At 39.7% G+C, this 144179-nt stretch overlaps 5 protein-coding genes across 6 annotated transcripts in view; 2 read left to right on the top strand and 3 right to left on the bottom strand.

Annotated features, from left to right (window-relative positions):
• Positions 1-30816: 30816 nt before the first annotated feature.
• ACADSB (acyl-CoA dehydrogenase short/branched chain) lies at positions 30817-48322 on the bottom strand. The gene is made up of 11 exons (XM_087725937.1): positions 48158-48322; positions 45241-45385; positions 44589-44689; positions 43186-43392; positions 40564-40734; positions 37483-37608; positions 36503-36595; positions 35006-35095; positions 34260-34397; positions 32096-32195; positions 30817-31092 (listed from the first exon to the last, which is right to left on the bottom strand). Exons 1-11 carry the CDS (start codon positions 48200-48202, stop codon positions 31022-31024), a joined length of 1287 nt encoding a protein of 428 aa, XP_087582063.1. The 5' UTR covers positions 48203-48322; the 3' UTR covers positions 30817-31021.
• A 345-nt stretch (positions 48323-48667) lies between these two features.
• IKZF5 (IKAROS family zinc finger 5) lies at positions 48668-66206 on the top strand. The gene is made up of 6 exons (XM_087725936.1): positions 48668-48821; positions 56394-56513; positions 61514-61600; positions 62848-63011; positions 63164-63346; positions 63751-66206. Exons 4-6 carry the CDS (start codon positions 62879-62881, stop codon positions 64692-64694), a joined length of 1260 nt encoding a protein of 419 aa, XP_087582062.1. The 5' UTR covers positions 48668-48821; positions 56394-56513; positions 61514-61600; positions 62848-62878; the 3' UTR covers positions 64695-66206.
• A 3041-nt stretch (positions 66207-69247) lies between these two features.
• PSTK (phosphoseryl-tRNA kinase) lies at positions 69248-80578 on the bottom strand. Of its 2 annotated transcripts, XM_087725934.1 has the most exons (7): positions 80467-80578; positions 78035-78335; positions 76205-76496; positions 73780-73978; positions 73114-73189; positions 70853-70946; positions 69248-69610 (listed from the first exon to the last, which is right to left on the bottom strand). In XM_087725934.1, exons 2-7 carry the CDS (start codon positions 78215-78217, stop codon positions 69417-69419), a joined length of 1038 nt encoding a protein of 345 aa, XP_087582060.1. In that variant the 5' UTR covers positions 78218-78335; positions 80467-80578; the 3' UTR covers positions 69248-69416. The 2 variants fall into 2 exon arrangements, with proteins under 2 accessions (XP_087582060.1, XP_087582061.1); XM_087725935.1 differs by lacking the exon at positions 80467-80578 and having other exon boundaries at positions 78035-78397.
• Positions 80579-85069: 4491 nt separating this feature from the next.
• On the bottom strand, positions 85070-126731 carry LOC106541256 (disintegrin and metalloproteinase domain-containing protein 9). Its single transcript, XM_087725932.1, has 22 exons — positions 126588-126731; positions 124688-124785; positions 121865-121941; positions 119106-119184; positions 116351-116427; positions 113400-113601; positions 112801-112866; positions 111899-111967; positions 110090-110262; positions 108925-109009; positions 107651-107772; positions 106038-106209; positions 104246-104335; positions 100999-101194; positions 97842-97947; positions 95523-95697; positions 93481-93561; positions 92142-92247; positions 90635-90767; positions 88642-88735; positions 87233-87282; positions 85070-85775 (listed from the first exon to the last, which is right to left on the bottom strand). Exons 1-22 carry the CDS (start codon positions 126658-126660, stop codon positions 85562-85564), a joined length of 2538 nt encoding a protein of 845 aa, XP_087582058.1. The 5' UTR covers positions 126661-126731; the 3' UTR covers positions 85070-85561.
• Positions 126732-139536: 12805 nt separating this feature from the next.
• The window catches only part of CUNH10orf88 (chromosome unknown C10orf88 homolog), a 10398-nt gene continuing 5755 nt past the window's right edge, over positions 139537-144179 (top strand). Inside the window, exons 1-3 of the mRNA XM_087725938.1 lie at positions 139537-139775; positions 142651-142854; positions 144070-144142. Of these exons, the coding sequence (XP_087582064.1) occupies positions 139600-139775; positions 142651-142854; positions 144070-144142 (453 nt within the window). The 5' untranslated portion in view covers positions 139537-139599. The remainder of the gene's footprint in view (positions 139776-142650; positions 142855-144069; positions 144143-144179) is intronic.

Raw genomic sequence — 144179 nt, 5'->3', positions numbered from 1 at the left:
TACCTCAAGATGGTTCTGCTCCACAAAGCAGCAAGCCATTTTAAATCTCATTGAACAAACTGTACAGATGTTGTAAGATACCTTCAGATCAGTGATGGCTTTCAAAAAATTTTGGAACCTCTTCTGTAGGTGTGGCCTGCTTTCCGGGTCCACTGGTGGAACCTCTTCTAAACGGTTCGGTAGATTTGACGAACCAGTTCTACTGAACTGGTGCGAACCGGTAGGAACTCATCTCTGCTGCAGATGTACCTGTAGAAACTGATTTACACCAGGGTGGGAGGAGGGATCTTTCAGCTTTAGCTGATTCATATAATATTAGAAGGACAACACAATACCCAATCGTTGGAGAGATGTATAGGCCTCTTTCTCTCTGATGTTAAAGGTATTAACTACATATCTGCTGCTGCTTCTGGAAAGCATGTTGTTGAGTAGAACTGACTCAATACATTGTTTACATCTTTCCCAGCAGCTTTGCACAAGGATTTGTGTATTTTTAAAGTATGATAGTTCTAAACTTCAATAAAGAAAACCATCAGGTTTTTATGCCAGACATGACAGGCAATTGTTCATTTATCGAACTATAAACTGGAAGTGATTATGTAGAGTTTTGGGGGAAAAAAGGGAGCGGAATAGTCAGCCAAATTAAACCAATGCATTTTTGTAACGTAACTTTTTAAAAATGTAACCAATGAATCCACACCAGAGATTCAGATAAAGTGCCTTAATTCAAAATTATGCATTTCAGATTTTTGATAGTTGACTATTGAGCTACTCCGCCGCGCCTCTCGCCTGACTGCCGGTGCCGGGAACGTGGGCGGGCTCCCCAACTGTCGCAGCGCTGGAACGATCTTAACCAATACGTTTTTATGTTTGTTTATTAGTCATATGCGTAGAATTTCTCCTTATTTTCGGTTCAGTGTTTTAGTGTTCACTGTTTTTAGAATAGTGTAATTTTAATTTTGCTGACAATTTGAATGTAGGCCCCTCTTGATCTTGAGGCCCTAGGCTGAAGCCTAGTTAGCCTATAGGGAAATCCGGCACTGATCACAGGTAACATTTAGCTATGGTCCTAATTATTAATAATTATTGAATCACACAAATAGTTCTCTGTGTTATAAAGTCATATTTAGATCTATGCTGCAATTGTTTACCCTTATAGGCAAGGTAGGTTAATACATTTCCAATGCTGATTCTCATAATTTAAAAATGGTTTTTTTTCATCTTGTTAGCAGTTGTGATTGATGAATGCCAAGGATATTTATGTGGTCTAAGATCCTAACAGCTTTTTAACTGCACTAAAGGGCATAGAACATTTTTCTCTCTCTCCTTTTAAAGCATAGAATTCTTTTGTCTTCCTTCAAACATATAGAGTTGTCTAAAAGGCCACTGACTATGAAACAGTATCTGAGCAGCTTTGATCCCAGGCTAGTGAAGGGCAGTGATTTAAAATTACACCATCCTGTTGGACCGTGATGATGCTCTCAGAGCTGTTTTCTCTCGCTTTCACTCTGAATGCCTCCTCTCACCTTCCCTCATTGTCTTCCTCTGCCTTGCCCCAGGGTTAGGATAGTTATTGTGTAAGATTGAGCAAAAGAAGTTCTGGTTGAGTGACTGCATTCAGTAGTTGAGAAATAAGGGATATCTAGGAAAATGAGGGGACAGCTGTCTCGTACTGCATATACCTTTGTGATGCTATATTATAACAGAAGCTGGAATAGGAGAAATCTAGCCATACCCTCAGCATGGTCATAGTCTGTCTGTCTGTCTGTCTGTCTGTCTGTCTGTCTGTCTGTCTCTCTCTCTCTCTCTCTCTCTCTCTCTCTATCTATCTATTTCTCTCTCTCTCTCTCTCTCTCTCTCTCTCTCTCACTCTCTCTATCTTTCTTTCTTTCTATCAATCTCTCTCTCTATCTATTATCTCTCTCTATATCTCTCTCTATATCTCTCTCTATATCTCTCTCTATATCTCTCTCTATATCTATATCTATATCTATATCTATATCTATATCTATATCTATATCTATATCTATATCTATATCTATATCTATATCTATATCTATATCTATATCTATATCTATATCTATATCTATATCTATATCTATATCTATATCATCTATCTATCTATCTATCTATCTATCTATCTATCTATCTATCTATCTATTCTCTCTCTCTCTCTTATCTAGCTATCTATTATCTATCTATCTCTCTATTGTCTATCTATCTATTATCTATTATCTATTATCTATTATCTATTATCTATTATCTATTATCTATTATCTATCTATCTATCTATCATCTATCTATTATCTATCTATCTATCTATCTATCTATTCTCTCTCTCTCTCTCTATTATCTATCTATCTATTATCTATCTATCTCTCTATTGTCTATCTATCTATTATCTATTATCTATTAGCTATCTATCTATCTATCTATCATCTATCTATTATCTATCTATCTATCTATCTATCTATCTATCATCTATCATCTATCATCTATCATCTATCATCTATCATCTATCATCTATCATCTATCATCTATCATCTATCATCTATCATCTATCATCTATCATCTATCATCTATCATCTATCATCTATCATCTATCTATCTATCATGTATCTATCTATTATCTATCTATCTATCTATCTATCTATCTATCTATTATCTATCTATTATCTATCTATTATCTATCTATCTATTATCTATCTATCTATCTATCTATCTATCTATCTATCTATCTATCTATCTATCTATCTATCTATCTATCTATCTATCTATTATCTATCTATCTATCTATATCTACCTACCTACCTACCTACCTACCTACCTACCTACCTACCTACCTACATGTGTGGTATATACACAGACATATAGCTGAAGGGAAAAGAAACAATGGCAATCATTTAAAGTTGAAGGAAGAAATAACTAAGCATAATTAGATAGAATTTTATTTTTTATTAAAAAAAATAGCACAACTGAACAGCGCTTACATGATTTCTCACAAACAGATGGGGCGATTTGTATCCACAAAGACAGTTAATTATAGAAGCTACTCAGTAACAATGGCTATCGTTTTCTAATTTTCTATTTTTTGATATGCTAGTATATATGACCATGAACAAGATTCCCACCCCAAAGCTACTGAGCCATTGCTACCTAATTTGTATGACTGTTTAGAAATACCTGATTTATCAATCTCTGAGTCACCACAATGGGTGATTTTTATACATCTGGAATAGCCCATATGGTTCATAAAGTATTTGCCACGTTTCTGTATGGTGCCCCTTTCTAGGCCATTCAATTTCTTATCCTAAAGTATGGCTATGTTATTCAGCCACTGGGGTAAAAGAAGCAGACTAATAAAACTAAATAAAAATAAAACCAATTTGGTCTAATGAGTAAGAAACCAAACTAGGAACTGGACAATTGTGAGTTCTAGTCTTGTCTTAGGCATGAAAGCTGACTGGATGACTTAGGGCTAGTCATGTTGTAGGAAAAATAGGAAGAAGAAGGTATAATATTATAGCAGGGGTGAAATCAACTTACCTTCTCTACTGGTTTGCAAATGTGAATACACGCACCATCCCTGCACATGCACAGGAGTTTCTGCGCATGCACAGAGCATCAAAAATAGGATGTGATGACGTCCAGGCGGGTGGGCAGAGCCTGCTACCAAGTGCGCCTGCAAAGGCAGGGACGTGCAGTCAGAGGAGGCAGGGGAGGCAGGGCCTCACCAGTGTCATGATGAAAAGAAAAATTAAAAGGAAAAAGGCTAAGGTAGTTGCTGCCAGTCACAGTGGATGACTCTGCTTAGTGCTAACTGCAGGGGGAGGTGAGAGAACTATGTGCCTCCTTTGCATAAGGAATTTTTCGCCTTTTAACCCTTGCTCAGAGTTAAGCAAGGGTTAAAAGGCGAAAAATTCCTTATGCAAAGGAGGCACGTGGTTCTCTCGCCTCCTGCTCTGGCAGCAGCAACTCTTGCCTAAGTTGCCTTTTTCTTTTTACATTTTCACCATGGCGGACAAGAGGAGAGTTGAAATCCTCTGACACAGCTGGAAAAGGTATGTGGGTCCAAGGGATGGGGCAGGGGGGAGGAATTAAAAATTATTTGTAAATAATTGTAATTTGTTTTATTATAAGTAATTTGTATGTCTGTGTGTGTGTGTGTTTTATCTGCCTCTGCTGGCGCGCGGGCTGGCACTTTTTTATTTTTTATTTTTTAAAGCCATGCTGCCACGCCTCGCCATAGAGCGGGACACGCCGGCTTCCGGCCATATAGCGGGTCCTGATGTATGGCCGGGGCGGCGGCATGCACTTTAAAGTGCCAATGGGCTATATGGCTGGGCCCGGGGCGGCGGCATGCACTTTAAAGTGCCAGCACGCCTCCCGGCCATAAAGCAGGACATGTTTTGCTCTATGGTGGGGCGAGGCGGCATGCACTTTAAAGTGCCGGCGTGCCTTCCGGCCATAAAGCAGGTCCTGCTGTATGGCCAGGGCAGCGGCATGCACTTTAAAGTGCCGCGCACCGGGCTGGGTGAGTCCCGGAAGACGGGCGGGAGATGGCGCAGGCGTCCGGAGCGCCTTCTGTCACCGTCCCTGAGGAGCCACCACCGCTGCCTCACTCCTCCTCGTCTTCACCGCACGTCACTGTGCAAAGGTAAGTAGAACAGCAAGAAGGGGAAATCCACTGCCACACAATTTAGATTAGCTAGAAAGCAGGAAATCTAGCTAACATAAATTGCACATCACAGCTGATTGTTGGAAATACTGTTTTTACTACTGGTTCAGGTGAACCGGCAGCATTTTTTACTACCGGTTCCTGGCGAACTGGCCCAAACCGATAGCATGTTATTATAGTATGTTTGCTGCTTCAAATTATTTATCAAAATAATAAAAGTGGGATAAAAAATAAATCTAAAAAACCCCATTAGATTGCAGGACAAATACATAGGAGAAAATTATGAAGAACTATATAGCACAGCCTCTCCTAACTTTAGTTTATAAAGGTAAAGTTTCCTCCACCAGTATTTAAACATAAATAGTCTGAAAATGTGGCCTAATTCCCTCCAATTATATGGTTACATCATCATTCTATTTCTTCTTGTCCTTGATTGTCCACATAAAGGCAGTTAGATATAGAGAAATAGAAATACATTTATAGTAATAAATTGAGAAAGGGTTGCTCAATTCAGTTTTAGCGTAATAATCATATTCATTTTGTTTTGCATCTCATTTCTTTCTGGTTTCATTGTTGACAATTTTTCCTCTCTGTTTCATGGATGAAATATCAACAAATATATGGCGACATAAATGTTAGACCATCAAGGTGAATACCATAAGTTTTGTTGGTCTTCATGTTGTCATAACCATGCTTATGAACCCATTAGATCTCACAGGGTCGGCCTCCTCCGGGTTCCATCCATCAGCCAATGCCATCTGGCTACGACCCGGGAGAGGGCCTTCTCTGCTGCAGCTCCGGCCCTTTGGAACGAACTCCCCGCAGAGATTCGGACCCTCACCTCTCTCCCGGCTTTCCGAAAAGCCGTTAAAACCTGGCTGTGTCGGCAGGCCTGGGGTTGATGAGCTCCCTTCCCCTCTCGACAGGTGTGGTTGTTGGTCATTTTAAATGTCTGTCTTGTATTTGTATCTGCCCCTTCCCGTTTGAGTTGTTCGCCGCCCTGAGTCCCTTTAGGGAATAGGGCGGCATATAAATAAAATAAAACTTCAAACTTCAAACTTGTTTATCGTTGTTTATGCGTTCTGCAACCTAAAAGCTGACATCTTGTTTTCATTGTTTTGTGACACAGCTTAGAATCTGAATAGCATTAAACCATATTTTCATTCCTGTACGAAATGCTGTGTCTCAAGTCCCATGCTATGTTTTCATGAATTGCAGATTAAACATCACTGTATTCTTCCCTTTCTGTCACAGTCACGCCAAGAATATTTCAAGAATATTCCAGGAATGAGAAAAAGGGAGGCAGGGGGAGACAACCAAACTCAGGCACCAGTCTACATAATTTGATTTTCAGTTTATAATAGAATCAGTTCAGGAAAAGAGGAACTGATTGAGTTGCCTTTCAACCAATGATAAAAAGAGCAAACTGGGAAAAAGACATTTAGAAAGATAAGTTAACCACGGGCCATTTTTATGCCTATAGATTAGAAAGATGACAGAAGTTCTGGGCTGAAACCTAATGGCTAAGGATTTTTATAGCTAAGAAAGCATCATGCCAGTGGTCAACAGGAATGAAACAAAATTCTTGGGTAATATGTGGTTAAAAGAATTGAAATTTACAATATATTATAATTTTAAAAAAAAGAATTTTTATAAAATGATGTACCATTTGCATATGACTCCAGAAAAAATTGTTCAGAAGGTATAAAGGTACTTCAAATTTATGTTGGAAAGATGGACCACATGAAGGACATTTTATCATGCCTAATGGACATATTGTTCAAATAATATAATAAAACCAAGGATTTTAAAGATTCACATTTAACTGAAACCAATACTTTTCTTGCTAGGATTAATAGAAATCAATTTCAGAAGAGCAATGGCAGATTATTTTTATATATGATTACTGCTGTGCAGGGCTGGGTTCCTGCCAGTTCTAACCTCTTCTATAGAAGAGGTTCCACAAATCTACCATGCCGTTTAGAACCGGTTCCAGCTCCCTCCCCCCGTCCGTCCGCACCACGCTTGCCCCGCCCACCGCTCACTGATTGGCTGGCTCATCAATCACCCCGCCCGCCTGTAAGAGTCCTATCTAAACCTTAAAGTCTTAAAGCTGTCAAGTTTGAACATCCCTAGGTTTTTTTTTCTAAAGGGTTATGGGTGCAAGGGTCTTGTAACTTGACAGCTTTAAGACTTGCACACTTCAATGCCAGAGTTCCTGAGCCAACATGACTGGAGGAGGAATTCTGGGAGTTGAAGTCCACAAGTCTTAAAGCTGTCAAGTTTGAGCACCCCTGGGGTTTTTTTTTTCTAAAGGGTTAGGGGTGCAAGGGTCTTGTAACTTGACAGCTTTAAGACTTGCGTGCTTCAGATGCCACAGTTTCTGAGCCAACATTTTGGTTGCTAAGCAAGAGCGTTGTTAAGTGAGTTTCACCACATTTTACAAATTGGCCATGCCCACCAAGTCACATGATTGCCAAGCCACTCCCACTCGGTCACATGACTGCCAAGCCACTCCCACCCAGTCACATGGCTGGCAAGCCACTCCCACAAACCAGGCCACACCTATAGAAGAGATTCTAAAAAACTTTGAAACCCACCACTGCTGCTGTGAGACTATTATATGCACAAAAATGGAAAGACACTGAAATACCCACAACAGAGGAATGATTGGTGAGCCTGACAACTAGCAGAGAAAGCAAAATTAACTTGATTAGAGAAAAATCAACAACTGTATTTATCAGTGACTGAAAACCCCTTTTGAACTTTTTGCTGAAATAAAAATGAACGTGATTTATGGGTTTGAAGAGTAGAAACAGTAACTTAAGGAAAGAAAAAAATGATGTAGCCTTAGACGGAGGGTAAAATATAAATGCAATTATAACTGATGTCAAAAAGATCAGAAGCTATTTCTTTATGATTGTTTTTTTTCTTTTTCTGTTTTCTTCCTTATTTACTATTCTTGTTATTTTTCCTTTTCTTATATTTGTATTGCTTGTGTCTTGTAAAAATTCTTCTTTAAAAAAATGTATTAAAAAAAGAATCAAGCCAAACGCAAGAAGTTTTTAGCTTTTTACTGATTCCAAGAATATGAGCATCTAGCTGTATGATTTGCAATGGTTCAATGTTTCATATTCTCTTTCAATTTGTCTCTATGTTTGTATTTCTGTTCTAATATAAAGATAATGTACAACGTTGGGAAAATCATACTAACTACCACTCCACTCGTCATGTATTGAGTAGAAGTAATTGATGAATGTTTTAAAGACCAACTAAGGAATCTTTTTTTTAAAAAAATCATAGTTTAAAGAAAGAGCAAAACAGTGTAACAGAGGAATGTTATTGCTTTGATTTTGCTACATTATTTATTTGTTTTCTTGTATATTGCTATAAAACTAAAACTTTTGCAGACTTTAGTCTTAAACCAGGCAATGTTTCTTAAACTACATTATCATGAACAATGCTTTCCACCCGGTTACATTGCATTAAAAGAGTTTTGATTTTAAAATTAGATTCTATATACCTAAACACAGATTTAGAGCCAGCAAGGATGCTCCTTGGCTTCTGATTTCTATGGAGAAGTCAGTTTTTCTTTGTTCCCCATTCCTGAAAAGCTTGTAGTGCTTATTTACATATGAAAAGAGAAGTTTATCAAAAGAGCTTTCCTCTTTAAATTATGAACTATTAGATAGACTAAAATCTGCAGCCATTATCTATCCTATAGATAGGCACAAACGGCATATGGATCATTCTGGAGCGGAGGGTTTCGGTTTCTTTTTAAAAGAGAATTGTTTTAGTTTTTGCAGGAAATTAATCAGGGGAATGGGCATTGTGCCTCTTGGAGCACATCTAATCTGTCCTTTGTTCAAATTTGCCTTGCTCCAATTCCTAGCAATTGTAGACAACATGGTCTTTTGTGAGAGAGCCACTTGTTACATGCATAATTAGAGACCTCGGAGGCAGTGTTTAAAGAAAAAACTGTTTTCCAATGTAATGTGTGATCTTGATAATAGTATTTTCATCAAAGGTAGCAATTACATTCATTAAGTAAGGACTGGCATTGCAGCAAGGAAATTAAGTGGAAGGTGAATAAAAAAGCTCTCCCATTTCTTTCTTTCTTTTTTACTTTTTTTTTTAAAAAAAAAACCTCTCTTAATAAGTTGAAATACACCATGTTGAGCTGCTACTGCCAAATACATACTGAATGTTTTTTTTTTAAAAGAGAAATAAAAAAAAATAAAAAAATAAAGTCCCCTTAACCTTTCTGAATAATGATCCTGCAGATATCCCAGGGACAGCCACCACTGCTGCACTTTTCAAATGGAAGGGCTTGAGTCTACATTAATTTCTTATGCAAGTTTTAAATGAGCTCAACATACGATGCAGGTCTCAAAAGCCTCCAGGGCTCACTAGGATTAATTCACTGTTCTTTTCACACATAAATTAATTGTTTTGTGTTCTCAAAAACAGCAAACAGCGCATAAATCAGCCAGTTTTAGAAGACAGGCATGGCTTTCATTATCTGCGTAGAAATTACTGCGAGCGTACTTTTAAAAAGGGACGCGAGCCACTCCAAAACTAGGCCTCTTTCTCCACTAATTAAAAATATCCTGAACGTGTAGTTCAAAGTCCTGAGAAGTTTTACTCTGTAAAAGAAATGTTCTAGATTAATTCATTTCTCTAGAGCTTAATGGAAGACAAGGAACAATTTGTTTAGAATGGAAGAAGTTCTAAGATTAACTTAAACTAAAGGTTCTGTACTTTATAGCTACTTGCAAAAACATACATAACCAAGGATATCAACAGCAACAGCACTTAGATTTATATACCACTTCATAGTGCTTTATAGGTCTCTCTAAGAAGTTTACAGAGTCAGTATATTGCCCCCAATCTGGGTTCTCATTTTACCGACCTCGGAAGGATGGAAGGCTGAGTCAACCTTGAGCCGGTCAGGATCAAACTGTTGCCAATGGGCAGGATGATCAGAGTTAGCCTGCAATACTGCAGTTTAACCACTGCATCGCCACGACCCAAGACTATTAAAAGGAGAAAAAGAGGTGATGGAGAGGGGTAGGTTTTTTAAGCACAAAATTGACAAAAGGAACGTTTTTTCTCCTTTAACTATTGCTCTACTCCTAATCACTTGCAGGAAGAGTTCTCAACACTGTGTTTTAATATTTGCTTTCTCTCATGATTTGGACTCCCACAACAGAAAAAGTAGGATGCCAGAGAAATAATTATAATTATAATAATAATAAGAGCCAAGGTGGCGCAGTAGGTAGAGTGCAGTACTGCAGGCGACTTCAGCTGACTGTTAGCTGCAGTTCGGCGTTTCAAATCTCACCGGTTCAAGGTTGACTCAGCCTTCCATCCTTCCGAGGTGGGTGAAATGAGGACCCAGACTGTGGGGGCCAATATGCTGACTCTGTAAACCGCTTAGAGAGGGCTGAAAGCCCTATGAAGCGGTATATAAGTCTAACTGCTTTTGCTATTGCTAATTGCAAAACTTAAATATTACAGTTGGTGTGGGCAGCTTTTAATGGCTGTTCTGTTATACAGCTCTGTTTGTGTAGTGCCAGAGTTTCCTTCATTCTGAGGTAGGAAATAAACGCAAAGCATGGTGTTCTATATAACCTATAATTGTTTTTTAGTGAAAAAGAAAGACACCACCAACTTTTGGCTCCCTATCGGTCTCCGAACGCATTTCAAGGTGCTGGTTATTACCTTTAAAGCCCTACATGGCCTAGGACCCGGATATCTGCGAGACCGTCTTCTGCCGCAAACCTCCCAACGGCCTATAAGATCTCACAGGATGGGCCTTCTCCAGGTGCCATCGACCAGACAATGTCGTCTGGCGGCTCCCCGGGGGAGGGCCTTCTCTGTAGCCACTCCGACCCTATGGAACGATCTACTCCCAGAGATCCGGATCCTTCCCACTCTCACAACCTTCCGAAAGGCTACCAAAACCTGGCTATTCCGGCAGGCCTGGGGCTGTTGACCTCATGAATGAGGTCCAGCCCCGCCTAGATTGAGTGCATGAAGTGATCTTTTAATCTGTTTTTTTCTCTATCTTTTAATTCCTTATTCTTTTTTTAATAATGTATTTCTGTAAGCCTCCCGGAGTCCTCTGGGATTGGGCGGCCTATAAATTTATTAAATACTTAAATACTTTTCCTCAAGCCCCATCCCATAGTTACCCACAGATGATATGACCTTCACTTGGCAGCCATCAGTTCTTTCATCATGAGTTAGGTGTTACCTGTGATAATCAGGAGCCGGTCCATATCTATATTATTGCATAACATCTCCAAGGTCATTTCTTTTCTTCTTTTTTTGCAATGGTTGTAAATATAATTTTTATTAAACATTATTACCTTTAAAAAACAGAAAGAAAAATACAACAACATAAGAAAGACAAATCATACATAACAATATAAAGTAAATATACAGCCTTTTGTATCGGCATTCATTAGTTATACATTTTTTTTTAAGCGTAAAACATACAGATACAAATACAGTTTTAAACATACAACCCCCCCCCCCCCCGCGGTGACAGTCATTCACAGCCCAACTTTTTCTTTCCTTCCTCATTGTTAGGTCTCTAAGCCACATCTTCTCATTGCAAAGTCATTCAAGGTCATTTCTGAGTTCCTAAACACACACACACACACACACACACACACACACACACACACACTGTTTTTTCAAATGAATGTAATGGTTCCTCTACATAGCTGAGGACTTACCTTTAGGATCTAATCCACAAAGGTTGTTTTTTTTTTTTTTTTAAAAAAGAAAAGCAAAAATGTCAAATACCTCCTGTAATTATTTTCTATGATCTCGGTTCAGACCGAGTTTCATTGCAAAAGCAGTGTTCTAAGCACATCTGTAACAGATTGTCAGTCCGTATAGGACTGGCCTAGAGGGGGGGTGCACTCACCATTAAAGGGGGCTGACAGGGTATGAATATCTCACGCACACACCGTCCCATTCATCTCTTGGCTCCTGTAGGCTCTTTTAGCACAGTTTTCAATAATATTTTAATATTGGTTTGTTTTAGTCTTTTGCTCTCTTAATTATTTTTCACCTGTTTCTTTTTTAATTTGTAAGTTGCCCAGAATCACTTTGCAGGAGACAATGTCAGCATAGAAATTTAATAAAATACATAGGAAAGATAAATATGACAGGGAAATCATTGTCACCATTAATAGAAAATGAAGGTTGTCGGGACATAGAAACAATATCTAATGTAGTTGTTGAAATGCTATCAGAAGGAATATGTGGAGAGAACTCAAGATTCCTAATATTTTGTGTTGTAGAAATATCTCCCCGCACACACACACACAGACAATACAAATCAGCACTGGTTTCAAAGATCAACAGACTGCAGCATACCAAAAAATAGGAAAAATTTATTGAGGGATGGGGGTGGAAGGAAAGAGAAAGAGAGAGAGAGAGAACACGCAAAAGTAGGAGTCAATATATTGCACACACACACACACACACAAACACACACACACACTAATTTTCCATTAGAGTGATTTTCCAATGTATTTGTTACCATACAGAAATATTGAAAGTCTTTCTGTTTTCTAGGATCTTGCTTATCTGCCTGAGTGTGACGATTAAGAGTCTAAGTTGTGATTTGTTGTTTTAATTAAAAAAATTATGCATTGAGATGTCTTTGAATATTAGTAGTTGGGGATGGTAGTTATGTTGTTGGTTTGAGCTTCAAACTTGGCAATTTGGTTGCAAATGTTTTGTCCCCATTTGAGGAGATATCTTCTGAGCACTTTGGATTGTGCTCTATTCTCATATGCTTTATTCAATTGTATAGTGTTTGTATAGAAATTTGTTCTTGCTGTTTTTTTATTTTCAGAAATGAACACAATCCAAAGTGCACTGAAGATGTTTCCCAGCAGTGAAAATGAATATTTTACCTAAATTTTTATTTCTTTTCCAAATGCTACCTATACTTAAAAAAGATGTGAACCTGCTAGTATGGCAGAAGGGTATCAATAAATTTGTATGGGCAGGGAAGAAGCCGAGAGTAAAACTAAAAATAATGCAAGATGCGCGTGAGAGGGGAGGTTTGAAATTACCCAATTTAAAATTATACTATGATGCAGTAGCTTTATCTGTAATTAGTGATTGGGTTAATATAACAAATGATAGAATACTTAATATCGAGCTGTATGATCTGGTATATGGCTGGCATGCTTACCTGCTATATAACAAAAAAATGGACAAGAATTTTAAAAGTCATATTTTAAGGAATGCTTTACTGCGGGTCTGGAAAAAATATCAATACAAATTAAATGATAAGATACCCATGTGGGCAATTCCTAGACATGCAATAGAAAATATGAACATAGTACAAAAACAGGATATAATTACCTACAGACAGCTTCTTACCCTAGAAAGGGGTGTATTACAACTAAAATCCTTGGATGAATTAAAAGAGGAAAAGGTAATTCAAACATGGTTCCAGTATGGACAGCTATAGGCCAGGTGGGAAACAGATAAAAAAATTGGTTTTATGCAAGTCGAGGATAATTTATTTAAACAAATAAGAGATCAAATCTTATAAAGAGACTATTAATACAGATAAAGATGTTTCCTCGAATGGGGATGAAAAGTTTGCAACCAAATCACCAACCTTGGAACTCATACCAATGACATAAAAATTGCATTCTCTAGAGATCGAACAACTTTACAATTCTATCACATATTATTATTATACGAACCTCTTTCTTTATATTTTTTTTACTTATCCTACAATTTATCACTAGGTTTTCCATAATTTTGTCCAAAATTGGTTCCAGTGGTTTTCTTTGTTACCAGACAATCATAAAATCAAAAGTAAACAGGTTTTATATCTGATTCCCATATTTCTTTAATCAATTTCAAAAGTTTATCTTCTCCTCTAACAGAACATTGTAGATTTTTAAATTCTCCCTTTCTCCTTAGTAGGAAATGATTTCAGCTAAATTTTAACTCTGTTTTAACGCATTAAAAACATAGCTCTGTTTTTAACTCCTAGAAATGAAGTGAAATACAGAAGCTGATTACTTGAAACTATGAATGAATAAAATTTCCTAAAATTATTTGTATTTTTTTCTTCTATTTTAAGAATTTTCATATTGTGTAACCATTCAAATTATCAGATCCTTTCATTTCTCAGCCCTGATACTGTTTAATTTTATCTTTGTAATAAAAGGCATGATGAAATATAAAAAAATGAAGTTAATGGTCTAGAGTTGATTTAGTGGGCCATGTTTTCCAAATTTTGAACATAATCAGAAGGAATGTTTTAATACTTTGTAAATATTTTTGGCAAAAGGAAGTGCCTTAGTTTTTGCTAGTGATATACGTATTTATGCATTCCATCTTTAACTAAGGTGTTAATTCTTCTGACTTTTATCAAGCCAGATATGTTACTGATATGGTTAGCATCATAATATGATTTAATCAGAGGTGGGTTCCTACCAGTTTGCACTATTCGGTAGAACCGGTTCGTCAAATCTACCGAACCGGTTAGATGAGGTTCCACCAGTGGACCCAGAAAGCAGGCCACACCTACAGAAGAGGTTCCAAAAAATTTGGAAACCCACCATTGGTCCTTGGATATGATTATTCTACACTATCATGCTCATATTTATAAAACTCAGTGCCTCTGTGAAAGGTAAGGATGGCTACTGCGTTTGTGGTGCAATCAGAACATTGCGTGTGTTGAAGTTGTTTTAACGCAAACCAAAGATGCCTTTTAAAAAACAAGTTGACATCCTATTCTTATGCATGCCAGTGCTGTGTGTGAGGTAATTTAAGGTGGTTCTGACAAGTGTCGTCGGCATCTTCACATCCGGTCACATGGGCGGCAAGCCACTCCCATCTGGTCACATGGGCGGCAAGCCACTCCCACAAAGGAGGCCACACCCACAGAGTAGGTTCGAACAATTTTTGAAACCCATCACTGGATTTAATCTTATAATTTGAAGGCCACCTTCACTGGCATTTTCGTAGAAAATCTTTGAATGTATTCTTGCTTTGAATTGCACCCAGAAGCAGATAGTAGCCAATACAGCTCATGGAACAGTGGTATTACATGGATCATCCTTCGAAGGGCTCCTTGCACCAATGAAGCTGTGTGTATTCTTGCTTCCCGCTTCTGCAGTTTGGTTCTGAATGGGTCGCAGCCCGGTAGAGCAGTGCTTCTCAACCTTGGCCCACCTGAAGATGCGTGGACTTCAACTTCCAGCAGAGCTGGCTGGGGGATTCTGGGAGTTGAAGTCCACACATCTTCAGGTGACCAAGTTTGAAAAACACTGCGGTAGAGGGTCACAGTCCAGGGGTTGGGGGCCCATCCTCTACTTCTTCTGTTGGATTGATTCATCAAGTTTATTTTAGATTAATATTTTATATATTCTTACCACCTGTTTTAAATAAGATAAAAAGAATGTAGACTAAAGGATAAGATATCATCACTTTTAGGCTAAGGCCTATAGCAGTTAGCAGTTAGACTTATATACCGCTTCATAAGGCTTTCAGCCCTCTCTAAGCGGTTTACAGAGTCAGCATATTGCCCCCAACAACAATCCGGGTCCTCATTTTACCCACCTCGGAAGGATGGAAGGCTGAGTCAACCTTGAGCCGGTGAGATTTGAACAGCCGAACTGCAGAACTGCAGTCAGCTGAAGTGGCCTGCAGTGCTGCATTTAACTACTGAGCCACCTCGGCTATTGTTCTCAGAATCTATTATCGTTGCAAGGCAAGTCTTTTGACTTCAACTCAACACTTCCATAGAAGAAATAGGGAACTAGAAATTATAGCAATAGCAATAGCAGTAGACTTATATACCGCTTCATAGGGCTTTCAGCCCGCTCTAAGCGCTTTACAGAGTCAGCATATTGCCCCCAACAATCTGGGTCCTCATTTTACCCACCTCGGAAGGATGGAAGGCTGAGTCAACCCTGAGCCGGTGAGATTTGAACCACTGAACTGCTGATCTAGCAGTAGCCTGCAGTGCTGCATTTAACCACTGCGCCACCTTGGCTCTTCTCAGAACCTATTATCGTTGCAAGGCAAGTCTTCTGACTTCAACTCAACACTTCCATAGGAGAAATAGGGAACTAGAAATTATGGAACCTGCATCAACTTTTTTCCCAACAACTTTTTCCACAAGTTAATATTACCAAGCCAATTACCCTTCAGACGAACACCTCGGCATTTTTAAGGGAACAGTCATTAACAGTCACATTAGAAGTATAAACCCTGGGGCAGAATCCTTTGGCCTCACACTCAATTTCTCAGGATGATTAGGAACCTCTGCTGAGCATTCTCTGAATAGGGGCTTCCACCCAAATGTATTCACAACTGTCATGCCATCCGGTGCACGATTCACTAGCTTTTAAACCACAATGCTATGGATCACTTTGTCATCAAATTCTTCCAATTTTTGTCTCAGTTATAGGACCCTTTGTTTGGAAACCCATAATGAAGTTATTCTCCCATTAATTTCTGCCATGGAATCCTACTTTTACCTTTGCCCAAAGTTCATTGAACTCTCCTTTTTTGAAGTTATACATATATATACCTGAGTACAGTTTTAGTTTTTCTTAAAATGAACAATCCCAACATTACACAATAATCTTCTTTAACTTTCCTGCCACTTGAACTTCCTTGACTGTCTTCCTCATTAGTTAGCATCAAATCGACAAGAATTGATTCTATTATCCACTCTCAGAAGGAGAAAGTTGTCAGCAAGACAAATCAAGAAGGTCCAGATTTGTTTTCCAGTTGATGGTGGAGTAATTAAAAGCTGCCATTTATTATTGCTACTTTATATATTTGTATAGCAGTGACGTGCGGTCAGCTTTAGCCCTGGTGAGGCACTTTTTAGACTTATGGACTTCAACTCCCAGAATTCCACAGCCAGGCATGCTCAGTTCCGATTTAAAGCGACAGCATTTTTCCCCCTTGCAAAATAAGTTTTCCCATTCTTTTTCTTCTCCCTCCCCCTCCTTCCTCCCTCTCTCCCTCCCCCCTTTCTCAAACAGACACATGCACACAGAGAAATTGGATCCCTCTCTCATTCACTCACTCTCAAACACAAACACAGAAGTTGGATTGGATATATTTTCCAAAGGCTTGAAAGCAGCTCCTCTGCCATACCCCCCCTTCCCCTGCTGCCTTCCGATCAAACTTTTTGAATTCCTCCCCCCTCCCCACACGCACCTTTTCCAGCTGTTTCAGAGAGATTTCAACTCTGCTTCTCCCTGCCCTGCCCTCCCCTCTTGAAAGGCCAGAGCTCTGTCAGACTGAGCTAGTTGCTCCCAGAGAACTCTAAAAAGCCTCTAAAAATGCCCTCTACAGGAGGCGAGAGAATATGTGCCTCATTTGCATAAGGAATTCTTTGCTTGTTAACCCTTGCTTAACTCTTAAAAGGCGAAAAATTCCTTATGCAAAAGAGGCCCCTAGTTCTCTGGCCTCCTCCTAGTTAATACTGAGAGCAGACACCAAGCCACTGTGACTTGAAATCTGGTAGCAACTACCCTGGCTTTAATTATTTTAAGAAAATTATTTAAAATCCTTTCCTTTCCCTGAGGAGACTGTTGAGGCCCCACCTCCCTTGCCTCTAGTGACTGCACGTCCCTGTTGTATAGAATCTGCAATTTGTTTTTGGAAAGCACCATCCATATTCTTTTCTTGGATGGAAAATGCCAGAAAGCAATACTGAACAGAGTATCTTTCTATAGATCTTATTTCTAAATAGGAAATATCTAAGATAAGAAATCTTGTTTTGCTTGCTTCTCTGATTCTTTGTCTTGCACAACACTGATTACTCTATCAGATCATGTTAGCGGGCTTCCTTTGTTGAATCTAATATATCTTCATCCTCATATGTTTTATCCAATCTTATAGTTTTGGAAACATTGTTAGAAGTTTGCTCTTGTCTTTTTTATTTTCAGAAATGAACACAAACATTCTTTAAACGTGGCCAGCAATGACTACCTGCAAAGTCTTGTTCACTCATGTCCATTTTTCTTTCTTAAAAATGCTATAAATAGAATTATCTCAAGACTATCAGGTTATCTAAATATACATTATTGTTTCAGAAGGTAACTTGTCAAGAGACTCTCAAATTTAACTGAAGAATTCTGGCAAAAGAATACTCAATTCATAGTTATTGTATTTTATCTAATAAATTGGTCTATGGAACATAAATGTTAAAAAGATACTCATTCTAAAAGGGAATACTTTATAACACAGGGATACAAAAAATGAAATAAAACTCTTCTAGGGGAAAAAGAGTCACACTGATTCACAAGTGATCCAAATCTGTAATCTTTCCTCAATCTGGTGTCCTCCTGGTTCTTAAACTACAAAATCCATTGGCCTTAGTCAATAATCTCGAGTATCTGAAAACTGAGAGTTTGGGGAAGGCTTTTAAAAAAAAACATTTGGCAAAACCAAATATGTAAGCATTTCATAAAGGTGCAACATTCTTTTGGATAAAATAAAGACATCATTTGGGGGAAAAGCTCTGAATGTGATTCTTGTTTCATTAAAAGTCAAATTCATACTGAAACTTTTTTCCTTTCAAAATGTGTACAATCATCAAATTCAAAATCATGTGTGTACTGCTCACAGGCTGAAAGTTTCCTTACAAGATAGTTCACGGACAAATCTTCTGATTATCCTAGTTAATTCAAATATTCACATGATTCCAAGAGGCAGATTCAGGCTATCACCCACTCATCCCAACCGCAGTCCAATTTCATCACCATTCTTTTCCTATTTCACAGTGATCAACAAGCCAATGGATTTACAAGAGAAAACGTTTCAATAGAAATGATTCACAAATGCAAGTGAAGCGTTAAGTCACAAAAATACAGTTAAATATCTATGTGAAAGAAGCTTTTCTGAATATTTGGTACAAGAAGCTATACTAAATGGAAAAGAGAAGAAATTAGAAGAAACCATGGCAAAGTTGTTATCAGTTAATATAGATCAAGAGATGGGAAATCTTTTGTAGCTTGAAAAATAAAATAAAAATTAGATGGCCAAGACTGATAATAGCGGGATAGTGGTAACCTGCCACTTTTCATCCCTTTCCCCCCATGTTGTTGGCTTGTAACTATGAAAAATGTGAAGCAGCACAGAAAATTGAAGAATGGGGCTCGGGGGCCACGAAAAAAATTAGATGGACAAACAGCCTGACTTCCACTGTGAGAAATGGAGGAGGAGGGAAACATGCTTAATTTTCTATTCATGGGGAGAAAAAGCAGCTGCATTTTTAGAATTAATGAAAAACTGGCACCAAACAGTAAGAACAAGAAAAAACCCCATAATGAATTAGCACTGCAGTCTTTGAAAAGCCATCTCACTTCAGTGCCAAAGAGAACTTATTATCAACCTTCAAAAAATGTTAACTCGGGAAACAAATACACTTAATTATTCCCAGAATGGCAGGTTTTCTTGGCACTTTCCCCCCCATGCTTCTCTCCTCTTCAGTACCTTCCACGGAACACATATTTAATAATTTTGGGATTGAACGGAAGCTCTCCTGTGCCCTCTGCTGTATAGATTCCAATATGTTCACTTTATTTACAATACTGAGAAATGCACAGCCCTCTAGTGGCAGACTTAAGTGGAGGAAAATGCTAAAATCACATGGCTGGTTGTTTTCTGTGCATTTCATAAACTTTTCATGCTTATGTAATAAGTTTCCGAAATTGTACCACGAGGAAGGACGTGGCCATGTTAAACTTGACTAACTCATCAATGCGTTTGTCAGGGTTCCAAGTAGCATCCAAACTTAAATCAGAGTCCAAGGCAAAGTATTGCTCAAAGTTCCAATTTATTAAGAGAGCCATGTTGCAGAGGTGGGTTCCTACCAGTTCGCACCTATTCAGTAGAACCAGTTCATCAAATCTACCGAACTGGTTAGAAGAGGTTCCACCAGTGGACCTGGAAAGCAGGCCACACCTACAGAAGAGGTTCCCAAAAATTTTGAAACCCACCACTGGTCCTTGGATATGATTACTCTACACTATCATGCTCATATTTATAAAACTCGGTGCCTCTGTGAAAGATAAGGATGACTACTACGTTTGTGGTGCAATCAGAACATTGCGTGTGTTGAAGTTGTTTTAACGCAAACCAAAGATGCCTTTTAAAAAACAAGTTTACATCATACTCTTATGCACGCCAGTGCTGTGTGTGAGGTAATTTAAGGTGGTTCTGACAAGTCTCGTCGGCATCTTCATATCCGGTTACAGGGGCGGCAAGCCACTCCCACAAAGGAGGCCACACCCACAGAGTAGGTTTGAACAATTTTTGAAACCCACCACTGCCATGTTGGCACAGCTGGGAAAAGCCGAATCTGAAAGCTTCCAGGTTTCCTCACCTAGTTGAAAGTTCAAGATCTTACCCCACACCCACAAGCCCATCACATGGTCCAATCTTCCACTGCCATGCTGACAGTTCCACCCATCCAGTTCCAGTCATGTGCAGAGGTGCAGACACAAAGGATGACCTTGGCTTTCTAAAAGGAATTTTGTTTTGGCTACATAGCATCTAACGCCGTACAATTCCCCGCTTCCATTTTCCCACAACAGCAAAGGCATAGTAGAATAATAGAAAGTATGGCAGGCCAAAGATCTAAAAGGAATATGGCTGCAGGCCTGCCATACTCTCTCTCCCTGAAATGGACTTCAGGGCTGGGAAAGTCTTTATTTAAAATATATTTTCACCATCTCTTGGAAAGCTTAAGGCAACTTCTTAAATTAAGCTGACAACAACAGAAACCTTAGCAAGAACAGTCCTAACAACTCCTCTTCTACCTGGTTTCATAGGTCATCCTGGAAAAAGATGTCATTAGGTAGAACCCCAAGCTGGGAAGAAATTGGATTCATCGAAGGACCTAAACAATTCAAAATAGACTTGATCCTTTGGGATTGTGAGTAAACAACTCCAGCAAAAGAAACATAGTGATGAGTTATGTATTCTTGCCTAATTGGACCAGCTAGGATATTGGAGATTAAGGTTGATGATTACTATTTATTAGGCTTGGGATTCTTTCCAATCAATTTACAATGTAGGCTACAAGGTCATTGAAAATACAATATAATAGAAGTTTTTTTTAAAAAAAAAATCTTGGAATTAGTTCACTCTATACCAGTGATGGCTAACCTTTTTTGCCCTCACTGTGCTGAAATCGTGCACGCGGGTGTGTGCCTATAATGCAATGCGCCCCGCCCCCTCTGGATGCATGCGTGACCTCCCCACCCCGTGCATGCATGAGACCTCCCACATGACCCCCTTCACGCCCTGTTTTGGGCCTAGCAGGCCTCCCTGAAGCCTCCTGGGACCAAAAATGGGGCACAGGGAGAGCACCGCACCCCCCCCCACTCCCCCGCGCATGTGTGCACAACCCCCTGCCCCCCCACATGCAAGTGTTCTGCATGCGCAGGAGCCCAAATCAGCTGGCAGGTGGGAGGCTCGTGCCCATGCGCAGTGGATCTGAGCTGGTCGACGGCTCGCATGTTCGCAGAGAGGACTCCATGTGCTATCCGTGGTACACGTGCCATAGGCTTGCCATTACAGCTCTATACATTTCTTTCGAACAAGGTTCACGGACTGAAAATAACATTTTGGGAATCATAGCTGGGATGTAGAGCTGAGGTGGCGCAGTGGTTAGAGTGCAGTACTGCAGGCTACTTCAGCTGACTGCAGTTCTGCAGTTCGGCTGTTCAAATCTCACCGGCTCAGGGTTGACTCAGCCTCCCATCCTTCCGAGGTGGATGAAATGAGGACCCAGACTGTGGGGGTGATATGCTGACTCTGTAAACCGCTTAGAGAGGGCTGAAAGCCCTATGAAGCAGTATATAAGTCTATCTGCTATTGCTATGTTGGTGAGCACAAGGAAAGGCAGAAAGGGGCTCTGTTTCCTTCACTTTCTCAGCCATGCTTCAAAACTACAACCTTCCCTACGGAAAGTTTGTATGTATTACGTTATCCTACAGTAACTGCTCACTTGGTCTTTGGTCTCCAAACATCCTGATCCCGATAGACAGTTTGTTCAGAGCCAAGGTGGCGCAGTGGTTAAATGCAGCACTGCAGGCTACTGCTAGATCAGCAGGTCAGCGGTTCAAATCTCACCGGCTCAGGGTTGACTCAGCCTTCCATCCTTCCGAGGTGGGTAAAATGAGGACCCAGATTGTTGGGGGCAATATGCTGACTCTCTGTAAACCGCTTAGAGAGGCCTGAAAGGCCTATGAAGCGGTATATAAGTCTAACTGCTATTGTTCAATACTGCATTTCACTCTCTGAATTCCTCTAAGAACTGTCCCAGATTTTCCAACCTTGTGCTGTTTTCATTATCAAGCTTAACAGGACCTTTCCCTGTCTGCCCTGATCGTGCGATATCCAAATATTTTATATCAAGTGAAAGAAGAACAGGGGAAGGCATTCTTATTCTACGGTCAGGAGCAGTGGTGGGTTTCAAAAATTGTTCGAACCTACTCTGTGGGTGTGGCCTCCTTTGTGGGAGTGGCTTGCTGCCCATGTGACCGGATGGGAGTGGCTTGCCACCCATGTGACCGGATATGAAGATGCCGACAACACTTGTCAGAACCACCTTAAATTACCTCACACACAGCACTGGCATGCATAAGAATAGGATGTAAACTTCAGATCCTTATCTTTTCTTTTTATTTTTCTCTTCTTTTTTTTTCTTTTCTTTTTTCTTTTTAGCGTAAAAGGAATAGAGAAATGCACCATAATGAGAAGTGGAGGAAAGGAAGAGGGAGAAGTAAGGAGGGAGGAAGAGGGGAATGTAAGGATGAGAGGGGAAGGAGGGTGAGGAAGGCGAGAAAGGAAGGCAGGAGGGGAAAGGGAAGTAGGAGGGGTGATCGTTGGAGGGAGAAAGGAAAGTTGGAGGGGGAGAAGAAGGGGTGTATGAAAGTGATAGGTTGGGTTTATGAGTTGTGTTTCGGTTGGGGTTTTTCTTTTCTTATTATTATTATTGTAAATATCCAGTATATAAGTGAATGTACAAAATTGAAAATGAAAATGAATAAAACATTTAAACAAAAAAAAAAAGAATATGATGTAAACTTGTTTTTTAAAAGGCATCTTTGGTTTGCGTTAAAACAACTTCAACACACGCAATGTTCTGATTGCACCACAAACGCAGTAGTCATCCTTACCTTTCACAGAGGCACTGAGTTTTATAAATAGGAGCATGATAGTGTAGAATAATCATATCCAAGGACCAGTGGTGGGTTTCAAAAAAATTTGGAACCTCTTCTGTAGGTGTGGCCTGCTTTCCGGGTCCACTGGTAGAACCTCTTCTAACCGGTTCGGTAGATTTGACGAACCGGTTCTACCGAATAGGTGCGAACTGGTAGGAACCCACCTCTGGTCAGGAGAATTCATCAGAACCTTTTCAAGGGTCCAAGTAAATACACACCAATTCACATGCATGTCGATGTGGTCAAATTTAAAAGGTTGGTAATGCAATATTTATTTATTTTTATACACTTATTTTTTTAAGAAGTAATTTTTCTTCAGCAAACTTTCTTCTTCTGCAGCACAGAAATGTGCTGTATCTTTTACAGCACATTTCACCAAAAGGATCAGAAATTTTATGCATCACCCTGGCTCTTTATAAAAAACAATAATATTATAAATATATTTTAGTTTTTTGGCAGAAAGATCAACTTTAAGAATTCTCTATCACACTAGAAAAATCAATCATTTTATATTTGATCTCAATATTTTGGCTGGATTATTATTAAATCTATTTTCCACCTATCTTGCTACTCCAGGCGGCTTACCACCATAAAAAGTGAAGAATTAAAAAGGAAGTTTAAACAAAATAAAGTTTGAATAAATAAATAAAGAAAATACATAAATATGACTAGCTTAAAAAACCATAGCAACTGGATGGATTTAACTGGTGGAAATAATTCAAAATGTAATGTTCCTTCTTATTGATATTATTATTAGTAATCATTATTTTATTGCTTTGAATGCACATGAGAGCTTCTGCACCGAATACATCCTTATATATCTAATCACACTTAGCCAAATAAAATATTCAATTCAAATCCATTCGTGGGGAAAAATTAGTTCATGTTTGCAACTTTCATGATAAAAATTATTGTCCATTAATATTCATGTATACCTGTGATATTAAGTTTTATTTGGTTAATGTTCTGTTATATGTATGTTACATATGATCTCTGGAGAGCCAGGGATGGAGGTCATTCCTCCATCCTAGTGCTCCTTGACCTCTCAGCAGCCTTCGATACCATCGACCATGGTATCCTTCTGCGACGACTGCGAGAGCTGGGGGTGGGAGGCACCGTTTTTCAGCCCTTGAAGAGTATTCGGAGACTTCAACTTGTCCAGAACGCAGCCGCGCGAGCGATTGTGGGTGCACCTCGGTACACCCACGTTACACCTATCCTCCGCGAGCTGCACTGGTTACCAATCAGTCTCCGGATATGCTTCAAGGTGCTAGTCGTAATTTATAAAGCCCTTCATGGTATTGGATCTGGGTACTTGAGAGACCACCTGCTGCCAATTACCTCCCACAGACCCATTAGATTTCACAGGGTTGGCCTCCTCCGGGTGCCATCTACCAGCCAATGCCACCTGGCTATTACTCGGGGGAGGGCCTTCTCTGTGGCAGCTCCGGCCCTCTGGAATGAACTCCCCGCAGGGATTCGGACCCTCACCTCTCTCCAGGCCTTCCGAAAAGCCGTCAAAACCTGGCTTTGTCGGCAGGCCTGGGGCTGATGAGTTCCCTCCCCTCTCGACATGTATGGTTGTGTGACTGTTGTCTACTTTTATTATTTGTATTTTGTCTTTTACGTTCCCCCTTTTTTCCCCCTTTGAATTGTTCGCCGCCCTCCCGGAGAAGGGCGGCATACAAATAATAAAATACCAATACCAATACCAATGTATGTATGTTGTTTTCTCAACTTTATTGTAAAAATATCTTGGAGGTTTTTAAACTGGGCAGTATACAAACCAGTGGAAGTAAGATTTGTCATTCAACCATTTCCCTGGTGGTTTCCTTGTTGTGATGCATTTGAAGCTTCCCCAGTTGTGTTTTGCTAGGTGCTCTTCAAAAAAACCTCTTTCTGGCATCTTTTTTTCTACTTGCATCTCTTTGGTGGATGTGTTGTTTTTATTTTGTGAAGGAAAATTTTCCTTCTCTAATGGTTTCCTTGCCACTGCTTATTAACTGCGTTGATGAGCTGGTGGACTTGTTGAGACCTTTCCTGACCTACAATATTCATCCTAGCTTGAGTTTCTACTTGTGCAGTTTTGAGTAACCCCAGATGCAGTGGAGACATTTGACCTTTCTGGCTTTAATCTCATTTTTTGAGAAGTTTCCTTTTATGAAGTCAAAAGGAACTAGTTTGGATTTACTTTGGCAATTTTCCACATAAATATACATTAAGTTTGATGAGGTTATGCTCATTCTTTCCAATTGATTCAACAGCATTCCCATCTTATGCAAGGTCAGAGGTGGGCAACCAGCAGGCCTCAAGGGCCTCTGATGTGGCCTTTGCTCTCCGTCACTTGCCAGTCCCTTCCTGACTTACCGATACCGCAACCGCAGCTGATTTTCTGGAAAGCTGTTTTTGCAAGATTCAGTTTCCACAGAGTCCTATCCATACTGATACAAACAATGCTTTAACGTCTGCAATAAGAATGTCCGATGGACAGCATGTCTCGCTAAGGGAAACTGGTCTCATAGCAATGGCCGCAGCGCTGCTAAATCAGAAGCTGACATAGAAGCGGAAAGGAACAGGAAATCTTTAAATTTCCCCCCTAGCAATCTAAACTATATTGGGATCAAAAGAGGACAGGCTTCCAATAACTTCAAGCATACAAGCATTAAAAACCTTAACACAGCATTTTTGCTTTTCTGTGACCCTCAATAAACCATATTAGAAAGAGGCACAATAACCAACTCAAGATATGCACTCAGATCAGAGGTGGGTTCCTACCAGTTCGCACCTATTCGGTAGAACCGGTTCGTCAAATCTACCGAACCGGTTAGAAGAGGTTCCACCAGTGGACCTGGAAAGCAGGCCACACCTACAGAAGAGGTTCCAAAATTTTTTGAAACCCACCACTGGTCCTTGGATATGATTATTCTACACTATCATGCTCATATTTATAAAACTCAGTGCCTCTGTGAAAGGTAAGGATGACTACTGCGTTTGTGGTGCAATCAGAACATTGCGTGTGTTGAAGTTGTTTTAACGCAAACCAAAGATGCCTTTTAAAAAACAAGTTTACATCTGATGTAAACATTTACATTTGATGGTTGTTTTTTTTTAGTATTTTATTAAAATACATGCATAAACCAACAGAGCTTGAAAAGAAAAAATGCTGTCTTTCTACCTTCCTCGTTGCAACTGCGAGGACTGAATATATGGACGCCCGAGAGGCTGCCAGCATAGATTTGAGAATGGGACGGTAGCTTGAACAGACATGTGCAGAAATAGCTAGACTGCAAACCACTTCACTCTGGGTGTGCATATGTATGGCCAGGCCACCTCTGTCCTGTCATAATAGTAATAGCACTTAGACTTACATATCACTCAGTGGTGGGTTTCAAAAATTGTCCGAACCTACTCTGTGGGTGTGGCCTCTTTTGTGGGAGTGGCTTGCTGCCCATGTGACCGGATATGAAGATGCCGACGACACTTGTCAGAACCACCTTAAATTACCTCACACACAGCACTGGCATGCATAAGAATAGGATGTAAACTTGTTTTTTTAAAAGGCATCTTTGATTTGCGTTAAAACAACTTCAACACACGCAATGTTCTGATTGCACCACAAACGCAGTAGTCATCCTTACCTTTCACAGAGGCACTGAGTTTTATAAATATGAGCATGATAGTGTAGAATAATCATATCCAAGGACCAGTGGTGGGTTTCAAAAAAGTTTGGAACCTCTTCTGTAGGTGTGGCCTGCTTTCCGGGTCCACTGGTGGAACCTCTTCTAACCGGTTCGGTAGATTTGACGAACCGGTTCTACCGAATATGTGCGAACTGGTAGGAACCCACCTCTGGTATCGCTTCATAATGCTTTGCAACTCTCTCTAAATGGTTTAGAGAGTCAGCATATTGTCCCAAACAATCTGGGTCCTCATTTTACTAACCTCAGAAGGATGGAAGGCTGAGTTAAACTGGAACCGTTCAGGATTGAACCCCTGGAGCTTGCAGTAATGCATTCTAACCACTGCACAACCACGGCTCTATTGGTAGTATACCATATGTTGGTCTTAAAGTAATCAAGTTTCCCATCCAGCTCTAGGATGTTATGCCCAATTTCACCTTCTCTATGGCTAATTGTGTGTCTGCTATTTCAGGATACAGTAAGCTACCTATCACATCTGACATTATTTGATTTTTTTTAAAATCTACAACTGGCAAGAAAAATGCAAGGGGCAAATGAGGATTATGCTATGGGAGGAAGATAAAGAAGCATGCAACTCAAACACATTGTGATTTTTGTGTGGGTGAGAGAGATCACATACTCTGTATGATTTCATTACTTTTTTGCTTAATCTTTGCATTTAATTATCTTTTCAGATTCACAGAATCATTTTGCAGATGAAGCTTATAATCATTGTATGAAAATTACAAAATACATTTCCAGTAATCAAGTTTCCATTACCAATACAAACATACAAGCGATACAAACATATGCCTGTATTAGATGTTCTGTTTACAAAATGTTATTTTTAAGTTGGAAAAAAAAAATCAGCATCTTTATTTTAATGAATACAGTTCATTGCATGCAGCCCAAACTAAACAGTATAACATTTATCAAAGCAAGGAATGCTTGATACAAACCCATTATTATTATTTTTTAAAAAGTTAGTATGCCAAATTTAGTTAGCTGTCCAGGTCGAGAAGAGATTGCTATCAGCAATACAAATGGGTACAGCAAGATATTCTGCTAATTTTCCCTTCAGCTACTTCCCCACATAGTTTAGAGTTGTTAAAACTTCCACAACATTGAGTGGGAGGACACTGATCCCTATAACAGCAAAAGAAAAATTGCTTTTTCAAATACGATCCATTCACTGAGCGTATTTTCCACTTGGAAAATATTATTTGCCTTTCACAGATAACAACACAGATAAACTTCTTTAAAAGATGCAACTCTCCACAAATTGGCTATCTGGAACACCAGTTTAATTTGCATTTATATTTCTGTTATTGTTAGGCTCAGAGCTACTCAAGAAGAAAAGGGGGAGACAACAAAGCCTTTTCATGCAGCATTAAAGATTTAGGGAAAAAGTAGAATACACGATGGGTGTATGTATGTATGTATGTATGTATGTATGTATGTATGTATGTATGTATGTATGTATGTATCAGGGGTGGGTTTCTCGCCCCGTTCCAACCGGTTCGGTTGGAACGGGGCCGGCGGCGTCCTCGTGCACGCGCGCAGCACACGCATGCATACTAGCGTCTGTGCGATGCTCCAGCTGCTCCTGGAGGATCGCGCAGGCGCTGTATGCGTCCTGCGCATGCGTGGAAGCGCAGAACTCGTCAAAACCGGGTAAGGAGCGCGGGCGGGCGGATGGGCCCTTCGCTGTTCCCGGAAGTTACTTACTTCCGGGTTCGCCGACCAACCGGTTCGCAGGGACCGCCGCGAACCGGTTGAAACCCACCCCTGGTATGTATGTATGTATGTATGTATATACCTTTCCCAGTCAAGAGTGGGATATTGCTCATCCCCAAAGACACTTTAAAAATGAGACGAAGTGCTTCAGCTGGTTTTGATATTTAAAAGATAAAACCAATGAGCTTATATTGTGTATCCTCAGCACTGTCTCTCCCCTACCATCTCAAAATACATGATTATTATGCTGTCTGGCCATAGTACACCACTTCTTCCTAGTAGCTAGGCATATAAAATGTCAACAGAAGGCTAGGCAACTTTCACACGTGTCATTTGTAAGAGATTATGTTATACTCCCTGTGCAAATCATATCTCATTTTCATGCCCTTCTCTAAGAGACCTGGGGCAATAAGTACTGTATGTACGAATGTAGCAATAGCACTTAGACTTATATACTACCACATATTTACAGCTTTAAATTGGGCAGTTTACAATGTCCCAATGTTCCACTGTTGCTATTTTTCTCGTGTTCCTTTCGTCTTCTTTACTCTGTGCAAATGTGATAAATAATCTCCTTTTCAAGCGATCCGTCTTACTTACTAGTAAGGGCAGATATCATACACAGGCGATTTACATATGTAAGGCACATTTATGTTTCAAATGTGGCACTAAATAAAGTAGGCATTTTAATCTGTTGACACAATTCCTCCCAATGAGGTAGAATACATGAAGGCAAAGATTGTGATGATCGCTAAAACAAGACCACTGATTTAACCGGAACTTGTATTTTTTTTCTTATCTACACCTCCAAGAACCAACATTTCCACACATTGTTCAATTTAAAACACAAGTCTCTTGTCCTTACATATCATTTATGCCTTCTAATACATTATTCCAGAACCCATTGCAATAGTTCGTATGACAAATTTAATAGAACTCTGCAAAAACTAATGTACGGAGGCGAGGTGGCGCAGTGGTTAAATGCAGCACTGTAGGCTACTTCAGCTGACTGCAGTTCGGCTGTTCAAATCTCACCGGCTCAAGGTTGACTCAGCCTTCCATCCTTCCGAGGTGGGTAAAATGAGGACCCGGCTTGTAGTTGGGAGCAATATGCTGACTCTGTAAAACCGCTTAGAGAGGGCTGAAAGCCCTATGAAGCGGTATATAAGTCTAACTGCTATTGCTATGTTCTGTTAATTGAGAATACTGGTAATTATATTTCGTTTATACAGGATGCTGAGGCTCGAACATAAGAGTGTTGTATAAGGATAAAAGAACTGCAATAAAGACTGGGATTCCCTCTTTGGGATTTAAGAGAAAGTTCTGAATTTGGAATATATCTTTTATTGGATCTCCACTCCCTGCCGTCTTAGAAAGATCTCTGGCATTGGAAAGGAGAAAAAGGATAAAATTGGAAACTTGGCAGGCTCTGTATATATAAGAGCCACTACTTTTTCTGTCCTCAACTAAACCCCTGATGGAAAAAAATTAGAATTCAGAAGCTCCTAAAAAAAAACCCCACTAAAATCCTACAATATTAGTTTTAATGGGCAGGATAACGAAACTTGGTACAATGCAATAAAACTGGTGCGTCTGAATGACATTTATCTTGTCATTCAATATTGGAGATCTCAAACAGTGGTAATCTGATTGCTCTGTTAGGAAATCTACCACACTACTAACAAGTATATATGCATGCATGCATACATACATACAGTATCTCGGCAAGAGCCGAGGTGGCGCAGTGGTTAGAGTGCAGCACTGCAGGCCACTTCAGCTGACTGCAGTTCTGCAGTTCGGCTGTTCAAATCTCACCCGCTCAGGGTTGACTCAGCCTTCCATCCTTCCGAGGTGGGTAAAATGAGGACCCGGATTGTTGTTGGGGGCGATATGCTGACTCTGTAAACCGCTTAGAGAGGGCTGAAAGCCCTATGAAGCGGTATATAAGTCTAACTGCTATTGCTATTTGAACAGCAAGGGATAAAAATCTGCTTTATCTCCCCAGTTACCCAATCAATGAGTATTTACTTTATCTAAATAATAAGATAATCATTTCAAGGACTGATTGTTACTATTAGTGCTAACGTCCAAGTGCTGCAGAGTACTTGAACATTCTTGAATATGCTCAGGTTTATCCCTTTGATAAACAGAATTATAAAGGCCTCCTAGATATTTGATAGGCTAATATAGTGGATTTCAACCTGGGGTCCGCGAACCCTCGGGGAGGGGGGCACAATGTCATTACAGGGGGACCAGAAGGCTTAAAGAAATGTTATGATTTAAACCTTGAGTTAAGTCTTGGGGGGTCCATGGCCACAAAATGTATTTAAGTGGGGGGGGGGCAGTCCATGGTGAAGAAAAGGTTGAGAACCACTGGGCTTATACAAAAGCAGGCAAATTTGTTTCTTTGTTTAAAAGCAAGTGAAAGTCCATAAAATCTTATTTCAGTGATTGGGAAAACAAGTAAGAGTTCTTATGGTGTATTACTGATTCCTAGTAGCCCAGCCATTTACAATGCACTTTGTACAGAAAGTTGCACAATGATTAAAAATTACTGTAATTTGGTGCCTTGTTCTCAAAATATAATCTGTAACCCACAAAGAAGTGAAACCATATTTAGCTTTCTGAGAAGAAATCAGGTTGGCAACAGTCACTCAATTCCTGGAATTTCAATACTCTTGAGCAATGCACTTTGCAATAGTGTTTAACTGGATATTTGAAGTTCCTTCATATATGGTACCTGAAACAAACCATCAGGGGGAAAAATGAATCAAGGAGGCACACAAAAACTGATTAAAGCACTTTTTACTTTGCTGTCCCACAACGTAAACGTAAGGGAGGCAATCAACTGTTGTTGGTCCTTTGTATAGTCCAGACACGAAGCATAACCACAAATACAAACTCTAACTTTATCATAAGAGAGGATGTAATTGAAGGAAAGTGGTATACACAGAATTGATGAGAATATTCTGTGACTCGACAAAAGCGCGAACGTCATAAGTGTGCCGACAACACCGCGGCGCTAAAACCGCGATGTCAAAAGCGCGCCGACAAAAGCGCGCCGACAGAAGCGCGATTTACTTTAGGGTAAGATTTACATTTAGGTTTAGGGTTAGGTTTAGGGTTAGGTTTAGGGTTAGGTTTAGGGTTACGTTACAGCACGCTTCTGTCGGCGCGTTTTTGTCGGCGCGCTTTAGGACTAATTAGTCGCTCATTCGTCGCGCGGTTTTGTCACCGCGCTTTAGACACCGCGTTTTAGTCAGGCGCGCTTTTGTTGTGCGCGCATTTGTGGTGGAACCGAATATTCAGGGAAGTGAAAGGATAAACAAACGAAAAGGCCAAAATGGATGTAATAAGAGTATTTGGTATGTTCACTACCTTGAGTTACTTATAAAGTAATAAAGGTAGGATAAAAACCTAATGGATAAATCGAATGAATAATAAAATATATACACATACACATGGATACAAAGGAAAGTTACTGTGAACTTTAACTGCTCCTCCTCTAAGAAAATTAGGCCGCTTTCATTACCATATTTTCAACTCATCTTAGCCAACTATACCATTTTAAAAGAAAATTACTAAGGAAAAAGACAAGAAAATCTCCTTGTCAGACAAATGAAGAATTTGCCTCTGAATATCTATCAGAAAACTCTTTAAATTGATGCTTTTTAACAGCTTTGCAATAATTAAACTCTCAATTCAATGCAATGGAACACAGAAATACATCATATATAACTTACCAATCTTGCAGTCCCTGTAATATTTTTCAATTGGATAATCTTTTGTGAAGCCAACTCCACCCATCCATTCAATACATTTACTTGTTGTTAGAGTTGCAACCTTTAAGATATACAATAAGCCTGTAATGAGGGGTTTATGAACTGTTTGGTTTCTACTGTTAACCAACCCTCTAATAAATATATTACAAAAGATACAAAACATTCATCAAACAAAGCCATGTTAAACTAATGATGCAGAATTAAAGGGTTCACCAACAAAAGGGCGAACGACAAAACCGCGGTGACAAAACCGCGTGTTCTAAAGTGCTCTGACGAATGAGCGCTGAATCGCGCCGACAACAGCACGGCGAGAGAAGCGCGCTGTAAAACTAACCCTAACCCTAACCCTAAACGTAACGCTAAACCTAACCCTAAACCTAACCCTAAACATAACGCTAAACCTAACGCTAAACCTAGCCCTAAACCTAACCCTAAACCTAACCCTAACCCTTACCTTAACTTAAATCGCCCCTCTGTCGACTGAAATCGCCCTTTTATCTCCGCGCTCTTGTCGGCGCGTTGATGACGTCGCGGTTTTAGCGACAGGGTTTAGTCAGGCGCGGTTTTGTCATTCGCCCTTTTGTCGGGTCACGCAATTAAAGAGCTCTAAAGCTTATGGATCTCAAGTGGAAAACTATAATTCTTTTGACCACAGCAGTTTTTTCTGAAATATAATTTGCTAGAACTTTGATACGTGACCCATCAAAAGCGCGAACGTCATAAGCGCGCCAACACCGCGGCGCTAAAACCGCAATTTCAAAAGCGCGCCGAAAACAGCGCGCTGACAACAGCGCGCCGACAGAAGCGCGATTTCATTTAAGGTAAGATTTACAGTTAGGTTTAGGGTTAGGTTGAGGGTTACGTTACAGCGCGCTTCTGTCGGCGTGCTTTTGTCGGCGCGCTTTAGGGCTAATTAGTCGCTCATTCGTCGCGCGGTTTTGTCACTGCGCTTTAGACACCGCGGTTTAGTCAGGCGCGCTTTTGTTGTGCGCGCATTTGTGGTGGAACCCTTTGATATTCACATGGCAAAAAAATTAAATGGGGTGGCTTAAACCAAATCAAACTAAACCTTTGAGCTCATGGCATCCTGTATTTGAATTTTATTTCAGAGATATCGAATCTGACCAGGATTGGATTTACAGTCTTCAATAAGGTAAAATTTGTGGTGGCAACACATAATTTGTTCGAATTTAATTTCTTACATTAAGAGGGTCTATTAGCCAATGAAAGCCAGTTTGGTGTAGCAGTTAAGGCATGAAGCTAAAAATTGTGAGTTCTAATCTTGCTTTTCACACAAAGCCAGTAGGGTGCCCTTGATCTAGTCATTTTTTTTCAGCCCTAAGAAGGAAGTAATGCAAACCACTTCCCCCCCAAAAAAGTGCCAGAAAAACTGCAGGCCATTTGGTCCAAGACCAAAAATATCTGCAAAAAACCAAAACTCCACTCACAAATCCTTTGGGGCTGGAGCAGCATATCCTATAAGCCCTAGTTAGCAAATAAACATACAGTTGCAAGAAAAAGTATGTGAACCCCTTGGGATTACGTGGAGTTTTGCATGAATTGGTCATAAAATGTGCTCTGAACTTCATCGAAGTCACAACAATAGAAAAACACCGTCTGCTGGAAATAATACGACACAAACATTAGATGTTGCCATGGTTTAATTGAACATAACATGTAAACATTCACAGTGCAGGGAGGAAAAAGTATGTGAACCATTGGACCTAATAACTGGTTGATCCTCCTTTGGCAGCAATAACCTCGACCAAACGTTTCCTGTAGTTGCAGATCAGACCTGCACAATGGAGAGCACATTTAATGACCAATTCATGCAAAACTCCACGTAATCCCAAGGGGTTCACATACTTTTTCTTGCAACTGTATGTTTATTTGCTAACTGTACACATAATCAAAATGTATAATATAATTTCACTCTTTTAAAGTAGGAAATAATTTATTCTTTCTTTTTTAAATAATCCTATGAAATATATTTAATGTTTCATTTTTCGTTTCTTCTGCCCTCCCTTCTACATAGCTGATTGAAACAAAGAGAATTGAGACCTGAAAGAAACAATAATTCCCCTTCAGTTCTTAAAATTTAAACAGAAAAAAATAGAGATCTTACTTCTGCTGCGTAATATTTGGCCATGCTTGCTTGTTTTATAAATGGCTTCCCAGTTTCTGCAAATCGGGCTGCGTTGTAGGTCAGCAACCTTGCTGCTTCAATCTGAATGGCCACTTGAGCAATCTGATGTTGCAGTCCCTTAGAAATAAAACTTATATTGAAACATTGCCCTCAGGAAAAAAATTAACTCTGCTTTCAAAGCCATCAACAACACATGGAGTTCTCAATCTTATAGTAGCATCTTTGCAATTCTTAAGCAATCCTTTACTCAATTATAAATCTAATTCTGCTTGAAAGTGCCTAGTCATGATTGAGCAGGTAAAGATCAGTGACTAGAATGGCCAAAATGGAATTAAAAACTAGACAAAGAAGGGGAAACCATTGTTGTCACAGTGGTTCATCAAAATTGGTTACATACAATGTTATATATAATATGTATTACAACTGCTACCTGACAATGCAGATGGATTCTGTAACAATTTTGTCATGACATATGAAATAATAAGAGGCAAACTATTTTTACCTGGAACAGTAATGATATTTTAGATATGTTGTTCAATTGAATATGTTGTGGTTATTATACATGGACTATCAATATATTATTTTGTAGTAATTACTCAGTATTAGCTGCAATAGAATTGTAACAGTACGGTATGGCTCACGGCTCATAATGTTTATCTCAACCAGCCATAATTATTTATATTTTAAAGTTTATTATCTATTTCACAGAACACATCAATCAATACCTGAAAATCAAAAATGCTTTTTCCAAACTGGGTTCTTTCCTTTGTGTATGGGATAGTATGATCGAAACACCCCTGTGCTAATCCCAGCATCTGTGTGCAGTAAATAAGCATTGAAATTATTGCAAAGCACCTTAATTCACATAGCGACTTAATTTCATAGCAACTATTGCAATAGGTTTATCACTAAATAGCAGTTCTTGAAGGGCAGGTAATTTAATCCTAGATTTGTTCATTCTAAAATAGGACTGGCATGCTGTCCTAACATAGTTGGTTAATATGATCCAGGGCCATGAAACACGGAAACTTTAATCCAGAAACATCTGGAAGCCATAAAATGCCTTATAAAATGCAGTTAAAAAAAGAAGTTACTGTGGTGCAAAAATCCATATTATCATTGTCTTATTCTAACTAGGAAAATACTGCAGCAAAGAACAGATTACAGAATTTTTTGCTTTACTCCAAAGATTTGGATCAGTATTTTTGAAGGGAGGTCCTTCTGCAAAACCAAAGAAATCTATCTGCCAAATATGGGATTTCACAAAGAGACACGGATGTGTAAGAATGATTAGCTGTCTTTCTTCAGGAAAAAGTTACAAAATGGTTTTGAGCAACCGATTATAGATATATACAAGAGATTCTAGGATGGTCTTAGCAGAGAAACTATTCTATTCAATGTAATTTTGAGGGCTCTGTCACATCTAATCATTTATCCTCCGAGCAGAAAGTAATTATAATATTTAATGTTAACATTAGCTGTGATTCAACAAATTATGTAGCTAATTCCATGCCCCCAAAAGAAGCTAGGACTTCAGTTGATTGAAAAATAGTTCCCTTCCTTCTTTGATGATTACATAGTATATGCAAACAAGACAGTCATGTTATAACTTTAGAGAAATCTACAGTTGTGCTTATGACAGCTGTAAAGATCAGAAGTCACATCTGTATATCAATTTTTCCTTTTCCAATTTTCTATTTCTTTTCTTGTTGCACGTTAGCTTTCTCTACCCCCCCCAATTTCCCCCTTCTTCTGTTTTAATTCTATTTTTCTTCTGTTTTAGTTTGTACTATTTTTTCCTGTTTCTTAAACTTTCAATACAATAAAATTAAAAATAAAAATAGCTCCTTTTTTTCATAATGTGCCATTTTTTTTTTAAACAGATGGCACCTCCAAAGGTAGATTGCAGTATGTGACAGTAACCTGTAGTTCAAAGGAGAAAAAAAGGTTTTTGAGCCTGCCTAAAATTATTCTTTGTACTATTTGGCATGGTCAATACTTTTATCCCTAAGTATTCTTTGGACTCAACTCTTCTGCTCTCATTCCTGCTTAACTGACTTTCTCATGCATCTAAGCTCTCTTCGCATGTTGTTTTCGAGCTTCTGTTTCAGCTTAATATTGCAGAGGCAATTGTTCTCAAAATCAAAGGGGAACTCAAGGGCTAAAGTTCCTCTTTTATTGTGATTTGACCATCGAGGGCAGCTATTTTCCAGTTTACTCACCTGCGCAGCTATGCCAATTCTTCCTGTATTCAGCATTCCAATAGCATACTTATAGCCATGGCCAACTTGCCCCATTATATTGCTTTCAGGAACCTATAAAAACAGAAACAGAAACACACAGAGTCAGTACTGACTCCCTTTTAGTTGTTTCCAAAAGTCAAGAGGTCATTATTATCGTGACCCGACAAAAGGGCGAACGACAAAACCTTGCCCGACTAAACCACGTCGCTGACGTCATCAATGTGGCGACAACAGCCAGCGCGGAGAAAGAAGGGCGCTTTACAATAGCACGTTGAAAGAAAGCCGATTTAACTTAAGGTAAGGGTTAGGTTTAGGGTTAGGTTTAGGGTTAGGTTTAGGGTTAGGTTTAGGGTTAGTTTTAGGGTTAGTTTTAGGGTTAGTTTTAGGGTTAGGTTTAGGGTTAGTTTTAGGGTTAGGTTTAGGGTTAGGATTAGGTTTAGGGTTAGGTTTAAGTTAAGGTTAGGTTTAGGTTTAGGGTTAGGTTAAGGGTTAGGTTTAGGATTAGGTTTAGGGTTAGATTTAGGGGTTAAGTTTAGGTTTAGGGTTACTTTTACAGGGCGCTTCTGTCTCTGCGCTGTTGTCGCCCTGTTGATGACATCAGCAACGCGGTTTAGTCGGGTGCGGTTTTGTCGTTCGCCCTTTTGTCGGTGAACCATTATTATGACACTGCATTCAAAAACAGTTCAGGGAAAATTTAGTTTTGAATGGCAATGTACAAATTTTAAAAATGAATAAATTAAAAAGAGAACAGAAAATAAAAAATGGTGCAGCTTTTGATATTCAGAAATTGGCTTTATGTTTGGGTCACTTACAAATTATGGCCATCTGCCTTCCAATTGACAATATATGTGATACATCAGTCTGTTACCCATCTACCATATACAAAATGCAAACCTGAGAAACATCATTCTCTTTCCAAATTCATGGGCTTCTGTAACTTAAAGCCTGTTTTACTCTACCTTCACATTTTCAAATGTTACAGGACATGTAGATGCTGCTCTGATTCCCAATTTATCTTCTTTCTTTCCTACATGTAGCCCATCTGAATTACGGTCTACTATGAAACATGTAATTCCTTTATAGCCCTGAGGGGAAACAAAGACAAATACAGCAATACATTAACCATGTTGGTGAGTATATACCACATAAATATATTCCAAACCTTGCAAAATAATTCATACTCAAAGTTCCATTAAAATAAGCGGGTCCTTCGTTAGGCATCCGTAACTGGGGATAACTTTTTTCCTACAGAGTTGATCCAACTGTAGTTCCTGCCACAGCGTTGCATTTTGTATCAAGACTTGCATGGATTCTCTATGCCAGAGCACCCAGGTTAATATAGTTAATAGTGTCAGGTTTGGCAATACAATCTCCATACTATTCCAATACCGTGACCTGTCAAAACCGCGCTCGAGTAAACCGCACCTGATTAAACCGCGTCGCTGACATCATCAACAGGGCGACAACAGCCAGCGCAGAGAAAGAAGGGCGCTTTAAATAGCGCTTTGAAAGCAAGCCGATTCAACTTAAGGTAAGGGTTAGGGTTAGGGTTAGGTTAAGGGTTAGGGTTAGGTTTAGGGTTAGGTTAAGGGTTAGGGTTAGGTTTAGGGTTAGGTTTAGGGTTAGGTTAAGGGTTAGGATTAGGTTTAGGGTTAGGTTTAGGTTTAGGTTAAGGGTTAGGTTTAGGGTTAGGTTTAGGATTAGGTTTAGGGGGGGTTAGGTTTAGGTTTAGGGGTTAATTTTAGGTTTAGGGTTTACAGCGTGCTTCTGTCTCCGCGCTGTTGTCGCCCTGTTGATGACGTCAGCAACGCGGTTTAGTCGGGCGCGGTTTAGTTGAGCGCGGTTTTGTGGGTGAACCTTCCAATACCACTTCTGGATCATCTGTGTAGACACACATACACACCTGAAATGAAATAAAAAGCTCCCAAAATTTTAAGCGACTTCAATGTAAATTGCTCATAAAATTATTCAAAGCTCAGTTAGAAAGATGATAGGGAGACTATATAAATTCCTCCTGAAGTATAAAATGGAAGAGGAAATTGTGAAAGAACGAATGATAAAATGGGCACAGAACTTTGGCTATAATATTGAATTAGACAAATGGGAAAAAATTTGGGGAATAAATTTAAAAATGACACTATCAGTTGCATACAAGGAAAACCAATACAAAATGTTTTACAGATGGCACCTGGCACCAACAAGGTTAGCTAAAATCTTAACAAATACCTCCCCAAAATGTTGGAAATGCGAATCAATACACGGAACATATTACCATTTATGGTGGACCTGTGAGGAGGCTAAAAATTTTTGGAAAAGGATCAAAAATTGGCTGGAGGCAATAACAGGGGTTAAAATAGAATGGAAACCTGAAGGTTTTTTTTATTAGGAATTATGTCTGCGAAATACAAAAAAGAAATCCAGTATTTAATACTAATTACGGCGGCAAGGATTGCCTTTGCCCAGAAATGGAAAAACAAATTAATTCCAAGCGAAGATGAAATAATAAGAGAGGTTGTGGACTGTGCCAAAATGGACAAACTAACTAAAGAAATATCCAGGGAAAAGAAGAATCAGAATTCTACCAGATATGGGTATAGGTGGATGGAGGAAAGGAACAAAAATCAATGAAGGAATATAACAAAACTCAAAAAATAATAGTTATGAGTAAAATAAGAGGGTTAAGAATGGTGAAATCCAAATGAAATACAATAGAAAGAGAAATAATATAAGGTGAGCGGTATCGATTGATGATTGCTATTATAAAGAACAGGAAGTTCCTGTTCGTATTGTATTGTATAAATGTGGTGTACGTCAAATTTGTGTGTGTATGTGTATTTTACATGTTTGTTAATAAAAATCTTTAAAAAAATAAAATAAAGTAAATTGCTCATGGGTGATTTCAGGCAATAAATCTGAAATTACATAAAATTTTGTTTTATTAAATGAGATTCAACGAGTTATGGGCCTCGGTGGCGCAGTGGTTAAGAGTGCAGTACTGCCAGCTACTACTGTTGACTGCCAGCTACCTGCAATTTGGCAGTTCAAATCTCACCAGGCTCAAGGTTGACTCAGCCTTCCATCCTTCTGAGGATGGAAGGTAAAATGAAGACCCAAATTGTTGGAGGCAATAGGCTGATTCTGTAAACCACTTAGAGAAGTCTGTACAGCACTGTAAAGCAGCATATATGTCTAAGTGCTATTGCTATTGCTAGCTCTTGTGAGATTTAGCACTTTTATGAAACTTCAGCTGCATTAAAAATGTGTGTTACTTTACAGCATATGTTTCTGCAACATACTCCTTGACAGATAGCAATAGCAGTTAGACTTATATACCGCTTCATAGGGCTTTCAGCCCCCTCTAAGGGGTTTACAGAGTCAGCATATTGCCCCCAACAACAATCCGGGTCCTCATTTTACCCACCTCGGAAGGATGGAAGGCTGAGTCAACCCTGAGCCGGTGAGATTTGAACAGCCGAACTGCAGAACTGCAGTCAGCTGAAGTAGCCTGCAGTGCTGCATTTAACCACTGCGCCACCTCGGCTCTTTTATGAATAGATTAGTAGCCTCTGATTTGAAGCAAACTTTTTGAGAGCAAGGTATCTTCAAAACACTGAAGCAAAGAAAAGCATGATTTGTTTGCATTGCAATTGGATCACCTCTGCCTCCAAAGACAGTCCCTTCTTGAATAATCCTTTAGGCCACTAGAAAGTAGTCAAAACTTCAATCTTCAGTGTATACAATCTTCACAAAGTACCAACCCCTTATTTCCAAGCATAGTAAGCTTTGCTGGACTGAATTAACAGGCCTCCTCAGATGAAGGGGGAAAACCCCTGCTCTGGAACAAAGACAAAGATCACAATTTCTGCCCCTATTTGTCTGCTGAAGTTTGCAAGCAGAAGAAGATACCCTATAAACTGAAGATTTGTGTGAAAATGGCAATTAGAAAAGACTAGATGAAAGGTTGGAATTATCCTATATTTTTAACCTTAGTATCACCATACATGCACAATCACATTGCTGCGATTTTTTTAACTACTTACTGCTGAAGGGTTTGTATTTGCCATCACCAAAAACATCCCTGCTTGTTCCGCAAAGCTAATCCACATCTTGGATCCATTGATGATGTAATAATCCCCTTGTTTCTCAGCACGGGTCTTCATGGAGAAGGCATCACTGCCAGCTCCTGGTTCAGAAATGCAGATGGCGCCCATCTACCATTTAACATAGAATTCAGAGGTCAGCTAATTCCACGGGACACTGAAAATGTAGGTTTGGCAAAGTAATCAGAGAAAACTTTCCTTTTATGGTATTGGCCTTCAAAGAAGTCAAGACAATTTATAAAATACATGTCAGCCTCTGCCTTGCTGCTGCTTCGGCTGCCACTGAAACGGGGAGGGGGGGCATGGTATTTGGGAGGGGAATCATTATGTGCTGGAGGAAGATTCTAGACGCTGGCCTGACCATCTCCTTGCGCATGTGGAGGAAGGGAGTTTTCCGCCAACTGTCCAGCATTCCATCCTGGTGATGTTTTTTGAAGATATCTCCCACCTGACAGTTGGGTGAATTATAATTGGACTATGGACTGGGGTGCCAAGGAGAGGGGATTGACCTATACATGATATTCCTTGCTTTCGCGCCCAATTAACCAGATTCAGCTTTGCTTTGCTACTATTCATTTGTAATTAGTAAAAGTACACTTAAATTCAAACAAATGGAGTTGAGTGGTTTCTTTCCTGATTATTAAATGAAGCAGCACCTGACAATACAGAGGCAAGAGCTTGGTTACTACTGTCTTGGCACAATTAGCCATTGATATTATGATAAAGACAGGTAATAAATCAAGAGACCTTTGAAGAGTTTTGAAAGATATGCTATTCAAATGTAATTAGCCTGGCTGCCTTTTCTATTTCACATACATATTTACTGCATATTTGATCACTTCAAAGATATTAATTTAAATGTGCGTAAAGATGCTCCCTCATTATATTTTTAAACATTATTTTTTAAAATTTATTAATGTTTTGTTTTTTTATAGTCTATTTTTTATTGTATTCTATTCAGAGTCATGTTCATGAGGTACTCAGCTATATAAATGTGATAAATAAAAGAACATGAAATATTTAATAATTTAATAAAAATTAAACTTTAAAAGTAACATTTCAGACTTTAGATAGCTTTTACCTTAAACCACTAGAATGACTTTGGCTTTCTAGTCAGTGAAATACACTATAATTCTGAACTGCAAAATTTACAAGTATCTAAGACATCAAAAGATCTGAGTAAGAGATTATGTTTTAAAACACAGAGATTTAATATCTAATAAATCAATAGGAACTCTACATACAGTAGGTAGTCCTCGGCTTACAACCATTCATGAAGAACAATTTGAAGTTAAAATATCACTGAAAAAAGTGACTTACAATCGATCCTCACACTTAGGAATATTGCAACATCCCCACAGTCCCATGATCAAAATTCGGACGATTGTCAATCTGCAAGTATTTATGATAATTGCAGTGTATTGGGGGGGGGGGGGGGGGGTCATGTGATCAACATTTACAACTTTTCCAGCTGGCTTCCAACAAGCAAAGTGAATGAAGAAAGCTAGAGTCACTTAAACTGCTGTGATTCCCTTAATGACTATGGCAAAAAAAGATCGTGAAACTGGGTGCCACTTACTTAATAACTGCCTTGCTTAGCAACAGAAATTCTGGGTCTAATTGTGGCCCTAAGTCAAGGACTACCTGTAAAATTCAAATTAGGAGTATGTTAATGTTAACTTGAACATCCTGTTTCAAAATAACCTGAATGCTAATGGTTCACCGACAAATGCGTGCTGGACAAAAGCGTGCCCGATGAAACCATGGCGAGAAAACCACAAGTTCTAAATCGCCCCGAGAACAGTGCGCCAACAGAAGTGCGCTCTAAACCTAACCCTGAACCTAACCCTGAACCTAACCCTAAACCTAACCCTAACCCTGAACCTAATCCTAACCCTTAACCTAACCCTAAACCTAACCCTGAACCTAACCCTAAACCTAACCCTGAACCTAACCCTAAACCTAACCCTAAACCTAACTCTAAGCCTAACCCTGAACCTAACCCTAAACCTAACCCTGAACCTAACCCTGAACCTAATCCTAATCCTAACCCTAACCCTTAACCTAACCCTAAACCTAACCCTGAACCTAACCCTAACCCTAACTCTAAGCCTAACCCTGAACCTAACCCTAAACCTAACCCTGAACCTAATCCTAAACCTAACCCTGAACCTAACCCTGAACCTGACCCTAAACCTAACCCTGAACCTAACCCTAAACCTAACCCTGAACCTAACCCTGAACCTAACCCTAAACCTAACTCTAACTCTAAGCCTAACCCTGAACCTAATCCTAAACCTAGCCCTGAACCTAACCCTTACCTTAACTTAAATCACGCTTCTGTCAGCGCGCTATTGTGGGCGTGTTGATGACATCGCGGTTTTCGCGCCACGCTTTTGTCGGCACGCTTTTGTTGTGCGGGCATTTGTCGGGTCACGAATGCTAATGGAATCTTAATTTCATATTAATAGTTGTATTACCCACCTACTAATGATAGTAAGTGATACTACTGAAACTTTGTAAATCTATGTTTTAATTTAGTCACCAATGTGCTTTACCTACCATGTCTTTTGTCAGCCTGGGCAAGTAGGTTCTCTTCTGTTCTTCCGTGCCATATGTTGTAAACATTTTATTAGTGAAAGTATTTTGGAGTTCGCACGCAAGTGATACAGATGGGTCAACTTTGGCTAACTCCTCAACTACCAGAATGGTAGAAAAAAAAGACGATCCAGTTCCTCCATATTTTGCTTCAAGCTCAATACCCATTAACTAAGAAAAAAAGGAAAAAAAAAATGGTTACGGAGAAGAAAAGTGTGCAAGTTGAGATTTACACCCCAATATAAAAATTCAAGTCAAAGCAAGAGCTACTGACATCCAATTGAATTTGGTATTGGTATTGGTATTTTATTATTTGTATGCCGCCCTTCTCCAGGAGGACTCAGGGCGGCGAACAATTCAAAGGGGAAAAAAAGGGGGAACATAAAAGACAAAATACAAATAATAAAAGTAGGCAACAGTCGCACAACCAAATATGTCGAGAGGGGAGGGAACTCATCACCCCCAGGCCTGCCGACAAAGCCAGGTTTTGACGGCTTTTCGGAAGGCCTGGAGAGAGGTGAGGGTCCGAATCCCTGTGGGGAGTTCATTCCAGAGGGCCGGAGCTGCCACAGAGAAGGCCCTCCCCCGGGTAATAGCCAGGTGGCATTGGCTGGTAGATGGCACCCGGAGGAGGCCAACCCTGTGAGATCTAATGGGTCTGTGGGAGGTAATTGGCAGCAGGCGGTCTCTCAAGTACCCAGATCCAATACCATGAAGGGCTTTATAAGTTACGACTAGCACCTTGAAGCGTATCCGGAGACTGATCGGTAACCAGTGCAGCTCGCGGAGGATAGGTGTAACGTGGGTGTACTGAGGTGCACCCACAATCGCTCACGCGGCTGCGTTCTGGACGAGTTGAAGTCTCCGAATACTCTTCAAGGGCTGCCCCATGTAGAGCGCCAAGTAATTCCACAATTAGGGGAAATTACTTTAAATCTAGAAAGTCAATGTAATATTAGGCAGTAGATCTTGAAATCAGTGATACATAAACCACTCTTGTTGATTGTTCATTATTCTTACTAAAGAATAATCAAGAATAATCAAAATGCTTGTTGCATACTACTACACATGTATCTTTCCGAATCTATTTCTACTGGAGCAATTTGCTAAATTGTCTCTCCTTCAAGTAGAAGATAAAGAGTAAAATCTACAGCAAAAAATGAATGGAAACCAGCATTCTGTCCCAATATTCACTCGACAATGATCATAATTCATTTTTAGATTATACTACTCTATAGCAAACTATATTATTGTAGCTAACAATCAATCAATATATTATACGTGCATGGAGCTTATACTGTATAAAACCTAGTTAAAGTTGAAATAGAAGCTTAAGTCATCTTTAAGCATAAAAATCATGTACAAACCCCTTGTTCAAATAGTCCTTGGAATAAAGAATCATCGAATTTTGCATCAGCATCCATTTTTTGTACTAATGGAGCAACTTGTTCTTGGGCAAATTTTTTTACTAGACAAAAGAAACAAAGATATAAAGGAATTAAGCTTTAATATATTTATATACATATTTAAACAGCAGACTAACTGACTGCCAATATAGTGCACAAACCTCCAAGTTGAGGGATACAAGGAACACTATATTGGCTTATAACGTAGCCTCTAGCTCAAAAATCCTAGCTTGTAAAGAACAATGATAGAAGAACTGAATGTGTTGCACTCATTATTAACATACCTTTAATATAAACAACCCAGTGCCATGTCCTTCAGTTTGCACAGACTACTATTTGCACAATGCCCAGACATGAGAAAATATTTCACAAATGAACCCATTTACAAACTACTAAAAAATTCTGGATTTGGAGTATTTCTCTATTAGGTACTTATATAATCTTTCAGAATCAATCTTCCATCACTGAGGTTCTGCAAAATCTGATCTTGTTACTGTTATATCAACACAGTAACAGTTGAATAGTTCTAGAATCACTAGTGAGGATCCTGCCAAATTTATAGAGGATTTTGCTGAAAGAATTTGAATAAGTTTAATTACACTGGACACATCACCTGACTGTTTAATCATTAACTCTTCTTCTGTAAATGTCTGAAGTGGAGCACAAGTTAATCCTTCTTGGACTGTATGTGGTAAAGCTTCTGATTTGAAAGAACGAGTGTTCCAATGATTTATGCAGAGAGGTATATTCCATCTTGGCTATGGGAAAAAAAGAAAATACTTAGAGATAAGATTATATTCAACAAATAATTACATTTCATATAAAATCTACAGTTCTAATTTGTTCTACATGGCTGTGCTACATTAAATATATATATATATGTGTGTGTGTGTGTGTGTGTGTGTGTGTGTGTGTGTGTGTGTATGTATGTATGTATGTATGTATATATATATATATATATATATATATATATATATATATATATATATATATATATATATATATATATATATAAATGGGCAATATTATATTTATTTTAAAAGGTGCTAAATATCTCATCTTACAGTGACTGCATATTTTCTCTTGTGCCTTTTACTTCATTCTCAATTCGGCTATCTTACTTAGGTCTATGAAAATGTATTAGAGTTCCCTAGTGAACTGGACGAACACAAGGTTCATTTAATGTGCATATTATGTGTAAACACAACATTATTTTTAAAATGATATTTATAACAAAATATTGAGCCTCTTTACTCAGAATTAGTGCTGCATGCAAATAAGGCTCTGTCTTAAGTGCAACACTGTAAGGGCTCACTTCTGCAATTAATGAAAAATGGCACACATATTATAGAATATATTGCATGCATCTGACGGTGCCAATGTGGCATATGCTTTAAAGCTTGCCTATTACAGAGTCCTTCCTCAGTATGAAAAGAACATTGGCGAGAATTTACTCTTATTTCAGGGCTGTATCAGCCAAATCAAAAGTACTTCTGAATCTTTAATGTTGTGCAGGAGGAAAAATTTCAGCAACTGGATCTCTATGAAAATTAGCATAACAATACAGAAGCTCTGATATTCCTTTCACCTTGTTATCTTTCTTGTAGTTTCTCAATGAACAACCCTAACCCTATCTATACCCCTTTATTACGGTACATATCACATCAACACATTCTTAATTTTAAAAGGTGACAAGGCTTTAACACTGTATATCACCTGAACCTTGCAATCTTGGAGCATAAAGCTGTGGACTGTGGCCATATCTTAGAGTTAACACAGAGTAAGGGAACAAACCAGAGGTGGGTTCCTACCAGTTTGCACCTATTCAGTAGAACCAGTTCGTCAAATCTACCGAACTGGTTAGAAGAGGTTCCACCAGTGGAGCCGGAAAGCAGACGACACCTACAGAAGAGGTTCCAAATTTTTTTGAAACCCACCACTGGCAAGAATCTTGTAACATGACAGCTTGAAGACTTGCATGCTTCAATGCCAGAGTTTCTGAATAGCTACTTGGACCGACCTAAGTACTAATTCATAATTTCATATCCGGTCACATGGGCGGCAAGCCACTCCCATCCGCTCACATTGGTGGCAAGCCACTCCCACAAAGGAGGCCACACCCACTGAGTAGGTTCCAACAATTTTTGAAACCCACCACTGGAACAAACTCTAAACATGCCCCGTCTGGTTCCTCATCTGTTCCCCCACTCGGTCCTGTAAAAAAGAGTTTCTAATTCCTTGTCAAGGTTCATGCATTGTAACACACAAGTAAATCCGGTGTTCCAAGCCACAATGTTTGCTTCACACAACAGTCCAAGCCAAAATATCTGGCTTAGAATAATCTCAGGGGTTGCAAAACTGCCTTTCTAACATCCTGGCCTTGTTCGGCAAAAGGACACAATTTCTTAGATTCGTGTTTATTACAATATAGAGTTTATCTGTTTTCTTTTTTTTTTTTTGCTGCCTTTGAACAGTTGCTTGTTATTAAACTTGAGTAATTGTTAACAAGTCAACAAGTCTTAGCATACTATTGACACTACTTGGAAGTAGAAAAAATAATTAAAACCCACTTGTTACAAGGGGGAGGTTATATCTACTGCCTTTTTTTAAACCTTTTAATCTAAAAATGAAACTTCAAAAAAACAAAAAGATCCAAAAATACCCCAACAGTATAAAGACTAGAGATACAGGTACAGATACAGACAAAACGTTTTGAGTATAAAGTAATATTTCTCAACCCTGGCAACTGTTTAAGTTGTTTAAGAATTCTGGGAGTTGAAGTCTACACATTTTAAAATTGCCAAAGTTGAAAAAACCTGGCATAAAGCAATTCTGGTTTTGAGATGAAACAGTTGTTTTGAATCACTTTCAAGTGATATATTTTAAATGTGAAATAGTTCAAATGTTAAAAGTTTAGCACTTCCATAGTAATGATTATTTCGTATTTGTTTCCATCTGGTAAATTAATCATTAGTTCTTGGGTTATGTAAGTATTTCTGTTGCTTGTTAAGAACTCTGATCAAAGCTGAATGTTTGTATATGCGAGTCCTTGAGTCCAGCATCATAGTTGATAAATGTTATAATTAAGAATTCTGGGAGTTGAAGTCTACACATTTTAAAATTTGCCAAGGTTGAGAAACACAGGCATAAAGCAATTCTGGTTCTGAGATGAAACAGTTCCTCGTTCCCACGGCGAAAGGACCACGATTCGTCTCGATCCGTGTCCTCGCACCAGTAGCATCCCTCGCCAATTCACCTAGTTCAGTGTTTCTCAACCTTGGCCGCTTGAAGATATCCGGACTTCAACTCCCAGAATTCCCCAGCCAGCCAACGCTGGCTGGGGGATTCTGGGAGTTGAAGTCCGGATATCTTCAAGTGGCCAAGGTTGAGAAACACTGACCTGGTTATTTGCACATCTGGATGTGCCAGGCACCCTTGGGGCGTGTTAAACTTGCGCTCTGCCACGGAGCCACCCAAGGCGCGCAGTTCTTCGCCTCTCGCCCTTTGCACGTTTTGCAGCCCCCCCTTACTTTCCTGCAGGATCTCAGCAAAGCCAACGCTCCCGCAGCTGCCATCGTTGACGCCTGCAGCAGCCCCGCTCCTGGCTTCCCCCAATTCGCCTTCTTGGTTCTGTCCCGCCTCTCAGCCGCGCAAGGTTAGATAAGCACAGATTTGCATGGGCACCTCAAAGAGATAAGAGATGGTTGCTGGGATTTTTTTTCCTCCGCTCACTTCCGGTTCCCGTTGGAATCCATCATCTGCGGGGCTGGCCACTCATTTCATCCTTTCTAGAGGAGCCATTCTGCCCAAACGACGGGCCTTTGCTTCAAAAAAAAACGATGCTCAGGTAGACAGCGTTATGCCCACCACAATGGCTGCTTTAATCCCGCCCGCTCCGGAGCCTATGTGGCGTCTGAGAGCCGGAAGTTTTTAAAAACACACACATACACACACACACACAGACGTACGCAAAACCATGAACCCGCCCTTAACTCTTTGGGAAATCCTCCTGAAAGCCCTTTCCCCATCGCCCGAGCGGGACGCGCCGCGTCGAACTCTCGCGGGACTTCGTTGAGGAGAAGCGATAGGTTACGTTTAAGCTCCGGGAGGCACAACAAACATGGAGGCGGCGGCAGCAGCAGCGGCGGCGACGACGAGAGTTCGAGGCCCGGGTGACTGCAAAGGGCAGCGGCGGTGAGTCACGGAAGAAGGCTGCGTCGTCCTCTGGGGTTTTTTTTTTTTCCTCCCTCTTTTCTCGGCCACCGGTGAATTTAAGAAGGCGGCGGCAGGCTAGCTCGCGGGAAGCGGCAAAGTCAAGGGCAAAAAGGCTGGCGTGTCCCGGGGGAGGCGCCTTGAAGAGCTCCGGGACGATTTTGGAGCCGTGACTTTTTAAAGAAGGGGGTGGGGGGACACAAAACAACGGCCAGCTGCGCCAAAGAGGGTCCTCGGCAGTCCGTCGAGTCCTGTTAAGCGAGGAAAGCCGAACCCCCCTTCGGTTGCAAGGCAGCCTCCGCCCCCCCCCCCCGTTTGAACCCCGTCACCCTGGCAACCACGCCAGGGCCGAGTTTTCTTGAGGGGGGGGGTCTGTCCCGCGGAGACGTTGGGAAGGTGTCGGAAATGGGGTTCCCGCCCCCCTTTCTTCTGTGTCTCTGTAGGGTCTACAACAGTGTTTCTCAACCTTGGCTACTTGAAGATGTCTGGACTTCAACTCCCAGAATTCCCCAGCCAGCATTCGCTGGCTGGGGAATTCTGGGAGTTGAAGTCCAGACATCTTCAAGTGGCCAAGGTTGAGAAACACTGGTCTACAACAATGCTGGGGAATTCTGGGAGTTGAAGTCCAGACATCTTCAAGTGGCCAAGGTTGAGAAACACTGGTCTACAACAATGCTGGGGAATTCTGGGAGTTGAAGTCCAGACATCTTCAAGTGGCCAAGGTTGAGAAACACTGGTCTACAACAATGCTGGGGAATTCTGGGAGTTGAAGTCCAGACATCTTCAAGTGGCCAAGGTTGAGAAACACTGGTCTACAACAATGCTGGGGAATTCTGGGAGTTGAAGTCCAGACATCTTCAAGTGGCCAAGGTTGAGAAACACTGGTCTACAACAATGCTGGGGAATTCTGGGAGTTGAAGTCCAGACATCTTCAAGTAGCCAAGGTTGAGAAACACTGGTCTACAACAATGTGTTAATAAGGAGTGTAGATAGTCTGAGGCAGTTAAGCGTGTGAGGAAGTGAAGGTCTAGAGTAAGCCATGAAAGAAAAAGGCTGGGTTAAAAATGGCTGGTCAGTAAGGAAAGGGAAAGGGTATAGGAATAAGACGCAATAAAAAAAGTATAGGAATTTACCACTTCTTATTCGAAAACCTTTTCCTTTCCTTAACTGACCAGCCATTTTTACCCAGCCTTTTTCTTTCATGGCTTAAGTAGACCTTCCCTTCCTCACACGCTTAACCGCCACACACCGCCACATGCCCTATTAATACAGACGGTGTGGTATACCCTACAGAGACGCAGAAACCAACGAAGGGGGGGAGAACCCCCAATTCCTGGCACTTTCTCACACGCTTAACCACCTCAGACTGCCACATGTCCTATTAATACACTATTAATTAAATACAGACGGTGTTGTGGACCCTACAGAGACGCAGAAACACTAGAAGGGGGGGAACCCCAATTCCTGACACTTCCTCAACGCTTAACCGCCTAAGATGGCCACATGCCCTATTAATACACTATTAATTAAATACAGACGGTGTTGTAGACCCTACAGAGACGCAGAAACACTAGAAGGGGGGGGACCCCCAATTCCTGACACTTCCTCACACGCTTAACTGCCTCAGACTGCCACATGCCCTATTAGTACAGACGGTGTAGACCCTGCAGAAACACTAGAAGGGGGGGAACCCCCAAATCCTGGCACTTTCTCACACACTTAACCGCCTCAGACCGCCACATGCCCTATTAGTACAGACGGTGTTGTAGACCCTACAGAGACGCAGAAAGACTAGAAGGGGGGGGGACCCCCAATTCCTGGCACTTCCTCACACGCTTAACCGCCTCACACCGCCACATGCCCTATTAATACAGACGGTGTTGTAGACCCTACAGAGACGCAGAAACACTAGAAGGGGGGGACCCCCAATTCCTGGCACTTTCTCACACGCTTAACCGCCTCACACCGCCACATGCCCTATTAATACAGACGGTGTTGTAGACCCTACAGAGACGCAGAAACACTAGAAGGGGGGGACCCCAATTCCTGGCACTTTCTCACACACTTAACCACCTCACACTGCCACATGCCCTATTAATACAGACGGTGTTGGAGACCCTACAGAGACGCAGAAACACTAGAAGGGGGGGGACCCCCAATTCCTGACACTTCCTCACACGCTTAACTGCCTCAGACTGCCACATGCCCTATTAGTACAGACGGTGTTGTAGACCCTACAGAGATACAGAAACAGTAGAAGCGGGGGGAACCCCAATTCCTGACACTTTCTCACACGCTTAACCGCCTCACACCGCCACATGCCTTATTAATACAGACGGTGTTGTAGACCCTACAGAGATGCAGAAACCCTAGAAGGGGGGGACCCCAATTCCTGGCACTTCCTCACACGCTTAACCGCCTCACACCGCCACATGCCCTATTAATACAGATGGTGTTGTAGACCCTACAGAGATGCAGAAACACTAGAAGGGGGGGACCCCAATTCCTGGCACTTCCTCACACACTTAACTGCCTCACACCGCCACATGCCCTATTAGTACAGACGGTGTTGTATACCCTACAGAGACGTAGAAACACTAGAAGGGAGGGGGAGAATCCCCAATTCCTGACACTTCCTCAACTCTTAACCGCCTAAGACGGCCACATGCCCTATTAGTACAGACGGTGTTGTAGACCCTACAGAGACGCAGAAACACTAGAAGGGGGGGGACCCCCAATTCCTGGCACTTTCTCACACGCTTAACCGCCTCAGACAGCCACCCTCTTCTTTCTGTTAACCCAAATGGAGACGCGGCAACACGAGCGGACTACTCAGCCTTTGAAAGGTTCATTACTTCCACATATTTGCGTATGGTTAACACGCGGACTGATTGGAAGCTAAGCAAAAAAAGGGAAAGTGCAGGCAGTCCTCCAGTTACAACAGTTCACTTGGTGACCGTTCAAAGCATTACAAACGCACTGAAAAAAAAAGTGCCTTATTATTGTTTTTTCCACATGTACGACCGTTGCAGCATCCTCCATGGTCACATGATCAAAATTCAGATGCTTGGCAACATTTAGACTGGCTGCAGTGTCCTAGAATCATGTGACCAGCTTTTGCAACCTTCGGACAAACAAAATCAATGGGCATTCTAGATTCGCTTAACAACCATGCTATTAACTTAACAAATGCAATGATTCACTTAACGGCTGTGGCAAGAAAATTCGTAAAATGGTGCAAACTCACTCAACAAATGTTTCACTTAGCAACAGAAATTTTGGCCTCAATTGTAGTCGTAACTCGACCTTAGTGATAGGAATGGAAGAAAATAGGAATTGCATTCAATGTTTGTAGCATAAGAGCTCTGGTAAGGTGGAAAAGCAGTAAGCCAGTTTTTGTGTGGGCCTGAAGAAAGGAAGGCCAGAGACTAAGTAAGTCATAGAGCAGGCCTTTAGAGTTCTGGTGAATGAAAAATCTGAGTTCTATTCCAACTGCCTACTCATCCTCCACACGGTCTCCCCAGCATTTATAGTAATTATATGAAAGTGACTGTAACCATAACTGCACAGAACTTGCAGAGGCCAAGTAACTAAATAAGTGCTAGCAAATGAAGTGTTTTTTTTCGAATAGGATTGCACAGAATTCATACAGCAGAACATACAAGGTACTGATGACGGTACAGTAGGTTCCTCTGCTTCATATCTTTTCAAGTTTTGTTGACTATGTAAGGAAGGGAAATAGGTCGAGAGTTACCAAGAAGCGTGAGAGTAGCAGCTATTAGGGCGGTGCAAAAGGGTGCTTTGACTACTGGCAGTTTCCCTTGAGGGATTAAGATATTTTCATGCCCTGACCTCTTCAGGGTTTTCTCAGCTTATCTGAGCGTGCATCAAAAATATTTCCAGAAGATTGCCACTTAAGTGAACGAAACAGCCAAATGATTTATGAAGCCTTAATACAGTAGCCTCTGTTGAATGAACATTGCAAGGAGGAATTAGACTAATTACCATAATCATAATGTAATTTCCTTCCTCTGCTTTAAGTGCCACTTGAACCTATAAATCAGAAATTAAACTGTACCATGGAATCAGAGATGTAGAAATTGTTCCTAACTGGGTCTCTGGATTTTGATTTGAGGCAAAGATGATGTAGCTTGCTTATTCCTTTTCTCTGGAAATAAAAGTCACCTACTGTGAATAGAGTAAAATGTATTTTATAAAGAAGAAATGTATATTCTCCTGGTGTTTCTTTTGCACAGATTTTTTTTCATGTGTTTCTTTTATTTGTTATCTTCATTTTAGTTTTGATAAATTATTTTAGCAAAAAAAAAAATTAGCAACGTGGAGGCATAAATGTAGATTTATATGGACAAGATTAGACAAATCTCAAATTAAAGAGACATGAGCATTGCACTATTATATATGTCCTATGCACAAGAGAGTACATTCAATTACAGAAACAGAGTTTTAAAAAATGAATCACATTCAGTCTACAACCTAGGTTTGTTTTTGCATATAGTATTTTTTAATTTTGGCTGAAATAATTTTCCCACTAAGCTAAATAGAAAAAAACATATCCTCCCCCCCCACCTTCATGGAAAATTAGTGTAGAAAGTTTATATTGATATTGTAAATTGTATGCATTATAGTGAGAATGTTAGTACCTGAGAATACTAGTTTTATACCCTATTACTACAGACATGATATGTAACGTACCAATTCTATTGAAATATGTTATTCTGCCATATTATTTGAAGACAAATTAAATACACATCACATATTTTAGAACATGGACATGCACAGAAAAGTAAGATGATATAACTATAGACCAAAGAAATTAAAGACATGAGCTTGGAAAAAGAAATAATTAAATTAGTTTACCTCAATATCATTTGCTTCTCCCAACACTTCTATCTTCTATCCTTTTTTCCATCATGTTCATTAGCATTCCATATATTGCCTTTTATTCTTTAAAGTCACTGTTCTGTCTTCCATCCAACCATGATTTTCTTGGTCCTCCCTTTTCTCACAGGTGTTCAGTTTTGTTTTATACATTTGATATGCAATTTATTCAATACAATGAATATGATTAGACCACCTCTATTTTCCTTTCAGTGGCTTACAACCTGAGGTTTCCTGGTGGTCTCCCATCCGAGTTTTTTTTTCTTGTGAGGTGATTGTTTTAAAGGTTGTTAGTGAATATTGTGACATAGCCATCTTGTAGGTAATTTCACATAAATTGTAGTATTCAGTTATTAAGGTTTTGTGCATAACTCCTTGTTCAATCACTAAGTTTATAATTTACTCCATTTAGATTTCAATTTTATATTATAGAGGTGTTTTTATTATAAAAAAAACATTAGAAGTGTTTTTTATTTAGTGAATATTGTGACATAGCCATCTTGTAGGTAATTTCACGTAAATTGTAGTATTCAGTTATTAAGGTTTTGTGCATAACTCCTTGTTCGATCACTAAGTTTATAATTTACTCCATTTAGATTTCAATTTTATATTATAGAGGTGTTGTTATTATAAAAAAAAAAAACTATAGAAGTGTTTTTTATTTAGTGAATATTGTGACATAGCCATCCTAGATCTTGTAGATAATTTCACGTAAATTGTAATATTTGTTCTTAAGGTTTTGTGCATAACTCCTTGTTAGATCACTAAGTTTATTATTTACGCCATTTAGATTTCAATTTTATAATACTATAGAGGTGTTTCTGAGGGTGTATGGATAAAACATGAAAGTGTGGAATTACCTGTTCTAGGGTAGGACAGGACTCCAGTCCCTGTGGAAATCCCTTCGATTTATGACTTGCTAATATTAGGAAATTCAGTTCTGTTAGGGACATTTTATGCACAGCTCATGGGAGAATCTGAATTGGAAGAAATATCCAAACATGGGAAGTAGAATACCATCTCTATAGATGGCACACATCATCCCCATTTCTTCCTGCACCAACTTCTTAGATTGATTGTAAAGGAAAAGAAAATGGTTTTAAAAAATAGAAGCTTAAAGAAGACAGGAAGTACCTGTTCGTCTTTCTGTCCTGCTTGTATACACTCAGGATGAAGTGGTAGCAGTGCTTTGTGAGCTTAAAAAGTAATAATTTTCTTCCTGCTATTTCTATCTAAGTAAAATTTTAGGAGGCTAATGATAGTGGAAAGAAAATCAGCAAAAGTTTTTATTAATATAGAATTTGAAAAAAATGTGTTTTTGAAAATGATACAAGATTAAGGTAGTCTATTTCCTTGAGCAACCGAGAATTTCATTAGAAATGCTGTGGAGTTGTATTAGTGTCCCTGCAATACCTTAAGGCAGTGTTTCCCAACCTTGGCAACTTGAAGATGTCTGGACTTCAACTCCCAGAATTCCCCAGCCAGCGAATGCTGGGAGTTGAAGTCCAGACATCTTCAAGTTGCCAAGGTTGAGAAACACTGCCTTAAGGTGTATAGAGTTGACAGTGCTTATGAGGAGTAAAATAGGAAGGGAAGGAGAAGAAGGAAACCCACATCCATTTACACAGGTTATTTACACATAATATTTTCACTTCTTTTTGTTTTGGGATTATTAGGGGCTTTAGATTAAAATCAGGAATGCAACATACTTTTATCAGTTCTTGGTGTTTATGGGCTACATTCAGGTACAAGGATTACAAACAATATGTGTGTTGCCTTTGATAAGAAATACCTGCAAATTGTATGAAGTTATTGAAGCTTAAATACCAGAAGAATTATTTGGGAACAGTCATATGATTCTCCAAGTTCAGATAGTTGTCCTTATCAGATGAGCTATTTCAATTATTTCAGGAAAGATACTTTAAAGATGGCAGTTTGTCTTTGCTGGAAGCAATTCAAGGGTCGTAACACATTTTTTTCCTAATAGCTATCTGCTATAGCTATTAGCTTCTAATACAGAAAAAAATCATAAGACAGTACTATGACTGAACAAGAATAGTGTCAAAGGGTAACCAGGAGGATTCAGAATCAAATCTTATTCAGCTGTGAATCTCATTTAATGACATTGAACTATCAGTCACTTAGTTTAATCTATTTCATGCTAAAATAAAGTGGAGAGCAAGGGAACTGTTAACAATATGAAATCCCTTAGAGAAGAATGAATAAAATATAATAAAAATAAAATTAACTGTTGTGGAAAAGAATGATTTTCCTTGAGACCTTAAGGTATTCCAATTACCAGGTATGTAATTGGAATTTGACTTAATGATAATCCTTTGAAATTTAAATGTTTGAAATATCTAGTGGGATTGAGGAAGGAATCTTTCTAGGGAAACATTGCTATTTTCTGTATCACTGTTAAGACTGAACTAGTTGGAATTCCCAGAAGATATGAGAGACATGATATACAGCATTAGAATGAATGAATGTCTGTTTCTTCCAAAAGGAAACTTTCCTTTTTCTGAGGCCACACTAGCATTTCCTAAGTTATATAAAAAACTTGACTAGTAAAAATATAAGTTATCCTTCTGTTAAAGTGCATAAGCAAATATCACTTTTCATTAAAATATATATCCTGGTTTCATTTTCTTGCAGGATGATTGTAGAGGCATTAATGAGAAAAATGTATTTCCAAGTATGATGGAACATAAATCTCAGAAGTGGATTTTTGCCTCTGTCAGTGATTTGAAGCTGATTTGGACTAAAGTAATTAAGGTAATTTATATAACTTCAAATAGTTTTTTATTATTGTTTTATTGTTATAAGACAAATTATAAAGAATACTACATGTATATTATTAATATCGTAATGTTTAGATAACTTAGATCTTTAAAGAAAGAAAAATAGAAAAGGTTTATATCAGTATTAACTATGATTTGATGTTAATAAACATAAGATCATAATGAGAGCAGCTGCCTGGCAACCCCCCACTCCAGCTGGGCACAGCGCCACCCACCAACCTAGCGGTATCCCAAAGTCATCAAGCAATGTGAGCCCCTTTGCCCCCCCTCCCCCCGGCTCCTGCGGCTTTGCGCCTTCGGGATATCACTAGGTTGGTGAATAGCGCTCTATCTGGCTGGAGGGGGCTTTTTATTGGGGGAGGGCATATATTTTTGCCCACAGGAAAAATATGGTATGGTCTTATTATCAGGACATGTTGTAATTTCGGGGAAACACGGTAGTTTTTAGGGACCTTCAAATTTCCTTATAGTGTCATCGGGTATGAATTACAGGACTATTACTACTAATAATAGAATAATTTTGCAACAAATACAATATTACAATAAGTTAGAGAAAGAGAACGATTTAAGAGATGGGAATTTTGACCATTAGTAGAGGAAAGGGGTTAAAAGATAGAGATTAATTGTATGGGATTTTGCTTCTGAATTTCTTAGATTCATGTTTATTACAATTTTGAGTTTATCAGGGTTTTTTTGTTTTTGCTGCCTTTGAACAGTTGCTTGTTATTAAACTTGAGTAAATGTTAACAAGTCTTAGCATACTAAAGGATGACTTTCTATTGACACTAGTTGGAAGTAGAAAAAATAATTAAAATCCACTTGTTACAAGATACGGTTATATCTACTGCCTTTTTTTAACCTTTTAATCTAAAAAGGAAACTTCAAAAAACAAAAAGATCCAAAAATACCCCAACAGTATAAAGACTAGAGATACAGGTACAGATACAGACAAAACGTTTTGAGTATAAAGTAATATTTTTCAACCATGGCAACTGTTTAGTTGTTTAAGAATTCTGGGAGTTGAAGTCTACACATTTTAAAATTGCCAAAGTTGAGAAAAACTGGCATATAGCAATTCTGGTTTTGAAATGAAACAGTTGTTTTGAATCACTTTCAAGTGATATATATTAAATGTGAAATAGTTGAAATGTAAAAAGTTTAGCACTTCCATAGTAATGATTATTTCATATTTGTTTCCATCTGGTAATTAATTATTAGTTCTTGGGTAATGTAGTATTTCTGTTGCTTGTTAAGAACTCTGATCAAAGCTGAATGTTTGTATATGTGAGTCCTTGAGTACAGCATCATAGTTGATAAATGTTATAATCCTTAGAATGTTCACTACAAAATGCTGTAGATTTTTTGTTCTCTAGATAAGCCAATCATACTAAAACAATAGAACATGATATTTTATAAATATTTTAAGTTTACAAATGTTTAACTGTGATGTAAATGCTTTGTGGATTCAAATGTGTTATGTAATATTAACATTTAATAATAAAATAATTTTAGATGTATTTGAGCATGCCACTGATGAAAGCTTTGCAGAATTAAGTAAAACATTTTTAGGAGCATGAAGAAAAAGATTATCAGTGTCCTGAAATTTTAGCTGAAGAAAGCAGCACAGTTCTGAGGAGAAATAGCCAATCTTTATTCAGTTATCATTGGATCCCTGTTTTGCAAGAAAGAGCCTGAATCATAGAAAGGCAGAAATCTTTATACATTTTGGGGTTGACAAGCAGGAAATCTCAAGAAGCTGATTCATGGACACATTTTGAGCAAGAAAAATAGGCATTTAAACAAAGGAAAATGTATTTGTTAAAACTGCTAAGAATGCCATTGTTAAGAAGATGGGCTATCTGTGCTCTCTCACTGTTTCCTGTTTTAGGTGAGGAATTTTCATAGTTTTTGTGATAGGATTAAAAGGCAATTTTGGTGGAAACATAGCTATGTTTAAGTTATGCATTAGCCTGGGGCTGGTCCAGTTTACATATTGAAGTTGGAGGGGTAAGTAAGGAGAGCAGAGGAAGTGGTTAGTTTGCAACTGGCAGGCAGGGAGGTAGGAGAAAAAGACAAAGAAAAAGGGGGAGAGGAGTTTGGAGAAGAGTTTGTAGCTTTATTTTATTATTTTCCTTCACAATCAATATATGCTTTGTAATGTTTAGTTTTGTTTCTTTATATTGGGATTAAATCAGTTGTAGCTGTTCTAGGCATTATTCTGTGAAAAGGCAGCTTAAAGCAGTGGTCTCCAACCTTGGCAACTTTAAGACTTGTGGACTTCAACTCCCAGAGTTCCTCAGCCAGCAAAGCTGGCTGAGGAACTCTGGGAGTTAAAGTCCACAGGTCTTAAAGTTGCCAAGGTTGGAGACCACTGGCTTAAAGATTAGACTGGGGCAGTCTTGCTGGTAATTGTGGGTTGACTGCTGGGGCAGAACCAGGTTGGTCTATTGAAAAGCTGAGGAAGAAGCAAATCTGAAGGAATTTGCTTAGAAAGGGGAACAACTGAGGAGAGAGCATAATGTGAGATGACAGTGAAGTTTTAAGAAGATAGCAAAACACAGAATTCAAATTAAAGACTGATAAGATTTCTGATGGTAACATATATTTCAATGGAACAAATAGATATAGATCATGGCATGTTGAATTTTTGCAGTTTCCAAGATTGGTTTCAAGTTGTAGAAGTTTCATTGTCATACTAGGTAATAGCACCAGTGGAATTTTGGATAAACCAAGATTAATTGACTGGCTGAGGTTACATATCTTTCGATCTCGCCATCTTTGTATGTGGTGGGTGGATGTTGTTTTGCAAATGATGCCTTGTTGGTAAATTATTTATTTAACAGGTAAGGTATTCTATCTTACTTGTATGTTGCTTGTTTCCTGCGTTATAGCTGTATGAAGTGATAGCCTGTTGGGAGGATGGCATTCTTTTTTGTGGGTGGTTGTTGAATTGTCATTATATGTGTGATAAGGAGATGACTCTAGCTTGTGAGTGCTGACTGACTGCTGTGTGATAGGAAGGAATGTTGTTGGGTATTGAGTTGGCCTACTATTACTCGACCTTGATTATATTTTTGACAGGTACATAACTAAGAGTTTTATCCTCTAGGCTGGGTTGGGGTGACATGTTTCTAAAAATTCTCTTGCATTTTTCAATCCTTGAAACAGTTCTTTTTGTAACAGTTCTACTGTTTCTAAGGAGTTACTCTCCAGGAGCATGATGTTTGGTTTGGTTTATTGGATTTATATGCCGCCCTTCTCTCAAAAACTCAGGGCGGTGTACAACATTAAAAAAAACACATATTACAAAAGTTAAAAAACATAAATAGAATATTCAAAACAAACCCAATTAAGATTAACAATAACATTTTTTAAAAAATTGATTAAAATTAACAATAATCAATAATTTGTTTTGTTCAGGCCAGGCTGACTTGCTGGAAAAGCCAACTTTTTAGGGCGCATCGGAAGGACCAGAGGTCAGGGATTATACGAAGCTCCGGGGGCAGCTCATTCCAGAGGGAAGATGCTCCCACAGAGAAGGCTCTCCCCCTGGGGGTCGCTAGCCGACACTGTCTGGCCAACGGCACCCTGAGGAGGCCAACTCTGTGAGATCGCACTGGACGGTGGGAGGGTACCGGTGGCAGTAGGTGGTCTTGCAGGTATCCTGGGCCTAAGCCATGGAGCGCTTTAAAGGTCATAATTAGTACCTTGAATTGCACCCGGAAGACAACCGGCAACCAGTGCAGGCCGCCTAAAAGGGGTGTAACATGGGAGCACCTAGGTGCCCCCATGATAACCCGCGCAGCTGCATTCTGGACCAGTTGAAGCCTCCGGGTGCTCTTCAAGGGCAGCCCCATGTAGAGAGCGTTACAGTAGTCCAGGTGAGAAAGGACGAGGGCATGAATGACTGTGCACAGAGCATCCTGATCCAGGAAGGGGCGCAACTGATGTACCAGGAGAACCTGGTAAAAGGCTGCCCTGGTCACGGCCGTCAAATGTTCTTCTAAACTAAGCCGCGTATCCAGGAGGACGCACAGCCACTCATTCTTGGGATTGAGGGATTGAGCTTGAGCCTGTTCCTCTCCATCCAGATCTGCACAGCTTCCAGGCATTGGGACATCACGTCGAGGGCATCGTTTGGGTGGTTTGGGGCAGAGATGAAAAGTTGGGTATCATCAGCATATTGATGATACTGTACCCCAAAACCACGGATGATCTCACCCAGTGGTTTCATATATATGTTGAACAGGAGGGGTGAGAGAACGACCCTTGGGGCACCCCACAAGTGACGCACCTTGGGGTCGATCCCTGCCCTCCAGTCAACACAAACTGCAACCAATCTGACAGGTAGGAGGAGAACCACCGTAAAACGGTGCCCCCCACTCCCAATCCCCCGAGTCGTCACATGCCATGGTCAATGGTATTGAGAGCCGCTGAGAGGTCTAATAGGACCAAGACAGAGGAGCAGCCCGTGTCCCGGGCCCGCCAGAAAGTCAAGTCATACCTTATGACAGCTAATTGGCATTTGTGGATATGTTTAGCTATCTTTTACTTTTTTGTTTGCATACATTTTATATTATAAAATAAAAGTTATTTTATATTACATAACTTCTGTTTTATTTTATTATTTTATTTTTCTTTGGTATAGTGTTTTTCAGTTTGCTTACTATGCTTTGTGGAGACTTCATTGCTTTGTAAATCATGATTACTCCAAATGATTGGACTGATCTAATAATGATCTATGAGATTCCTTAAGGAAAGGTTAGTTTTCTGTGATGGTAGTTGGGTTGATTCGTACATTTTGATAAAATTGTACAAATATCCATTAAGTTGAAAATTATGGTGTAGTTTATTTCTATTTGCTATAATTTTGATGTGATAAAGGGCATTATTGCTGTTGAACTACCTTTGTTGGGAAGAATGGATGTGCTAATTTTAACTAATATGTTCTTGCTGATTTCTTTTTTCTATTAGGAAAAGTGGGACAGCTCTGCTTTATATCTCGTAAGAAATCTTGTAAGGTTTGAAGAATTGACAATGTTTTCAACATAACAAATTCAGGTATGATATTTCTAATAGGAAAATTGTCATTTTAGAGATCTTGCCTTTAAAAGTGCGTGCCCTTTTAATTGTTACTCAAATCATGGGTCTCTTATCATAGCACAGAGGTGGGCAATATTCAGCCCTTCCAGTTCACCACCAGCTGGAGAGCCAGTTTTGTTTTAAGGAACCATTTTAATGAAAATAAATGCATATTTGGTAATTGCAATTCATCTTTTAAGTGATCAAGGAATGTTTAATAATTGTATGTAATGCAATTATTATGTAATAATAAAAAACGCGAGACTTCAGTCATTGCAAAATGCTTTGTGTGGAAAAAATGGAGTTAATGATTTTATAAATTTCTAATATAAGCAGCCTCAGGTAAATCACTGGTTTCATGTACTACATTAAGCCATGATGGGATTACTTTGTATTGTGACTTAGCTTGTAGTTAAACAATTTTAGTTTCCAGTAAATCACTACTACAAATTTGGCTTGTTTGGAATGTCGAGAGCAAGATGTGTTCTCACCAAGTAGCAACCAGCGGAACTTGCTTGTTCATAAAATGACTGTCATTAATTTGTTAAATGTACATATATACAAACAAATTAACATAATAATAGATTTGGAAGGGAGTTATAGGTCTTCTACTCCAATCCCTTGCTCAGGCAGGACACCGTATATCATTTCAGACAAAGGTGTGTCCAGTCACTTCTAAAAACTTCCAATGTTGGAGCATTCACAGCCTTTGGAGTGAAGTTGTTGCACTGATTAATTGTTCCGACAGGAAATTTCTCCTTAGTTCTAGGTTGGTTCTTGCCTTGATAGTTTCCATCCATTGCTTGTCCTTCTTTCAGGTACTTTGGAGAATAAGTTGATACCCCTCCCCTTCTTTGTGCCAGACCCTTAGATACTGGAACATTGCTATCATGTCACCCCTAATCCTTCTTTTCATTAAACTAATTACTAAGAGTACCCCCATTAGTTTAATTTACTAAGAATGTCTTATATAAACCAGAGGGATTATGGAGAATAAAAATGGTGCTAGATATTAGCACTTTCTGTTTCAACATGTTAACTCTTCATTTTGCTGTTTTTGTTTTTCAAATTAAAATCAGACACATGTCTGAAGTGTCAGACACATGACACTTATGCTTATCTTACCACCTTCATTTCCATTGTGTTAGAACGATATTTTTGCAACATGACTGTACTAAATCCTGAAATAATTTTGGTATAAACTATAACTTGATGTCATGTTTTAGGTTTGCAACATCGTGAATTTGTAGTGTGACTATGGGCGAAAAGAAACCAGAACCTTTGGATTTTGTAAAAGATTTTCAGGAATACCTAACTCAACAGACTCACCATGTGAATATGATTTCAGGCTCTGTTAGTGGAGACAAAGATGCAGAGACTCTTCAAGGAGGTAGGCTAACGCGGTGCAGCTGAGCTTTCATACATCTGTGTAAATGAAAAGAGGCTCGATGTTAAAGAAATACTCCTTTTTACTCTTTCCCTGTAATTTGTACAATGTTTCCCAATAAGAAGCTTGATGTGCCTTTCTGTTGTTAATTGCAGCAGGGACCGAAGGTGATCAGAATGGATTAGATCATCCTTCAGTCGAAGTTCCACTGGATGAAAACTCAGGAGTGTTGGTAGATGGTTTTGAGAGAACTTTCGACGGCAAATTAAAATGCCGATATTGTAACTATGCCAGCAAAGGAACAGCACGACTCATAGAACATATTAGAATTCACACAGGTATCATTGTATCTGCATATTTAATATTTTTGTAGTATTGTTATACACTTTAATACATTGCATGTGAGCTATGTGTTTTTCTTTTATATTTTCCAACAAATGAGTTAAGCCAAGAAAAACAAGCCACATGATGTTTCTCATATGGCAGGCTTCTTGTTTTTTTTTGTTATTTTAGAAATAAGACTGCAGTTTAGGTTTTGGATCTCGTTGGTTCTTGTAATTGTTAAATGTCTTTGCTTAGAACTTGCTAAAAGTAGAATCCTAACCTTGGAACTCATCTCACTGCAATGCTTTCTTTCAGCCACTGATTTATTTGTAGTTATTTATGGTACTTATTTTGCTTTATTATGATGCAATGGCCATGAAAAAGTGATCAAAATAAAGCTTTCTTCGTGTTTCTCCAGGTGAAAAACCACATAGATGTCACCTATGTCCCTTTGCGTCAGCCTATGAACGTCACCTGGAAGCTCATATGCGGTCTCATACTGGTGAAAAACCTTACAAATGTGAATTGTGTTCCTTCCGCTGTAGTGACAGAAGCAACTTGTCTCACCACCGGAGACGCAAACATAAAATGGTGCCAATAAAGGGTACAAGGCCTTCGCTTAGCAGCAAGAAGATGTGGGGTGTTTTGCAAAAGAAGACCAGTAACTTGGGCTATAGCCGAAGAGCACTCATTAACTTAAGTCCACCTTCGATGGTGGTTCAGAAGCCAGACTATCTTAATGATTTCACTCATGAAATTCCAAATATTCAGGCTGAAGCATACGAAAGTATAACAAAGCCAACAGAGACTAGTGGATTGCCGAGAGATTCACAAGACCTTATGATAGATAACCCTTTAAACCAGCTATCTACTTTAGCAGGACAGTTGTCTAGTCTCCCTCCTGAAAACCAAAACCCACCATCTCCCGATGTTGTACCGTGTCAAGATGAAAAGCCTTTCATGATGCAGCAACCTGCTGCAGCAACTTCTGTTCCAGCTGTCACCACCAGTATTCCCCAGAACTCATCCCCTACGAGTCCAGATCCTCGTCCTGTCCATTCGCAAAGGAATTACAGCCCGGTGGCTGGGCCAAGTAGTGACCACAGTGCGCAGGCCAGCACCCCAAGTATCAGTAACAGTCAACCAAGCACTCCAGCACCAACTCTTCCGGCTCAGGATCCTCAGCTTCTGCATCACTGCCAGCACTGTGACATGTATTTTGCTGACAATATCCTGTACACTATTCATATGGGATGCCATGGATTTGAGAACCCTTTCCAATGCAACATTTGTGGTTGCAAATGTAGAAACAAGTATGACTTTGCTTGCCATTTTGCCAGAGGCCAACATAGCCAGCATTGACTGATTTTTTTTAAAATGTAGACCGTGCTTTCTTTTATTTATTTGTTTAAACACATTTCTGTTTCTTATGTAATTGGAAAGTTGCCTTTGGAGGAATCCAGCTAACAATTTAATGTTGGACGCAGACAATTTATATTGTCATAATTTGCTGACAATATGTTTGCCTAGTCATGGTGGTATTCTTTATACGGCTCCTCAAGCAAAAGGGAGGCTTACAGTGCAATTGTATCTTCTACTTTACTTTATATAAAAACGAAATCTTGGATCAGTTCTAGCACAGCTACAATTCCTTAGATTAGCCTGTGCCACAAAAGAGCCTATAATTCTGCTTTTCTCAAATTAGCCTAATACAATCAGTTTGGGGGTATGGGCCATCTGCTAAACTGCTAGAAAATTCTGTAAACATTATCAGCAAACATAATGCCTACAAGAAAATCTAGAATTCCCTACGCCCAAAACCTGTAATTGCAGTCGGGTGTTTAACGATGTTCCTTTTTAGTACATTGTGGCAGTAATAACGTGAAATAAGAGTTACAAAAATACCCACTTTCCAGTACTACTATCCTGTTTTTGGAGGGGGAGGAGGGGGCGCAGAATACAACCAAACAAATGCCTGGTGTTAAAACTTTTGCAACTTTTCGAAACTGTGGAAAAAGAAAACTTTAGAACAAAATGGATAATGTGTTAAAAGAATGTACCATAATCTTTTTGACTAGCTTTGCAGCACATTACAAATATTTTCATTGCCTTTTAAGTGCTGATGTCTGTGCTATTTTGCCTTTGCCTTCTAAGCAGTAATGACTTTTAATGGAAATGAAACAGCAAGAAAGTTACACGATTTCGATGACCCATTCAGATTTTGTGTGGTCATTTTAACTACGAATCATTTCTTTTTTTGAAAACAGCATTCTAGTCACAGAGGCAACAAGGGACAAAGAATAGTTTAGACTTTTGATTTTCTTTAAAGATTCTGGACATGGTAAGGCAAGATGCAAATATGCAGAATCACATTAATGAACTGCAGCGGATATAAAATGTATGATACTTCTGTCTTAAAATACTTAGGAAAAAAATAGGCACTTTAAACAAATTATGCTAGCAGAGACTGCAGAATATTAGTTTATAGCACATAATTCTTTAATAGCATACAGAAGAACACTGAAATGCACTTTTATTGTATATTTTTTTATTTCACAGGAAACAAAAATATACTTTATATTGCTATCCCTTGCATAACCAGTAAATATGCACATACAAACCCATTTCAAACATGATAGAGTGCATTTATTGAACTGTTTAAAAACCCTGCTTCTTTTCATGTTTGGGAATATCTGATTATAAGCTTCATCTTCAGAATGTTTGATCCCTCTGAAAAAAACCCGGACCTTTCCAGACCTTTGAGGAAAGGCTTTTGAAGAAAGAGTGGTAAGGAAAAAAGATGCCATTTACTTAGAGACACTCTTACATGCCATCTCTGGCCAGAGTATTTTTAGAATTTCCTGATTATTATTATTTTAATTTCAAGTTTCACTGGTTAGCGCTGGTAGCGTCAGGGATAGTGTTTAAAATCCCTTGCAAAAGGATGTCACAAAATGAAAATTCACTTCACTGCTGGACATATCTGCTGATGGAAGTTGGGGTTACATGTTTTCCACCTACAGAAAACCACGAAAGGTATAAGAATCTGGTAAGTAGTTATGATTTGGGCAAGATAGCTGTTGATGACCCCATACGCCTGAAGCAAATCAGTGGATTCATGTAGTTCTTCAGAATGGAGAAGTATATTTCAAGTCTTTTATTTTTGCATTGCTGGTCTATGATGATAATAAAGATTTGAGTGATTGATATTTTAATTTGCAAAAGTGCTGCAAAATGTTTTTATGAGAAGTAACATTCAATAGCTTACCAATTGAGTAAAATGTTAGATATTTGCAGGGCTTTTTTTAGACAGCACATAATTATCTACTTACCTGACATTCCTTTCTAGCAGATTTTCATCTTACCAGTTTCCAGTGATGTGCATGTTCAGATGTCACTTAGTTAATGATTTTGGTCTTTATATAGCCACATTGGTCCATGCAGAAATCTAGGAAGTTTCAAACGAGCTGCAGCCGATGCAGCTGGAGTGTGTTTGCAGTAGTGCCTCCTGCCTTTATTTTATTTTATCAATTTTTAGTACTCCCATTGGATTCTTTTTTATTTAATTAACATTTTTTGGTGGAGGAAGTTTCAGAATATGTAGTGCTGGTATAGGGACCGAAGATTTCTACAGGACTTGCATTTGAAAGCGATAGTGGTCTGGTTTACCTCTAAATTAAAAATACAAATGGTACATTCTACCATTTCAATTAGGTTTAAATGTGCATGTGGGTAGTCTTTATCAGTGATCTCTTTAGGGAACGCTGATCTGCAGATATTTTGTATCCCTATAATATCACTTCATAGTTTTGCAGCTTCCAAAGATTTCTACTTGGACCAGTCTGGCCATACAAAGACCAAAATTACTGACTAGGTTACGCTGGACTCCACTGAGTAGACAGCGCAAGTCTGAGGTACTAGTTCTAGTGATCTGTTGATTATCTGTACAACTTCCAAACATGAAATAACTTCATTAATAGGTCCTTAGGAAATGTAGAAATTTAAAGATTTGGGCTCAGAATCAATAAAATTCTAGCAGAAGCTCAATAAATGCTAATATTTTTAATATTCTGTTACCATTTTTTTTAAAATTCAAATGACTTTAAATTTTGGCATTAAGGTGGCAGTGATACCCAAGGGACACTTCCACTTAGAATTTCCCTGATGCCTTTTGCAGTACTATTGATAGTGAACTACCTGTAACACAAAGACTGAAAGTAGGATAAGAACTCTGGTAGCGCAGTGGTCAGAATGCGGTATTGCAGGCAAACTGCCCACAGCCTGGAGTTTGATCCTGATAGGCCTGAAGGACTCAGCTTTGCATGTTGTTGGGGTCAATATGCAAAACAATGTAAACTTCCAGAGTGCTATAAAGCGCTATGGTATACTGTATAAGCCTAAATGCTATTGCTAGGACCAAAAGAAAAACCATGAAATTAAACACAGATTTAATTTAAAGCTGAGTGGGATACAACTGACAAAAAGTAGTGAGAAATCAGTAAATTTAAAGTCCACTATTTCAATGACAAAAGCCATATTTGCACGAGACATCAAAGCACTCAGCTTGGATGGAACTGTCAATATGTTTATGCTTTTGTAACGAGCCAAAATGCCGTGCCTTTTTTTAATTAACCCAGTTATACTATTGGACAGGAAGCACATAGCCTTGTTCTATTCTGTTATAGTCTTGAGTTTTTCAACAAGAGAATATCACTTTAAAAAAATGTGCTATCCAGGTTTTCCAACTGTGCAGATACAGAACCTCAGCAAATTCCCTGCTGGAAGCTCTTTCAATCCCAAAAGTATTTTTTTCTCACAATTATATTTCGCCTGTTTCTAAAAAAAAAATTCTCTTTCTATTGCAAAGAAAGAAGCCTGTTTGTATAACCAATTGACTCTTCCTACAATAATGACTTCGAATAATTTGGACTGTTGGATATCCACACTCCCCATCTCACATAACATCTTTGAGCTATATAATTGTCAATGCTCGCTTGCAATAATGGGTAAATGCAGCATACAGTTTGTCAGACAGATTACTGTAGTCTACTAACCGATAACCAGTTTATTCGTTGTGTTTTGCTAGGTAGTAAGGAGGGCAGGTTTAACAGGAAAATGCCAGTAGCAACTTGGTGCCAGTTCTATCAAGGAAGCAAATGACACGATCATTGGTAATCCTGTTCCATTCTAGCACTTCACTCATGAACAATTCGGGGGTGTTCTGCCTTACTGCGCTTAGGAATTTTGTATTTTAAAAACTTTATAAACATTTTGATTAAGATGCTAATGAGGTACATTTATTCACATTAAGCTCATTTGGTAACATTTTGGTTTCCTAGTGATAATATAGAAGTGGCCAATATAGAGCCAAGGTGGCGCAGTGGTTAAAGGCAGCACTGCAGGCTACTTCAGCTGACTGCAGTTCGGCTGTTCAAATCTCACCGGCTCAGGGTTGACTCAGCCTTCCATCCTTCCGAGGTGGGTAAAATGAGGACCCCGGATTGTTGTTGGGGGCGATATGCTGACTCTGTAAACCGCTTAGAGAGGGCTGAAAGCCCTATGAAGCGGTATATAAGTCGAACTGCTATTGCTATTGCTATTGCCTTGTTCAGCTTTTTAAAATTCCTGGTAACAACCTGTATCCCTGGGATTTCTTAGTGAACTTACCTGCAGGTATTAAGCATGTCTAATAATCTTGTTTTTTCTGATCAGTCGAAATCCATTACGCATTGTGAACAAATTGGTGTAGACACCTGTTAAAAGTTATCCTAACACTTTTATTGCTTTTATTTAGCAAGGATCTTTCAGCCAGCTTGCCTGGCTTTTATGAGCAGCTTAGAAGGAGACGACAAGAGCCATAATTATAGGCAACTAAAACAGAAAGCTGGCAGAAAAAAATAGTGTCAATTAAACATCTTCAAGCAGGAAATAACATTCTTAAGATTGAATAAATACATTCTACCATTCGGAACTAAATTTAACTAATAAAATTACACAGGGAAGCTTTATCTATTACAGCTAGCTTTATTCTTGTTAAATTTGCACCAACACCATCGATACCGCTTCATGAAGCAAAATAAAATGCTACTGTTTATTGAAATACTTTTTAACAATATCATCTGTCTCTTGGGAAAATACGGAAGTTATATTGAATGTACTATCTTCTACATAAAACTGATCTTTATTAGTCTTTTGTTTTAACTTTTCTAAGAATTTTACTTTCTGCTTGTTGAGCTCCTCTGACAAAATCTTCATCTCACTTGGAGTAAGGCTTTTGGCTGGAAAACAAAAGAAACAATGAAATGCTGTTGTTTAAACTTCGTATTATCTTAATGTTCGATAAGGAAAAGCTATTATATAAAAAGAAACATGGCTGCAGCTATAAAATGGATCCAGAAACAAGTCTAGGCCATAATGTTTGTTTCCTTTGGCTTAGCAGCTTCTACAATCAGCCTCTGTATTATAAGAAATATGTTTCATGTGTTGTATAAACCCAAGTCTATAAATCAGCTTATCAACTCCATAGAGCACACCATCAATATATATTAAACTTTTGAGGCTTACTTTTATACCTATAATACCCAATCTCCCAATAAAAAACAACCAAACTTTCAACTGTAAGATTACTATCCTCCTCAGATATATTACAGCCAGCCCAGCGCTCTGATGTCCTGACTAGAAAAGTATTGTTTAGTATAATACATAAACCAGGTCTGCCATTGCAGAACAATGATCTGGCAAAAACCTTTCAATTGCCAATAATATATATGGTTTCTTCTGTGTATGAAAACAGTTTCAGCAATAAAGCGTTCCATAGCCATCATTTGTTAGCACAGTCTTTAGAGCAATAGTTGAATTCCCTCTAATGAAAGCTAGTTTGGTCCAGTGGATAATATATCAGACTAGAAACCAGAAATCTGTAAGTTGTTCGTGACCCGTCAAAACCGCACTCGACTAAGCCGCGCCCGATTAAACCGCGTCGCTGAAGTCATCAACAGGGCGACAACAGCCAGCGCGGAGAAAGAAGGGCGCTTTAAATAGCGCTTTGAAAGCAAGCCAATTCAACTTAAGGTAAGGGTTAGGGTTAGGTTTAGGATTAGGTTAAGGGTTAGGGTTAGGTTAAGGGTTAGGGTTAGGTTAAGGGTTAGGTTTAGGGGGGTTAGGTTTAGGGGTTAATTTTAGGTTTAGAGTTTACAGCGTGCTTCTGTCTGCGCTGTTGTCGCCCTGTTGATGATGTCAGCGACGCGTTGAGTCGGGCGCGGTTTTGTGGTGGAACCTAAGTTGTTATTCCTCCATAGGCCTGAAATCTGGCTGATTGACTTTGGGGCAATCACTCTCCCTTCAGCCCATGACATTAGGCTCGGGACACAAGCCAGTCAATTCCTATTGCAAGCCATGAATCAACATTTAGTTGATCTGGAAAAAAAAGCAGACCCTTCCCCTCCTTGCAGTAAAATTCTTGGAAGGAAAAATGTTACATTCCCACTAGTGAAGTCACCCCTAAGTCTTGCTCAACTTACCTTTGGCCTTCCGCATTGTTTCAGAGATTGTTCGCCTGAGAACTTGGTCAGCTTGATGTAGAACATTGCTTGCACATATAGCCCGATGCATCTCCTAGGCAATAGCAATAGCAGTTAGACTTATATACCGCTTCATAGGGCTTTCAGCCCTCTCTAAGCGGTTTACAGAGTAAGCATATTGCCCCCACAGTCTGGGTCCTCATTTCACCCACCTCGGAAGGATGGAAGGCTGAGTCAACCTTGAGCCGGTGAGATTTGAACCGCCGAACTGCAGATAGCAGTCAGCTGAAGTGGCCTGCAGTACTGCACTCTAACCACTGCGCCACCTCGGCTCAAGATCAATCAAAATTGTTTTAATAAGAGTTACTGATCCTTGGTCCACCAGAATTCTGGATAGTAACAAGGGTGTGGTGTCTAAATTTGATAAATAAATTAGCAAGAATTAACAATACAGATTACTTTGTATTGGAGCAATTCTAGGTTACTTTCTGAAAGTTATTCACCTTCCCTGCCAAGTGCTGGCATCGCCCCAAAGCTGCTGCTTTTTCTTCCAATTCTGTAGCAAGTTCCCTCTAGAATCTAATTTTATATACAAGGGTTGAATGAACGGCATTGCCTCCACCTCCATAACTTTAGCTTAAATGGGGACATTTTAATGCCAATGGGAAATAATTCTTGAAATGAGCCATTTTGTTACCTGTATTCATTCTCCACATAATCACTACATATTTTTGCCAATGATGAACAAGCATCTTAAAACCTTAAAAAGATTCTATAAATCCTTTCCACCTCATTTCATGTCCAAAATGTGTTTATTCAATTTTGGGGAAAAGTAGAAGTTTCCTGGCTATAGGGGAAAGGGGGGGGAGCAGCAGAAATACCCAAGATCCAACTTTGGGGTGGTTTTCTCTGGCCAGAACTAGGAAGAGGCACTGCTGAGACATTTACACCAACCCTCCTCCTTCAGAATAAAATTCTGTTTATCAGATCATTGTCTAGATCAGTGGTAGTCAACCTGGTCCCTACCGCCCACTAGTGGGCGTTCCAGCTTTAATGGCGGGCGGTAGGGGTTTGCTGTAACTCTGCTTTATAATTTTTATAAAATTACTTCCCTATTTTATAAATCACCATTACTGTGGAACCGGTGGACGGTTAGAAAATTTTACTACTAACAGAGATACAAAAGTGGGCGGTAGGTATAAAAAGGTTGACTACCCCTGGTCTAGATTATGGCACTTCCTTTTGTTTCCCAAGGTTATTCCCACAGACAATTACATAATTCAATCTTTTCTCACAGCAGCTTTCCATCAATTGAATCGAAGGAACATTAAAGAACACATCTGAACTAGTGCATCATTACTGCCATCTGTTCGCAGCTTATAAAAATTGGAGGCATTATTTTTCATTTAACCCTCACACCAACATTAGCACTACTGAGTAGGATTTACTTTTATATTTCCAGGATTCACTATCTTTAAGCCAAAGATCAACATTTAAGATTGTGAAACTGGTGATGCATTTTATAAAAAAAGCCCAGTAGACAATTTGGAAAAAAAAAATACATTTTTGTCTTAGGAACTTTAAAAATAGAAAACAATCTTAAGAAATAAGGTGAGGTGTATTAAAAGCCTTCTGAGTTGTAATCATTTTTTTTATTCAATTCAGCATTTGGAAAGCAGAAATTGAACAGTAAATTGGATTTATATTTTTTTATATATGATGTTTGGCTTCCACAGAATGTTCAGTCGTTGCCTCCAAAGTGTGTGGCCTCAAAAGCCTCTCTTATTAGTTGAACAAACATGTGACACACAGACACAAGCATGGATTAGATACAATATACAGTAATTAAAATGAATTTGAGTTCTGCATCTATCCCATTTCACCTGTTTCTGAAGTGTCAAAGACCAATTGTGTGTTGCTCCCTTTAATACAGTCTTTTGATCATTTTAATATGTTAATTTTAATGCTTAATGCTTCTAATGTATTTAATGTTCTCATTGTTTTATATTATCCTTTTATGATGTTGCACAGGGTCACTTGATAGTGAGATGGATAGCATATAAATTTAATAAATAAAAATGGCAATCCTCCATTTTAGGAAAAAAAAACTGGACATTCCTGGTATAAAACAATGGACAGCTTTCCAGCTCTCTTGTTTTATTTTTATCCATAATGGCAGGGGCTAAATATTTTATCCCCATCAAGGGCTTCCTATGTATAGCAAATCTCTCGAACTTGTCAACCTACAGAATTCAAGGTACCTTTTCTTCTGTATGCTCTTCTATGGGTTTTACTGGATTTTCCAAAGCAGAAGATAACAAATTAAACACCTGTAGACTGGAAAAAATATATATATAATTAAATTGCAAATGCACACATACGAATGTCTAGCACTTTGCTCAAGGGTAATGTCTAATGTCAATGGGATCAGCAACATCCATCTAAAAATCTAAACCCTGAAGAAATTCAGTGTACAAACTGCAATACAGTACAAATGAATATGAGTTTCTCTACAAGTAGAAGCCTTCTCCCTCCCCCATATGTTCCAAAATCGACTTTTACCGAGCTGAGGTGGCGCAGTGGTTAAATGCAGCACTGCAGGCTACTTCAGCTGACTGAAGTTCTGCAGTTCGGCTGTTCAAATCTCACCGGCTCAGGGTTGACTCAGCCTTCCATCCTTCCGAGTTGGGTGAAATGAGGACCCAGACTGTGGGGGCAATATGCTGACTCTGTAAACCGCTTAGAGAGGGCTGAAAGCCCTATGAAGCGGTATATAAGTCTAATTGCTTGCTTACTAGGTTTTCTAGTAAAAACTAGGAAGTTTTCCTGGGGTCACAAGTTTCTTTCCTCTGAGGCAAGAATCCTACAGAGCGTCCAGAGATTATTACAAAAAGGATATAAATAATAGTTTCAATGAGATCACATACTTATCTTCTAATGAACATTCAGCACTTTTCAGAATAAGGCTATTTTGCTCCCACGTGTATTTTTGGGGATTTGGACATTCCAGCTTTTGTGCCATTGCAAATATTGTTTCCTCAGGTAATGGACTCTTTCTCTGAGAATTCCTCTGTAAACAAACTTCAACGTTGCTGTCTAGAAACAATTGACAGAAGCCCAACAAATCTAGAAAATAAAAAAAAATATGGGTTATGAAAACCGGTCATTTAAAACTCAAGAGCCAAGGTGGCGCAGTGGTTAGAGTGCAGCACTGCAGGCTACTTCAGCTGACTGCAGTTCTGCAGTTCGGCGGTTCAAATCTCACCGGCTCAGGGTTGACTCAGCCTTCCATCCTTCCAAGGTGGGTAAAATGAGGACCCGGATTGTAGTTGGGGGCAATATGCTGACTCTGTAAACCGCTTAGAGAGGGCTGAAAGCCCTATGAAGCGGTATATAAGTCTAACTGCTATTGCAATTGCACACAAACTGTGTAAGATACAAAAATCTTTACTGAAATTAAAAATTAAACAACGGATTAAGGGGCAATTAAATATTTATTAAATGTAATCACACACACACACACACACACACACACACACAAATCTGCTTAGCTATTTAAACAGGTTTTTCTGGTTAAATCTTGTCAATGTGCAAGCAAGACAATTCTAAAATTGCCCTAAAAAGTTGGCTTTTCCAGCAAGCCAGCCTGGCCTGAACAAAACAAAATAAATTATTGGTCATTGTTAATTTTAATTCGATTTTTTAAAATGTTATTGTCAATTCTTATTGAGTTTGTTTGGGTTATTCTATTTAATTTTTTTTTAACTTTTGTATTATGTGTTTCTTTTAATGTTGTACGCCACCCTGAGTCCTTGGGAGAAGGGCGGCATATGAATCTAATAAACCTAAACCTAAAATGCATATATGCATTACATAAAATGCATTGCATGAAAAATAGTTTTCGAAAACTGAAAATATCGAACAGGACTATGAGGTGATCAGTTTTCCCCTTCTGAGCTTATTAAGTCAGTGGATTACATTCTCCTTCAAGTGAGAAAAGCTTGCTAGTCCTTTGGTCTTGGCCTCTAAGGCCAAATTTGTTTCAATACAAGAGAGAAAAACCATGCTAGTTGCTGGCCAGGAAATTTGCTCAGCAGGTTATAAAACCATCCAAAATCTCGGTCATACTCCAAAGCAGCACTTTATCTACGGCGGTCCCAGAGCTGGTGTGTGTGCGTGTGGGGGAGATTTATGAAAGCTGTAACTCCCCCATTTTCATGCTGTCAGAAAGAACCAAGCAGGATACAGAATATCTTGGACGTCTCCTATTCCCACCCTAAGTAATAAGTAGCAATTGCCTAAATTCGTGACCCGTCAAAACTGTGGTCGACAAAAGCGCGCTCGGCGAAAGCGCGTACGTGACGTCATCACAGCGCGACGGAAAAAATTAAAAATTGAAATAAAAATAAAATTAAAGCAAGCCGATTCACATAAAGGTAAGGGTTAGGTTTAGCATTAGGTTAAGGGTTAGCGTTAGGTTTAGCGTTAGGTTAAGGGTTAGGTTTAGGGTTAGGTTAAGGGTTAGGGTTAGGGTTAGGTTTAGGGTTAGGTTTGGGGGGGGTTAGGGTAAGGTTTTCGCTTTAATTTTACATTTAGTGATCACAGCGCGATGTTTTCATCGCGCTGTGATGAAGTCACGTACGCGCTTTCATCGAGCGCGCTTTTGTCGACCGCGGTTTTGTGGTGGAACCCCTAAATTAAGTACCAAGAGGAAACAGAATGGTTAGATCATTAGTTTTAACTAATAGAACAGTTTCACAATGTCCTTCAAGAGACAGCTGAACCAATAAGCACCATTGACTGACAACCTCAGATTCAAGAACAGCGTCAATTTATATGGAATAGCCCTTCCTTACACAAAGGAACTCTTAACCATTAGCCTCTTTGTTGCATACTGATCCGCCAATGAGTGGATGGCAGTTCATCAGGATCACCCTCCAACTGGAAAGAAGGGAAAGAAAAGAAATACTCCTATTGGCGGTTGAAGTAATTTGACTCTCCATCTCTCAAGAGATTTATGGTCCTCTTCCAGCCAAGGTCATCCATCAGGATGCAAAAAGCCATTTCTATACTTATGCCCCAAGATTTATAAGTATATCAACAGAACAGTTCACAAGAACCATGTAAAAAATAGTGACATCCTGTACCATGGATGACTGCCTTCTAAAGATGTTTTGGTAGAGGTGTTCTATGCAGCACTTCACTGATTTGTAGGACAGCAGAAAAGATATAATTGAGTTCAGCCCCGCTCACCAAGAAAACCCCCTTTTTAACTACAACGGCTCAACATACGGTTTGCATTGCTCAATCGTGAGGTTGAACTGTTGGTGTAAAATATAAAATCCAACTTACACTGGCGAGCTAACTGGTACACTTCATATCTCATGCTGCGATAATAAAAGTTGTCATCTAAAATAAAATATATTGGCCTGGGTGGAATGAAATCTATTAAATATTGACAAGATGCAGAGTCTTCGGTTCCTGCAGATATTAATCCTTGTTCCATCAAACAGGAGACAAAACTTTTCCACATTGTTTCAGTTCTGTTTGAAGGAGGAAAGAAATGGCATCCTTTAATAAGAGCCTGAAGGAAGCGTTCCAGGTACAATAATAATTCATGCCGGTATGATCTCCAATGAGAAATCTATAAGGTAAGAAGACAATTATTCATGTTAGACTACAGATTGGCTGCAATCTGGAGCAGCTAGCAATGGCAACAAATGCACTGTTATTTACCTCGGTGTAAAAGGGAGATTTCATCTCCATAGAGATTTTGATATGGTGGTCATCATATTTTATATCATAGGCAATTTTTTATGTCTAGCCATCTCGTTCTATTTAATTTAAATACTTTCCCCCACATACATATTTTGATAGAAAACTCTTATTTCACCATAAAGTCTTTCCAGAAAAAACACCCAACTCCAGTTCCTGTTGGAACAGATAGTAGTTAGCAACAGCAGTTAGACTTATATACCGCTTCATAGGGCTTTCAGCCCTCTCTAAGCGGTTTACAGAGTCAGCATATTGCCCCCAACAACAAACCGGGTCCTCATTTTACCCACCTCGGAAGGATGGAAGGCTGAGTCAACCCTGAGCCGGTGAGATTTGAACAGCCGAACTGCAGAACTGCAGTCAGCTGAAGTGGCCTGCAGTGCTGCATTTAACCACTGCGCCACCTCGGCTCTGTATGCTCCCTTTAAATAGAGATTATACTCGTATTAGCAAATTTAGGATATCTTTTTTCAAGATAAGCCTCACTGTCAATTTTAAAATTAAAATATAGAACTAATTAAAGTATAAATATGAAATCTCATAATGCCACAGTGCAAAGACTAACACCAAAATGCCACAGTGCAATGACAACAATCAATGTGTGTGTGCATACACACATGTACACACACAATACCTTCATTACACCAAGCTGGTTCGAAACACCAAGCTAGGATTTAACTCTGGTTTATTCTCATAATTAGCTATTTGTTGTTGCTTAAATCAACAACAAATTAAAATTTTAATTTGCATTAAAAAAAACTTCTTGTAAGAAAATCTTCTAACTGCCCAGAGTCTTCTGAAGTAAATGATAATACGAGTTTCGAGTTTCATTTTATTTATATGCCGCCCTATTCCCGGCGGGACTCAGGGCGGCGCACAAACTCAAGGAGGGGAAGGGAAAAACACAAAAACTACAAAAGTACAGGGCATTTAAAAACAACCAACAGCCACACGATTCGAGAGGGGAAGGGAACTCATCGACCCCAGGCCTGCCGACACAGCCAGGTTTTAACGGCTTTTCGGAAGGCCTGGAGAGAGGTGAGGGTCCGAATCTCTGCGGGGAGCTCGTTCCAAAGGGCCGGAGCCGCCACAGAGAAGGCCCTCCCCCGGGTAGTGGCCAGATGACATTGGCTAGTAGACGGAACCCGGAGGAGGCCTAATCTGTGTGATCTAATGCAGTGTTTCTCAACCTTGGCAACTTGAAGATGTCCGGACTTCAACTCCCAGAATTCCCCAGCCAGCGAATGCTGGCTGGGGAATTCTGGGAGTTGAAGTCCAGACATCTTCAAGTTGCCAAGGTTGAGAAACACTGATCTAATGGGTCTTTGGGAGGTAATTGGCAGCAGGCGGTCTCTCAAATACATTTGATCAAATAAAGTTCTACTACATGTCTTATGATAAACTTACCTTTGTTTCACTGAATGCTTCCAAAGGAATCAGATCGTCATAACTGAGAAGAATGCAGGACCATCCTTTGCCTTTTCTCAAGAAGGAACTCAGCGCTTGTGCTGTTCTAGTTTTACCGGCTGCTGGTAAACCACAAAGCACACAGAGTCCCAGCTGATGGCCTCCAACTCTCTCTTGCTCCATGGTTTCCCCTTGATGAAACTTCTGTGACACCAAAGAACTGAAGGTTTGATGTTCTGCGTTAATTTAACATTGCAACGTGTTCGTTGCTTCACAGGGAGAATGATCAGAAACGCCAGTACTGAAAGAGACAATTTCTTTGTTCTGAATACTTTGTTTTCTGATAGCTCTTGATGGTACACTTTTCCTAGTTGGAAGAACAAGGAAAGTTGCTCATAATAAATAACAGAGAAACCTGAGTTGTTACTGTTTCAGATAATTGACAGAACATAAAAATACATTCATACACTAGAATAGAGGGCAACGGTTATGTTAAAAATGGAGACATTGAGATCTATTCTTTTAATAAATAACATTTTGGTGTTTATTATTTATTAGAATTTTATTGCATTTATGACTTTATAAGTAACAAGGCAGTGAACAAGGTAAACACCTTCCTCCTATTTTTCCACATTTATAATAGAATAGAATAGAATTCTTTATCGGTCAAGTGTGATTGGACACACAAGGAATTTGTCTTTGGTGCACACGTACTAAAAATATCAAAGTGAGATTTACATTTATAATTTTTAAAATTAAAGTACTTTAAAGAAATTAAAGTAAGTTAGAATAAGATGGGCATTACTGCCACCTACTGATGTTATCTATATAAAAAAAATATTCTCAGTAATACCAGTTATTGTGATTTTAAAAAGTGCTCAATGAAAAAATGGATTGACTATATATACAAAACAAATACGGGACTAAGAAATTCCAGAGAGCCTATGCTTAAGATCAGGAATGAGTTAAACTGTTCAAAGTTAGTGTAACAGGAAGAAGCTAAGATCAATGTAGAGATGTTATTAACCTCTTTTTTTTTATTTCTTTTGTCTCAATATATTTTAGACTGTGTTTGTTAAAAATCTATACCGTGTACGGGCTCTGGGAAGTCGGGGGGGGGGAGGGAGGTGGGGTGTTAGGGGGGAGGGGGGATATATACTATGTGTTAGATTTCAATGTAATGCGATTTCACATGTATACTGTTTCTCTTTAATTTTTCTGTAAAAATAGGACAAGCTGAATACATTGACATATAGTAGAAATACACCAAGGGGAGGAGGAGTGGGATAGAAGAAAGAGGGGTAGAGAGGGCGGGAGAGAGGATGGGAGGGAGGGTGAGAAGGAAGGGAGGGAGTGGATCGGGAGAGAGGAGTGGTAGAGGGGGAGGGGAAGTAGGGTAGAGGGGAATGATGGAGGGAAGATAGTAGGTTGGAGGGGGGCGGAAGAAAGAGGTGTATGGAGAGCGGAAGAGGTATATTGGGTTTCTATTTGAGTTTGAGTTTGAGTTTCATTTTATTTATATTTCTGGGGGTATTGTTGACAAGAGGAATTGCTGTGATTATTGTTTAATGTTGTATGGCCCCGGTTATGTACAGCAGTGTTTTTCAACCACTGTGCCGCTGCACACTAGTGTGCCGTGACATAGTGTAAGGTGTGCCGTGGGAAAAACACTTTATATATAGTCAATATAGGCACAGAGTTAATTTTTTTTAACATTTTCTAATGGTAGTGTGCCTTGTGATTTTTTTCATGAAAAAAGTGTGCCTTTGCACAAAAAAGGTTGAAAAACACTGACTGTACAGTATATATGTGACTGTATGAAAATGAAAAATAAAAACATTTTAACGACCAAAAAAAAATAGAAATTGGTGTGTGTGTGTGTGTGTGTTATTTCTCAACCTTATAACCACAGATCTGAGCATTTTGGTTTTAAATTAGTACTAAAGATGAATCTTGATAGATTTATGACTTAATGGGATGGAGATTTACCCTTGCTTTATGTTACTATTGGGGAATCCAATTTTGTAACTTTTCAGTAAAATAGTGAATGCAGAGCAGGAAAATCCACCCTCTTAACCTATCTTGTTTGCAGGCATAACAGAATAGCCACTATTTAAAAAAATATTCTAAGATGTTTGAATTTATAGGGTAGGAGTAAATGCCCTAGATTCTTTTGCAGGGCAATGCATGTCTCTGTGCTTTGATTTTAGCATCTTCTTCATTTCCAGAGTCCCCAGTTTCAGATCACTTGTTGAACTAAGCCAGTGGGAAAATGAGGCAATGGCTGTCACAACCATGTTTGTTAAATGTTAAACCTGGTTCCAGGGGTGGATTTAGCCCATTGGGTTATTTTAAGTAATGCACCGGGCAAATTCAGGATCCAGAGATCTGAACCCAGCCAGTGTTTAAAAAGCCTTCCCTTTGCCACTTACCTTCTCTCCCCGACTTTTATCGAGTCGCTTCTTTCGATCCACTCGATCCTATTCTTTTAATCCAATCATCGACAGCAGTCACCCCTTTTCCCAGCCAAGAAGAGGGGGGGGGGGGGGAAATAGCTGTTCCTACCTCTGCCGGCGACACTCTATCTTCGGAAAGGGGAAGACTCTATCGTCCGCTGACTAAAGTCCACGCGTTGAATTCTGGGAGTTGAAGTCCACGCATATCAAAGTTGCAAAAGATTTGAGACGCCTTGCCCTAAGGTTTGAAATCAGAGTCACGAGTAACTTCCTCCTCCTCCTCCTTAGAAGCCATGGCGGCCGATTTCATCCAGCACATTAAGCCAGTGTTTCCCAACCTTGGCAACTTGAAGATGTCCGGACTTCAACTCCCAGAATTCCCCAGCCAGCATTCGCTGGCTGGGGAATTCTGGGAGTTGAAGTCCGGACATCTTCAAGTTGCCAAGGTTGGGAAACACTGCATTAAGCCACAAACGAGGAAATCACTGTTTGGTTTTAATGTGTGACCCTATATTCAACACACTGAAACTAAACAATGGATGTAATTGGATTTAAAAGGGAAACTGCACCAAAGTGCTCACTCATGTGATGTGAACTCGGGCCAGATTTTTTATTTAAAAAGGGGGAAACAGCTGCAGTGGGAATAAGAACAAGAATAATGTAAAACTTTCAGTTCCCTATATGCCTCCATTTATTAAATATACATACACTAACGCAAAAAGTCTACTCTATGGAGATTCTCAATCCTCTAGGTCAGCGGTCTCCAACCTTGGCAACTTTAAGACCTGTGGACTTCAACTCCCAGATCAGTCCCCTCTTAATGGCCTGCAAATCTCACTTAATGACAATAACTGGGATTTCCAGGATTGCCATTACTAAGTGACCCTGTGATATCATGCTTTGTGCCCACATCACTTAATGGCACAAATTCCAGCCACAATTACTATAGTTAAGTGAAGATTACCTCAACTTACAACAGTTCATTTAGTGACTAAACGGCACTGAAAAAAGTGTCTTACGACCATTTTTCACACTTACGACCATTGCAGTGTTCCTATGGTCACACTATCAAAATTCAGATGCCTGGTAACTGATTCATACTTATGACCACTGCTATATCCCAAGGTCATGTGGTCACTTTTTGAGACCTTCTGATACAGTCAATGGGGAATCCAGATTCACTCAGTGTTGCTAACTTAACAAGTGCAATGATTCACTTAACAACTATAAGAAGGCCGTAAAATGGGACAAACTCACTTAACAAATGTTTACCTAGCAACATAAACGTTTGGCTCAATTGTGATCATAACTCGAGACGTACCACCCATAGTTCATTTACAGATAGCAGTAAATGGCACTAAATGTTTCATATGCGAGCGATATGGGGTGTATCTAGATACACCCATATTACACCTATCCTCCGCGAGCTGCACTGGCTCCCCATTGGTCTCCGGACGCGCTTCAAGGTGCTAGTTGTTACTTTTAAAGCCCTTCATGGTTTAGGACCTGGCTACCTGAGAGACCGACTCCTGCCACTTACCTCCCAACGACCAACAAGATTGCACAGGCTGGGCCTCCTCCGGGTGCCGTCAACCGGACAATGCTGGCTGGCGGCTCCCCGGGGGAGGGCCTTCTCTGTTGCTGCGCCGGCCCTGTGGAACGGTCTACCTGCAGAGATCCGGACCCTTACTACTCTCCCGGCCTTCCGTAAAGCCGTCAAGACCTGGTTGTTCCGGCAGGCCTGGGGCTGTTGACGGATATCCAGCCCCCTTTTAGATGTAATGGATGATGTGAATTTTAATATTGTATTTTTCTATTTTTAAATTTAAATTATTTCTTGTCTTGCTGTGAGCCGCCCAGAGTCCCGATGGGAGTGGGCGGCAATACAAATTTTATTAAACTTGAAACTTGAAACTATTGCATACTTTTCTCTTAAAGTATTTTAACAAGATTTATACTATGACATGTATTATTAGAAGTATTGTTCCTTTTTCATTGTCAGAAATAGTAAAGTGGTTTATTAATGCAATAATAATCTGAATCAAAATATGTAGCTGGCAAAAGTTAATAGCTGTAGGCCAAATTAAAAAGAGGAAATTATTTGAAATTCTCCAACAATAGGTAGTTCTTTTGTCAATGGGACTGGAATTACTGTCACTAAGCTATAGCAATAGCAGTTAGACTTATATACCGCTTCATAGGGCATAGGGCTTTCAGCCCTCTCTAAGCGGTTTACAGAGTCAGCATATCGCCCCCACAGTCTGGGTCCTCATTTCACCCACCTCGGAAGGATGGAAGGCTGCGTCAACCCTGAGCCGGTGAGATTTGAACCGCTGAACTGCAGATAACAGTCAGCTGAAATGGCCTGAAGTACTGCACTCTAACCACTGCGCCACCTCGGCTCTAACACAGTTGGAAAGTGTGACATCATGTGATATGCCACCTACCAATGGAAATTCCAGCACTTCTAGTTGCTGTCTTTTAGTGAATCTCATTAAGTAAGGATGTTGTATGGTGATCATTTATAACACCTTGCCAACTTCCCTATTGACTTCATTTGTAGGTAACCAGGTTGCAAATGGCATCTTGTGACTGTGAGGGCCTTGCAAAAACAGCTGCAAATTCAAGGTATAGTGATGAACACCACTTGGTCATAAAGTTTGAAAAGTGGCCACTGTGAGAATCACCTATTTTATTAATCTGCAATCACGTTGAAAGTAATATTGTAAAAGCATTAAACTTGTTATTGATTTTTTTTGTGTCGATGAAATTATTTTTTAAAAATACGCCATTGGTATGTCAAGTTATTTTATTTTTTTTACAAAACGGTTCACAACATTTGCCATTTTAACAGAAATTGTGCAACTGATTTTTCTACCTCTAAATTACAAAAGTGATTTGTGCAAAACTGCAAATAACTTTACACGGGTACAAAGATTAAGAGGTGGAAGCACCATTAACTAATTTGATTGATTACAGGAAAATTTCAATTTTGAAATATTCTATAGTCTCTAAAATACATATTGATATAAGTTTTAAGACAATGTAAACATTACAAATTATGTTTATATCTAAATTTTGGCATTTGTATCCAGCATAATACCTTTGTTCATCAAGACAATTATATTACAAAAAATGAGATTAAAAAACTTTCAAAAAAAATTTGTAAATCAATTCTGGATAGAATTTCATGTATGCCTGATAGTGGAAAGACGTTATCATATAAATGCATTCATTAAATTTGGTGGACCATATGTGTTAGTCTTGATTTACAAATTTGAATTGATTATGTGGCTCCTAAATCATGTATTAGGAAACAATTATTCAACATTGTGCCCAATTTTTCAATTTTCCAATGCATTGTGTTTTTCAAAATATGTATTTATACATGCTGTGATTATGATGTGACTTTAAACAAAGGCTGTAACACTGTAAGGATACAAATTGCTCTTTTCCTTACCAAAACACTAGTCTTTTATCAAATCTTTGGTTTAATGAATCCATGCAGAAATGTTATGTTTCCACCAAAATTACTATCATGACTGGTATGTCAGAAATGTGGCATCATTGCACTTTAATGAAAAATGGTGCAAATTACTATTATGAACCTGAAATGATATGACATGCTTAATGAGCCCAGTCAATTGTGTTTTTTTCATTAAGTCATAGTTAAGAAAACATGTCCTATTATGTTTCAGCATGAAGTTGATGTTTTGTTTCATGTTGATATAATATTAACATGACTTATCAAAATGGTCAGCTAAAGCTATAAATAAAAATGTTTAACTTTCACAGATTTATGATAAGAAAACAGAAGTATCCTCTATTTCAGTGTTAGAAGAAAACATTTAACAATCATATTCATGTTTTACCTGGGAAGTTGAAAAAATCTTTAGAAATATCTTACAATAACACTTTTTTTAAACACTTAAGAGTAAGTGTTTAAAATCTTCCTGTGTAGGAAGATTCAGCAGTAAACAAGCAGATAAACAATACGGTGCTATCAAGTCACATTTGTTGATTTTAAGGCAATACACATCACTTTCTGATCTTTTCTCAAATAGATAACACTACACTACAGCCCTTCTTTCACCGATTTATTTTTTGATTCCACCTTGTGCTTCACTCATTCACTTCATTATATTCCATTCACATTGTTTCTTAATGTAATAAACCAACTGACTACAAAGAACCAATTGCACGTTTAAAAAAAATCAGAGCAACTGTACAATTTGCAAATCTGTCATCGATGTAAGAGCAGCAGTCTCCCCCAATTTTTACAGGGATCAACAACAAGGGAATTTTTACGACAGATTTAACTATTCCTTCCATGACCACTAACTTCACTAGGTGTTTTCTTGTAATGTTAAGAATTAATATATGTTAGGAGCAGGGGTGGGTTTCTCGCCCCGTTCCAACCGGTTCGGTTGGAACGGAGCCGGCGGTGTCCTCGTGCATGCACGCATGCGTACTAGCGTCTGTGCGACGCTCCAGCTGCTCCTGGACGATCGCGCAGGCGCTGTATGCGTCCTGCGCATGCGTGGAAGTGCAGAACTCATCAAAACCGGGTAAGGACCGCGGGCGGGCGCGCCCTTCGCCGTTCCCGGAAGTTACTTACTTCCGGGTTCGGCGACCAACTGGTTCGCAGGGACCGCCGCGAACCGGTTGAAACCCACCCCTGGTTAGGAGTGAGGAGAGAAAGGAAGGAAGGAATCTCATTGGGCCCACAACTAAAGAAAAGCCTTCGTTCTTCTAATAAAAATTGCACAAAGGTGTCCTACATTTTATAAGTCTGACAAGGTTTCTGATCACATTTACTACAATATCTAGTTTGGCCGTATGTTAGGGTAAAAGATTTTTACTGGTATGAGATATTACTCGTAAAAGCAATATCCTGTAATCTAATAATTAAGGCATTTTCTTTCCTAAATAATGATTTGGTAGTTTAATTTAATCCTGTTTTAGAAATTGATCTGAGGTCTTTGTATATTTCTAAAAATAACATTTTAATTCATTTCACTAATATGATATTTTTCCTAGTGGCATAGAGTACGTGTCTTTATATAAGTCCTCAAGACGGAGGAGAGAAAACAGGTTTTTGTGGGATTGGTGGTCTTAAAGGCGTGTTCCGTGGAATAGGTGGTCTTAATGGAGGATGTTGTGGAATTGGTGGTCTTAATGGAGGATGTTGTGGAATTGGTGGTCGTACAGGAGGTCTTTGTGACATTGGTGGTCGTACGGGAGGCCGTTGTTGAGGTGGAACAAATTGATTTTGTACTGGTGGCCTAAAAAACCAGAGAAGAAAACAGTCTGTGGATAAGTATTTCAGGTTTTGGCAGGTACAAACAGCCCTGAAAAAGAACTACTTATTTTTATTTTTATTTACTTCTATTTCACATTTTTGAACTACCCATTACCCTCAAAGAGACTAAGCACTGCAGTGCAAGGAAGTTGATTTGAGGCAAGAGGTGGGTTCCTACCAGTTCGCACCTATTCGGTAGAACCAGTTCATCAAATCTACCGAACCAGTTAGAAGAAGTCCCACCAGTGGACCCGGAAAGCAGGCCACACCTACAGAAGAGGTTCCAATATCTTTTGAAACCCACCACTGGTCCTTGGATATGATTATTCTACACTATCCTGCTCCTATTTATAAAACTCAGTGCCTCTGTGAAAGGTAAGGATAACTACTGCGTTTGTGGTGCAATCAGAACATTGCGTGTATTGAAGTTGTTTTAACGCAAACCAAAGACGCCTTTTAAAAAACAAGTTTACATCCTATTCTTATGCATGCCAGTGCTGTGTGTGAGGCAGTTTAAGGTTGTTCTGACAAGTATCGTCAGCATCTTCATATCCGGTCACATGGGCGGCCAGCCACTCCCATCCGGTCACATGAGCGGCAAGCCACTCCCACAAAGGAGGCCACACCCACAGAGCAGGTTCGAACAATTTTTGAAACCCACCCCTGATTTGAGGTAACTACATGCATGTAGCAATGCCCTATCTGAACTGGGAAACAAGTATGAATTTGTTCTGCTAGTTGAGCTAAGCCTTCATCTTCAAGTTACCTTAAACAATTTTTGACTTCAGCTATTGAAATAAGGTCCACCTTAAACCATTGTGCCAGACATGAATGAAGTACATTCAGATGACTAAAACATATGAATGTATGAAGTGCCTATATGAACTATTATTTATTGACTGAGGTTCTAGTTTCCTTGATGCTGCAAGGCCTTCAGATTCCTACAATATAAACACCAGTGGTGGGATTCAAACAATTTAACAACCAGTTCTCTGCCCTAACTATTTCTTCCAACAACCAGTTCGCCAAACTGCTCAGAAAGTTAACAACTGGTTCTCCCGAAGTGGTGCGAACTGGCTGAATCCCACCACTGATAAACACTGTTGGGTTGAAAGAGAATAACTGACCCAAAATCACCCAGTGAACTCTGTGGTTCAGAGGAGACCTTGGATGAAGGCTTCCCACTCCTTAACCACCACACTTCATTACCCAGGAAAACTGTCCTTATCACTGCACACAGTTTGAACTTAATGGTGAACGCCAGCTTCCGTTTCTAGCCATTACTCTCATGTGGCTGCAATAAATTGCTTTAGAGCATGGAGTCCCGACCCTCTGCTGCAAAAAAAATTCCCCACCTCTAGTTTTTAACATGTTCACCCCTGTACTTAAGCCACAGACTGTATGTGGTTCTGCTGAAAGGTTACGTCAAAAAGTACAAACCTTGAAGTTGGAAAGTGAGATATTGTAAAGATTCCCGAATTTGAAGTAGGCTGAAAAAGATGAATAAACAAACAAATAAATAAATCTCATGCTTATGTTTACAAAGGTTCCACCACAAAACCGCGTTCGACTAAACCGCGTCGCTGACGTCATCAACAGGGCGACAACAGCGTGGAGACAGAAGCACGCTGTAAACCCTAAACCTAAACTTAACCCCTAAACCTAAACCTAACCCCCTAAACCTAATCCTAAACCTAAACCTAACCCTTAACCTAACCCTAAACCTAACCCTAACCCTTAACCTAACCCTAAACCTAACCCTTAACCTAACCCTAAACCTAATCCTAACCCTTAACCTAACCCTAAACCTAACCCTAACCCTTACCCTAACCCTAACCCTAACCCTAACCCTAACCCTAACCCTAACCCTAACCCTAACCCTAACCCTTAACCTAACCCTAACCCTAACCCTAACCCTAACCCTAACCCTAACCCTAACCCTAACCCTAAACCTAACCCTTACCTTAAGTTGAATCAGCTTGTTTTCAAAGCACTATTTAAAGCGCCCTTCTTTCTCCGCACTGGCTGTTGTCGCCCTGTTGATGACGTCAGTGACGCAGTTTAATCGGGCGCAGCTTAGTCAAGCGCTGTTTTGACGGGTCACGGTTTACAAAGATAACGGTAAAGGTTTTCCCTGTCATGTCTGTAGCAGCACTCAAGCCATTTTAGGAGCATCTTCAAGGCTGCCAGTCTGACTTTATGGGCTTGTGCTCATCTGTTTTCTTAGCTCATTAGCCTCCAACCTTTGTGGGATCAGGGAACAGTTCCATGGAGATGTTTTTCCATGGAATGGTAGGGAGGGACACATGGTTACATGTGCTGCGTGCATCCCATGGATGGGGCCTCGGTTGTTTGTGCGGCCCTGTTTCTGGCATGCCATGGGCCAGAGGTTGGCAACTTCTGTCTTAGCCAAGGGAACCAGCGTTGTCAGAAGATACTTCCACAGTCATGTGACCAGCATGACTGCATGCTGAAGCACACAGAACTCTGTTACCTTCCCACTAAAGTGGTATCTATTTGTCTAGTCACATTTGCATGCTTTCAATTGGGCAGAAGCTGTGGCAAGGAATGGAAATTCACCCATTGCGTGGTGTTTGGGTCTCGAACCTGGACTGCCAGCTTTCCAGCTGACAAGCTCAGCATCTTTAACTGCTGAGCTGTTGCTCCCCCATGCTCATGTTTACAATCCAGCAAAATACTGTTGTTCTAAAGTCTGCAAACTAATTTTCTGAATAGATATTAATTAATTAAGGGTGGGGGGGAATGCACAGCTGATATTTTGTACTAAAAGACTTTTATTGGTGGAAATTACTTAAAAGTAGACATTATAATTGAAAGTGCATTCTTACCGGCCTTCTATTTTTTTCCTCTTGTGGATTTGGTTCACGCGGATTGTTATTCTGGTGTGTAGGTAATGGTCTTCTCTGCTGTGCATTTTCAGTCCTTAAAGAGCAATTCAAACAAACAGTTAAAATTATATAAACGTAAACACCCATCTTGTAGTATTTCCCAGCTAGTAAATGTGGAAGTAGATGACTAGATAATAAACTTTTAGAAAGATTCAGACAAACAGATTAAGTAAAGAGCCATGATGATGATCAAGGGAGTGGAAAGATCAAAGGAACTGGAATGTTGTTTTCAGAAAAGATAACTGAAGAAAGCTATGATAACACTTCAAATCTTGAAAGCTGTAACGTAGAATAAGGGTCAGACCCTTTTTTTTAATTGCCCCAGATTGAACATCATTGATTACTGTAAAGAAGATTCCAATTGAATATCAGAAGAATCAACTTGAACAGCTTGAATATTGAAAGTACTAAGTGGGTTGGTAGGCCCTTCTTCAGTGGCTAGATAGCCAGTGGGTTAGAAATTCAAAATGTTTGGACCAGAGGTGGGTTCCTACCAGTTCGCATCTATTCGGTAGAACCGGTTCGTCAAATCTACCGAACCGCTTAGAAGAGGTTCCACCAGTGGACCCGGAAAGCAGGCCACACCTACAGAAGAGGTTCCAAATTTTTTTGAAACCCACCACTGGTCCTTGGATATGATTATTCTACACTATCACGCTCATATTTATAAAACTCAGTGCCTCTGTGAAAGGTAAGGATGACTACTGCGTTTGTGGTGCAATCAGAACATTGCCTGTGTTGAAGTTGTTTTAACGCAAACCAAAGATGCCTTTTAAAAAACAAGTTTACATCATATTCTTATGCATGCCAGTGCTGTGTGTGAGGTAATTTAAGGTGGTTCTGACAAGTGTCACTGGCATCTTCATATCCAGTCACATGGGCAACAAGCCACTCCCACCCGGTCACATGGGCGGCAAGCCACTCCCACAAAGGAGGCCACACCCACAGAGTAGGTTCGAACAATTTTTGAAACCCTTCACTGAAGCACTACCAATATCTAAAACATGGTTCTCAACCTTTTTTTCACCACAGACCTTTCCATTGGAATACCTTTTGTGGCCATGGATCTCCAAAACTTAACTCAAAATTTAACTCATAGCATTTCTTCAAGCTTTTGCGAACCGACTATGACAGTGCCCCCCTCCCAGGGGTCCATGGACCACAGGTTGAGAATTACTGGCCTAAAATATTTACTTAAAAAAAAAACAGCAAATATATTTTTCTACTGAAATGATCGTAGTTGGTATTAGAGGAATCATAATTTGTAGAATCAGTAACCAAATCAGGATCTGAGAAAGGGCTAACCATTCTTGGAGAATTATCCAATTTAATTTTTTGTCTATTTATGCTGGCTCTGTGACTAGCACTATGAGAAGTTGCTTCCTAATATTTTCTAAGGCATTTTTCTTTTTAAAAAAATTAAAAGCCAAAGTATTACATTGCAGGGAATGAATTGTCTGAATATTATTATCTGAGTTCGGTTTTAGGAAAATAATATCTCTTCCTTGTCTCCTATCTGGACAAAGGCCAATTTAAAACCTTAAAACAGAACTTGCTTCTTCAGGCTTGCCAATAATACTTGGATAAATATTATGAAAATGATATTATTTTTCTAGATTGCCATCTCTTTTTCAAGCTTTACTCCCAACATTCCTAGAAATCTCTATAAATCTTTCTCCCATTGTCACCTATTGCTAATCATGTAAGGGTATCCTTTCAAAAGGCTTCGACCTTTTTATATTTTATTTAGTATTTATTTTGTAGGTTCCACTGAAGTCAGTGAAGTTTGTTTCTGAATGGCTTGCACCACAACATTTAGTTTGTCTTTGAAGATCACAAAGATTCTAAATCGTGTTTTGTATTTTGAATTTTTGACTTAACCTTGCGTAGATATGTTCCGTTCTCAATATTATCAATTGCAGGAATTTTGTACCTTTGTTGTCTTCTACGTTCTCTGAAGAGACGCCTTTTAATTTCTTTCCTCTTGACAAACGCAATTGCAAGTAGAATTAATATAGGCAACACAAGTAAAAAAAATATAAGAAGACCATCTCGAAGGGATGTATCTAAGAAAGAAAATAAGCATTGTAGGCTTGTTTAAATGTAGAATTTGGACAGGGGGCTACAAGAAGGAAGGTTTGACTTCCCAGCAAGATAAAATATGCATTTCTGGATAATTTTCTTCAATAAATAAATGAACACACTCTACATGGGGCTGCCCTTGAAGAGTGTTCGAAGACTTCAGTTAGTCCAGAATGCAGCCGCGCGAGCGATTGTGGGTGCACCTAGGTACATCCATGTCACACCTATCCTCCGTGAGCTGCACTGGCTACCCATTAGTCTCCGGACCCGCTTCAAGGTGCTGGTTGTTACCTATAAAGCTCTACATGGCATCGGACCTGGGTACCTGAGAGACCGCCTACTGCCGATTATCTCTCAGAGACCGGTTAGATCTCACAGGTTAGGTCTCCTCCGGATTCCATCTGCCAGCCAATGCCGGCTGGCGACTCCCCAGGGGAGACCCTTCTCTGTTGCAGCTCCAGCCCTCTGGAACGAGCTCCCCGTGGAGATCCAGACCCTTACTACCCTCCCAGCCTTCCGCCAAGCCACCAAGTCCTGACTGCTCCAGCAGGCCGGGGGGCTTGTGAAACATCCAGCCCCACGGAAATTGTGAATGTTGCGTCTTTTTTAAAATGTTGTCTTTGTCTATTTATCCCCCTTCCCTTGTCTGTTGTGAGCCGCCCGGAGTCCTCCGGGAGTGGGCGGCATACAAGGCAAACAATAAATTAAAAAAAAAACAAGTATAATATTTGGATCCCTTTGTTTAATTGGAATCTCTTTTTCTAGTTGTAGGACTTGTGCAGAGGACAGCTCATGTTTTAGGTCATGTTTAAGCAGCAATATCCCAAAGGTATTTTTTCAAGAGACAACTGGACTTTCTGCTTTTTCCTTGAATTCAAAGAAAAATCAGAAAAAACAGTTACCTCTTGAAAAAACACCTTTGGGACAACTATGACCTGCATGGCTGAGAATCTCCATACACATTGAGCAGAAATATTGAAAATTCAGAATGGTTTGCAAACATTTAAGCACCACTGTATATATAAAAAAATTCCAAGAAAGGGGAAGCTCATCTTCCAAAAATAAAAGGCTCAAACTTCTAAAATGGGCATATGTCAAGTTACAGCTATAGATTCAGATTTTAAAGATAATTAACTTCAATAGAAACTAGAGTAGCAAAGGCTATCCTGACTTTTGTTCATTTTTAAACTAGGCAATTTTTTGGGGACAGTAATACAATGAGGTGACAGTTATTCACTTTAAGACGAATGTAACTTTCGTCAAATAAGACATAAGGCTACCTTAAAAGGCGCAACATTAGAGTTCAAAAGTGAGCAATATCAGATGGAATGTAAGAAAGAAGGAATGATTCTTGATACCTATATGTGTTGGGCCACTATCTATGCTGCCCCCATAGCCAGACCCATGACAAAAAGGAGGTGCCCATCCAGGATCACAGTGGCAATTGCCTTTGTTGTTACACACCTACAGGAACAAAAAAAGAAACAAAACAATGAAATTACAACTTTTAAAGAGGTTGTAGAAATTGCAATAATATTAGGCTTAGGGAAGTGGTAGTCAACCTGGTCCCTACCGCCCACTAGTGGGCGTTCCAGTTTTCATGGTGGGCGGTACGGGTTTTGTCCGATATTGAAGCCCTTTCCTCTTTAAAATTTAAGTGACTTCCCTACTTTATAAATCACCATTACCGTGGAACCGGTGGGCAGTTAAATTTTTTTTACTACTAACAGAGATACAAAAGTGGGTGGTAGGTATAAAAAGGTTGACTACCCCTGGCTTAGGGTATTCTGTTTTTCCCCCCACACAGGCATGCAAGAATCTATGCACATCTCCTAAAGAATTTTATTGTCGAAGAACTCAAATGCCATTATGAAAGAATTCTATTAACAGCTACTTAGGTTGTGGTATAATGTCTCATAAATGAATGGGTAGAAATGCTACAAAGAACTACCATAATACTGCTGAAACTCCACTCAGCATTTTTAAAGAAAGCAATGATACATATTCAATAGTTGTACTATAGATAATCCTCGACTTACAACACGTTATTTAGTGACCAAAGTTACAACAGCACTGAAAAAAAGTGGCTTGTGACCATTGCCGCATCCCCATAGTCATGTGATCAAAATGTAGACGCTTGGCATCTGGTTCATATTTATGCGCATTGCTGTGTCCCAAGGTCATGTGATCTCCTTTGGTAACCTTTTGGCAAGCAAAGTCAATGAGGAAGCCAGTTTCACTTAACAACGTGCTACTAAGTTAACAACTGAAATGATTCCTTTAACAACTGTGGCAAGAAAGGTAACAAAATGGAGCAAAACTCACTTAATAAATGTCTCACTCAACAACATAAATTTTGGGCTCAATTGTGGTCGTAAGTTGAGGACTATCTCTGCTAAGATACTTAGAGCCGAAGTGGCGCAGTGGTTAAATGCAGCTCTGCAGGCTACTTCAGCTGACTGCAGTTCTGCAGTTCGGCTGTTCAAATCTCACCGGCTCAGGGTTGACTCAGCCTTCCATCCTTCCGAGGTGGGTGAAATGAGGACCCAGACTGTGGGGGCGATATGCTGACTCTGTAAACCGCTTAGAGAGGGCTGAAAGCCCTATGAAGCGGTATATAAGTCTAACTGCTATTGCTATTGCTATTGGTTATTATAATTTTGTGAACATTATCATCATAATAATATTTTAACTTACCGCCCGACCATTACACTTTTTCTGTATGTCACAGTTGTAACCCAGCAAACTTGCATTTACGCACGTATAATCAATACAAGCCTAAAAAAGACGGAAAAATGGTGTTTTTTTTTCAGAATGGTCTTTGAAAGCATGTTTTATCTGCAAATGCACAAAAGGTACCAAGAAGAGACTGTCATCAGGTTCAAGAGTAACTCTAAACAAAATTTAGCCTGATGGTTTTCCCCAAGATGAATAGTGATTTAATACTGAATTCTTAAAGAGCTTCTTAAAGAACATGGACAAAAAAGATGGACAAATCTAAGCCTAAAATTATGATGTTGGAAATGGGAGAAAAGTGAATCTTACATCTCTGTCATCATGCAACAATATAATTTTTCTGGGTTCAGCTTAACACAGGTATAAATCTAGCCACGATGATTTGGAACTTACAGTTTACAGTTTAAAATTAAGCGTGGATCAAGTCCAGTGGTGGGTTTCAAATTTTTTAGAACCTCTTCTGTAGATGTAGCCTGCTTTGTGGGAGTGGCTTGCCGGCCGTGTGACTGGGTGGGAGTGGCTTGCCAACCATGTGACCGGGTGGGAGTGGCCAACTTGTAAAATGTGGTGAAACTCACTTAACAACGCTCTTGCTTAGCAACCAAAATGTTGGCTCAGAAACTCTGGCATTTGAAGCACGCAAGTCTTAAAGCTGTCAAGTTACAAGACCCTTGCACCCCTAACCCTTTAGAAAAATAAAACCCCAGGGGTGTTCAAATTTGACAGCTTTAAGACTTGTGGACTTCAACTCCCAGAATTCCTCCTCTCGCTCTTCATCTTGATGATGTGCGGACGGGCGGAGGGAGGGAGCTGGAACCGGTTCTAAACAGCACTGTAGATTTGTGGAACCTCTTCCATAGAAGAGGTCAGAACTGGCAGGAACCCATCCTTGATCAAGTCCCAAATGATGTAATATAGGTTCTTTTAAGCTTCATCTGTTGAAGCAAAGAGTAATTGGCAATATTCCCAACACAACTCAATGATGCACAATAATGTCAGCATGCAAATACAATTATGTACTTGTGTCAATCTACAAGTAAATTTGTCATGTTTCCATGATTACATCATTATGCACATGTCATTACTTGTGTCTTCTCTCCTGCAAGAGCCGAGGTGGCGCAGTGGTTAAATGCAGCACTGCAGACTACTTCAGCTGATTGCAGTTCTGCAGTTTGGCTGTTCAAATCTCACCGGCTCAGGGTTGACTCAGCCTTCCATCCTTCCGAGGTGGGTAAAATGAGGACCCAGACTGTGGGGGCAATATGCTGACTCTGTAAACCGCTCAGAGAGGGCTGAAAGCCCTATGAAGCGGTATATAAGTCTAACTGCTATTGCTATTGTCTATTAGTGTAACATTACACTATAGAGACAGTTTACAAACAACATTGGATAGTTTTGTACAATATGCAGAACAGGCAACCTACAATGAATAGTATATAAACAGCCCCTCAGCCTCCAGAATCATGGAGGCAGGATTATAAATTCCTGAGGATAATTCTTTGTTGATCTTCTTTGTGAGACATTAGAACATGGGTCACCTTGCAGAGGCCAGATGCTAATATGTCAATAAAAACTGAATGATTGAGTGAGTGAGTGAGTGAGTAAGTGAATGGATTAATGAAATCTCCCCAAATTCTAATAATTGGGCTTATTTACCCATGGTAGTGATTTTAACTTTATCCCCCACTTCTTTGAAAGAGTAACAATGTTGCTGAAGTACTTATTACAACTCCTAGCAGGGAATGAAGAGGTAGTACAACTTCTCAACTGGAAAATCTTGTTGAATTTTGTATAAGGTTTTATATTAAATAATAACATGGTTTCTTGATTTTTGGCCGGCATAAGGAATATACTCAGCCCATCATGATTTACGCTTAGGAGTAACAAATTAACATAACAAATCATAACTTAGTGCCAAGTGCAAACTCAGCCAGTGACTCGCTCAATAAAGCAAGGTGTGATTCACATAGGCTACACATTTGTAAGATGCAGAGAACTCTTACTTTTCCTTCAGCACAAGAAGTGCCTTTATTAACCAGTGCTGGATCGGGAATATCTGATCCTAGATCAAATTCAGTGGTTACACATGGAATTCCATCTTGAGTCTGGAAATACAACTCGGACGGGAGATTCTCTTGCTTGAAAGATGTACAATGAATCTTGCCACATAAACTGTTGCTGCAAATGTAATAATATTAATTATTGTAATAATTAATGTAATAATATTATGATATACATACACATAAGTAAGGAATTGTGAAGCAGTATGATAAATACAAAATGCTATCTTTCATGTTCTAATGTTGAGTACATGCTTATTCAAGATTTTGTTCACTAGACTTAAGGTCTATAAAAATCAATGTTGAGCAAAAAGATGTAAATCCATAAGTAGGAAAAAAATAACAGATTATCAACTTTAATACATTCAGATCTTCTTGGCCAACAATGGAAGGCAAGATAGTCCTCACTTAGCAACCACTTTGAGCAGTGACGGTTCAGTTACGACAATGTTGAAAAAGTAATTTTGTGACCAATGCCTGCACATACAACCTTCACAGCATCTCTCTCTCACACTCACTCTCACTCTGCCATGTTAGTTAGTACATGCTCCATTTTATGATCTTTCTTGCCACAGTTGTTAACTGAATCACTGCAGTTCTTAAATTAGTAAGTACTAAGAGCCGAGGTGGGGCAGTGGTTAGGGTGCAGTACTGCAGGCCACTTCAGCTGACTGTTATCTGCAGTTCAGCGGTTCTAATCTCACCGGCTCAAGGTTGACTCAGCCTTCCATCCTTCCGAGGTGGGTGAAATGAGGACCCAGACTGTGGGGGCGATATGCTGACTCTGTAAACCGCTTAGAGAGGGCTGAAAGCCCTATGAAGCAGTATATAAGTCTAACTGCTATTGCTATTGCTATTGCTATTGCTATTAGTAACACAGCTATTAAGTGAATCTGGTTTTCCAATTAACTTTGCTTGTCTGAAGATTGCAAAAGATGATCACATGACCCCTGAATACTACAACAGTCATCAATGTGAGTCAATTCCCAAGCGTCTGAATTTTGATCATGTGACCATCGGGCTGCAGCAAAGGCTGTATGTGAAAAACAGTTGTAAGTCACTTTTTTCAGTGCTGTCGTAACTTTGAACAGTCACTAAATGAACTGTTGTAAATTGAGGACTATCTCTAATAGGAAATTTTGTCTTAGTGATGTAGGCTGTTGGTATGTTTCTTTAGGAGTAGAAGGAAAAGGAATTAATTTAGTAATTTTAGTAATTTAATAAACTTATATGCCGCCCAATCCCGTAGGACTCCGGGCGGCTTACAGGAACAAGATAAAAGTTAAAAATAAAAAAGAGAAACAAATTTAAAAACAACACACCATACATTCCGTCTAGGTGGGGCTGGACCTCGTTCGTGAAGTCAACAGCCCCAGGCCTGCCGGAATAGCCAGGTTTTAGTGGCTTTTCGGAAGGCCGAGAGAGTGGGAAGGGTCCGAATCTCTATGGGTAGATCGTTCCATAGGGCCGGAGCAGCTACAGAGAAGGCCCTCCCCCGAGGGGCCGCCAGCCGGCATTGTCCAGTCGACAGCACCCGGAGAAGGCCCAACCTGTGAGATCTTATCGGCCATTGGGAGGTATGTGGCAGGAGGCGGTCTCTCAGATATCCAGGTCCTAAGCCATGTAGGGCTTTAAAAGTGATGACTAGCACCTTGAAGCGCGTTCGGAGACCAATAGGAAGCCAGTGCAGCTCGCGGAGGATGGGTGTAACATGGGTGTATCTAGGTACACCCGATATCGCTCGCGCGGCTGCATTCTGGACCAACTGTAGTCTCCGAACACTTTGCAGGGGCAGCCCCATGTACAGCGCATTACAGTAATCGAGCCTTGAGGTGACGAGGGCATGAGTCACCAAGGAAGAAAGAGTGCAGAGGTGTGATTCTGAATCATGTTGCCTATTATCCAAATAAGAGCATTCAGTTCAATGGGACTTAATCCCTGACCGAGTGTGAATGGAGTCGTTTGAATTAGAGCCGAGGTGGCGCAGTGGTTAAATGCAGCACTGCAGGCTATTTCAGCTGACTGCAGTTATGCAGTTTGGCTGTTCAAATCTCACCGGCTCAGGGTTGACTCAGCCTTCCATCCTTCCGAGGTGGGTGAAATGAGGACCCAGACTGTGGGGGTGATATGCTGACTCTGTAAACCGCTTAGAGAGGGCTGAAAGCCCTATGAAGCGGTATATAAGTCTAACTGCTATTGCTATTGCTATTGTTTAGTCTGAATGTGTCTTCAGAATATAAAACATTTTTTCTGATTACTTACGCTTGGGAACATTTTACAAAATATGACCCTTTCATTCCGCAATTGCCAAATCTGTCTCCTTTGCTATTGGCTCTTTCAAAGCAAACATTTGGTCCTTTCTTTGCTCCTACAAAATAAATGAAACTTCATTAATTCTATGTTGAGGATAATTCGCTACATCCTCTTGGCATCCCCATAGCACATAAAATCCCCATAAAATCACTTAAGGAAGCCCAAAGAAAGGGAATCTTCCAACAACATGCAATATAAACACACATTATTTAAGATAGACAGGTAGAAAATCAGCAGAATGCACCCAGGAACATAAATTGGCAGGCAGAAGGCATGACAAAAAATATTTAATTTCTCAACACAGAAAAACTCAATCACAGTTTCAATCGGAAAACGGCATCGTTTTTCATCAAGCCAAATTCAAAAATTCCTGGAACTTTAACTTTTAATAGATTTATATGCCGCCCAATCCCGTAGGACTCCGGGCAGCTTACAGAAAAAGTTAATATAAGAAGTTAAAATAAAGAACAATTTAAAAAGAAACAATTTAAAAACAATGCACCATACACTCAATCTGGGTGGGGCTGGACCTCATTCCTGAAGTCAACAGCCCCAGGCCTGCCGGAATAGCCAGGTTTTAGTGGCTTTTCGGAAGGCGGAGAGAATGGGGAGGGTCCGGATCTCTACGGGTAGGTCGTTCCACAGGGAAGGTGGAAGCTTGGCATTCTGAGAAACCATCCATCAGCACATATAGAAACAACCTCATCAATGAACCTCAGCTATTTCTCGACTTAGGACCACAAAGGAAGCCCAATTTTTTTGTCGCTAAGGGAGACAGTTGCGAATTTTGCCCTATTTTATGACTTTTCCTGCCACCGTTGTTAAATGAATCTGGCTCCCCCATTGACTTTACTTGTCGGAAAGTCCACAAAATGGCATCCCATGACCCCGGGAAACTGCAACTATCATAAATATATGAACAAGTTGCCAATCACCCAAATTTTGATCATGTGACTGTGGGGGTATTGCAATGGTCATAAGTGTGAAAAACAGTCTTAAGTCACTTTTTTTCAGGTCAGTTGTAACTTTGAATGGTCATTTAATGAATGGTTGTAAGTTGAGGACTACCTTTCTCTGTTGCTGCCCCGGCCCTATGGAATGATTTCCCCGTAGAGATCCGGACCCTTACTACTCTTCCGGCCTTCCGTAAAGCTACTAAGACCTGGTTGTTCCGGCAGGCCTGGGGCTGTTGATTAGTATCCAGCCCCACTCTAAGTAGTATGTATGTTGTGTAATTTTAAAAATTGTGTTTTTATTTTAGTTTTTATATGTCTCCTTGTTTTGTCTGAAAGCTGCCCAGAGTCCCTAGGGCAGTGATGGGCAACCTTTTTGGCGTGGTGTGTCAAAAATCGGCAAAAAATCGAGCATAACTCGCGTTGTGTGTCACTTCGACAAAAACATAATTTTGCGCAATTTATAGTTGCTGCTAATGGTGCTCACAGTTCCCGTTGGCACTCCGCTGTTCCCTGCTGTGGTGCGGTCGTAACCGATACTCCCAGGAGTAGACTCTCTGTGCTGGCCTGACTGGAGAGAGGCGCGCACTGTTCCCGCGCTCCTCTCCTGCGGGTCCTCCCTCGCCGCGCTGATGACGTGTGTGCGCACGGCACGCACGCCTTACCAGCAGCCCCTGCGCTCAGAAAGGGGCGGCGGCGATACAGTAAGTGAGTGTGGGCGGGGGAGATCACACGTCCCCCCCCCGTTCCTCCAGCACAGATTCTTTCATCCTCGGCAGCCGTGCAGGAGCCGAGGATAAATCGCATGAAATCCTGTGCGTGTCACCCCAAATGGCTACGCGTGTCAGCACTGACACGCGTGTCATAGGTTCGCCATCACTTCCCTAGGGGGTGGGTGGCATACAAATGTCAATAAACCTAAACCTACTTGTATTTAAATGACTTAACTAAAAGTTAAGGAAGGAAGGAAACATCCTGTTTAGCAACCAACACCCAAACAAACAGGAAACAATTCCAGATAAACAATGGGGGAGGAACAATATCCTAACTAAGAAACTATGAAGAAAATAACCACCCCTCAAACAAGACTGACAGGGCACGCTACTACATATAAACAACTAGCAAAGCTCATTCTCCCCCATATTGATTATATTACCTTGTCTGGTGACAAAACATCTAGAGCAGGGGTGTCAAACTCGATTTCATTGAGGGGCGCATCAGGGTTGTGTTTGACCTTGGGGGGGGCCAGGGTGGGTGTGGCCAGCTCGTTGTCACTCGTGCTGGGGGTACCCGCAGCGGCCCAAGCACTCTGCCAGTGAAAACAGGCTCCCGAGATCCATTTTGGCTGCAATAGCCTCCTGCAACCTTCTGCCAGTGAAAACGAAGCTCAGAAAGGCTGTGCACAGCCTTCCCAAGCTCCATTTTCACCGGAAGAGGCACCCGCATGCGGGCCAGTCCTTCACTGTTTCTAGGGTGGCCCCAAGGGGCAGATCTAAGTACCCCATGGGCTGAATCCAGCCCCTGGGCCTTGAGTTTGACAGGAAAGCAGCCAAGCTTGTAGAACACCAAGAACCCAAACTGATCAACCCCAAGTGTTGTGACTCAGCAGAAGTTTGCTGTGAGTTGAGTCGGGGTGAAGGAATAACAATGCAGCTGGGGCTCATTAGTGTGGTCTTCTGGAGATAAAAGGACTGATGGTGCCACGCCCTGGTTGCAGAAGTCAACGTTCATCGTTCATTGGTTTGTTTGTGAGAGGCACTTGGATAAGTGGTTTGCTTTCTGTAATCCTGATTCAAAGAGACACTTGGAGAAGTGATTTGCTTTCTTTCTGAACACCTGGTTCTGCCGTAAGAGATCTTTGTTTTGCATTCTGTTATCTTCTTGCCAGAGACTTTATTTATGTTTATTTTTGGGCTCGCAGCCAGCCTGAGCCAAGGCTGATAAAGTTATTTCCTTTTAAGCCTGCCTGCCTGTCGTCTTTGAACGAGCGAAGGAGGGGGGACAGAACACCAAGTTACATATATTCTTTACTATTGGAATAAAAAAACATTTCAAAATAACAATCATTTACATTCCAATATATGGACATTTTCTATATAACACCTGCCAGTTTAATTATCGGTTCTATCGATCACAAATGATTCAAACCATACCTTTTCCAAAGAGGGATTCACACTGAGAATCGTAACTCTCACAAATTCCACTGTAACAGTAATCTTTCATATTATTACAAGGGTAGCCATCCATGACATACACATCTTCCGGACAGTCATAATAGGCCCCATTGCAATATTCAGGGAGATCACAGGTATTTGATTTTGGCCGACACTCCACTCCTGCTACCTTGAACTTGAAAACAGAGTTTTATTGATTTTATTGGTTTCTAATTGCAACACGTTGACAACATTCGTATGCCTTTAATGACAGGAGAGAAGGAGAAAGAGATTTGTGAAAAAGAAAGAGGTTGGGATAGTTCCTGGGCCAAACTACTAGAACAGTGTGCCAATGATCATACTACTAATTGTACAGAAAAACGGTTCACCCACAAATGCGCGCACGACAAATGCGCACCAACAAAACCGCGCCAAGAAAACCACGACGTCGAAATCGCGCCCATAACAGCGCGCCGACAAAAGCGTGCCATCAACAAACAATGCAAAAACAACGTAATAACCCTAACCCTGAACCTAACCCTAACCCTTACCTTAACCCTAATCATGCTTTTGTGGGCGCGGTTTTGTCGGCGCGCTGTTGTGGGCACAATTTCGACGTCGCGGTTTTGTCGGTGTGCTTTTGTCGGGAGCGCATTTGTCGGGTCACGCAGAAAAACCAAACCAAAACTACAAGATATATTTCTCTTTCAGGCGTACGCTATCATATTACATACAACAACCAACATTTATTGCCTGTATGAGCAGAGCCAGATGTCTACACTGAAATGTAAATGTACCAGTCCATGAGTGAGCAGAACTAGACTATCATCATTGCTGATTTGTATGGTACCTCAGTACCAAGGTCAGCTGGTACAATTGTCGTTACTTGAATACGGGACAGCAACTGGTGAGCCTCCCTATATGATTATAGATGAACAATTGGCATAATTTATTGTTATGAAGAAGGATCGATGTCTCCTTGAGGTTTTGGGAGGAAGGAGGGATATAAATAAATAAGTGAATTAATTAATTAATTCAGACCACAAAATTACAACTAGAGTAGGGAACCTGGGAGATAAAGTCCAAGAAGCAAGTAGGATAGCTACAGCTAGATATAGAGATAGAGACATAAAGATATATTTTCATATATCTAGCTGTAGGATTTTTCAGTCATTCCTTTTCTCCATTCTCTCCATCCCTTCTTCTTTCTCCTTCTGAGGATGTAAATAATGTATTGGAAAACTAGAAAGTATGGTATGTATGTTATACATTCAAACTGAACTTTTCATTAGAATAAGCCTGAAGCAGTGGGGCAATTTTTTATTTATTTACCATATTTTTCAGAGTATAAGATGCACCAGAGTATAAGACGCACTAAGGTTTTGATAGAGGGAGAGAGAAGGAGAGAGAAAGACAGTAGGTAGATAGGGAGCGAGAGAGTAGGTAGGTAGGTAGGTAGGTAGGTAGGTAGGTAGATAAGAGGGATAGATAGATAGAGAGAGAAATACAGTAGGTAGGGAGAGAGAGAGTAGGTAGGTAGGTAGATGTTTCCAGGTGTATTTATCCATGTGCTGGAGAAGGAAATCGCTGACAACCTGCAGCACCTAAGACTTGTTTCTGCTGGCACAGCACTTGATCAATCTAATTCTCATCAATCAGTTAAAGAGCTTTCCGAAAGGAAAAAAAAGTAAATTTTTGCACTCTGCAAACCTCCCCAAAATGTCCCGTTTTTCACAAAAACGGGCCCTTTTTTTCAAATAAAAGGCATGAATAGCCTTAGGGGGGGGGGGCTTGCAGAGTGTTCCTGGGGGGGCGGGGGTGGGGGCAAAAACAAGCAATAAATGGCCCATTTGTCCTGAAAACACGCCCGTTTTTTGACAAAAAAATTGCATGTGTAGCCTTATGGAGGCTTATAGAGTGCTGCTGGGGGCTGGGGGGGGGGAAATGGCACATTGTTTCTCATTTCTGCCCTTCCCAGCCCCCAGCAGCTCTCTGAAAGCCTCCATAAGGGTATGCACGGCCATTTTTGTGAAGAGGGCGGGGCTTCAGGAGGCAAAAAAAGGCTGTATTCGATGTATAAGACGCACCCAGATTTTCAGCCTCTTTTTTGAGGAAAAAAGGTGCGTCTTATACTCCAAAAAATACGGTAATTTCTTTTGAAAGCCCAACTCAATCAAGTGACTCTGAGCAGCAACTAATCCTTGTTATGAGACATACACACATACACAGTTCTAAGAAAATGCATTTGTCATCTCTGGGATTGTTTATTTTTTGCATTCTTTTGCCATCAAATATTTTCAGAGTTTCAGATAAATCTTAGTGATATATACAGTATAAGGAATTTGAACGAACAAAAACTAAAGTTTGGTGTTTGTTTCATTTGCTGCATTTAAAAGGTCAACTCATATGTAATATGCCACACAATAGAAGACTCATACTTTTTACATGCATCAAAGCAATAAGGCTTTGATAATATAATCACAGATGCCATCCTGATTTTTTCTAATCTCCCTCTAATGTCCCTGCGTGTAACAGTAATAAGATGTTATTGTAGACATAAACACATGCATACCATCTTCATGAATGATCATTCAAAACAAACATACCTTAAGAAAAATATATTAACTTTGCAATCCTATGTATATTTAAATATTGGGGTACACCTGCTGCGTGACCCGTCAAAACCGCGCTCGACTAAGCCATGCTTGATTAAACCGCGTTGCTGACGTCATCAACAGGGCGACAACAGCGAGCGCGGAGAAAGAAGGGCGCTTTAAATAGCGCTTTGAAAGCAAGCCGATTCAACTTAAGGTAAGGGTTAGGTTTAGGTTTAGGGTTAGCTTTAGGGTTAGGTTAAGGGTTAGGTTAAGGGTTAGGGTTAGGTTTAGGGTTAGGTTAAGGGTTAGGGTTAGGTTTAGGTTTAGGGTTAGGTTAAGGGTTAGGATTAGGTTTAGGGTTAGGTTTAGGGTTAGGTTAAGGGTTAGGTTTAGGGTTAGGTTAAGGGTTAGGTTTAGGGGGGTTAGGTTTAGGTTTATGGGTTAATTTTAGGTTTAGGGTTTACAGCGTGCTTCTGTCTCCACGCTGTTGTCCCCCTGTTGATGACGTCAGCTACGCGGTTTAGCCGGACGCGGTTTAGTCGAGCGCGGTTTTGTGGTGGAACCCACCTGCTGAACATAATGGGGATTAATATAAAACATGCAAGCACGGGATTGTACTTCACATCTAAACATAGGACAATCTATTTTACCTGACACTTTTCACAGCACAATCCTTCAGCGCATGTTGATCCACGTGTTAGCTTGCAGCTGGCAGCATCACAACAGGGATTGGTACATTCCTGTTAAGAAAATGACTTTGGTTGTATAGTCCATGATCAATTGTTGAAGAAAACTTCCACTGAACTCAGCAAGATCAATATTCTCATCACTAGGATGTGACTAAAAGAGTTTTAAGAAACATTCCTACAGAACTTTTTAATTGAAGCCTTTTTTTTAAAAAAAGCACCCATTTATAATCATATAGTGAAATCAAGGTTTTATAAAAACCTAAAAAAAAGTGTAGTGTTCAGGAACCTTCTTTTTCTAATGTGATTACTGCAACATTTTACTAAGGAAAGATTTGATAGAGAAAACTTTATGGACACGTGGCACAAATCAGTGGCATTCTACATATGAGTGAGGCTAAGCAAGACAGAAACTTTTTTGTCAATCTACAGTACTCTTATTTTCATAAACTGCATTATTGTTCTATTAGGCCAGTATCAAAGCACTGAACAAAATACAGCAATGAGCATTAAATTACTTCACTTTCGATGCCAAAAAAGCTGTGATGGGGCACAAATGCAACATCTATCTACACCTCCTTAAAGCAATGGTATCTTTTCTTGGTTTCTAAAAATGATGGATGTGGGTCCAGAGAAATACCAATAGCAGTTAGACTTATATACTGCTTCATAGGGCTTTCAGCCCTCTCTAAGTGGTTTACAGAGTCAGCATATCGCCCCCACAGTCTGGGCCCTCATTTCACCCACCTTGGAAGGATGGAAGGCTGAGTCGACCTTGAGCCGGTGAGATTTGAACTGCTGAACTGCAGATCACAGTCAGCTAAAGTGACCTGCAGTACAGCACCCTAACCACTGCACCACCTCGGCTCCTATTTACATTTTCCTTTGGTCCAAAGGGCCCCGAATTTCGTGCTTCTCCCCATCCCTTTGCCTGTTCTGAAAATGGACCTCCAATGTAGCTTCTCCAAAATTTGCTGAGATGCCCCTCTGTGGCTCTTGTCTCAAATAACACCTGCGTCCTTTCAACGGCACTTTGTGGAGTATTTATTATCATACGGACCATATTGAGTCCAAACGGTCTAGATGAGGTCTCTAGGGATCTTATGAAGCAAGAGATTCATCCTTGGCAGCAAGGGCAAAAAGTTACTTTTTGCACGTTCTCTATATAATTTGATGCTGGCATGGAGTACAGGTGCTCACCTGTGAAAGCCAGAATTACCTTCAAAACCACCCTTAGGGGGAAAAGTTTAGCGGCATTTTCTTTTTTAGAGGAAAGTTAGAGACTACAGTAGGATTGCTTAACCGAAGTAACCTAAGTTTGGGCTCTTACTCTGAACTAAATAGCAATAGCAATAGCAGTTAGACTTATATACTGCTTCATAGGGCTTTCAGCCCTCTCTAAGCGGTTTACAGAGTCAGCATATCGCCCCCACAGTCTGGGTCCTCATTTCACCCACCTCGGAAGGATGGAAGGCTGAGTCAACCTTGAGCCGGTGAGATTTGAACCGCTGAACTGCAGATAGCAGTCAGCTGAAGTGGCCTGCAGTACTGCACCCTAACCACTGCACCACCTCGGCTCTTAGAAAGACATAGCTGTGCTAAGGTGTTACAGAAAAATCCTTGTAGGGTTATCCCTAACCCTCATCTACCATTTTAGAACAGAATCTTGAACGTTGCATAGCCCTAGTATTGGTGTGTGTGTGTATCTATAATTTTAGCATATCAATATTTTAAAATATAAATACAAATTACCTACTTTTGGAGTGCCACAATCACATTCTTCATTCCTATCCACAATGTTATTGCCACACATGGGTTCTGTGAAGATATCGCTCGGCTTGGGAGAATTTCTCAGACAGCTTCCTCCGCCCTTCAAGATAAGTTGCTCAAAATCGCTAGCGCTGCAGCTGCTGAAGTTCCTGGACCCGCTAGAAAGAACAATTTTTCCAGGGATATGGAGTAATATATTTCCCATTTTGTGCCTAATTTTAATGAGGCTACATTTCTACAATTACACTATACTTCATCATAACACTAAAGCAGTGTTTCTCAACCTTGGCAACTTGAAGATGTCTGGACTTCAACTCCCAGCATTCGCTGGCTGGGGAATTCTGGGAGTTGAAGTCCAGACCTCTTCAAGTTGACAAGGTTGAGAAACACTGCACTAAAGCAATGTGTGTTGTCGTCCCCCCCCCCAAAAAAAATAAGTCCATTTCTGACTCTGAGAGATACATGATATTGTGAGCCAGAAATGGCCAATTGTTGAAATGGGGAAATATACAAAAACTGCATTGTAATTCCTCTAATAGGCTTGTCATAATTGAAAAAAGCAAACTTCAAGTCTGCACCCCCAGCCAATCTAGAAAAGACTAAACAGCCAAGTGGTCTCCACCCAAATGATCCATGATTTTCCTTTAAAATGTTAGGCTAGCTTCACAACTTGCAAAATGTGTCTCAGATTGATGAGTCACAATGAAAGTTATGACTTCATTTTTTCCCTCTGGCAGCGTTTCTTATACGAGACTTGGCACTGTGAATGTGTAAACTAAACTCAGCATCCATTAACGCTCTTCAAGGATGAGGAATCTCCATCCATGATTTCTCTGTGATCTCTAGGGTAAGGATTTAGGTTATGATTGTTTTCTATCATTCCAAAGCTTCCTCTCAATTCAAGATTTTTAACTGAACTGTTCCCATATGGAACTTGTTACTTAGGTTCTATCCCAATTTGATCCACTTCTACCAGAGGTGGGTTCCTACCAGTTCGCACCTATTCGGTAGAACCGGTTCATCAAATCTACTGAACCGGTTAGAAGAGGTTCCACCAGTGGACCCGGAAAGCAGGCCACACCTACAGAAGAGATTCCAAACTTTTTTGAAACCCACCACTGGTCCTTGGATATGATTATTCTACACTATCATGCTCATATTTATAAAACTCAGTGCCTCTGTGAAAGGTAAGGATGACTACTGCGTTTATGGTGCAATCAGAACATTGCGTGTGTTGAAGTTGTTTTAACGCAAACCAAAGATGCCTTTTAAAAAACAAGTTTACATCATATTCTTATGCATGCCAGTGCTGTGTGTGAGGTAATTTAAGGTGGTTCTGACAAGTGTCGTCGGCATCTTCATATCCGGTCACATGGGCGGCAAGCCACTCCCATCCGGTCACATGGGTGGTAAGCCACTCCCACAAAGGAGGCCACACCCACAGAGTAGGTTCGAACAATTTTTGAAACCCACCACTCTCCTAAACTCTCTCTAATTGATCAAACACCAACAAAGACTTGGCATAGTAAACTTAATATACAGTATAAATATAATTTTTTTTAAAAAACCATAAAAATAATGTTAAGCAAATGTTCTTACTTATCTGTATTGTGCATTATATAGGTATTTGCACATCTTTCATTATCATGCTTCATACCGAGATTATGTCCCAACTCATGTGCAACCACTGTAGCGTGATTCATGGGAGACTGATGATCGTACTGGCAGAAATATCAGCATTGTTAGCACAGGATGGAGTGGGAGATGATTCTTTTTAACAAAAAAACAACAAGAACAACAAGAAAAACAGCAGCAGTGGAGAATAGAGCTAGACAAATCAAAGCCTTATTTCATCAGTCATTTTATTTTTCACTTTGAACTCCAAATTCTGATGAGAAATCCATAATTAGGAGATGAGCACATTGTTAGTTGCAATATTCAATTCCTGTTCAGTTTTGGCACAGCATACCATCACTAAGAGAGTGGCAATTATAACAGTTCCTGGTAATGAATTGCATAGTTACGAAAATTTTGAAAAACTTTCTTTCCCTACTCTGAATTAGACCACCCATTAAAAAATAAACATCTGCTTTAATTTTCTAACTATCATATACAATTTTGTAAAGCTCAATCATGTTGCCGCTTATCTGCTTTTTGTTTGTCATAAAAAGCCTTATTATTTTAAGCTTTTGCTGTAAGACAACTGCCTTTGCTCTCATTTGGGTTACTTTTCGGTGTTCCCGATTGGTAGTATTATACCTTTGTAGGTGTACAGTATGACTTTGTCAATGGGTTAGTAGCAGTGGTGGGTTTCAAAGTTTTTTCGAACCTACTCTGTGGGTGTGGCCTCCTTTGTGGGAGTGGCTTGCTGGCCATGTGACCTGGTGGGAGTGGCTTGCCGGCCATGTGTTTTCTTTCTCTCTCTCTCTCTCTCTCTTTCTCTCTCTTTCCTTCCTTTTGTCTCTCTGTCCCTTTTTCCTTTTTTCTTTCATCTCTCACTTTTTCTTTCTTTTTTCTTTATTTCTTTCTTCCTTTCTTTCTCTTTCTCTCTCTGTGTGAGTCTGTCTGTGTGTGTGTGTCAGTGGTGGGTTTCAAAAAATTTTGGAACCTCTTCTGTAGGTGTGGCCTGCTTTCTGGTGGAACCTCTTCTAACTGGTTCGGTAGACGAACCGAACTGGTGCAAACTGGTAGGAACCCACCTCTGGTTAGTAGTCAACACCAGTAGAGGCATCTGCCAAGTGCTTATGCTTGCCACAGAAATCTAAACTCAAAGTTGTATGTTCAAAATCCTGACACATTATAATGTAACAGATGAAGGTGTTCTCTAGGTAAAAGACTCTATGTTCACAACTGAAATGGGATTTTATGCTTACCGTACTGATAGAACCTCCATGATCTGCACTACAGACTGTGCTAATAAAAGCCATTCCAATAGCAGTACCATATGACCTTCTCCCTCTGAAATGCAGGAAGAGATTAAAGGGGGAGATGGGTTGAGATGCCTCTCCAGACTGAATAATGTACACATTTCCTTTATTTATAGATATTTTGGTACACACACACACACACACACACACACACACACACACACACACACACACAGAGAGAGTCTCCCTTGCTTCCCTGACCTTTTCAGATGTTATAGTATTTTAACATCCTGAGAAAAAAGTTATTGAATTGGATTTGAAATACATTGGGCAGCTTTAGCTGATAAGGAGGAGACCTGTGGCTTAATGGCTAAGACGTTTGCCTAAGATGCAATACAGCACAGGTTCGAATCCCAGTAAGGGTATGGCTAGCTGATGAGAGCTAAATAGCTTGAAATAGCTCTATACTAGTCTCCCTTTATTTATTTATCAGCACAAATAAAACATATATACATATACATATACATATACATATACATATACATATACATATACATATACATATACATATACATATACATATACATATACATATACATATACATATACATATACATATACATATACATATACATATACATATACATATACATATACATATACATATACATATACATACATACATACATATACATATACATATACATATACATATACATATACATATACATATACATATACATATACATACACACACACACACACACACACACACACACTGTATTATCTTGGTGCCACGCTTTAATCCAAAAACACCAACCTGAAGATGGCGAGTGAGACCTTGCCAAAACGTTGCCAAGACAATCTCAATCTTACACAGGAAAAGACCCGAATACAACAAGACCAGTATGCATGCATACATACATACATACATACATACATACACACACATACACACACACACACACGGGTGCAATTATCAGCAAAAAATATTTTTAAATCCTTGCCAATCTCCACAATCCTTGCAAACATGAAACCAGCAAAACCACAAAAAAAAATTCCCTAAATGAGACTGGGATAAAAATTTCTAAAATATTACAACTGTACAATTTTCACTTTGTTCTCAACATTACGACGTATCTGTATGTATAATACAAAGAAAAATCCTTACACGATGAGGTGACCAATATCATTTCTTGATCTCTTAATAAGATTTTCTTTCCTCCAAGTCACAAATTTGCCCAACACATCTCCAGCTGAATCACCATCCACCTGAATCTGGTTTCCATTTGTCCATATTTCCAATCCAATTAGGACAATTTGTATGTTTAAGGGACTGAACATCTGTAAATATACAATTTATTGCTATTATATAGGTTTCAGTAAATTTAGATAATTTCTTCCAAACAGTCCCATCTCTGATTCCATCTCTGATACCCTCTAAGATGATGGGAGATATGCCATGCAAAAAAGTATATCTAGTTAGCCAATGAATGTGAATCAGCACATGGACTATGTTTGCACGTTGAACCCATAGTCCACTCTACCTATGAGTTAAAAAGCAAACCATAATTGACATAATGCACTACCAAAAGGCATAGTTTACAAATTCCAAGGTTGAGGTTTACACACCTGGTTACTTAAGGATATTATCTTTGTTTGAACAGATTCCACAACGTGCAGAAATAAGCACCCACCGAGGCTGTGTGATAGGTAATTCCTGCTAACACGTACAAATCCTTCCCCAAAACTATCACTCATAATATGAATTATGCTGCATATTGGTTAAACAGCTATATTCATTTCAAGAAAAAGCAAAAGGACTAACGCAATAAACCAACATTTTAATCCAAAAGTTCCTGTCTCCCAAAATTTACTTGTTATATTCTCACAACTATTTGAGATAACAAAGGGGTAAGGTTCATAGCAGGAGGAATGAATGGCGAACTAGAAAAATATTCCTACAACAGATTAATTTGTATAAGAATTGTCACTTCAGCTGACTGTTATCTGCAGTTCAGCGGTTCTAATCTCACCGGCTCAAGGTTGACTCAGCCTTCCATCCTTCCGAGGTGGGTGAAATGAGGACCCAGACTGTGGGGGCAATATGTTGACTCTGTAAACTGCTTAGAGAGGGCTGAAAGCCCTATGAAGTGGTATATAAATCTAACTGCTGCTGCTGCTAACTGCTGTATGACTTCAAGAAGAATGATTGCATAAGAAAGCAAAGCCTGATCTCTAGAATAGGATACTAATACTGATAGGAAAGAACCCATTTATCCATTATTATCCAATTTATAGGCTGTGGAGGCGAACTTCTTTCGATAAGCTGCTACTCTCCATATAGCAAATAATTACATTGTTTAACATGCTGTGTTTTTCTAATACTGGAGATAATCATTTACTCTTAAACTTGTTTCTCTGTGTAAGCAAGATTTAAAAACGATAATAAAATAAATACCTGGAACTTTGTCTAATTTTATTTATTTATAAAAAAATGTTTGTGCTGCCTATTGCAACAACACTTAACAGTTGCATAATATTGACTTATAATTTTTACATAAAAAAGAAATATTATAAAAATGCCACAAGCAATATTAAATATAAATATTAAAATTCTAAGGACAGCAGTAAGTTTTAAGTTTTGTTCGGAAAAAATAACAAGAATCTGGGCACAATTCATATATTTGTAGATTCCTTTAATAAATCACAATCTCATTCTTACAAATATATTTGCTTTTGTCTGGTATATATATCTCATAAAGTTAATAGCAACAAAGGTAGCTATAAACGGAATTATGTTACATAAATAGTATCTAATTTTTTGCAGCAGCAGAATGTAAAAGTAACTACCTTGGGTTGGTTTTTTTTAAAACCTATGTTGTGACCAGCTTCAATTATGGAAATTACACTATTGTCCTATTTTTTATTTTCTCTTAAAAAGTGACATAACAAATGAATAACAAATAGGCTGACTTACCCCATCTACATAATTAATCAATTCAACTGTTTCCTTCTGCACAGCTTCAATAGTTCTTTTGATTAAATACTGAAACAATTAAAGAAAGAAGACATTCTAATCAAGAAAGGCAATTAGGAAATTTAAAAAAAATATCCCATAGCAACGTTGGTCCACCAAATTCTAAAATTAGGTAATACGGTACTTTCATATGGACCAGAGGTGGGTTCCTACCAGTCCGCACCTATTCGGTAGAACCGGTTCGTCAAATCTACCGAACCGGTTAGAAGAGGTTCCACCAGTGGACCCGGAAAGCAGGCCACACCTACAGAAGAGGCTCCAAATTTTTTTGAAACCCACCACTGGTCCTTGGATATGATTATTCTACACTATCACGCTCCTATTTATAAAACTCAGAGCCTCTGTGAAAGGTAAGGATGACTACTGCGTTTGTGGTGCAATCAGAACATTGCGTGTGCTGAAGTTGTTTTAACGCAAACCAAAGATGCCTTTTAAAAAAGAAGTTTACATCCTATTCTTATGCATGCCAGTGCTGTGTGTGAAGTAATTTAAGGTGGTTCTGGCAAGTGTCGTCGGCATCTTCATATCCGGTCACATGGGCGGAAAGCCACTCCCATTTGGTCACATGGGCGGCAAGCCACTCCCACAAATGAGGCCACACCCACAGAGTAGGTTCGAACAATTTTTGAAACCCACCACTGATATGGACCAACCAATTTAACACAAGTATCATTAAATTAAGGCCATTAGTCATCAATTTATCTCTTGCCTAGAGTGAAACTCAACTTTTTGTCCTGACAGAAATAAAAACTTATTACTGTGTTCATATCAGCAATGGAGCGGCAGAGAAATTCTGGATATAATACCAGGAAGCCAAAGATATTTTGGCTGAGAGAAATTACCCTGTTCTTATCAACAACCATATAGAGTTCGACGTATCGTTTCTCTGGCAGCACATTTCTTCTTTTCTGTAAAATTGAAAACAGAACCCCATTACATAGCTGTTTTATTTGGAATTAGCTCAACATTATAGTTCAAAAATTAAGTAAAAAGTTAACACCAGGCATTTGAAGCCAATTCATGAGATGAACTGTTGTTGCCTGAAAATAACCAATTTCATTTAGATTGATCAAACAATTATTTTCAAAAATCAAATCAAATCAAACTCCCTTGTTGGCTTCTAGTATTTCAACTCAAACTGGATTTGGGATCAAACTATGAGGCCGCAGTAAATTTCCCCTTTTTCCCCCCAGAGAATTATCTCAATTTGACTTCAGGTGTAAAATTCAAGATACAGAATTTTAAAATTATTATTTTATCTTTGTTCCCCACCCCCTTTCCAAGCATTATTTAATTTCAGAAAGAAATAACATGAGGAAAAAAATGTCCTTGTAAATAATAATTTGTTAAATTTGTTAAAAGCAAAAGAGCTGTGGCTAAAATCTAAAATACATAGATTAAAGCATGCAATATTTGAAAAATAAGATAAAAGTATATTCACCCTTCGATGTGTATCCTTACTGAAAGGATAATGTGATATATTAGAGTATTTCAAAATAGGTTCATGATATTGGTCATCATTTTGTACACCACAGGAAAAAGGTTCATGAGATTTATCTAATACATAAAGAAAGTGTTCAAATTTATTCGATCCTTTAACTGGCTCCATGCCATATTGCTTGTCACCAATATAGAGGATTCCCCTAAAAAGAACAAGAAGAGTTATTTAATCAAAGGCCAGCTATCTAAACAAAAATAACTCTAAATAAGTACTACAATATAATATGTAGCAATATCACAGTACAAATCTACTAGTTTCTCAATAAGGAAATATGTCTTTAGTCCTCGATTTACAACCACAGTTAAGTCCCAGAATTTATGTTCTGGGAGAAATTTATTAATTGAGCTTTGTCCCATTTTACGACTTTTGTTGCCACATTTGTTAAGTGAATCACTGCAGTTCAGAGGTGGGTTCCTACCAGTTCGCACCTATTCGGTAGAACCAGTTCGTCAAATCTTTCGAACCGGTTAGAGGAGGTTCCACCAGTGGACCCAGAAAGCAGGCCACACCTACAGAAGAGGTTCCAAAAAATTTTGAAACCCACCACTGGTCCTTGGATATGATTATTCTACACTATCATGCTCATATTTATAAAACTCAGTGCCTCTGTGAAAGGTAAGGATGACTACTGCATTTGTGGTGCAATCAGAACATTGCGTGTGTTGAAGTTGTTTTAACGCAAACCAAAGATGCCTTTTAAAAAACAAGTTTACATCCTATTCATATGCATGCCAGTGCTGTGTGTGAGGTAATTTACGGTGGTTCTGACAAGTGTCGTCGGCATCTTCATATCCGGTCACATGGGCGGAAAGCCACTCCCATCCGGTCACATGGGCGGCAAGCCACTCCCACAAAGGAGGCCACACCCACAGAGTAGGTTCGAACAATTTTTGAAACCCACCACTGCTGCAGTAGTTACATTAACAATACGGTTGCTAAATAAATCTGGCTTGTCAGAAGGTCACAAAGATGGTCACATGACTCCAGGACACTGCAACAGTCATAAACATCAATCAGTTGTCAAGTGTCTGAATGTAAATCACATGACTATGGGGATATTGCAATGGCCCTAAGTGGGGAAAATGATCATAAGTCACTTTTTCAGTGTGGTAGTCAGTGGTGGGATTCAAATAATTTACCAATTGGTTCTCTGTCCTAATGACCAGGTGGGTAGGCGGGGCTTAGTGGTTATGTGACCGTGTGCGCATGGCCAACTCAACATTACTCAGGTCGATGGGCGCTTCGCCTTAGCTGTTACAATGTAATAAGTGTTAACCGGAGAGGCAGTTTCTGTAAGCAGGGCAATAAATATTAGGCTAGAAACAACACTAGAATGTTTCCTTCCTGCCTTCCTTACAGGATTAGCCTGGTAAAGTGGGGGAAAAAATCAAAAGAAGATTTCTTCCAACAACCGGTTCTCTGAACCTCTTAGAAAGTTAAGAACCAGTTCTCCCGAATAGGTGCGAACTGGCTGAATCCCACCACTGGTGGTAGTAACTTCAATCGGTTACTAACTGAACTGCTGTATGTTGAGGACTAACTGTATAGGGAGAATTAATGTCAGATTCAATTCTGGCAAAAATTTCTAGACGTATACACATTTTGAAATACCAGATGACTTTCCAAAATTGCAATAATATAAATTAGGCACAGGGACTTCTGAAAGTTTCAGAAATACACTTTCCCATTCTCCTTCACCATTGTCCCTATTGGCTGTGACTACTGGGAGTTATTCTTCAGCAAATACTAGAAGGCAATAGATGTAAACCATATTTTTATTTACACCAGTATCAACACACTGTCTCTTATCAGCCTTTTTCAACCTGGCCTTGTCCTGGTCCTAGAACTCTCAGTCAGTATAGCTAAAAACCAAAGAATCTGAAGAATTACAATCCTAACACATCTGGAACCTTCAAACGTTCAAAAGTAACATGAAGATGATCCATGATTATTTTCACTATTGCTGAACTGAAATACTGGGAGGGGGGAAAATCACTAGCCTGCTCTAAGCTACTGCTACAATCCACTATTGCAGGGATGTCAAACCCGATTTCATTGAGTGTGTGCATGGCGAGGGTGGGCGTGGCCAGATCAACGTTCACTCGTGTCGGGGGCACCTGTGGTGGCCCGAGTGCTCTGCCAGAGAAAATGGGCCACCTAATACTTTGGCCACCTAATGAGAAGGAAGGACTCACTGGAGAATAGCCTAATGCTGGGAAAGATTGAGGGCAAAAGAAGAAAGGGACGAGAGAGAATGAGGTGGCTGGATGGAGTCACTGAAGCAGTAGGCGTGAGCTTAAATTGACTCCTGAGGATGGTAAGAGGACAGGAAGGTCTGGAGGAACATTGTCCATGTGGGGGGGGCACGATGGGTCGGGCACGACTTCACAACTAACAACAACAAAAAGGAATTAAAATAAGTTCTCCTTATTTGAGTGAAAGCTCAGAAGCAAAGATTGGATGAAACAGGATACAAAACAACACAGTAGGTTCAACTATACCACAGCCGAGTCAGAAATATCTCAACAAAACTTGCAGAGTTGATTTTAAATTAGCACAGGATATGAAAGTGCCCCAGTCTGTTGTAATATAACTCCTTGTGTAGGTGTGGGTCACCCATGGCCCAGTGCATAACAGGGCATGCGCAGCCACGCTGAACCACATAGGAAAAAACAAACTCCTACATAACATAACATAACATCCTGATAGTTCGTAACATTAACATCCTGATAGTTCACTCTAAATGTGCCTTACCAATGACGCCCAGGATTTGACCATATATAGACAGAACTTCCCTGAGCAGTAGATCCTTCACACCAGTCCTCACTTTCTCGTTGTATTGAAAACTACTTGTCTGCAAATACTGACAAAAATAAAAAAAAGGATAATACCTAAGGCCATCACAGGTACTGAGAGCAAGCAGAGAATCTGGAACGCCTTCAACATTTCCATGGTAGTAACAGTGGGTCTGAAATCAGAGAATTAACAGCAGTTTTCATAAGGCAAAACAGCAGATCCAATTTATTATCTGATGGAAATAAGGATGCCATATACAGGTAGTCCTCAACCTATGAACACTATTGGGACTGTAATTTCTGTTATTAAACAAGGAGATTGTTAAGTGAGTTATGTCCGATTCTACAACCTTTTTCGGCCATTGTTTTTAAGTAAATCACTGCAGTTGTTAAATGAATCATGCAGTTGTTAAGCGAGTCTCCATTCACTTTGCTTGTTGGACCTAGCTGGGAAGGTCAGGTGACCCCAGGAAACTGAAACAACCGTAAATACATGCTGGTTATCAAGTGCCCAAATTTTTATCATGCTGCCATAGTTATAAGAGCAAGGACTACTTATAAACCACTTTTTCCCCGTGTCCCTGTAACAATTGCTAAATGAACAGTTGTACGCCATCTCTATTCACTCAGTTCCTAAGACGTTTGGTATACAATTCTGTAGATTGTAATGCAAGTAATGTTTATCCTGCTACCTTAAAATTATCTATAACATGATAGCAATAGCAATAGCAATAGCAGTTAGACTTATATACCGCTTCATAGGGCTTTCAGCCCTCTCTAAGGGGTTTACAGAGTCAGCATATTGCCCCCAACAATCCGGGTCCTCATTTTACCCACCTCGGAAGGATGGAAGGCTGAGTCAACCTTGAGCCGGTGAGATTTGAACAGCCGAACTGCAGAACTGCAGTCAGCTGAAGTAGCCTGCAGTGCTGATACCATGTTTTGCATAAAATTCAGCCAAGACAATCATAATGTTTTAATTGGCTCAAACAGTGAGAAGCTACACTTCAGCAAGATTTGTTAGAAGTTTAGATCTAATCCTGCACTCCTTTTTGGAATGAATCCACTCCTCTTTGAGCCACGAATGCCTTAGAATGGCAGTCTTTTTAAGTTTTCAAAAAACATTTCTATTAGCAGATAAAGTTATTGGCAAAAAGGTCAACTTAGATAACAAATTACTCAACTCTCATTTGGCACCAGTGGCAATGAATTGATCCAGGGCTCAAAGGAAGCGAATTGTACAGTATTTTTTAGATTCATGATGTCTATCCCTCCTATGCCCAATAGGAAGAATATTCTGGGGATGCTATTTTCTGTGGAAGTCCTAGAACATCAGTCAGTAATATTTGCAACTCAAATTCAGAGGCAAGTTCAGACTGAGTCATAAAGTTTCTTATTAAATCGTTGGTTAGTTGTATGATAAAAATGTTGCTAGTAAAAGAATATAGTTCCTTAAGATATGTTGTTTAACTTCCCAGACTATTAATCATCATGGCAAAGGAGGAAGTACAGTGTATTCCAACACCCAAATATGACAAAATAGGCTTGGCACAGAAATCTGGTTTTCTGGAATGGAATATTAACTTTTTCTCATGTTTCACACATGCTAGAACACAAATCACATCACATCCAGCTAATAGGGCCATTGGAAAAGATTTTGTACAACTCAAAGCCTTATTTATTCATTTATTTTTTACCTTTCCTTCAGGAACTCAAGAAGGCATGTCTGTCACTGTTCATGCACCTCATTTATCAAAACAGATGGCTCAACGGTTAAAAATGCTGACCTTTACCCAAGGGCTACAGTACGTGACAGGGTGTGTTCTTGTTACTTGCTCCAGTCCCTGCCAACCGAGCAGTTTGAAAGCATGCAAATGCAAGTAGATACATAGGTAGTACTTCAGTGGGAAGGTGACAGTGTTCTGTGTGCCTAGGCGTGCAGTACTGTATATACTCAAGTATAAGCCTAGTTTTTCAGCCCACTTTTTGAGCTGAAAAAAGCCGCCTCGGCTTATACTCGAGTCAGTGAAAAATTTGCCCGAAATGGAGGAGAAAAAGGGGCGGGGCCATGCCGCTGGGTGACGCTCGTGAATGGCCCAGCGCCCCTGAGTTTCCCCTCCATATCAGTTTGCCGCGCAGCGTGCACCGCACCATCCCCCCTCCTCACGTTCTAATGTAATGCAGGGCTATCTTACGATTCCCCTTCCTCCCCCTCCTGCCGCTCTGCAACGATGTCCCACCTCCTCCTTGTTATGGCAAGCAGCCACATAGCGATGTCCCACCTCCTCTGGTACAGTGATCCAATGATAGGAATCACTGTGCCGTGTGTCATAGGAGGCGGGACATCATCATCACAGCGGGACATCAGCATCATGAGGTGAGTGAAGTATTTCATTGAATACACCGGTATTGTGTGATAATAATTTGTTATGCAGAGCAAATTTTTACAATGGCTACTGTATATTTAATGGGCACAGGCAGGCTGTATATGTTATTCAATGGGCAATGGCATTATTGGTATCTATTTTTATTTTTGAAATTTATCGGTAGCTGCTGCATTTCCCACCCTAGGCTTATACTCGAGTCAATAACTTTTCCAGTTTTTTTGTGGTAAAATTAGGTGCCTCGGCTTATATTCGGGTCGGCCTATACTCGAGTATATACGGTATACTCATGATGGTCACATGACTACAAGAGTGTCTTTCAACAATGCTGGCTCCCTCGGCTAAGACATGGAGATGAGCATTGCCCCTTAGAGTCGGACGCAAGAAGACAGGGGAAACCTTCACCTTTACCTTCAATAATAAAAAAACTAGAATAGAAAGTTGGCTTCTTCACAGGTACAACATACCTGAGTTTCCACAGGAGTACTCTCCAGATTTCCCTCTTGGTTATAAGTATATATTGTAAACTTTTCCCCAAGAAGGTTTCTGCAACAAATTTCATTTCAACAGTATTTTAAGATGCAGGGTATTCATCAATGAATGATAACACTAAAACACTTTAATACACCGGTCAAAGTTCATAATAAAATTTACCCACATACTAATATTTTAATGAAATATAAGCTGCATTTATTTATTTTTTAAATTAAGTCAGTATTCAAGCCATTTTAAATACAGAAATCTAATCATTTTAAGCAATTCTAGTGCCACATCCTGTTAATCCAGTGTAATGTTAAAATGTAATATTGAGCAACGAGTAATACAATAATGATTCATAATCAATTGTTAATAATAATTATCCTAGCAATACAAGAAATAAAACCATCCTATGTAGTTTAACAAAGATCTCAATGATCAGAATGTAATTCTATACTGTACAGAGGTGGGTTCCTACCAGTTCGCGCCTATTCGGTAGAACCGGTTTGTCAAATCTACCGAACCGGTTAGAAGAGGTTCCACCAGTGGACCCGGAAAGCAGGCCACACCTACAGAAGAGGTTCCAAATTTTTTTGAAACCCATCACTGAGACACACACACACAGAGAGAGAGAGACTCACACAGAGAGAGAAAGAGAAAGAAAGGAAGAAAGAAAGAAATAAAAAAAGAAAAAAAGAAAGAAAAAGAGAGAGAGATGAAAGAAAAAAAGGAAAAAGGGACAGAGAGACAAAAGGAAAGAGAGAGAGAGAGAGAGAGAGAGAGAGAGAGAGAGAGAGAGAGAGAGAGAGAGAGAACACATGGCTGGCAAGCCACTCCCACCAAGTCACATGGCCAGCAAGCCACTCCCACAAAGGAGGCCACACCCACAGAGTAGGTTCAAAAAATTTTTGAAACCCACCACTGATACTGTGATATCCTTCCATCATCTTAAGACTTTCCCTAGTCAATAGGAATAATAAGGAACACCTTCATTACCTAAATCATAGACACCAGGACTTCTCACTTTCATTGTGCAATGACCCTGCTATATTCATCATTTAAAAGCCTGCCAATATTATCCTGCATTTATAATATTTTGAACTTTTTCTATGACTATTTTCATAATTTATGTTTCAAGAGAGAATCAAGGTGGAAAAGAAGAAATAACTATGCAGAGCCTTGGAACTTAGTGCTAGATTATCCCTGCAATATATTTGTGCCAAAATTAATTCTACAACAGTTATTGTGTAATAACCTTAAAATGCCAAGTATTTTGAGCAAGCAGCATTCTAGTAGGTATTGCCAAGATATTATATATCCTGAGTTACTCTCCCAAGCTATTCCTACGGCATGCTTGTTCAAGTCAGCCACTAATCATGTCAGATTTCCTTACTGAAAGGAAACTAACCCAACTCAATTAACCCCATTTGCTGTTTTAAGTCACATTTAATCATCCCATTGATCCAGTTGTGCATCTCATGTAAATAGAGCGATGGAGATGTTCCAATAGATATATATGATCCAAGGTAAGATTTTATGATTTAGATATAGATTTCTTGGTATTTTGCTTTTCATATGTATTTCTTATGGGGTACTGCTTGTTAATATAGCTCTATTGTATTGCAGTCACCAGATCAGAGGTGGGTTCCTACCAGTTCGCACCTATTCGGTCGAACCGGTTCGTCAAATCTACCGAACCGGTTAGAAGAGGTTCCACCAGTGGACCCGGAAAGCAGGCCACACCTACAGAAGAGGTTCCAAATTTTTTTGAAACCCACCACTGCTAAAGGGTTAGGGGTGCAAGGATCTTGTAACTTGAAGGCTTTAAGACTTGCATGCTTCAATGCCAGAGTTCCTGAGCCAACATGACTGGAGGAGGAATTCTGGGAGTTGAAGTCCGCAAGTCTTAAAGCTGTCAGGTTTGAAGACCCCTAGTTTTTTTCCCTAAAGGGTTAGGGGTGCAAGGATCTTGTAACTTGATAGCTTTAAGACTTGCGTGCTTCAACGCCAGAGTTTCTGAATAGCTACTTGGACCGACCTAACTACTAATTCATTATTTCATATCCGGTCACATGGGTGGCAAGCCACGCCCATCTGGTCACATGGGTGGCAAGCCACTCCCACAAAGGAGACCACACCCCCAGAGTAGGTTCCAACAATTTTTGAAACCCACCACTGCACCAGATCCTAACTGACAATGTATTTATCAAGATACTATTAGCAAGTAATGCTTTAACTTGTCCTTCGTATTTTTTGTTTGTTATGCTTTGTCCTTAAATGTTCTGAAATGACAAGGAAGACTTGTATGATTTTCACTGTATGACCTAATGGGCCATTGAATTAAATCCAGTTCAGCTAGACTATGGATTCCAGAAGTCCCATCTGCTTCTCATCTGCAAAAGCCATCTGCATTTTACAAAACTTTTCATTCTGATAACATCTGCTCATAAAACATAGGATCCACACCCAAAATATTTTCTTTCCGCAGGCACCTACAATAAAATTATTTCAGCCCACAATCTAGCATGACTTCTCAGTTCTGGTGAGATAAAGAATATTCTGGATTATTATTTTTTACTCAATATCTGATCTCTCTCTATATATCTCTAATATCTGATGCCATTCTTTAAAGGGTTTCTTCTATTGTATTTCACTTTTCAAACTGCTTATTTTAGTGAAATTCTCATATCCTTAAAAAAAAATAGTTAAAATAAAATGGAAAAAAGATTCAGAACTGCATCCAACATACTTATTTTTCTTTAATTTCAGAATGTGTGTTCCATTTCCAGTTTGGATCAAGTAAGATAGCTGATCATCTAAGTGTTCCTGAAATATAATCAGATATACATATATATATGCGTAAAGAGCATTTGACAAGTACTTCACCAATTATTTGAAATGGTACTGTTGCTTACAAAAAAACACCTTATGCTGGTACAGTTATGCTTACTTTTTAACCAGAAAATAAATCAAACAGCTCAGTCCGGCTTGACATTTAACATACTGTATGTTTTACTATATCTTCTGCAACTTAGATGCATCTAAAAATAAAATATGTGTGTGTGTGTATCTGTGTGTATACACATACACCAGAGGTGGGTTCCTACCAGTTCGCACCTATTCGGTAGAACCAGTTCGTCAAATCTACCGAACCGGTTAGAAGAGGTTCCACCAGTGGACCCGGAAAGCAGGCCACACCTACAGAAGAGGTTCCAAAATTTTATGAAACCCACCACTGGTCCTTGGATATGATTATGCTACACTATCATGCTCATATTTATAAAACTCAGTGCCTCTGTGAAAGGTAAGGATGACTACTGCGCTTGTGGTGCAATCAGAACATTGCGTGTGTTGAAGTTGTTTTAACGCAAACCAAAGATGCCTTTTAAAAAACAAGTTTACATCCTATTCTTATGCATGCCAGTGCTGTGTGTGAGGTAATTTAAGGTGGTTCTGACAAGTGTCGTCGACATCTTCATATCTGGTCACATGGGCGCAAGCCACTCCCATCCAGTCACATGGGCGGCAAGCCACTCCCACAAAGGAGGCCACACCCACAGAGTAGGTTCCAACAATTTTTGAAACCCACCACTGACATAGACATACATACACTATTTATTTATTTACTTAGGTATTTGGGAATTTAAAAGATCCGTGGTGGTGCAATCAGAATGCAACACTCCAGGTTACTTCTGCAGATTGCCAGCTGCCGGCAGTTTGATTCTCACCGCTCAATGTTGGCTCAGCCTTCCATCCTTCCAAGATCAGTAAAAAACAACCCAGATTGTAAACAGCTTAGAGAGGATGTAAAGCACTGTGAAGTGGTATTTAATTTAATTTAATTATCAAAATTTATATGCCGCCCAAAATTTATATGCCGCCCAATCCCGAAGGACTCCGGGCAGTATGTAAGTCTAAGTGCTATTGCTATTTATGTATGGTATGAACATACATGGACTTACAACATGCATTAACATTCCCACCTAGATTAAAAACACAGTGAAATATAAATTTTAAAAAGAACTATATTTGGATGCCAATATGGAGGCCATCTAACCATTGAAGCGCAGCATCATTTATCTGGAAAAAAAGATACTGGACCAATTTATAGCCTCTGCTTACAGCAGGTCACAATGTGATCTACAAGTTGATATGAGATCCCAGTTACACTGAAGGGAGGATGCTATGTCCCATTTATACAGTGAATCCCGACAGATGCCAGGTGAGCTGCAAATCCTATTCAGGTTACATATGTAGATAGTTAGAAAGCTCCAATATACATCTGCAATGCACATACAGATACATTACTCCAATGTTCTACATAGCGTAAATTATATTCTGACAATGTAGCTAAATTCACTGGATTTCTTGATGGACTAACATGGAGAATGGAATATGTTGCCACCTTTCCCCAGCATGTTTTGCCATAGAAGTAGTGCTTTATAGCCCTTTCTAAACGGTTTATGGGGTCAGGATATTTCTATAGCAATAGCAGTAGACTTATATACCGCTTCATAGGCCTTTCAGGCCTCTCTAAGCGGTTTACAGAGAATCAGCATATTGCCCCCAACAATCTGGGTCCTCATTTTACCCACCTCGGAAGGATGGAAGGCTGAGTCAACCCTGAGCCGGTGAGATTTGAACCGCTGACCTGCTGATCTAGCAGTAGCCTGCAGTGCTGCATTTAACCACTGCGCCACCTTGGCTCTTCCTTTTACTGACCTCAGAGGGATGGAAGGCTGAGTCCACCTTGAGCCGGTCAGAATTGAACTCCTGGCAGTTGAATGCAGAGTTAGCCTAATACTGAATGCAAATATTGCATTTTAACCACTGTGCCGCCATGTTTGCAGTCGACGTGCTCTATGGACGCTTAGCTTGTTCAGATTCCTCCCATTTCATCTTGGGTACAAGGCTAGTTCTCTTTGACATCAGAGAGGTTCAAAGGATCTGCTGGATCCAATGTTTTCCCACTCCTAATCTCAAAGATATTAATTTATATGCATTCTAGATCTGCCATGAAGACATTTGTTCCGGAAAGGTTGATGGATGGATGGATGGATGGATGGATGGATGGATGGATGGATGGATGGATGGATGGATGGATGGATGGTTGGTTGGTTGGTTGGTTGGTTGGTTGGTTGGTTGGATGGATGGATGGATGGAAGAAAGGAAGGAAGGTATGGAGGGAGGGAGAGAAGGAAGATTCTTCTCTTTTAATGGCAGTGTTATACTATCCAGCTTTTATATATGTTGGAATATCCAGCACTGAGTCCTCTAAACTGAATGATAGGATTGCTGTGTCTGGCTACCAAGCATGTTGATTTAAAAAAAACTGATAAAATATGTGATAAAACATTTTATTATTAATACTAGTAGTGGCTCTGTGGAACCCTAAATTGTCTGGCAATAGCAACTAAATCAATATAGTGCTATTATTTTCCTGATTTTGTTTAATTAGTAGGACATAGATTGACCAACAATGCATGTCTTGTCTACTTATATACATTGTTAAATATTGTAGCTAACATCTAAAGAGTATCACAGGAATAAACATAATTAAATAGAAACAAACCTCATTAAAATGCGTCCAGCGCTTCTCCCTGTCTATTAATCTTCTAGGAATTATAATCTCATATGTGGAATGCCTAGAGATCTGTTGAATATGTCCGCCTACAAATAATGTTTTTTAAAGTTAGTGTAGAGAGATTTTCCAATAACTTCTTCGTTTTATTACAATGATAAAGAATGCAGCATTTTGCTTTACAGTGTATTTATAACAACTAAGAGAATCAGAAGCAGCATTTTCTCAGACTAACAAATTTTATTAAAAGGCATATCAGATGTGGAAAGTGGCTAAACTGACGTTGAAATTGGAAAGAGGCAGTCGATTTGCAGTATGGGGGAGACAATTCTTGCTTAAACAGCAAAGCATCTAGATCTGGGCCTAAAAAGTCAACTCCATCTTCTACACTTCCATTTATTTTACCTCTATACTTTGTGCCCAAGCATGAAAAGTTCAAAGAAAGGAGTAGGGGAGAAGTAAGAAGGAAGGAAGAAGGGGAAGGAGAGGAGGAAGGAAGGAAGTAGAGAAGGAAGGGAGGGAGAAAAGAAAAGAAAGAGAAAATAAGGTGAGATGTGGAGGAGAGGTAGGGGAAGAAGAAAGAGGTAAGGAGAGGTGGGTGGGAGGGAGAGAAAGAGAAGGAGGGGAGGGAGGAAGAGAGAAAAAGAGTAGGAGAGAGTATAGGAAGGAGAAGATAGAGGGTAGGAGTAGGGGAGAAGTAAGGGAAGGAAGAAGGGGAAGGAGAGGAGGAAGGAAGGAAGTAGAGAAGGGAGGGAGAAAAGAAAGAGAAAATAAGGTGGTGTCATAACAGGTGTGAAGGATGGTAAATAATCCATTCCAAATTATACCTTATACCCTTTTAAATGGAATAATAATATAAGAATGGCAAAGAAAAAGAATAACTATGTGAATGTATACCTATAACTGCATGTAAGAGAATAGATGACAGAAAAAATATAAAGCACAATATAGGTAAATAATACTTGATCATAAGTAGTTAAGTATAAAGAAATAAAGAAATGTACATAAAAATGGATAATGAGTATAGGTAAATAATACTTGATCATAAGTAGTTAAGTATAAAGAAATAAAGAAATGTACATAAAAATGGATAATGAGTAACGAGATTACAAACGCAAGATAGAAATGTAAAGAAAGGAAAACACTAACTGCAAAGAAACCAATTCGGAACTGCTGTATGATATACGATGGAACTTATTGTTCCCATGTTGTTTTTAAGTCATGTGGTTATTTTTGTTAATGTGTTTATGTGTTCTGTTGATGTGCTTATGTGTATAAAATAAAATAAAATATATTTTTTTAAAAAAAAAGAAAAGTTCAAAGAAACCAATTCAACAAAACCAGGGACAGTTTCTTGGACAGCTAAGAGTTGCGGACAACTTGACAAGGAGAGAGGGGGAAAAATGGGCATAAAGTGAGCAAATGAATAATCCAGTTTAAGAAAAAAACATGTAATTCAATCTCTCTTTCTTTTCAAACACCGAGTCCAGCATTTCATTTTGACAAATAGCCTTTTCTCAGGGGCACCCCTACTCAACTTTTTCTGCCAGGCTCAGCATCATTCCCCGGGGACAGCAATGGGTGTTTTAAAGAGGCTCTCTCCCTCCCTTAACCCCTTATTAAACCTTTTCCCCTCCACCTAGGTCTAGAATGGCCATGTCGGGTTCTGAAAGTTCATGGGAAACGGAACTGTGCTTCAACAGCTTGCCCTTCAACAAAGCGTTGTCAACCGCCAGTCAACTCTTTTCACCGAAAACGCCTTTGCCGGGAAGCGGAGCTAAGCATTTCCTTCCATATAAGGAACCTCCGGATCGTTTCCCAAGAACTCGAGCTGCGTCTCTCTCTCTCCGCTGCTCTTTGCTTTTAAAGCCAAACCAAGACCATTACTTGCCCAGGGCGACGACTTGGTTTCCCACGGCGCTGAGTCCCAAGGCGAGGAAGTTCAGGTAACAGGCTGCTAACATGATCCGCTCTGCCAGCTGCGACGACCGAGGTGGGGACTGCCCTTGGAGGAGTTCACGCGAACTGCTGATCAACAACCGCGCTTGAAACCTTAAGCGCCCAGCGGGAGGAGTTCACAAACCCCTCCCCGCTGATTGTGTGAGCGCCGGTCCTGGGATAGAGGAACTCGTTCCGCAGCATTTGAAGCCTTTGACCACGTGCGCCCTCGGTGATCCCCAACAGCCAGCTGTTGTTAGGAAGCAAAAAGAGGTGGTGTTGGGGGGAGTATCCTCAGAAAGGGAAGTTAAAGACAAGTGATTGATTGATATTTTTATTTTGGATGATCTCAAGCCGGGATGCTTCTGAGGAAGGGTATTGAGTCTGCACAGATCCTGGGTCATCCAGTTCATGGTTGGGTGAGAAGCGAAAGTTCTTCAAAGAAAAAACAAAAAACAGAAATCAAAGTCCAATTTCCTCCTGGAAAAGCCCCTTTGGGATGTTCTGGAAGTGATGATGGCCAGCTAACAAACCTTGATGGCATCTTTTAATGTAAATACTTTTAATTATATTTTAATGTTAGTACTTTTAATATAGTGTAAAAACAAATGTATATTGCTGGTCTTTGACCGTAATAAAGACCTATCTATCTATCTATCTATCTATCTATCTATCTATCTATCTATCTATCTATCTATCTTTCTTTCTTTCTTTCTTTCTTTCTTTCTTTCTTTCTTTCTTTCTTTACTTACTTACTTACTTACTTACTTACTTACTTACTTACTTACTTACACTTACTTACTTACTTGATGGCGTCTAAAAAACTGGCATCTATCCTTAAGATCAGAAATGATTTAAACTGTTAAAAGTTAGTTAGGTAAGAAGAAGCTAAGGTCAATGTAGAATGTCATTAATTTCTTAATTTCTTTTTTCTCAATAGATTTTAGACTGTGTTAGTTAAAAATCCATACAGTGTACGGGTTCTGGGAAGTCGGGGGGGGGGGGAGGAGGAGAGGGGTTGGGGGGGTGGAGGGAGGGAGGGGCATACAAAAAAAATTGTACTTCAATGTTTTAATGATTGACGAATGATGAAATATTTGTGTTTTTTAAAAGAAATAAAACCTTTTTCTTTAAAAAACTGGCCTCTATGTATCCGAATTTACAACCTAAATGCTGGAGATGTGATTGTCCCGATGCTACATACTATCATATATGGTGGACTTGTAAAAAGGTGAAAAGCATTTTGGATAAAAATATGGTGGATTATGCAAAATGTTTTTTTAAAAAAGGATAAAGTTTACCCCTCAGTTATTCTTATTAGGTATAACTACTGATTGTACTGTTATAGAGACTAACTTGATTTTGCATTTAATAACCGCAGCAAGACTGTTGGTGGCGCAATACTGGAAGAAGGAAGATTTGCCTACTATTCAAGAATGGACATTAAAAGTCACAAACTTAGCAGAGATGGCTAAAATATCAGCATATCTCAAGGATCACTCAAATGAGAGATATAAACTGGAGTGGAGAAGATGGATTGACTATACTCAAAATAAATACGGGACTAAGAAATTCCAGATAGTTTATGACTGAAGAAACAAGGAATGATAAAATTTGTTTAGAGTTAGCCTAGCAAAGAGGAGTTAAAGCTCAAATGAAAGATGATACTAACTTTTTAAAAGTTTATTTTAGAATATCTTTGTTAAAGATTTATACCCTGTATTGGTTCTGGGAAGTCGGGGGGGGGGGGAAGGTTGGGGGGGAGGGTAGGGGGAGGGAGGTAAACATTTGTAAAAGTTGTTTTTTTTCAAAAATTTTCAATAAAAAAAAAACCTTGATGGCGTCTTATATGTTTTAAAAAATATATATCATTTACGCTCGAATAAAGAGAGTGCGTCCCCCTCGTGCGTTTAGATTCTAAGAGGCCGAAAACTTCAAGGGACAGAAGCCTCCCCCCCCCCCGCCGCCGGCTTTCCTTAAAAGGAAAAAGTCCAAATTCCAGACCCAGGAGGAAGCGAAGTAGCTTAATCACACTGTGGTTAAAATCAGTGTTTCTCTATTTCAGCCACTTCAGTATCTTCCATTTCAGGGAAGTCCACACAGTTTAAAGTTGCTGAGGTGTGCTTTTTTAAAAAAATAATAATAATAACAAGGACAGATTAACAGAATTGGAAGGGACCTCCCGTGATGGTGAAACTATGGCACAGGTGCCAGAGGTGGCACGCAGAGCCCTCTCTGTGGGCATGCCCGCCATCGCCAGCTGCTCTTCTGGTTTCTGGTGTGCGCATGTGCGCCGGCCCAGAAATCTGAAGACCAGCTGGTCAGCACGCATGTCTTTTAAATGCAGCTGGTCTTTGTGTTTCTGATGTTCTGGCCCACACACTTTCTAGTTTGGGCACTCAGTGCTGAAACGTTTCACCATCACTGTTCTAGTCCAACCCACAATCCCATCCAAGGAGACCCTACACCATTTATGACAAGAAGGCAGTTCAAACTTTCCTTGAAAGCCTCCTGTGATGAAGCTCCTTCAACTTCCAAAGGCAAGCTGGTGCATTGGTGGATTGTTCTCACTGTCAGAAAATTCCCCCTTATAGCAGTTAGTGGTTAGACTTATATACTGCTTCATTTGGCTTTCAGTCCCCTCTAAGCGGTTTACAGAGTCAGCATATCGCCCCCAACATCAATCCGGGTCCTCATTTTACCCACCTTGGAAGGATGGAAGGCTGAGTCAACTCTGAGCCGGTGAGATTTGAACAGCCGAACTGCAGAACTGCAGTCAGCTGAAGTAGCCTGCAGTGCTGCACTCTAACCACTGTGCCACCTCGGCTCTTATTTCTAGATTGAATCTCTCCTTGACCAAACACCAGTTTAAATTGCTGGTTAAGATGAGATTTGGGGCACTTCCCTCTTTTCCCTACATATTCTTTAACTTTGAAAATTTACAGATATACAATATATAAATCACACAGACACACACAAACACACACGTACTGGAAATTTACAGATGTACTATACATTTCATGTTTGTGTATATGTGTAATTTATATATTGTACATCTGTAAATTTCCAAAGTTTATTTTTAGGAGGAAGAATAAATAAAGATAAAAAAATATGTAGGGAAAATGCAATAAATGCATGCCTTCTCCTACCCACAAAGAATTGCATTAAAATGTCCAGTTCTGCTATTGTTCATCCGGGGAGGGAAACCTGAAAGTTTCCTAAACTTTTAAAGGTACCATTTACGTACATTTTCTTCTCTGATGCTTTGCTAATAATAGGTGACTTTGTTAAAAGTAATATATGCAAAAGCAAAACAAACACTCCCTCCCACACTGGTGGATAATGGTCAATGGATGCTTCATGAGTAATCTATTTTATCACCTGCAATGTATTTTGCTGGTTCTGAATCAGCTTTAATGGATATTATATTGCTAGGATTGTACACCACAGTGGTGGGTTTCAAAAATTGTTCGAACCTACTCTGTGGGTGTGACCTCCTTTGTGGGAGGGGCTTGCTGCCCATGTGACCAGATGGGAGTGGCTTGCTGCCCATGCGACCGGATATGAAGATGCCAACGACACTTGTCAGAACCACCTTAAATTACCCCACACACAGCACTGGCATGCATAAGAATCTGATGTAAACTTGTTTTTTAAAAGGCATCTTTTAACTCTCATTCCCAGTGTCTGTTTCTTCTAGCATTTCTCATAATGTATTAAGCATATAAATTAAATAAATAAGGGAATAGTGGGTAGCAGTTCCCAACTACGACCCATTTGATTGCTCCATATTCCATTCTAGCTGTTGCTTCCTGGACATTGATTCTTCAGATGCCTGATACACCAGTGGTGGATTTCAAAAATTGTTCGAACCTACTCTGTGGGTGTGGCCTCCTTTGTGGGAGTGGCTTGCCACCCATGTGACCGGATATGAAATTATGAATTAGTACTTAGGTCGGTCCAAGTAGCTATTCAGAAACTCTGGCATTGAAGCATGCAGGTCTTAAAGCTGTCAAGTTACAAGACCCTTGTAACTTAACTTAAATGAGCCGAGGTGGCGCAGTGGTTAAATGGAGCACTGCAGGCTACTTCAGCTGACTGCAGTTCTGCAGTTCGGCTGTTCAAAACTCACCGGCTCAAGGTTGACTCAGCCTTCTATCCTTCCGAGGTGGGTAAAATGAGGCCTCAGATTGTTGTTGGGGGCAATATGCTGACTCTGTAAACCGCTTAGAGAGGGCTGAAAGCCCTATGAAGTGGTATATAAGTCTAACTATTGCTATTGCCTTGCACCCCTAACCCTTTAGAAAAAAAAACTAGGGGTCTTCAAATCTGACAGCTTTAAGACTTGTGGACTTCAATTCCCTTCCTAGAGAATAGTATTAGCTGATCTTTGACCAGATGTAGCTACATATTCACAACGTCCTTTCCTTGAGCCAGTGGCATATAGGACCATACCCATATACTTAAAGGTGGCCACTTGCTCTACGTTATGGCCATTGAGATACCATGAGTGGAGCTTTGGCCTTTTAGCAAGGCTACAACTTTGGTTTTCTGGTAATTTATGGCCAGTGTGTCATTATTACAATATTGGACAAGCTTGCAAGCTTGCAAGGCTCTTTAAGACCTATAATGGGGAAACAGCAGAGGGGAGATGCTTCTGGTTTGAGATCACTGCCAAAGGAGAAGACCCCCTGATTCAGCAATTGGCTGTTGTCCAGAGACGGAGACATTCAGGAGGTGTTACAGCAATGAAAGGTATATTTCTGTCAATAGAAGTCTAATAAGGCAGAGATTCCTTGAAGAGATTCCTACGGATGAGAATATGATCAGGAACATATTAGAATGTGCAGAAATGAATAGGTTAAAACTTGCAATTAAAGAGAACGAGCAAACAGAATATTATCGTATATGGGAATTATTCTACCGATGGTTGGAGAACAAATATGAAAGTTAAATATGTAAGTAGATTAGTAAAATTTAGAAAATATAATAATAGAAGTAAATAATTTAAGAATATGGTTGTTATAGTATCAGATGGGTTATATATATATCATGAGCAAATAAATAATATGGTTGTAAATTTTAAATGTTATTACACAAGATATTTGTATACTGTTTAATGGAAGATGGACGCACAGAACACTGTTACCTTCCCACTTCCTCCTCCAGTCATGTTGGCTCAGAAACTCTGGCATTGAAGCATGCAAGTCAGTGGTGGGTTTCAAAAATTTTTGGAACCTCTTCTGTAGGTGTGGCCTCCTTTCCGGGTCCACTGGTGGAACCTCTTCTAACCGGTTCGGTAGATTTGATGAACCGGTTCTACTGAATAGGTGCGAACTGGTAGGAACCCACCTCTGTGATACACCCATGACTTTATTTATTTATTACATTTATAAGGGTGCCTGACATCATCATGACCTTCTGGGTGGCATACAAGATTAAAGCCATTTAAAACAATACAAAATAACAAGCGCAGCAGGAGAAAAATGAAGAGTTTCAAACTAACTGTTCATCACAAAAGGCTCTGTATCTGTTGCCTTTGGCTTTCTAACTTTCTTCCATCACTTTCAATCTTTTAGCAATATAGATTTAGATATAATGGGTTAGTTGGTTCTACTTTTATTTTCTGCATTTTGGGTTAGTTCTGTTTGTTGGTATTTAATGATGTCACAAATTTCAGTTCACACTTCAAGCATTCTGTCAAATCTAACCCATTATATCTATTTTTGTTTATTTTCATTACATAATTGTATGAAATATTGCTGCTGTTTTCACTTGTGGGTCTTGTGATTTTGCTTTCTTTAGCTATACATTAGCAAGGAGCTTGTGATCTGAACCACAAGTCTTGCTTTTGTTAGCTGAAGAATTTTGACATCTTTGTTTGTGGATTACATAGTTATTTGGGTTTCTGAGTCATTCTTGTGCTGATGTCCCTGTCCAAATGTCACTGTCAGCATTCCAAGTATCATGCAGAATTAAATCAAATCAAAACTATCCTTAAAGTTCCAATTTAATAAGTCAGACATCTTGGTACATCTGTGGAATCCCAATTCTGGAAGTTACCTAGGATTCCCACCCAGTTGAAAGTTCATGATCTTGTCCCCACACCCACAAATCCATCACATGGTCCAATCTTCTTCTTCCACACTGGCATCTCCACCCAGCTGCTTCTGGTCAGGTGCAGAGGTGTGGAGACAAAAGATGACCTTGGGCTTCTAGAAAAGAATGACAACAACACATTCCACAATTCTACTCCTTTTTATTCCCCCATCCCAACTACTACACTAATAAAACAGCATAATGAAATAAGAGAGAGTGTGGCAGGCCAAAGATCCCTAAAAGGGATATAACTGGAGGCCTGACAGTCACTGCCATTTAGGTGGGAAATAAACTATTTCATATAAGTCAACAGTTGGCCAAAGAATCTGACAGATATCCCCATCACCTTTATGGAATGTTATAAAACCCCGGGCAGTAATGCCAAGGTTTCCTCAGGGTGTGGAAACCTGAATCTACTTGACACATTAACTACAGAATTGTACTGAGTGATAAGAAGACATAATTACTTTGGGAGTGGAAGCAGTTCTGGGTTATGAGTCAATGAAATCTTTGATTAATTTCAATACTTATTTTTTTCTAAATGCAGAAAGTATCAATGCATGATGGTCTCAGAACCTTTCAATACCATCACTTTTTTTTTTAACTAAGTGGTTTGACAGAGAGATATTTTATGCTACTTCATTCCTTGGATAATTGATTCCAGAAAGTAAGCATGGAAATTCTTGCTCTGTCAGTATAGATTACACAGTCTCTAGGATTTATTGTATTTCCCCCTACTTTCAACATTGACAGAAGAGCTTCCTTCTTTCTTTTAAAGGCAAAGGAGATGCTTGGGGATCCATGTTTGTGGTGTAATGGCTTGACTGAGGGTCAAGGAACTGAAAACTCAAATTTGAATGATTGCAGATGATTTTCACTTGCCAGCTAAGCAAAATTCATCCTATTTTTGAAATAGTGGAACTTCCTTTGAAAGGTCAACTCATACTTTGAGGATCCAACCCAGAGTGCTTGTTAAAATGATATACCTAAAAATGATATGCCAACTACAATCCTATTGAAACCAAAGTAGTCTTCGGGAAATTATTTATGCAATTTACTATATCCCATTTGAAATGAGAGTTCTTAGATGAGACACCTGTTGTTATTTTGTATTATTCATCTGTTTCAGCCTTGAATTAATTACGAAACACCTAGAAAATCCTCTAATCCAGGGTAGTTATAGAACTACAATAAAATTCTTTTATCTGTTTGAAAATTTGTTGACTGTGTGTACTACCCCAATCAGCTGAAAGTAGCAAATTTATAGACAGTTAACCTGGAAGATATTGAATTTGAGATAAGAGCAATTGATTAATTATTCCATATGGCATCAGATAGATATCCTTTTATTTTCTAATTGAAGAAATGGAGTGCTTTAGATCTTTTATTTATTCTCCATTGCTAGCTTGATCTGTGTATTTATATTTATTATTTGCCTTATTATTACAATAACATTAGAAACATTGTTATTCTATGAATCAATAGTTATATCCATAAGAGAGCAAACGTGTGTGTGCATATATACATACAAATACCATGTTCACTAGTTGTTTGCAAAAAAAGGGGGGGGAATTTGGGAGCTAAACTGTTTCTTTTTTTAATTCACCAAAAGGGGAACTAGATCTTCTCAATAAACTTTTGCCTGTTTCACAATTTTCTATAGAACAGCCCAAATTAGCTTCCCTTCATTTTTGTTTTTAAAAAGTCTAATGAATCATGTCAGAAATGTCTTCTGTGGACAATATCGACAAACTGCAAAAGGTGACAGACTATTCAAGCAATTCAAAGCATATTTATTTAATAGTATATATAAGGTGACCAGATTTTCAGATTGGTAAAGAGGGACATCTTTGACCGGGGGGTGGGGTGGGCGTGATTAAAAATTTTATACTGAGCAACAAAAATTTTCATATAACGCAAAAATAGTATTGTAATATCTTTTTTTATTTCGACATAACTACAATTTACAAATATAAATTGTAACTGTTGACAAACATCAAAATTTTGATCACGTGACCATGAGAATGCTGCAACAGTCACTAAGTGTGAAAATGGTCACTGTGTGAAAAATGGTCATCAGTCACTTTTTTCAATGCCATTGTAACTTTGGTCACTAAGCCCATTATATCACCTTTCTTGCCACAGTTCTTAAGTGAATAACTGCAGCTGATAAGTTAGTAGCATAAGTGAATCTGGTTTCCCCATTTGACTTTGTCAAAAGGTGATTATATGAGCCCAGGACACTGAAACCATCATAAATACAAATCTGTTGCCAAACATCAAAATTTTGATCGCGTGACTATGAGGATGCTGCAACGGTTGCTAAGTGTGAAAATGGTCGCTAAGTGTGAAAAATGGTCATCAGTCACTTTTTTCAATGCCATTGTAACTTTGGTCACTAAGCCCATTATACCACCTTTCTTGCCACAGTTCTTAAGTGAACAACTGCAGCTGGTATTTTGTATTTTGGATAGAATCTTTTTTTAAATAGCCTAAGACAATTTAAAAAAAGAATCCACACAGAATAAATTGAAGTAAAACATTTCAATCTATTCTTTCTATGCACAATATATTTCAGAGTATTGTGCATAGAATTTTTAAACATGGTTTCACTTCCATTTATTTTGGATAGAATCTTTTTTTAAATAGTCTAAGACAATTTAAAAAAAGAATCCACACAGAATAAATTGAAGTAAAACATTTCAAACTATTCTTTCTATGCACAATATATTTCAAAGTATTGTGCATAGAATTTTTAAACATGGTTTCACTTCCATTTATTTTGGATAGAATCTTTTTTTTAAATAGTCGAAGACAATTTAAAAAAAGAATCCACACAGAATTTTAAAAAATCCTATGCACAATAAATAAAATATTATTTTAAAATACATTAAAAAAATAAAAGAAAAAAACCCAGCTCACTTACCAGCAGGCTTGCACTCCAAGACAACCAAGAATGATGTAGATGTTAATACAAAGAACTGAGCAAATTGAAATGGTGAAATTAGTCAGAGAAATATTTTTCAAAGAAACTTTGCCACCATTTTTTTCACACGAGCCGACCTCCAACCTCCGTGCCCCTCCCCTCCGGAAAATCCAGGAAGTAACACTCACTACCTCTCTAGCCACGTATTTCCTGGAGCTCTATGGTACTAGGTCATTTTTTCTTATAAATTGAGGTAAAAGGGGCACGGGTTTTTTTTCCGTTTTCTTGCTTTAAAGTTTTAATATCTTCAATGAAAGTACTGAGACAGAGAGAGAGGTTAGTTAGACAGAGTGTCTTTTGTCTTGCTCCGGTTAGGATTTCTTAAGCAAATCCACTGGGCTTTCAACATGAAGCCAGAAAATCGGGACTTTTTAAAAATGCCCCGGGACACGGGACAAATTGTTATAAAGCGTGACTGTCCCGCTGAAATCGGGATGTCTGGTCACCTTAAGTATATAGGTAGTCCTTGACTTACTACCACAATTGGGCCTGGAAGTAGGAAACAGACTGAACAGATGTTTTATCTTTGGGGAATGAAATATATAAGGGAGATGGAGAAGGGAAGGGACCTAGATTTTTCTGCCTTCTTTTTCAAGTTCACCTGAAGGAATCCTTCCTGTTTTAAATTGGTTGCTCAGCTTGAGTTTCTTGGGCTGTATAGTTTTCTGCTATTTAGACCAGGGGTGTCAAACTCACGTCATCACATGATGTATTGGGATTCCCCCCCTCCTTCACTAAACTGGGTGGAGGCGAATCCAGCATGTGACAAATCCGGCCTGCGGGCCGTGAGTTTGATATTCCTGATTTAGACTGGCAGCATTAAGTTTGATTAACTCGTATACATTTGCATATTTTCTCCCCCTTCACAATTGTCATTAAACAGATTTAAACAATAGCAATAGCAATAGCAGTAGACTTATATACCGCTTCATAGGGCTTTCAGCCCTCTCTAAGCGGTTTACAGAGTCAGCATATTGCCCCCAACAACAATCTGGGTCCTCATTTTACCCACCTCGGAAGGATGGAAGGTTGAGTCAACCCTGAGCCGGTGAGATTTGAACCGCTGAACTGCTGATCTAGCAGTCAGCTGAAGTAGCCTGCAGTGCTGCATTTAACCACCGCGCCACCTGCAGAAAAACCTGCAGAAAAACCCACAGTTTTTCTGCAGTGCCAGAAATAATCAACTGAAATACCAATATTTGCCCATGAATCAAAAAATTTACCAGTGGATTTCTAAAATACTCCTTTTAGCTTCATTCCTTCCTATTAATTTTATCCCAGATAATTAAGCCCTTTATTTTATTTCATCCATTCTTTTGGCAGCTTCTTGTGTAGCTCTTTATTACGCCCATTTGTTTTCTAACTTTTACCATATCGTCTGATGAAAGTTGTGTTTATAAAACTCATGGTTTATTCAACAATGGTTTTCTCAAACCTTTGCAACTTTGCAACTTTAATAAGATTTGTATGCCGCCCACTCCCTAGGGACTCTGGACGGTTCACAACAAAAGTAAAAACATAAAATATTAAAAATACAATTATTTAAAATAAGATATCATCCATTCAATCACATGGGGCTGGATTTTAATCAACAGCCCCAGGCCTGCCCGAACAGCCAGGTCTTGTTCGCTTTACGGAAGGCCAGGAGAGTGGGAAGGGTCCGGATCTCTGCGGGTAGCTCGTTCCATAAGGCCGGTGCAGCAACAGAGAAGGCCCTTCCTCAGGGAGCCGCCAGCCGGCATTGTCCGGTCAACGGCACACGGAGGAGGCCCAACCTGTGCGATCTTATTGGTCGTTGGAAGGTGAATGGCAGGAGGCGGTCTCTCAGGTAGCCAGGTCCAAACCAATTTTGAGTTTGCCTGACAAAATGAACCATCTATTTTTGGTTTGTGCAACATACTAACATGAAAATGTCATGCAAACTCTTAAGAGTTCCTAAAAAAAACTATTTTATAAAGCTTAACCAGCCTAAGAAAGCATGACTTTTAATCAAATTAAAGTATTTCTACATTCCCTGTGTTTGTTCTGCCACACTGCAGTTTCAGTGATCAAAATGTGAGGGTTTTTAGTATAGTTTTTATTGTCATTGTACAAAATAAATACAACGAAATTGGTTATTTTAAATTTTAAAGCCTGAATGTCCTCCACTCCAGCCTTTGAAAGTCATTGCAAACAGCAAGTTGCATATCTGCACTGTACATATTTCATTCCTAATTTACAAGGTCCCAAAGGTGCTTTTTCAAAGGCAACTGGACTTTCTGCAAGATGTTTTGCTTCTCATCCAAGAAGCTTCTTGAAAACATCTTCAAAGAAAAACGAGAAAGTCCAGTTGCCTCTTGAAAAAACACCTTTGGGACAACCATGACCTGGATGACTGAGAATCTCCATAGCCATTCATTTCCAAGGTTCTGCATAGTTATGCAAATCAATTTCTGATTAAGTTTTCACATCAGCCCAAGGCACAATGTAGTTTATAATCTATGATTCCTAAACTGGGGAAACCCTGACAATTCTTAAGCAATTCTTAGGCTTTGTTCCTAACGTGAATCTATTTCTTATATTCCATATTAAAGCAGACGTAAAGTGAGCCGAGGTGGCGCAGTGGTTAAATGCAGCACTGCAGGCCACTTCAGCTGACTGTTATCTGCAGTTCAGCAGTTCTAATCTCACCGGCTCAAGGTTGACTCAGCCTTCCATCCTTCCGAGGTGGGTGAAATGAGGACCCAGACTGTGGGGGCGATATGCTGACTCTGTAAACCGCTTAGAGAGGGCTGGAAGCCCTATGAAGCGGTATATAAGTCTAACTGCTATTGCTATTAAGTGTGAAACCTACTGGGTCAGGCTGGACAGCCTCTTAGAGCCCCTTTATTTCTATATTAAAGCCACATAGGCAGAATTGCAGCTTGCAAAAGAACAGGAAGCCGGTGCCTAACCACAAGATGTCTCTATGTCAAAAGTCCAAGGTTCAATTGAAGTTGTTAATAACATGTACTCCATAAACAAAAGGAGAAGTGAGACCCCATCTCCTTATAAGGCTTTCTCCTCAAGGTAACCACTAAGAAATGTGTTAAGTATTTCCATGTTGCAATGCTTTTGAGAATGTATAAGAATGGGTGCTTCGATAATGAAGGTTGTTCAGAACTTGCAATGCTAAGCCATGGGCTAGCTTTCTGAACCTGGCTGCCAAATAAACTTCTCCTGCATCCTGAGAAGTCTAACGCCTGTCATTTTCTGCAGCAATATCTAGCTATACACGGAAACAGACCGCACGTTGCATTTTTTTATTACAAGGAAGACCCAGTTTTATAATCCCTGCATCCAGGCAAGGCATGCTGCAATCTTGGATTGCCTGCAAGGAGTATAGGCACTTTTTTTCCACTTTTTACTCATGCTGACCAGTTTAATTTTCCTTTCGAATACTGGAAGCATCGGGAGTTTTGTTTAAAAAAAAATTGCATTATTTGCTCTGCACCCAGAATCTTAAAATAACCACCAATTTCCTTCTTGGCTTCTATTGCCGAAGAGCGACTGCGGCTGCGCTACAGCAGACAGCAAAAGCCGGTCTTGTGCAATCTCGTTGAACAGTTGCAGGAAGCCCCGCCCCCAGCCCCGCCCCCGCAGACCACAGCGCTCAAATCAGGTGGGCCGCCATACTGACGCTATCACGTGCTTGATCAACTCACTTCCTATGTACTGACGACAGGAAAATAGAAAGTCTCCTTGTCTATGGTTACGTTTGTGAGACTGCGGAAGAAGTCCTACTAAACATATGCCCGATAAGCAACGCGCCCCTTGGACATTCGGTTCCGCCTTAAAATCACTCCGCCAGGGTTTCATTCCGGGCCGGGGCTGCTGAGTGATCAAGGCTCGGCTCTACTTAATGGCCATGGCGAGCAGCAGCCTGACGGAGACGCCTCAGGTTGGGTGGGCCGTCTCTGCCGGCATCCCCCGCGTCTCGGTCGCCTGTTCCTGGAAGTGTCCGGGCGATCTGGCGAGGGTTCTCTGTGTCGTCCCGGCGGGGGGATTCGATGCGGAGGAGCTTTCGGAACCAGCCGGGTGAGAAAGTCCTTTTGAGGCCGGGAGGGAAAGTGGGACAAGGCCTCAAAGCAGGGTGCTCGAGTAGTTCGTTGCAGGCTCACATTTCCGGGTTTAGAAGCCCGTCATTCGTTTAGGCTAGTGTTTCTCAACCTTGGAGACTTTCAGTCCTATGGACTTCAACTCCCAGAATTCCCCAGCCAGCACAGCTGGCTGGGGGATTCTGGGAGTTGAAGTCCACAGGACTTCAAGTCTCCAAGGTTGAGAAACACTGGTTTAGGCTGTTGCATGGATGCTGTAAATGGTTTACCTGGATGTCTGAACGCAGCCCGTTAGGATTTGCTGGCTAAGCCAGGCTTCCAAAACAGTTTAAAAACATTGAAATAGAAGGATTGGATTTATCCAGGGCACTAAATCTGGCATTAGCAATTGGGAATGGGAGGGGGAGAAACAATGGATAGCAATAGCAATAGCAATAGCAGTTAGTTGGTGGTGTCTTTCTTTTTCATTAAAAAACAATTATAGGTTATATAGAACACCATGCTTTGCGTTTATTTCCTACCTCAGAATGAAGGAAACTCTGGCACTACACAAACACAGCTGTATAACAGAACAGCCATTAAAAGATGCCCACACCAACTGTAATATTTAAGTTTTGCAATTAGCAATAGCAATAGCAATAGCAGTTAGACTTATATACCGCTTCATAGGGCTTTCAGCCCTCTCTAAGCGGTTTACAGAGTCAGCATATTGCCCCCAACAATCCGGGTCCTCATTTTACCCACCTCAGAAGGATGGAAGGCTGAGTCAACCTTGAGCCGGTGAGATTTGAACTGCCGAACTGCAGCTAGCAGTCAGCCAAAGTGGCCTGCAGTACTGCACCCTAACCACTGCGCCACCTGTACAGGTGTCCTGTACAAATTTTGGGGTTTTTCTGGTGCCCCTTCTCCAACATCTCGGAGCAGAACTACTGAGAGTTAACTGTATATTTTCTTGCCCTTCTCCCCCTCCATTCCCACTTGCTAAACTCAGGCTAAGTGCCGTGAATAAATCAAATGTCCAAAATCGAATTTTATTTGTTTTGAATTGAGCCTTATTGTGTGAAGGGCAGAAGGGGGGTGGGGTGGTGGAGGGTAAGAAGCAACAAAATAAATGAAAGGCGGGAGATAAAAGGAAAAGAAATTGAATCAAATCTAGTTTACATGTAATGTATTACACCCAAACAATTCTGTGCAATCCATCCTTGCTTCTATTGCACCCATTCCTTTCATGGGCTTTTGTGTTTTTTTTTAAATTTCTCTACCTCCCTCTTTCTGAGTTCTCACCACCTGCATCCAGTCACACCTTTCTTGGGCTTACCTTTCTCCTGGACCTGTTTTATCTTCCTTTATTGATTTAGTTCATGCTTGGTCCTCATTCATTCTCTGCATAGGTAGTCTTCATTTGAATGACCACTCATTCAGAGACCAAAGTTACTATGACATTGAATAAGGTGATTATTACTGGCCCCCATTGTTGCAGCATCCCTACGGCAGTGTGGTTGCAATTTTGAGCTCTTGGCAACCAGCTCACAATTAAAATGGTTGCAGCATTGCATGGATTGTCATTTGCAACCTTCACTCCTGGCTTCTGATTAACCATGTCAGTGGGGGAATCTGGCAGGAGGTCGCAAATGGCAATAATGTGATGTTACACCTAACAAAATGGAGGATTTGCAACAAGTGCTGTAACTGCCATATTAATTGGCGCAGTCATGTGACATTGCTTTTTTATGACTATGTTGCTTAGCATAGATAGTTGTTCTGACCCCCCATCCTCTGTCCAGGAACGAAAGCTGAAACCAACGTAAATGAGGAGGTTTCTTTTAATCAGTCAAGACTCTCGTTGGCTGCAAGCCACATATACAAAGAGATAAGCACTCTGGCAGCAAGTCCTACAAAACTTGGCAGCAATGCAAACAAACTCAGGCAGCAATCCAGCCTGCCAAGTTTGTTTCTTGTTAGTCCTTAACCTTGACTTCTGCAGAAAGGCGTGGCACAAGCAGTCTCTTTTATAATCAGGAGAGGATCTTAATGAGCATCAGCTGAGCGTAATCACCTCTTGTAATTATACCGTTGTTCTTGACGCTGAGTAGCTCTTCGACGGCGTGCATCCTGGAACAACTCACAGGTGTTTTCTGGATCACTCACTCTTGTCTCCTCCCCACTGATCCAAGGCTCAGATGCCACCTGGTGGCCAACCAGTCTCTCCTCGCCCTGCTCGGAGTCGGAACCCTGTCCAGGGTCCTCCACCTCCTCCAAGGCCGACTCATAAGACCCCTCGCTGTCGGAGTCTGGCGGCAGCTCCAACGGCTCCTGCCGGGCCACAACAGATAGTATGCTAGTAGGCGGTCCCAGTTATTGTTTATTAAGCAAGGACTACCTGTGTAATAAAATCATCTCAACATACTTGTTTAATATTGATAACTCATTTTTGTATTCAGTTCATATTCATTTATTTCATTAGTCATTCATTCTTGGCTGCGAAAAAGCTCCAGTGCAGATCCTAAAATAAGCTAGATAGATTTAAACATAATAATGCACAGTTTTCAGTTCTTTTATGTATGGACGCTATACAGTTTTTGGGCTCAAGATATATTTTCTCCCTTTCAGTAGTCCATGCGTCTGTTTTCTGAATCTAAATTCAGCCTCTCTCTTCAAAGGGTAGGAAAAACCACTTCTTACTTCATGTAACTGCGATAAAACTTTGAAGAGATAACCATTTGAATGCCTATGTAAGATTTTAGCCATGGGAGAGATATTTTCGGATTTTTGTCATATGCATTTGAAACGTTTGTTTCCAAGAGGTACTGATGTTCAAATGAGTAACTTAAGATAACCTTTCTCTCTTAATATAGTCAGAATGTTGTCGTTCTTGAAGGACAAATAAATGATGACGGTGTAGTTCCCTGTTTGCTCTACTTGAACTGTGATCGATGTGGCTCTGAAGAAATTGTCAGTCTAACTATTGTAAGTGAAGCAAGGAACATGGAAGTGTACTTAGGAGATGAATACTACGGAACTGGAAGGGGAGAGCGAGTGTTTACTGTCAAACACGGCAGGTCAGTTGTTTCGACTTTTCAGCATTGATTCAGTCAACAATATAATGAGGTTAGTTAGTTAGCAGTTAGACTTATATACCGCTTCATAGGGCTTTCAGCCCTCTCTAAGCGGTTTACAGAGTCAGCATATCACCCCCACAATCTGGGTCCTCATTTCACCTACCTCGGCAGGATGGAAGGCTGAGTCAACCTTGAGCCGGTGAGATGTGAACCGCTGAACTGCAGATAGCAGTCAGCTGAAGTGGCCTGCAGTACTGCACTCTACCCACTGCGCCACCTCGGCTCTATAGGTTATAGTCAGTCTCACAGATAAGACTTCCAGAAAGTATATACTCAAAATATTTTAATATATGTCAGTAATGTGGCTTGATGGTTTTTTCTTCTGCATTCTTATTGGTATGTAGACTGTGTTTTGCTAACGCAGTGAAACCGAAAGGAACATTTTGATGATTGGTTAGAACATTTTTGAAAGTTCTTTCTCCTAAAGAAACATGTTGGGATATCAGGAATATAATAGATATGATGTTAATAATTTTGACATGTTGGGTAGAGATCTTAATGTTTCATTTCACGAAAGAAAAAATGATTATTTATACATGCTCAAATTATATAAGGAGAGGATAACTCTTATAGCCAGGTTCCTTCCAAGAGGTTTATTTAAAAATAATCCTGGAACAGAGCTTTAATCATATATGGATTATCTCTATAACATTTATTTTTGATATTTTTTCCAAAATAGCTAAAAAAAAAACTAACATTCATTTTTGGAGCTCCTGCTGAGCATTAAGCTTTTTTCTCATTGCAGTTTTCTCAACCATCTCACTGTAGCTCTTAATGTCTACTTTTCTATTCTTGTGATTTTGGGGAAAAAAACTTTCAGTGGAAATCAATGAGTACTTCATTTGATAGAGGTACCCTGTGTTAACCCTGAAATGCTTGCCTATGTACATAGAATTTCTGGATTGTGAGTGGGGTCTTTAGTTTTTTGCTATATTTAAGTAACTGTTGGTATTTTGCGGATTACTAAGAAACGTAAGTACTATTGAAAGTTTGTAATATTTGAAAACGTAGTAGTGCTCTCTGGTTTACTGGACAATATGTAAGTGGCATTTTGGGAAAAAAAAGAGCATTTCTTGTATTTTTTTAAATGGAAAACTATTTCATTGATGCAGCATTATAAAAACTTTACAATTCCTTCATTTTACTTTTTTTTAGCAACGGTGATCAGGTTTCACTATACAAAAAGTATGTTAAATTGGAGCCCTCAACGGTTTCTTGTAAGATTAAGGTAGGTTATTAAAAAAAAAAAAACCTCTTGAATTTTT

Source organism: Thamnophis sirtalis, unplaced genomic scaffold (genome assembly GCF_051295495.1).
Source record: "Thamnophis sirtalis isolate CommonGarterSnake01/CBP01778 unplaced genomic scaffold, rThaSir2_p1.2 scaffold_11, whole genome shotgun sequence".
Taxonomy (NCBI): Eukaryota; Metazoa; Chordata; class Lepidosauria; order Squamata; family Natricidae; genus Thamnophis; species Thamnophis sirtalis.
Note: the sequence above shows the minus strand (reverse complement) of the source record. Positions and strands in the feature narration are given on the sequence as shown.

Excerpts from the sequence above, each read along its gene's own strand:
- IKZF5 (XM_087725936.1), top strand. The coding sequence starts at position 62,879 with ATGGGCGAAAAGAAACCAGAACCTTTGGATTTTGTAAAAGATTTTCAG. Across the intron at positions 63,012-63,163 it reads TGCAGAGACTCTTCAAGGAG|CAGGGACCGAAGGTGATCAG; the intron begins GTAGGCTAACGC and ends TGTTAATTGCAG. Across the intron at positions 63,347-63,750 it reads ACATATTAGAATTCACACAG|GTGAAAAACCACATAGATGT; the intron begins GTATCATTGTAT and ends GTGTTTCTCCAG.
- PSTK (XM_087725934.1), bottom strand. The coding sequence starts at position 78,217 with ATGGAGCAAGAGAGAGTTGGAGGCCATCAGCTGGGACTCTGTGTGCTT. Across the intron at positions 73,979-76,204 it reads GTACCAGTTAGCTCGCCAGT|ATTTGTTGGGCTTCTGTCAA; the intron begins GTAAGTTGGATT and ends TTTATTTTCTAG. Across the intron at positions 70,947-73,113 it reads AAGAGCATACAGAAGAAAAG|GAGATGCATCGGGCTATATG; the intron begins GTACCTTGAATT and ends GCTATTGCCTAG.
- LOC106541256 (XM_087725932.1), bottom strand. The coding sequence starts at position 126,660 with ATGTTAGCAGCCTGTTACCTGAACTTCCTCGCCTTGGGACTCAGCGCC. Across the intron at positions 110,263-111,898 it reads TGATTAATTATGTAGATGGG|ATGTTCAGTCCCTTAAACAT; the intron begins GTAAGTCAGCCT and ends GTATATTTACAG. Across the intron at positions 87,283-88,641 it reads AGGAAAAAAATAGAAGGCCG|CCTACTTCAAATTCGGGAAT; the intron begins GTAAGAATGCAC and ends CATCTTTTTCAG.
- ACADSB (XM_087725937.1), bottom strand. The coding sequence starts at position 48,202 with ATGGCAGCTGCGGGAGCGTTGGCTTTGCTGAGATCCTGCAGGAAA. Across the intron at positions 40,735-43,185 it reads CCAGGCTGACAAAAGACATG|ATGGGCGCCATCTGCATTTC; the intron begins GTAGGTAAAGCA and ends GTTAAATGGTAG. Across the intron at positions 37,609-40,563 it reads CAAATACAAACCCTTCAGCA|GGCTATAAAGGAATTACATG; the intron begins GTAAGTAGTTAA and ends GTTTCCCCTCAG.